The 144,179-nt window shown below is 43.1% G+C and overlaps 5 protein-coding genes across 10 annotated transcripts in view; 1 reads left to right on the top strand and 4 right to left on the bottom strand.

The window, feature by feature from the left end:
* The window catches only part of LOC103281522 (sphingomyelin phosphodiesterase 5), a 41,674-nt gene extending 27,780 nt beyond the window's left edge, over positions 1 to 13,894 (bottom strand). The window contains exon 1 of the mRNA XM_062979831.1: positions 13,782 to 13,894. The gene's annotated coding sequence lies outside the window, so the exon portion shown is untranslated. The remainder of the gene's footprint in view (positions 1 to 13,781) is intronic.
* A 9,949-nt stretch (positions 13,895 to 23,843) lies between these two features.
* LOC107983727 (uncharacterized) lies at positions 23,844 to 42,556 on the bottom strand. The gene is made up of 5 exons (XM_016998506.2): positions 42,442 to 42,556; positions 37,236 to 37,814; positions 32,756 to 33,577; positions 30,741 to 30,880; positions 23,844 to 24,311 (listed from the first exon to the last, which is right to left on the bottom strand). The coding sequence occupies exons 2-5, from the start codon at positions 37,756 to 37,758 to the stop codon at positions 23,982 to 23,984; spliced, it is 1,815 nt and encodes a 604-aa protein (XP_016853995.2). The 5' UTR covers positions 37,759 to 37,814; positions 42,442 to 42,556; the 3' UTR covers positions 23,844 to 23,981.
* A 4,189-nt stretch (positions 42,557 to 46,745) lies between these two features.
* LOC103281520 (speriolin) lies at positions 46,746 to 66,502 on the bottom strand. The gene is made up of 4 exons (XM_062979820.1): positions 66,154 to 66,502; positions 61,236 to 62,855; positions 51,853 to 51,986; positions 46,746 to 47,166 (listed from the first exon to the last, which is right to left on the bottom strand). The coding sequence occupies exons 1-4, from the start codon at positions 66,320 to 66,322 to the stop codon at positions 46,837 to 46,839; spliced, it is 2,253 nt and encodes a 750-aa protein (XP_062835890.1). The 5' UTR covers positions 66,323 to 66,502; the 3' UTR covers positions 46,746 to 46,836.
* A 115-nt stretch (positions 66,503 to 66,617) lies between these two features.
* On the top strand, positions 66,618 to 79,441 carry ccdc166 (coiled-coil domain containing 166). Of its 2 annotated transcripts, none has more exons than XM_062979827.1 (2): positions 66,618 to 67,377; positions 77,894 to 79,441. In XM_062979827.1, the coding sequence occupies exon 2, from the start codon at positions 77,975 to 77,977 to the stop codon at positions 79,058 to 79,060; it is 1,086 nt and encodes a 361-aa protein (XP_062835897.1). In that variant the 5' UTR covers positions 66,618 to 67,377; positions 77,894 to 77,974; the 3' UTR covers positions 79,061 to 79,441. The 2 variants fall into 2 exon arrangements, with proteins under 2 accessions (XP_062835897.1, XP_062835896.1); XM_062979826.1 differs by lacking the exon at positions 66,618 to 67,377 and adding an exon at positions 75,148 to 75,359.
* A 1,616-nt stretch (positions 79,442 to 81,057) lies between these two features.
* grina (glutamate ionotropic receptor NMDA type subunit associated protein 1) lies at positions 81,058 to 131,621 on the bottom strand. Of its 5 annotated transcripts, none has more exons than XM_062979821.1 (8): positions 131,470 to 131,621; positions 87,823 to 88,186; positions 87,579 to 87,638; positions 87,297 to 87,409; positions 85,747 to 85,947; positions 85,495 to 85,623; positions 85,248 to 85,391; positions 81,058 to 82,334 (listed from the first exon to the last, which is right to left on the bottom strand). In XM_062979821.1, the coding sequence occupies exons 2-8, from the start codon at positions 88,163 to 88,165 to the stop codon at positions 82,185 to 82,187; spliced, it is 1,140 nt and encodes a 379-aa protein (XP_062835891.1). In that variant the 5' UTR covers positions 88,166 to 88,186; positions 131,470 to 131,621; the 3' UTR covers positions 81,058 to 82,184. The 5 variants fall into 5 exon arrangements, with proteins under 5 accessions (XP_062835891.1, XP_062835893.1, XP_062835894.1 ...); XM_062979823.1 differs by lacking the exon at positions 131,470 to 131,621 and adding an exon at positions 131,419 to 131,439; XM_062979824.1 differs by lacking the exon at positions 131,470 to 131,621 and adding an exon at positions 116,565 to 116,587.
* Positions 131,622 to 144,179: the final 12,558 nt, after the last annotated feature.

Below are 144,179 nucleotides of genomic sequence, written 5' to 3'. Positions count from 1 at the left end.
GACTGGGCTTGGACTGGGTGGCCCACCAGGTCTCTTCCAACTCTAGGATTCTATGAGTGTGGTACCAGTGATAAAATAACACTTGGCTGTTTTTTTTTTTAAAGGCAACCCTTTCTGAATTTTTAAAAAACCTTTCATTACAGTTGAAACTAATATAAATCAGTCTGTGCAATATATAGGACATTAGAAACAGAAACCTTCAACAGCTCAAGCTGTAACCAAGGGTGTCCAAAGCTTTGTTGATCAGCAACAACTCAACACCCAGCTCTGGACAAGGTTAGATCTACATAAAGCAAAGCAAAACAATGCAACAGAATGCAAGAAATGGTTGCAACAATCCTGGTTATCTAAGGCCCTTTCTACACTGCCATATAAAATCCAGATTATCTGCTTTGAGCTGGGTTATATGGCAGTGCAGACTCAGATAATCCAGTTCAAAGCAAATAGAATAGAATAACTTTATTTGTCATTGTACTATTGCACAACATTTGTACTATTCCCCCACACACCACAAAACAACACACCCTCATCACCACTACCACACAGTCCTCAATGTCATATCAATGTGAAACCACTGAGTTCAACATAGCCACAGCTCTAGGATAATGTGGATTATCTGCTTTTGATAATGTCGATTATATGGCAGTGTAGAAGGGGCCTAATTTCAGCAGGAGCTACAGCACTTCACCACATAATAGTCGCATCCTACTTTTTTTCAGTTGAAAAATGGGTTTTCGCCTCTTGTTATTGTGTCATAGGTAATGTTCATGGCTGCAGAACAGTACTGTCACTTAAACCAATGAAGTGCTGCCGTGAATGACTTAAAAAGTGTGGTGCTCACCTCAAAAGAGGTTAATAAAAAGGGCGGTTTTAAAGAACCGTAATATCAAGCTTCACATAATGATTGCACCCCATATTTTGGCCAAAAAAAAGGCATTTTGGAACAAAATCTGTGGCAGTTATGCGGTTATGCCTGATGAAACTCCCTTATCTATGCAGTCGACAAAACTACAGGAGGAAAACAGTACGTGTGTGTGTATATATATATGTATATATATATATATATACATACACACATATATATATATATATAATATACTCGAGTATAAGCCTAGTTTTTCATCCCTTTTTTAGGCTGAAAAAACCCTCCTCGGCTTATACTCGGGTGAGGGTCCTGGTGGGCTTATATTCAGGTCGGTTTTTACTCAAGCATATATGGTATATTTATTGTTTTTCTCTATTATTATTGGTATTGTTACATTTATTATTTTACTCTATTAATTATTATTATTATTACATTTATTATTTTACTCTATTATTGTTGTTACTTTTACATTTATTTTACTCTATTTTTATTATTATTAATACAATTATTATTTTACTGCATTTATTATTATTATTACATTTATTATTTTACTCTATGATTATTAAAAGGATACATAAGCACATTTACATTGAAGAAGATGAAAATAATGATTTAATCAGAGTTGGACAGTCATATCTTAAATTACAGTTTGATGTAAAGATTCAAAAACATTTAAACTACTGAGGCCTCAATTAATGTAATTTTATTGGTATCTTGGCTTATACTGGAGTCAATGTTTTCCCAGTTTTTTGTGGTAAAATTAGGTGCCTCGGCTTATATTTGGGTTGGCTTATACTCGAGTATATACGGTATATATATCACATACATATACATACATGTACACATACATATATATATTACAGAACTGCATTCTATCTTTTACTACAGAACTACAATTAAATACTTATTAAACATAACAGATCAAAAGTCCTAAAAACAAAACAAAGAAATGAGAGGGACGGTTATTGTCTCTTGTTATTCTAATCCCTTTAAATGCCCTTGTACAGTCACATTTCTGCTTTTGATAGGTCTTCATGACACACAAGTATTCACGCCTAATTGTATGTTAATTTCTTATCTCGAAATGCTTCCTAATGAATATGTAGAGTGGGGTTGTTCTATGATGATGTAACACTGTTTTCATAATCAACAAACTCAACTTTTAGGTTATAAATTCCTGTTCAAGTCTCTATACATTAAGAAGCAATTTTCCAGGTCCCCCCCTTTCATTCTGCAAAGAACGGCTGATTAATTTCCTATATTTGGAGGCTTCTTTTAAAATCCAAAACCTCGGTACAACACTACAGCTGACAAAAGCCCTCGATGCTGGTGCGAAAAGGGGATAAAGGAGCCCCCGTCTTTCCTTAAATGTGGCATCACAATTCTCCAAAAGCTAAAAGCATGGCTGAGATATGAGCTGGTTTCCTGCCTGCTCCTGTCACCCACACATTGCACAACGTATGCAATTATGCCTTTTATGCTCTTAAGGGGATCCTGATTCTTGACGGCAAACGGTCTTTGTGAAGACTGTATATTTTGTAATATATATTTTAATACTGTTGTGGTTGAATTGCTTGACACTCTATTAGATATTCATGGGAAAATTATAGCCAAATGGACTACAGGATGTCCATCCCGCAAAGATAAAGTTTTGGCAGTTTAATAAACCTTTTCCATGATTTATTATAGAACCAATTAGGAAATGACACTTATAACCTAGGAATAAAAATGTGTTACTTAGTGTTATCACCATCCCATCATCATTATAGAGATCTCTGGAGGAGACATACTGCAAGACAGACAGAACATACATGACATGACATGATTTCAGAACACAAAAAGCAGTTGAATATCAATCCTCCAAAATTCTTGAAATGTTCTGGATTTTTTATCTCAACACATTTGCATTTGGGTTACACAATGAGATATCTTGGCACATAAGGTACATAATGAGGCCCCTTGGGCATGGGACCCAAGTCTAAGCATGAGATGCATTGATGCTTCCAAGCCTCTCTATCGCCCGAAGACAATTTGTATACACAATGTTTTTAATAACTTTGGGCAGGAGGCCAGGTTTTTGCGCACTGAATCATCAGAAAGCAAAGGTGTCTCTCTCTCAGCCACCCACCTGCCACACGCTTTGGGATGCTTCGGATTTCGGGATTCCGGAGAAGAGACGCTCAACCTGTCACTGGTTTTAAAGGGCTGCATAGTTTCTGGCATGCCTCCTTGTTTTCTCATTGGCACCTCTAGCTTATGCTAATGGGCAGTAATTATAGGGCATTACATGCGCCTTAATAGCCCTGACAAAGCTGCGGAGGCATGCCTGCATTTTTGCTGGCACAGTTGTCGGGAGAGTATCGCGAGGCATTTGCCTCAATGGGCCAACTCACCTGAGGCTGAAGTGGCCCAGACCCCACGGTCCCTGGAATTAGATGGTTAAGCTTCTTGGATCGCAAATAGGGTTTAGCACAGGCATGGGCCAACTTGGGTCCTCCCTCCAGGTGTTTTGGACTCCAGCTCCCACCATTCCTCACAGCCTCAGGCCCTTTCCTTTCCCCCTTCATCCGCTTCATCGTGCTTTCCAAAGGCCTCCATTTGACCACCAAGGGCCCTTCCGCACAGCCATCTAACCCAGAATATCAAGTCAGATAACCCACAATATCTGCTTTGAACTAGATGGTCTTAGTCCACACTGCTGTATAATCCAGTTCAGTGTGGATTTTATACAGCTATGTGGAAGGGGCCATGCTTAAGAGAAGAAAGCAGGGTATAAATAAATGTATTAGTGCAAATAATCAATGTCTCCCAACCCGTTTATCATTGTGCTTTACATAGTTCAGTGAATAATTTATTGGAAGGATAAAGCTCACGCAGTGGAACACTTTGGTGGTCCTAATAAACAATGATCTGGATGTTAGGAATAGTGGGAGCTGAAGTCCTAAATTCCTGGAGGGAAGACTGAGTATGAGATTCATATAACAGTTTATGTATTTATGTGTTAATGCAGGCATATGTTAGGTGAGTGAGTTTGTTTTAGATTTAGTTTTTAGTTTTGTAGTATGTCGTAGCACAGGCATGGGCAAACTTTGGCTCTCCTGGTGTTTTGGACTTCAACTCCCACAATTCCTAACAGCCAGTAGGCTGTTAGGAATTGTGGGAGTTAAAATCCAAAACACTTGGAGAAGGGCCGAAGTTCACACATGCCTGCTTTAGAAGTTCTGGAATGGACCTAGCAGCAGCTGTACAAATATCAATTTATCAATTTGATATACAATTTATCAATTTGATATACAATGTATCAATGTATCAATTTGATGCTTTTGTGTAACGTGTATCTTTTATATACTGTGTACTGTGTACATTAGGCTTGCTCAAATAATTCGATTTCCCCGTTACCCGTTATTAATTCGTTACTTTCGTTAGTTTTGAAGCAATATACGGCCTTGATTGTCCACACGTCTGGATATCGTGGTTTCGAACCGCGAGAGGCCGTTTTTCGTTATGTCGTCGTTTTTTTCGTTAGGAAAAAACAGCTTTTGCAAATCACCCAAACTCCCACCATTCAGGCCCTTTCCTTTTGCCCCTCAGCAAAAGGGGCGTCACGGGCTCAGCCAATGGGAGGGGGCGAGGGGGAAGGAGGCCGAGGAGGAGGAGGAAGACGGAGGGGGGAAATGGCCGCCGCCTCGCCTCAGCTCAGGCCTGGTGTCTCTCTGTGAAGCGGGAAGGCGGCGGATGGAGCCGGGAATGGAGAGACTGAGAGAGACAGAGAGGGGCCCGGCGGTGAGGAGGAAGAGGCCCGGGATGTGAGGAGGTGTGGGCCAGGCCCGTCCTCGGCTGCTCCCGGGGAGGGAGGGAGGGAGGGAGGGAGGACTAAGACTCCCAGGGGCCCAGATTCGCACCCTCCCTCCCCCCAATACAGGTCTCCATACGACACTACATGAACTTGAATGGATACTGTGGTTGTGTTGTCGAAAGCTTTCATGGCCGGGATCACACTGTTGTGGTATGTATTCCGGGCTCTATGGCCATGTGCCAGAAGCATTCTCTCCTGACGTTTCACCCACATCTGTGGCAGACATACTCAGAGGTTTTGACGTCTGTGCGAAGCTAGGCAAGTGGGGTTTATATATCTGTGGAAGGTCCAGGGTGGGAGAAAGAACTCTTGTCTGTGGGAGGCAAGTGTGAATGTTGCAATTGGTCACCTTGATTAGCATTGAATAGCCTTGCAGCTTCAAAGCCTGGCTGCTTCCTACCTGGGGGAATCCTTTGTTGGGAGGTATTAGCTGGCCCTGATTGTTTCCTGTCTGGAATTCCCATTTTCTGGGTGTTGTTCTTTTACTGTCCTGATTTTAGCTTTTCTGTAGCTAAAAATGCATATAAAATTGATTCTATAGGGAGGATAAATGATTGGATTTCAACTCCTACAGCTTAGCTTTCTCTGCCAATAATGGTACCATACCAAACTAAACCTCCCAAGATTCTGTAGCAGTGAGCCATCTTGGATATTGTAAGGGATTTTATTATTATTATTATTATTATTATTATTATTATTATTATTATTATTATTATTAGACCTTGCTCCCAGGAAGGTGCCTTCGCTGTGGCTCCCAACTTATCTATCTACCTTTCCACATATTCTCCACATTGTGTGTATGTGTATGTATATTATATATACATGAGCCCCGATGGCGAAGTGTGTTAAAGCACTGAGCTGCTGAACTTGCAGACCGAAAGGTCCCAGGTTCAAATCCCGGGAGCAGAGTGAGTGCCCGCTGTTAGCTCCAGCTTCTGCCAACCTAGCAGCTTGAAAACATGCCAATGTGAGTAGATCAATAGGTACCGCTCTGGCGGGAAGGTAATGGCACTCCATGTAGTCATGCCGGCCACATGACCTTGGAGATGGCTATGGACAACACTGGCTCTTGGGCTTAGAAATGGAGATGAGCACCAACCCCCAGAGTCAGACATGACTGAACTTAACGTCAAGGGATACCTTTACCTTTACCTATACACACACATACACACACACATATGCAGGGACTATATATATATAGACAGTATATATCACATACACACCAATTTAACAAAGTTTCAGCCACAAAAACAAAGTTTCTGAAGTAGAACAATGACTTTCACAGTAAAGACAACCCAATTTAACAGGAAATAAGACTTTCAAACCAGGAACAGATTTCTGCAATTATTAAAAAATGGTTTATTATAAAAGCTATGAAAATTCGCCAAAAATCAGAGGATAAGGGAAACGTTCCAAATTTTGGTGAGCTATCAGTGTTAAATGTGTTCTACCACTGTACCAAGTTTGAAGAAGATCACTCAAAAAATGAGGGTGGGAGAGTCCTGTAAAGTCCCCTCCCTCTGTGCTGTTTTTGGGAATTGCGCATGCGCGTCTGCCATTAACGAATTAATTTAGAAAAATAACGAATTTTCGTTAATTTCGAATTTTTTGGGGGGCAAAATTCGGAAATGACATCAGAAACGAAACGCTGGCGCCCCCTGCTTTTGAAACGAGTTTAGAATCAATTTTTTCATGGATCGCTCAAGCCTAGTGTACATCCCTTAGATGAAGTGTATTATCTGTTTTAATATATCTACCAAAATGTAACTAGATGGTAGCCAGAGCCACCTCTTCATTACTCTTGTTTGTATAATCCCTTGGGAAAGGGGACTGTGGCTAGGGTCCCTCCAGCCAGTTCCCAAGCCAGATAACTATCAGATCCCTTGTGTAGATATGTAGATAGATTATGCTCTTTACCAACAAAATAAGCTAGGGAAGACAAAATAAGCTAGGGAAGGCGGGGCCGGGAAGACATCTTTCCACCATGTCTCCTGTATCAATATAATGATATAATGATATATAATAATATTATACTATACTATTATTATAATACATTGTATATACATGGAATATTAATAATAATATTATGATGCAATACAATGTAATAATAATTATAATTCACTATTATAATTGTATATTTATATTACATGCAATATTACTAATAATATTGCGATATAGTTGTATAATATAATATATTGTATGTATATATACTTGTAAACCGCCCTGAGTCCCCTTCGGGGTGAGAAGGGCGGTATATAAATGTCGCAAATAAATAAATAATAAATAAATAAATGTTTGCCTATTTAACATGAGACTGAGAATTATTATTATTACTGGCTGTTAGGAATTTTGGGAGTTGAAGTCCAAAACACCCGGAGGGCCAAAGTTTGCCCATGACTGTTGTATCAGCTAGTCAGATACTTGCCTAATACTAGCTGTGTGTGTGTGTGTTTAGATGTAGTCAAATAGACTGTGCAGTGGATGGAGCGGAATTTGGCCCCACGCCTGTCCATTGGATGCCCCATTGCACCTTGATCTCCCAAAAAATGGGAGCAAGGGCTCCCCCTGCTGCTCTTCAAAGGAATAACCTCACAACATGGGCCTGCATCAAGCAAAAGGAAAAATGGGGCACCAATAAATACAGTACATGCAATATTAATACAGTAGAATCTCACTTATCCAACACTCGCTTATCCAACGTTCTGGATTATCCAACGCATTTTTGTAGTCAATGTTTTCAATACATCGTGATATTTTGGTGCTAAATTTGTAAATACGGCAATTACTACATAGCATTACTGCGTATTGAACTACTTTTTCTGTCAAATTTGTTGTATAACATGATGTTTTGGTGCTTAATTTGTAAAATCATAACTTAATTTGATGTTTAATAGGCTTTTCCTTAATCTCTCCTTATTATCCAACATATTCGCTTATCCAACGTTCTGCTGGCCCGTTTATGTTGGATAAGTGAGACTCTACTGTACAATGAAAATTACAAAACACTTAAAAATCACCCCAACATTTTAAATTTAAGTTATAAACGAACAAAATATCAAACATACATAACTTTATTACGGTCCATGGACCTGCAGCTGTCAAGTGAACAACATACAAGAGTTTACAGAACTCTTTTTTTGTATTTTTTATATGTAAAAATATATTGGAATTTTTTAAAGATAAAACAGGGGATTGGATAAATGTTGGAATGAGGACGGAAACCATAACAGTTTGGTGAAATAAAATTATCATGGTTTCATTGTATACAGTTAGAACAATGGTTTCAGTATTGGTTAAAAACAAAAGAAATGGTAGTAAACCTACCCAATTTGAACAAATAATACAAAATGGAAGAGATGTGGAAGAACATGAACATTTGGAGTAACTAGTAAAATGTATAAGATAATAGTGGAAATTAAAGAGGAGATACGGGAAGAAGATGTAGGGATTAGAATAAGTGATATGGAATGGACACAACTATGGGGACAAAGACATTTTTAAAATTGTCAATACGTGTTAAAGAAAACTATTATAAATTAATATGGAAATGGTATTTAACACCAGTAAAATAGCTAATATCAACAGAAACTACTTGAAATAACTGCTGGGGTGTGTGTGAAGAAATGGGAACATATATGTGGTGGTTCCCATATGTGGTGGCATTATAAATAAGTAACATCTGGGAAGAAGTATTTAGAGAAATAGAAGATATTATGAATATAAAATTGGAAAGAAGTACTGGTACTGCTTTATTATCATTGTATAATACTAAACCGTTGAAAAAAGAAGAAAAAATGCAATATCTAACTTTTTAATGGTAGCATGATTACTTATAGCAAGAAATTGGAAAAAGGAAATAAATATACAAATTGAAGAGCGGTATAAGGAATTATGGAAATTGGACACAAATGACAAACTGACATGTAGGCTAAAAGTTAAAAGAGGGATATGGGAAAAGTGATTTTGATGAAGTTTGGAGAAAATGTATTGAAAGAGGACTGAATAAGAGAGATGGGAAACAATCTCCACAAGAGGAAATGACATTGAAGTGAATGTTAAGGAAATGTATAATGTGAAGATACTTATTTCATTTTTTGTTTATATCCATTACCGCATTGTTATATATTCATTGTAATTACTCAGAAGTTCAATGTAATAATATGAGGATGGCTAATCTGTAGGAAACTTTTTAACCCCTTACCCAGAATCCTTCCCCTGAAATGGTTTTTCCTTAAAATTGTTGATAGAACATTCTGTTTGATATTTATTTGCTCACCTGTTTGGATTTGTACTTGAAAAACCGAACTTGAAATTGTTCTAGACTCTGGAAACGACCACTTAATTGCCAAGTTGTATAAATTGTTGTCAAAACATGAAATGGAGGAGGAACTGGTGAAAGATTGTATGGCTAGATTTATGTATGGATGGGTGGATGGTTGGCTAGATAGCTAGATAGCTAGATAAACAGATTTCTAAGGAACCAATGACTAATGGAAAACAGCTGGTGACTTTCTCCTGCTGTGCTCTAGAGCAGTGGTTCCCAACCTTTTTTTTGACTGGGGGCCCACTTGACCAGGGCCCACTTTGACCGGAGACCGCTCTCCAACATGAGTACCAAAAGGGTTATGAATCAGTTTTTGGTCAAGTTTAGATTCAAATTGGTTATTTGGTGTGCTGATTCAGAAATCTGCATTGGATAGGCCACACCAGCTCTAGTTTCCGATACAGAACATATGCGATCCAGTAGTCGCCATCTGCTCACCCACAGGAAAACATATTTAATAATGGTTTTAATAAAACATTATTAAAATAAATAAAATAAAATAATAAATAAAGAGGAAAGAGGTTCATGGACCAGATTTTCATTCTCGCAGCACACTGCTGGGCCACGGCCTACGGGTTGGGAACCACTGACTTAGAGACTTCAGTAGAAACAGAAGTATGCTTGTAGAAGTCAGTAGGAACAGAATCCTGTACAGAATCCATTGAACTTTCAGTGTCAAAACAGAAACTCTATTAGACTCTGAGACCAGAGAGATGCTTTGGATTTTAGTCTGTTGAAGGACACCCTGTGTTACCTACACAGAGAACTACTTCAAATCCTATTTGTAACTGGATGATGTGGGACAGTGGATGATGCCATGGAGATGTATCTAGCTAGATAGCTAGATAAACAGACTTTTAAGGAACCAATGACTGAATGGAAAACAGCTGGTGACTTTCTCCTGCTGTGCTCTAGAGCAGTGGTTCCCAAACTTTTTTTTCACCAGGGTCCACTTTGACCAGGGACTACTCTCCAACATTAGTACCAAAAGGGTTCCAAATCCGTGATCAATTTTATATTCGGTTTGGTTATTTGTGGTGCTGATTCAGAAAATTGCATTGGATAGACTACATCAGCTCTAGTTTCCGATACAGATCATATGCCATCCAGTAGTTGCCATCTGCTCGCCCACAGAAAACCGTATTTAATCATCTTGAGTTGATGTGGTCTATCCAATGCAATAGCCAGTTCTATGGAAAGGAGTGGAAATAAAATTAATATAATAAATAAATAATGGCATTGGCGGTAGCATGAAGGGTTGGGGTTGTTGTTGTGTGGTGTGTGCTGGGGAAGGCATTTAATTTTGTTGTGGAACATACAATGACAAGCTATTCTATTACCTAGTTATCATGCACTTTGCTCTGACCCCCCTTTATTGTGTCCTTTTGGTGGTTGAAATTGAGATTGTTTAAAAACTTTTTATCTTATTTATATATAACTAGCTGTGCCCGGCCACGCGTTGCTGTGGCGAAGTCTGGTGGTATGGGAAAGAAAGTATTGAGGAATTGGTGGTAGTTAAGGTAAAGGGTAAACATTTTCCCCTGACGTTAAGTCCAGTCATGTCTTACTCTGGGGGTTGGTGCTCATCTCCATTTCTAAGCCGAAGAGCCGGCGTTGTCCGTAGACTCCTCCAAGGTCATGTGGGATGACTGCATGGAGCGGCGTTACCTTCCCGCCGGAGCAGTACCTATTGATGCACTCACATTTGCATGTTTTTGAACTTCTGGGTTGGCAGAAGCTGGGGCTAACAGTGGGGGCTCTCTCCGCTCCCCCAATTCAAACCTGCGGCCTTTCGGTCCAGAAGTTCAGCAGCTCAGCGCTTTAACACACTGCGCCATCAGGGGATATTATTTCCTAAAGGTTGTGAATATACAATATTTCTCATTGGTTTTTTTTTGTTTTGTCTGTTGGAGGCAAGTATGAATGCTGCAATTAGGAAAATGATTAGGATGTAATGGCCTTGCAGCTTTAAAGCCTGGCTGCTTTCTCCCTGAGTGATTTTTTTGTTGGGAGGTGTTAGCTGGCCCTGATTATTTCCTGTCTGGAATTCCCTTGTTTTCAGAGTGGTGTTGTTTGCGATATTTTATGTGCTTCTACTGTCTGTGGCCCTAAGAAAACAGAGGATTTGCCAGTCTTTGATGATGGGAATACTTTGTTGGGAGGTGTTAGCTGGCCCTGATTGTTTCCTGTGTGGAATTCCCCTGTTTATTTACTGTCCTGGTTTTAGAGATTTATGAATTTAGCACCAAAATATCACGATATATTGAAAGCATTGACTACAAAAATGCGTTGGATAATCCAGAACGTTGGATAAGCGAGTGTTGGATAAGTGAGACTCTACTGTAATTACTACATAGCATTACTGCGTATGGAACTACTTTTTCTGTCAAATTTGTTGTATAATATGATGTTTTGGTGCTTAATTTGTATAACAATTACCTAATTTGATGTTTTATTGGCTTTTCCTGAATCCCTTCTTATTATCCAACATGTTCACTTATCCTGCCGGCCTGTTTATGTTGGATAAGTGAGAATCTACTGTATATTTCTAATCTTATATTATCTGCTTAGGACTGGATTATATGAGGCCCCTTCTTCACAGCTGTATAAAATGCACACTGAAGTGGATTATATGGCAGTGTGGACTCAAGATAATCCAGTGCAAAGCAGATAATATAAGATTATAAATGGGTTATATAGCTGTGTGGAAGGGCCTTGAGTCTACACTGCCATATAATCCAGTGCAAATCTGATAATCTGTGGAAGAGGCCTAAGTGAGGCCTAAATCTGCGTGTCCCCTAACTGAATCCTGGCTGTCCTTTGGCTGAGTCGGTTGCTAGGCAACCAAGTGGGCAGAGATTAGCCCTCTAAACTGGCAGCAATTGGATAAAAAAAATATTGCTCTCCCTCTAATTAGGACTTTATTTTTCTTTTCTTTTTGTTGGATAAGTGAGAATCTACTGTATATTTCTAATCTTATATTATCTGCTTAGGACTGGATTATATGAGGCCCCTTCTTCACAGCTGTATAAAATGCACACTGAAGTGGATTATATGGCAGTGTGGACTCAAGATAATCCAGTGCAAAGCAGATAATATAAGATTATAAATGGGTTATATAGCTGTGTGGAAGGGCCTTGAGTCTACACTGCCATATAATCCAGTGCAAATCTGATAATCTGTGGAAGAGGCCTAAGTGAGGCCTAAATCTGCGTGTCCCCTAACTGAATCCTGGCTGTCCTTTGGCTGAGTCGGTTGCTAGGCAACCAAGTGGGCAGAGATTAGCCCTCTAAACTGGCAGCAATTGGATAAAAAAAATATTGCTCTCCCTCTAATTAGGACTTTATTTTTCTTTTCTTTTTGTTGTATCAACCTTGAGGCGTGGATGATGGGTTGTATTGTCAAATTTTGAGGTTGGGGGGCCTGTACTTTTGTTGTTTTGTGAGTCGCCGTGATGCCATCACTCTTTTATATATATAGATTGTGCTTGAATTTATTTTGATTTTATACTGCCTGTTATTTTATTGTTTGTTTTATATTTTAACTTGTATACACTTTGTCTTTTCTGGGCTTGGCCCCATGTGAGCCGCCCCGAGTCCCTTCGGGGAGATGGCGGCGGGATACAAAAATAAAGTATTGTTATTATTATTATTATTATTATTATTATTATTATTATTATTACCATATATACTCAATTATAAGCCGAACCAAATATAAGCTGAGGCACCTAATTTTACTACAAAAAACTGGGAAAACATTGACTCAAGTATAAGCCGAGAGTGGTAAATTTCAGAAATAAAAATAGATACCAATAAAATTACATTAATAGAGGCATCAGTAGGTTCAATGTTTTTGAATATTTACATAAAGCTCAAATTTAAGACTGTCCAACTCTGATCCAATCATTATTCTCATCTTCTTCAATGTAAATGTGCTTATGTATCCTTTTAATAATAATAGAGTAAAATAATACATGTAATAATAATAATAATAATAAATACAGGAAAATAATACATGTAATAATAAATAGAGTAAAATAATAAATGTAATAATAATAATAAGAAGAAGATCAGAGTGAAATAATAAATGTACTAATAATAATAAAATAGAGTAAAATAAATGTAATAGTAGCAACAATAATAGAGAAAAATAATAAATGTAATAATACCAATAATAATAGAGAAAAATAATAAATGTAATAATGCCAATAATAATAGAGAAAAATAATAAATGTACCATATATTCTCGAGTATAAGCTGACCCAAATATAAGCCAATCAGGACCCTCACCTGAGTATAAGCCGAGCGGGGCCTTTTCAGTCTTAAAAAAAGGGCTGAAAAACTAGGCTTATACTCGAGTATATACAGTATTATTATTCTATTCTATTGATCCGAAGTTTGCTCAGGCCTGGTGTAGATAGTAAACCCCTGGTGTAGATTTTATCTTTGTATTCATGCGACTGGCCCTGTTTTTACTGTTTCTTTGATTTGCGTTGTAGTATATATTGTATATTATTACTTATTGTATTGTTTAATTGCTCTATGTTATGTTGTATTTATACTTGTTATATTGTTTGCTCTGGGCATGGCCCCATGTAAGCCGCCCCGAGTCCCCGTTGGGGAGATGGTGGCGGGGTATAAATAAAGTTTTATTATTATTATTATAACCCACACAACCCCTTTTCCCTGGCTGAGATCCAGAAATACTTCAAATAAATTCATAAATAAAATGCAAACCGTTTCCCTTCCAGAGCCAGTGATAGAAGATCCAGCCGCAGTTCCTTTTGGGGATCTGTTTACCTCAGGAGAGGCTCCTGACAGGAAGCAAGGCCCTCGGACGCCATTTTGTCTTTGGGAGCTTGCAGGAAGACAAAATGGCCGCCTGTGGGTGAGGATCCTTACTCTCCATGGCAACCGTCTCCTAGGCAACCGTCCTGCTAGGCCTAAGCCTCCCTGTTGTGGCCTTTCCTCATTTCCAATTAGGAAATGACACTGATAACCCAAGAACAAAGAAAGTATTACATAGCGCAATATATAATAATAATAACAATAACAATAATAATAATATATAATGTGCAACAGCAGGATTATGTCCCTCACGCAGAAAGAAAGTTAGGGTAAGTTAATCAACTTTTCCCATGTTTTTATGCTAGAACCAATTAGGAAATACAGTATACAGTAAAGTCTCGCTTATCCAACATTCTGGATAATCCAACGCATTTTTGTAGTCAATGTTTTCAACATATCGTGATATTTTGGTGCTAGATTTGTAGTAATTACTACATAACATTACTGCGTATTGAACTACTTTTTCTGTCAAATTTGTTGTATAACATGATGTTATGGTGCACCTTACCCAGTTTACTTTTACAACCTCTCAGTTTTAATCCATGTTTTTATTAGTTCTTGTCATTTGTTTTTATTGGCTAATGTTTAAATTTTATAATTGTGCATGTTTTTTTGTCTATTGTTGTGTTTTATATTGCTATTGTTTTTATTTGGGCTTGGCCCCATGTCAGCCGCCCTGAGTCCCCTTTGGGGAGATAGAGGCAGGATATAAAAATAAAGTTATTATTATTATTATTATTATTATTATTATTATTATTATTATTATGTTTTGGTGCTGAATTTGTAAAATCATAACCTAATTTGATGTTTAATAGGCTTTTCCTTAATGCCTCCTTATTATCCAACATATTTGCTTATCCAACGTTCTGCCGGCCCGTTTATGTTGGATAAGTGAGACTCTACTGCATAAGTAAATAAAAACAATATCAACATAACATTCAGATGAAATAAATAAATTAAAAACACAAGATACAAAAATAACCATGATGACAGATAGAGAAGGTAATGTTTTAATCATCTCTACAGTTTTAGGTGATTTTGAAAAACTCATTTTGACAAGTCTGTGTTTAATTCTCTTTGGATGTTTATTTGTTGTAGGCAACATATTGCAATTTGTACTGTTTTTAGTGTTGTGAGCCTCCTTGAGTCTCATTTAAGAGAAGAAAGTGGAATATAGAAAAATGTAATTATAACTGTTATTAATCATGACAACAATAGCAACAACAGAAGCCAACAAAAACATTTTGTTGTTGTTGTCTTGGATTTTAAGTCTGGTCCTTGGGGTTGTTTGGGGAGCTGATTCCAATATTGATCAGGACTAGCTTCTGAGATATGGTCACCAATTGGAATGTCCGGAATCTCCGGCCGGACAGGAATGTGGCTGGACGGGAGCATGACCCCGCTGTCTCTGAGGTCCCGATCCCTTGGGACACCTGGGCATTGGCAGCGATGACCGTCGAACTCACCTGTCCGGCAGGGTGGCCGATTGGTCCCCAAGGGGGTGGGTGAGGTTTTCGGGTGGTTTTCAAAATAATGCTTCAGATTAATGAGATGTTATTGGAGGGCCTAGAGGCAATCAATGTGTCAATAGGATAGTAACCAGAACAAAGGAAGGGGCGGAAGAGGAAGCCGGCTGGAGAGACAGCACGCAGCTTTGCTCTCTGAATGAGGGACAATCGGCCTCTTGAAGACACCAGACTGGCTTGGCCGGAGAGATAAGCACACGAGTGGCTGCAGGTAAGTCCACAAAAGCAGGCCCAGCACGGGGAGTTTGCTTCAGGGCAAGATGGCGCATTTGTATAAAGGCAGCATGGGGTATTTGCATAAGGGTAGTGAAGGGGCAAAGATGTAAAAGATGTAAAAATACTCTTCTTAATCCAAAGTCAAAAGCAGGAGGCCCCTTTTTTGTGGAGAGGGCGAAAGAACTATTTATTGCAAGGGTCCTCAAACTTTTTAAGTGGAGGGCCGATTCACAGGTAAAGAAAGGGACACTCAAAGGCCATCTAGACAATCTCATAAAACCATAGGTAAGGAAAGGGACCCTCAAAGGCCATCTAGACAATCTCATAAAACCATAGGTAAGGAAAGTGACCCTCAAAGGCCATCTAGATGATATCATAAGGCCATCAGAAGACCATAGATAAAGAAAGGGACTCTCAAAGACCATCTAGATTGTTTCATAAGACCATAGGTAAGGAAAGGGACTCTCAAAGGCCATCTAGACAATCTCATAAAACCATAGGTAAGGAAAGTGACCTCCAAAAGCCATCTAGATGGTCTCATAAGGCCGTAGCTAAGCAAAGAGACCTTCAAATACCATCTAGACGATCTCATAAGACCATAGGTAAGCAAAGAGACCTCCAAAGACCATCTAGATGATCTCATAAGACCATAGGTAAGCAAAGAGACCTCCAAAGACCAGGTAGACTTAGGTCAACCCTAAGTCTAAAGGTTAGGACAGGGGCCAGGTCAATGACCTTGGAGGGCCGCATCCGGCCCCCAGGCCTTAGTTTGGGGACCTCTGGTTTATTGCGTGGCCATAGCAATGTGAGAAATACATGCATACATGCAACCAAAGGATTTGTCCGAATTTCCAAAATGGTTGCAAGGGTTTTATCACCTCCACAGAAATTAGCAAGCATATCCTTATTGGTTTACAAAGATCATTTACCCCATTTGTCTAATGTTGTCTACGTCACAAGCATCTTAACCACCATGCAATCCCATTGGTTTTCTATGCTGTAACAACATGTGATTCTTTAGACAATGGTGCTTTCATGTTACTGACCCTGACTTGTTGCAAGCATATGCTCGAAATCCTATGGGAACCTGTTCTGACTTGATGTATTGTTATTATTTGAAAGTAACTTCTTTTTCTCGGGAACAACTCTTTTCCCAAACATCAGCATTTTCTCTCAAGTGCAGGCCTTCCCCAAAGATAGGCCTTTTGCAACTTAGGTCAATCAAAACATATGGGACTTATAGTCATTACAAGTATCTTTGAAAATTCTTTTTAAACCCACGTCTCTCGCAGTAGTATGGTGTATTTGCATAAGGGAAAGATGGGACATTTGCATAAGGGCAGCATGGGGTATTTGCATAAGGGAAAGATGGTGTATTTGCATAAGGACAGCATTTACCTTTTTCGCAAAATATAGTAAAGAAGGGTGTAAATTAGAAACATTGAAGTTTGAAATTATGAAACTATTTTTTGAACTCAGAATAGAAAGGTAATACAAAAAAAGTTAAAACATTCGAAATCATCTTAATGAGAAGGATGAACCTGGGATGCTGCTACCAATTTAGTAATCCTCAGCTCTATTTTCATCAGCTGTAATCATAAATCACCCCAATTGACTATTTGCAATCGGTTTCTTTTTTCTTTTTTGTTAATAAATTGGTTACCGCACTGAATCCACGTTCCACTAAATATGATGAAGGAAATGCAATTAAGAACTTTTGAATTACAGCTCATATTTCAGGATAAGCCGTAGGGATCTCCTTTTGCAGCTAGAATTGTTGGTAGCCTCTTTTGAATTTAAATTAATTCATCATTTGTAGTTACTTCCATCAGTTCTTCTTGTAACTATGGAGATTCTTCTGTGTTGGCACTTAAAAAAGGATCCAAAATCCAATCAGGTATGTTCATTTTCAAAATATCATCAAATCGTTGATTAAAATCTGAATGGAAAGCATCCAAGTGCTCACAATAAGAAAGCATGTCTTCATCTTTTTTTTTCTGCTCCTGATAAATTTGGGAATTGGCTGAATTCCCCTTGTCCAAAATTTCGTTGGTACAGAAGAAGTTTTGTCACAAATGCAGAAATAACAGATTTTGTTTTTGTTTAAATTCAGTTCATCACCTTGAAGCTGAAGATTGCTTTCATTAAATTTTTGAAACACATTGGTCAAGTAAGCGATGTCATTTTTGGATTGAATTAAATTGGATCATAAAGCATCATTTTTTGTTGTGACTGCGCCTTCGGAGATTATGGTTGATGGGGATGGAATTCGAAGAGGAAGAAAAAACCCTCGTGATGAGGGTTCACTGGAGGAGTTGCGCAGGAAGCGACTTAGAGAGCTATATGGGGGATCTTCTGAGGAAGATTCGGATGGGGAGATGGATGCTGAGGAACAGGTGGTGGCTGGGGAAGCGGGCACTGAATGGGCACAGCCACCGGAGATGTCTGGGGATTTGGGGTCTATGGATACTTCTGAACCTGGGGTTTCTGCAGGAGCTGATCCCAATTGGGATGCTTGGAGAAGGGAGGATGGTTCTTTAAGTGTTCATGGGGCTAAGTGTGGGCAGGATGATTGGGACTCCAACGAATTGCTAGGTACTCCAGATCCACGAGCTCTAGCTGTGTGGAGCTCAGACTCTGAGTAGATTTGGGACACCTGGTGTTTGGGTGTGAGTGTTTGGTCACCCAGGAGGAAGGGGAATAAAATGGGAATGTTTGGTGTTGCTGAGGCGCCATTGGGATCTCTGTGTTTCCAAGAAGACTGGACTTGGACTATGATTTGAATCTGCTGTTATCACCTAGCTTGGCTCTCGCTGTGTCTTATCGTGGACCTGTTTTGGATGACTGCACCCTCTTCAGACCTTGGATCGGAATTTGACCTTGCTACTGCCTTCGCCCTGTGATTGATGACTACTATCGGCTTTTGACTCCTGGCTTGCTCTTTGGACACCGCTGTTATCTCCTGACCTGACCTTGGAATCCCGGACGACGTCTTTTCACCATCCTTTTGGAGCCTTCGGCTTTATCCACATTGTGGAAGCAGTCTACTGCATTCTTAGTTTGTTTGTTTGTTTCCTGACCAATTTGGTGTTTTCTTTTGGGAACTGTTCCTTTGAAAACTACAGAGCCGGCTGGCAGGGCTTGGACTCAGAAAGTGCAGTTTGCACTAAGTTTGTTTAGCTTTGTTTTTACCTGCTTGTGTTGCTGAATTATATTATTTTTGTTTGAACTGCTCTTGAAGCACTGATAGTGAAGTGTTTCAAGGTTTTTTCTGTGTTAACATTACTTTTTGGCTTATCTGCTGAATAAACTCTATTTTTGTTCGCTAATTGGCGTCTGACTCTTGACATTTTTACCTTTCAAGAACTCCAGCACCAAGTTAAACAGCTTATAAAACCTATCTAAACAGGCACCCTTTGACAAATGCACCTGTGACCATCACCGCCCCCCTGGATCACTGCAGCGCCCACCAGGAGGCGGTAGTGCCCACTTTTGGAATCACTGCTCCAGATCAAGGTCCTTGGAACTTTGGAGGCAGAGCATACAACAGAGACAGACTCGCTTTTCCCAGTGGCTTTGAGATAAGGTGTGATGTCTCATGGGCCTCAGAGTTCTAACCCTAGCGCCATCATGAATAATGATGACGACAACATGGGGTTTTTGCCGCCTGAGCAGGAGACGGAGTCATTCCAGATGCCTCCTGTTGTTGACATTTCTTGCCAAGAGCCCATTAAAATGGACCTTGAACAAGTTTTTCCCAGCGCCTCTCCTCCCTTCCCGAGAAGAGTCCTATGCTGCGAGTCGGGGTCAAAAAGAACAAACAAGGAAAAGCGCTAGATTAGCAGCCAGGCAGAATGTTAATTAGCTAAGTTCTCCTGGGAATTTGCAGGGAGGATCGCAGCTGCAGGAAGATGTGTTTTGCTTCTCTTTCCCTTGGGAAAGGAAGCTCCGGACACCTGCTCTGCAGGAGGATTGGACTTCTTAAAAGTTCCCCGCACCGGGGAATCCGTGCGGAGTCAACAGATCAGCTTCAGGATTGACTTCGGTTCCAGCCTAGTGTGGACTGCGTTTTAAGTCTGCAACTCCAGTTTCCTTGCCTTGCCTTGCCTTGCCTTGCCTTGTCAAGTTTTCATGAACTATCTCGTCGTGTTTCCAGCCTTGGATTTTGTCTCAAGTATCTAGCCTTGTCTCCAGTTCTTGCTTTGGACTTACTTTGAACCTTAGAAACACTTTGGACATTTCCCCACTCTATGGCTTGGAAGTAGAGTGTGTTTCGGTTTTGGGATTACAACTTTGAACTCTAATATTATATATTGGACAATATATTTCTGGACTATATTTGACCTTCTCTGAAAGGTCTATTGCTGGACTACCTTTTCTACTTGTTTTTATTCCACTATAATATTTCTTTAATAAAGATATTAGATTGTATTTGGCCTCCGTGTTTGGTTCTTAGTGCTCCGCTGCCTGGGCGTGACATTATTATTTATTTATTTATTTATTTGCGACATTTATATACCGCCCTTCTCACCCCGAAGGGGACTCAGGGCGGTTTACAAGTATATATACATACAATATATTATATTATACAACTATATCACAATATTATTAGTAATATTGCATGTAATATAAATATACAATTATAATAGTGAATTATAATAATTATTACATTGTATTACATCATAATATTATTATTGATATTACATGTATATACAATGTATTATAATATTAGTATAGTATAATATTATTATATATCATTATATCATTAAATTGATACAGGAGACATGGTGGAAAGATGTCTTCCCGGCCCCGCCTTCTTCATTCCTCTCATTAGGAGAGGAAAAGCAGGTGTGTCAGGAATGATGTCATGGGAGGGACCGAGGCCTTTTAAGTGATTTCTGCTGGTACAATTCTTTGCGAGAGCGACATTGTATTCAAGGGGAAAACAGCTCTTGGGTCCTGTTCTTAGGTTTTGTTTCATATATCCAAGTTTTCACGTTTATTCCTGTTTCTAGTTCCTGTGTGGATTAGGAGCCCTGGACTCCTGCTATCATGTTTATGGATTAATTATGAAGACTGCGCTGTGAATGGATTTTGACCTTCTGGGATTCTTTTGGAATAACATTTTGAACTTTGATGCTTCTTTATAAAGTTACTGATTTCTTTATATACTCATCTTTTAATTGGAATTGGAGAATGCTTGAGGAGCAAGCTAACACATGAATGCATTCATTTTTTAGAAAGGCATTTCCTCATGCCGGTGAGGCTGGGCCGATCACCTTCCTTTCTTCTGCAAACAAGAGGCACAAATGGAACTAGACAAGCTAGAAAATAATTATAAAAAGGGGGAAATGCTGCCCTGAAGAAGAGCATGTGGTTGTTGTGGTCACATTTATTGATATCGCAGCCTTTCCCCCAAGCTGGAACTCAAGGCCGACCACAGAATTTAAATCAGATACGGCTAAAATATCTACACTGCACAAAAGCTAAAATACATAATTAAGCTATTAATAAATGTAAAAGCACAACCACTAAAAAGAAAATCAATGAAGGTAATGAACACAACATTCTGCAAAGACCTGCCAATCGAAGGAGAGTAATTGGGGCATGACATTATTTTGGTAAGTGTCGATCAGGCATGGGCAAACATTGGCCCTCCCTCCAGGTGTTTTGGACCAACTCCCAGCATTCCTAACAGCCTCAGGCCCCTTCCTTTAATTATATTAATTTAAGCTATGGCCCTACCAAGAACCCATGAGGTCATCCCTTTGGCACCTGGCTTAAGTGGCTGAGGGGAAAGGAAGGGGCCTGAGGCTGTTAAGAATGGTGGGAGTTGAAATCCAAAACACCTGGAGGGAGGGCCAAAATTTTCCCAGAATCACAGTTCTACCTGTTGAGAATGCTGGACAAACAAGCAGAAAGGAAACATGGAAGGTTACTACAATGTTATCTTAACTGCAGCGAGAATAATCTATGCGCAGAGATGGAAAGTGTCAGGGGGTTAATTAGCTCCGAACCACCCTGATTTATTGGTGAATCAGGCGTCTCACCAATCCAACCCCCGTCAGACTGCTTAAGCATCCGGCTAAGCAGCACCGACAAATGACACCACAGTCGTAATTCAGCTGATCACAGAGGTTCCAAGGCTTTATTATATACACACTATATACAAACTACAAAGTCCATTGCTCATAGGACCCATGCTTCCCTCAGCAAGGCAAAGCATGTCCTCTCTCTTTGCCAATCGTCAGCGAAGCTCTTCTGCCAGCAACTCCCACATTCCATAGAAGAATGACTAACCTCCTGTCCGCCCTCTGAGACCAGAAAACTTGACCTATTGGCTAGGCAGGCTATCATTCAAGCTGGCCTGCTATTAACCCGTGTGCTGCTGGAAAGCATGCCGGAATGCACATTTGCAAAAACCCAACAGCAAAAACACTTGAATCAACATTTCACCCTTACACCAAAATACACCAACAGAAAGAACCCATTATCCCAGTGCAAGAAGAATGAATGGCTGATGACGATCTGCGAAGGAGCTGAGATGGACAAACGGATAACGCTGGTCAGGAGAAAAGATTGACCAAATTTGAGAAAGATTGGAACTTGTTTCTCACTTTTTTTCAGCAACGGTGGAAGCAAATTTCATTTGTTGGATTTATGAATTAGAAAACTATCATTAGAAGCAGAAGTGTGGCTATATCAGGAATAGAATAATAAGGGGTATAAATCAACAGACAACAGGTGTGAGGTTCATAGAATAGTTTCGGTATTTGTGTGTTTCATATGTGCATGTTAGTGATGGTGGGATACAACACCTTCTAAGCTCTGTGAGGATTGGGACATTCGTAGGGAGATCAAGATGCTTGATTATAAAGCTATTAGCTGTGTCCAGCCATGCGTTGCCCTGTCGCCATCCTAAGTGGGTTTTTGTTTACAGAGGCAAGTATGAATGTTGTAATTAGTCACCTCAATGCTAAATGGACTTGCAGCTTCAAAGCGTGGTTGTTTCCTCCCTGGTGGAATCCTTTGTTGGGAGGTGTTAGCTGGCTCTGGTTGTTTCCTGTCTGGAATACCCTTATTTTCAGAGTCTTGTTCTTTATTTACTGTACAGATTGTAGAGTTTTTAAATAGTTACTGCCAGGTTTTGTTCATTTATTTATGGTTTCCAGGAACCCAATAATAATAATAATAATAATAATAATAATCATCATCATCATCATCATCATCATCATCACAACTTTTGAGGAAAGGGAAGGAAGCCCTGTTGAAGCCCCTCCCACCTGACTAACATCACCAAGTTTCCCAGGGGGGCTCTGCGCATGCGTGGTTAGTAATTTTTGGTTTGGGGAGATTTTCTGTAATTTGGGCCTCATTTTTTAGGTTTTTTTTATTGAAAGACATAGATTGGATGACTATGTCTTTTGTGGACAAATTTGGTGTGATTTGGTCCAGTGGTTTTGTTGTTTACTCCATGGGAATTACGCACATTACATTTAGATGATAGATGATAGATAGATAGATAGATAGATAGATAGATAGATAGATAGATAGATAGATCTTCCAACTCTGTTATATGAAACATGGACCATCTACAAATGTCATTCTCAACTTTTGGAATGACTTCACTAGTGTTGCCTCCGAAAAATGAACTGAATGCCATGTCGTCCGAATGCTTGATCACTGTCTCCTAAAGCAATTTCTTTCCTCTCAGCTCAAGAATGGAAAACAGAATATCGATGGACAGCAAAGGGGATTCAAAGGTGAGCTTAAAGTGAAACTTTAAAAATATGGCATAAACACAGAGAACTGGGAAGCCCTAGCCTTCGAGTGTCTAACTGGAAGTCAGTTGTTACCAACAGAGCAATGGTTTTTCAAGAGGCATGAATTGAGGGAGAAAGGGAGAAACATGCCAAGAAGAAGAAGGCACCTCAAGGAAACCCTTGTCGGGACCGTCTTCTATCTGGAAACCATGACCTGACTGAGAAAGGAGGACCATGTGGATCCAGAATAGGTCTCCACAGCCACTTATGGACCCACCACCAAGGCTCTACTTCTGGAAGACAATCAGACTCATGGGCCATGAGGGATCGCCTAGGACGATGGTGTGATGATGTCTTCCTGTAGTGTGTTTGTTGTGGATTTAGTTTTGTAAGATGTGGCTGTTTCAATGTTATATACTATGGAAATCTGATTTCTTTGTATTGTCTTTAGTTTCCTCCCTTTATTTGAGTAACAATCGGTTTAAAAGAAATTAGGGAAAGGAGAGCACTTGGGCTGGGCTTCCCTGGGACCGTTTATTTCCAACGCGGGTGGATCAAAAGGGAGAGGAGGGAAGCCGGCGGGTTCACCAGATGAAGAGGGGCTTCCCGTCGGCCTGGGAGAGCATGTGGAGGCAGCGGAGCAGCACCAGGCAGTCCGCCCTCTTGTCCGTGGGCACCACGTTCTCCACCACCTCCTGCAGGTAGTTGACGTCGTTGTAGAAGTCCCCTCCGATCTTGGTGGTGTCCGGCCGCTCCCGCAGGATCCCAAAGGTGTTCACGATGTATTCGGTGAGCTGTGGGTGGTAGTTCGGGTCATAGTCATTGGGCTTCAGCCGGTTCATGATGTCTTCGTAGTGCTCCATCATCGCCTTGCGCTGCTCCTCGGGCACCGGGCAGAGGGGGTCGTTTCCGCTCTGGGAGGAAATGGGAGAGTTACAGAGTTCCCAAAAATGGGCTGGCCTTTAGTCTTAGGTCGGAAACCACGTTACATAGTGTTATTATTCATTACTACCCTGTTTCCCTGAAAATAAGACATCCCCAAAAAATAAGACCTACCCTGTTTCCCCTAAAATAAGACATCCCCAGAAAATAAGACCTAGTAGAGGTTTTGCTGAATCGCTAAATATAAGGCCTCCCCCGAAAGTAAGACCTAGCAAAGTTTGTGTTTGGAAGCATGCTCGCCGAACAGAACACCAGAGCAGATCGGTAAATGTACGTACCATAGAGTGTTATACGTGGAAATAATGGTAATAACAAGAAATTCTTGATAGGATTCACAGTTTGTCTGGTTATGCTGATTTGTGATGACAACTACTGTCCAGCTTATAATAAATGTTCATTTTTTGTTCAACAATAAATGTGAATTCTTCTTCATGGAAAAATAAGACATCCCCTGAAAATAAGACCTAGTGCATCTTTGGGAGCAAAAATTAATATAAGACACTGTCTTATTTTCGGGGAAACACGGTAGTAGAAGTTTTGCTGAATTGCTAAATATAAGGCCTCCCCCGAAAGTAAGACGTAGCAAAGTTTTTGTTTGGAAGCATGTCCAGCGCCTGCCAAACAGAACACCAGAGCATGCAAGATCGGTAAATGTACATACCAGTTGTGCATGGAAATAATGGTAGTAACAAGAAATTCTTGATAGGATTCACAGTTTGTCTGCTTATGTTGGTTTGTGATGACAACCACTGTACAATACATGATAAATGTTCATTTATTTTGTTCAACAATAAATGTGAATTCTTCTTTATGAAAAAATAAGACATCCCCTGAAAATAAAACCTAGTACATCTTTGGGAGCAAAAATTAATATAAGACACTGTCTTATTTTCGGGGAAACACGGTATATGTCAGTGGTTCCCAAACTTATTTGGCCTGCTGCCCCTTTTCCAGAAAAAATATGATTCATCGCCCCCTGGAAAGGGGGGCATGGCTTAGAGAGGTGGGCGTGTTCCTACTCAAGAGGGCGGGGCTGAGCCTCTCCCCTAGTCCAAAAGCAGGGCTGGGAGGGGGTGGGGCCACAAATGGGCGGCCAGGGCTGGGATGGGCGGAGTTATGAGCTCTGAGACAGGGCTGAGCTTCTATCCTTGTCCTGTGGCACCTGCCAGGACACAGAGGGCGGGGCTAGAGTAGGGGGCGGGGCCTCTTCCCAAGTGCCTGACGGGGTTGAACCTCTATACCCTGCCCCCGTGTTCTAACAAACGCCTCAGAGGAGGGATACAGAGGCTCAGCCCTGTCTCGTGCTCTTGGGAAGAGGCCCCGCCCCCACCTCTAGCCCCGCCCCCATGTCCTAATAGGTGCCATCACTGCCCCCTGGTGGTTGCGCCCCCTTTGGGAATCACTGCTATATGCTGTAATCTATATTTTACCTGTGTATATTTGCCATCTGTATTTTAATCGTGTTTTGTTTTATCTCATTGTTTGAACCGTGTCGTAATTCGCCTCAAACCACTAGGAAATTATAATTATGGGGATGTATGTATACCCTGCTTTTCCTCTGCCCAAGGAGACTCAAAACAGCTAAAGTTAAAAACCATTAAAATGTCTGAATTGAACCCTAACACATATAAACATTAAAATAGAATTAAACATAGAAATGTTAAAAAATACATGTTAAAACCAATACAAACACTAAACAAATTATTACAGCACATAAACAGAGCATCCTCTGGCTTGTTTTTCGCCTGTTTCTTAGTCTTATGTTACTCAAGGTGTTTTTGCTTCCTGCCTGCATAAAGTGGTCATTCTCCACCGCTTCTCATAAGTCTTTTAGTGATTTATAGGATTTTGTTTGAGAAGGGGGCATCATGAGGCTTCTCCCTTCCTCAAAATGGCTGACACACAGACCTGAGAGTCAGCAATAGGAACTCTTCTACCAAAGTTAGGTAACTTTATTTTGTCAACCAAGGGCGCTTCCAGACAGCACCAAACTGCGGGTTTTCCACGAAGGGCAAAAAAAAAAAAAACCCGGGACCTGAGTCTCGGTCCGCAAACAGACCTGTTGATTCTGGGATTTCTGCCTGCGACGTCCAGATTTGCTGTTTCGTTACAGGATTTCAAAGCCCACAAGATGGCCACCGCAAGACATCCGCCAGAAATTTCGGCTTCAAGAAAAACTTTAAATGTGTAGTTGCGAATATATGCATTGTTCATACAAGCTTTGTTCTTGGGTCATACCTATCTGTTCCTCATTGCTTTTATCCTGAAAAGATGTCGAAAGTTGACTAAAGGCGAAAACTTTGTCCTGGCAAGAGAAACTTCATCCTCCACATGTTTAATGAAGTTTGTGGAATAGAACTACTACTTTCAAAGTCAGGACTACAGTATTAAACAGAGTTTTGGAGCTGGGTGCCATCTTTACGCAGATGACACCCAGCTTTACTACTCCTTTCCACCAAACTCCAAGGAAGTGTTGCACCTCAGGTTAGCTTCACCTTGCTAAATACACCAAGCTGTACACAGGTTGAAGTCTTTTGTAGTTTATTAGGAAATAGGAAATAAATAGTTCTTAAAACGCAAAAGTAAAGTTCCCAAAGATTGTTGCAAAACAAGGCTATATAGAATAATCCAAGAAAACGTTAGACATAAAACAAGGTTCCATTAATGCATGACAAAGTCCCATGAACATGAATACACAAAGGCTGCAAGATAATCCGGGAAAGCAAGAGTTTGCCTCTTGACTCAAACGGGAAGTTGCTTTGACAAAGGTTTCTCTCTCAGCACACTCTTTTAATACCCTTTGCATAGCATGAACGCATTTCTTTGGTCTCTGACCTCTCTCTTGTTTGCTATTCTAACACTCCTGCGAACCCGGAGTTCCAAACGGCCAGCTCGATCTAAATATTCTGTTTCGTCAAGGCCAGACAGCTCGTTAGCATTTGTCTGTATGCTATCAGGCTGGGAACTGTCCTCCCTTCTTGAGTCAATTTGCACCTGGTTAGCTTTAGTATCATCTTCAGCATCATCAACACCATTCCTTGCCATGGGAAAGCCTCCCTGTGTCCTGGACCAGTGTCTGTCCGCTGTGGTGGACTGGATGAGGGTGAACAAGCTGAGACTCTGTTGCACCCCTAGGCTGCGTAGGCACCTCAAAACCACACTGGAGCCCAGAATATAAGCAAACAAGCTGTTTATTGAAGTTTAAAAGTAAGCACAAGCAAAGAAAGTTCAGAGTCAATAAAATGGATTTAAATCCACAGGAGCAATGTACTTGAGAATCTCAAAGCAAGAGTCTAGGAAAGTCACTCAAAGAACATAGTCCAATCCAGATATCTAACTCAGACCCACGAAAGGCATCAAGAATAGTCCAAACAAAGTTCAGTTCCAAGGCATGAGATAAACTGGAACCACAGGAAACAAGACTAGATTGCAGGATCAAACTCCAAGGTAATCCAAGGTAATAAAAATCCAAATGGCAAAGTTACTGGAACATTCAATTGGATTCAAAGGCAAAACAAGGCTGGAACTTGAAGCAAAATCCACAGCTGCAAGAATATACAGGAACACGGAGCAAAGATCTTTCTCTCTTGAATTGCAATGTTGCCACCGCTGCTATGGCAGAGAAGAACCAGGCATTTAAGGAAAATCCAAGGTCTTTCTTTCATGAGAAAACTCTCTAATGAGAAAACTATTCATTAGAGCGCTTCAAAAGCAGTTGTTTACTTCTCCTCAAACCTTCTCGTCCCCTCTTTTGATGAGTTATCACTCCCCTCCTGTCAAACTCATTATCCTCCTCTAAACTAGAATATTCATCTGGCACCTGGAGATCTGGCCTTGACTGCAGGGAGGAATGTGGTTCACAATGCCTGCGTGCAACCATTCAGTCTCTGGTCCCAGAATCCACTGAAACAGACTCTGGCTGTATTTCAGGCCCAAACTCTGGCTGCATCTCAGGCCCAAACCCAGAGTCCTCTGGCAAAGCAGGTGCAGGGACAATTACTGGCTGAATGGTTCCAATCCCAGGCTCAGGCTGGGCTAAAACAGACTCAATCCGGACAAGACAGAGGTCCTTCTGGTCAGTCGCACAGCCGATAAGGTTATTGGGTGGCTACTTGTGCTGGATGGGGTCACACTCCCCCTGAAGGCACAGGTCCGCAGTTTGGGGGTTCTCCTGGACTCCACACTGACACTTGAAGCTCAGGTGTCGGCTACGTCTGGGAGGGACTTTGCACAATTAAAACTTGTGCTCCAGCTGCAACTGTACCTCGAGAAGCCTGACTTGGCCACGGTGGTCCACTCCTTAGTTACCTCCAGATTGGACTACTGTAATGCACTCTACGTGGGACTGCCTTTGAAGACGACTCGGAAACTTCAACTAGTACAACTAGCTGCGGCAAGGCTACTAACAGGAGCAATCTATCAGGAGAGGACTACCCCCCTACTGAAACAGGTTCCAGTGGCTGCCAATAAATGTCCGATCCCAATTCAAAGTGCTGATCATCACCTATAAAGTCCTAAACGGCTCAGGTCCAGCCTATCTTCACAACCGCATCTCCTATTACCAACCTGCATGAACCTTGAGAGCCTCCGGGGAGGCTCTCCTCTCGCTCCCACCATCGTCTCGGGTACGATTGGTGGGGATGAGAGAGAGGGCCTTCTTGGTCATGGCCCCCCGGCTCTGGAACTCTCTTCCAAGAGAAATAAGATTAGCTCCAACTCTGACCTCATTCCGAAAGGAGTTGAAAACCTGGTTCTTTCAAGCCACCTCCAATTAAGATCTTATTGAGTCCCCACCCCCACCTATATCCTAGCCTTCTGCACTTTATCTCTCCCCATGTTACCAGTTCTCCCAAGATATTGCGCAATCGCACATTTACAATTGTATCCCTCTCCCCAAGACTGAAGATTGATGTGCCATTATGTCGTTCCTGGCCTCTCGCCATGTTTTTATTGTGCGATGATGTGTTTTTATTATTATGTATTAACTTGTCGTGAATGGATTGTATTTTATATTGTTGTATTTTTGTACATTGTTGGGCTTGGTTCCCCATGTGAGTCCCTTTGGGAAGATGGGGTGGAATACAAGAATAAAGTTGTTGTTATTATTATTATTATTATTATTATTATTATTATTATTATTAAATAGGAACAGACACTTTCAAGCCAGGAACAGAACTTTGCCATTATTATCATCATCCAGAACAGGCATGGGCAAACTTGGGACCTTCAGGTGTTTTGGACTTCAATTCCCACCATTCCTAACAGCCTTGGGCTCCTTCTTTTTCCCCCTCAGCTGCATAAGCAGAAAGGAAAGGAAGAACAAGAAAAGACCTGAGGCTTTTAGGAATGGTGGGAGTTGAAGTCCAAAACACTTGGAGGACCCAAGTTTGTGTTGGTGTATTTTGGTGAGTGTGTGAAATGTTGAATCAAGTGTTTTGCTGTTGGAGTTTTGCAACTGTGTATTCCAGCATGCTTTCCAGCAGCACACGGGTTAATGGCAGGCCAGCTTGAGTGATAGCCTGCCTAGCCAATAGGTCAAGCCTTCCGGTCACAGAAGGGCGGACAGGACGTTCATCATTCTCCTATGGAATGTGGGAGTTGCTGGCAGAAGACCTTTGCTGATCAGCAAAGAGAAGGACATGCTTTGCCTTTGCTTAGGGAAGCATGTGTCCTATGAGCGATGGACTTTGTAGCTTGTAAATAAAGCCATGGAACCACTGTGAGCAGCTGAATTACGAGTGTGGTGTCGTTTGTAGGTGCTGCTTAGCCGGACGCTTAAGCAGTCTGACAGAGTATGGATTGGTGAGAGGCCTGGTTCACCAATAAATCAGGGTGGTTCGGAGATGATTAACCCCCTGTCAGTTTGACCATGCCTGATACAGCCAAAAGGAAGTTACCTAACTTAGTGAGAAGAGTCCCTGATGCTGACTCTCATGTAAGGCATCTTGAGGTAGAGAGGAGCCTCATATGGTGCTCCCTTCGCAAACAAAAGGGCAATAAAGCACTAGACTTCTAGAGATAAGAGTAGACTGAGAGATACAAGGAAGTTCTCTTAACTTTGGTAGAAGGGCCCCTAATGCTCACTCTCATGTCTTTGTGTAGCAGGGAAGCCTCATGGTGCTCCCTTTTCACACATAAAGGACACCAAAGGCAGGAAGCCAAACGCATCTTGAACTCCATAGATCTAGGAAACAGAGGTGAAGACAAGGCAGCAGGCCTGCCCCACAGGATTCCCACCGTCCCTGATTGCCCTTTAAATACAAGTGTTTATGGGGTTGTTGTGTGTTTTCCGGGGTGTATGGCCAAGTGTTGATGCTTCGCCACTCTCCCAACGCTTTCCCCCCTCCCTACCTATTGTCCTCTACCCACCCACTTCCACCTCAGCAGGGCTCCCTCCTCACCTGCATGATTTTATCTGGGATGTTGCCGACTGTGAAGCCATACAGACGAATCCGGTCAGGGAAGATGCTGGAGAGGATCCGTCGGTCCAGCTGGAAGGCAATCTCACCCACAATGCGCTCCAAGAACGGCTGCGCACCCTCTGGGAGCAGAACCAAGAGAGAAGATTTACTTATCTAATTTTGGCCCCTTATTACTGCCAAGTTGTGCAGGCCTGGTTTAGAACTGCATTTTGTAGGAAAAATTTTGATCCCTTAAGGAATCTTTTTCCCTGAAACTGTTCCCCTGAAATTGTTGACAAGAACATCTCATTGCTCAGCCTAGCTGACTAGGACAAAATAACAAGGCTAGGTCATGCAAATAACTGTGGACCTGTTGAGATAGCTAATGCAAACAGACATGACATTTTGGCTTACTGGATAGTCCATACATGACGTGGACCATAGAACATCTCATCTGATTTTGTGTTTAATGATTAATATAAGCTGGAGTCAACAGCACATGTCTAAAGAGTGCATTAGTTAATAAAATTCCACTGTTAGCCTTCTGCGCATGCTTGTAAAATGCTATAATTGGAGGCCCACCCCTGCAGGGGGTTGTGTCTGTTTCTTCTCCAGCACAGCTGGACTGTCACCTGCTCTTGGTCAATGGTAAACTATCTTGAAACCAGTTTCTGCTGTCCATCTGTTCCTTCCCTTTCCAATGGGAAGGGAGGAACACGGTCCTATGCCCCCCCTTGCTGGTCAGTGGGAGGCTGAACAACTGGATACATGTAGACTTATTGCTGCCCATTTGGGAGGAGATTCCACTGAGATTCTTGAAGGATTGCTTTGTGATTTACGTGTGTTCTCTCTCTTTAAAAGAGAAACTAAGATGCCAGGTGGGAAAAGAAGAGCCAAAAGGCCAAAGACAAGGGAGCAGAGGAAGAGGGACAATCCCTTCAATCACAGCACAATTTTATCCTCAACTCCTGCCATGTGATATCAGCGGCTGAGTTTTTAAGTCTCTCCTACGTCGGATGCGTTTACGGCTATGCTACTTAGTGGAACCCATCCAATGGCTTCTGCTATGAAGAAGACACCAGATTCTTGCATGCCTTAGATCCCTTGGGTTCTTGGGTTCCTGTTGAACCAAAGAACCACAGAATTGGAAGGTCTCCCCAGAGGCCATTAGGTCCAACCCCTGCTTAATGCAAGATCTCTAGTCAGAACATCTCCATTCAGCCTTCTCTTCACCAAGATGCCTTCAGCATCTCCTCATAGGTGTGTTCTTTATACCTCTTCTTATCCCTGTCCTTCCCTGAACTGGCTCCACTGTGTCAATATTCTTCCTAAAATCAAGGCACTCAAAATTGAACTCGGGACTCCAAATGAATCCTAGACATGGAAGATACTCCAGCGACCATCCAGTTTAATCCCTTTCTACCATGCAGCAACACCCAGTCAGATCCCTCCCGATAGATGGCCATCCAAACTCTACTTAAAAACCTCCACCAGACTCCCAGCCAGAAACACATTCCACTATTAAACAGCTCTAACTTTCAGGACGTTCTTCCTAAAGTGTAGTTGGAATCTCTTAAATCTCATTCCCGTGGAATTTTTTTCAAGGGGTCTCCCTTGAAAAAACACATCCTATATATCTGTGTTTCATTGTTATAATGCAGACTAGAATCGCATTGCAGCATCACACTCTTGACTCATGTTCCACTTGTGGTCCACCATGATTCCTAAATCCCTTTCCAACGGACTGTCCTCAAGACAGGTGTTTCCCATCCTATATCCCTGTGCTTTGTTGTTATTACCTCTGTGTAATACTTTACCCAGGGTGTAACAAAGGCCTCTGCCCTCCCCGCTTTCCTGTCCTTATCAGGCTCGTGCCCAGCTTGTGTTCCTCTCAGACTCCTAAATCTCTTTCCCACAGACTGTTCTCAGACCAAGGGTCACCCATTCCCTATTTTCATTGCCTAAGTGCAGTACCGACCCCAGCAGTGCAACAAACGCTTCCGTCCTGCTCTTACCTAGCGTTGGCCTGGGGGGCCCGGTGCCGCCTGAACCATTGGTGGACACGGAGTTGGCCCGTGTGTGCCGCTCTCGGGGCATCTTGCCGATGGGGCCGGGGACGAGGAAGGAAGGAGGACCAGGAGCCACAGCGGCGGCGGTGACGGCAGCAGCAGCAGCAGCAGGGCCTTGGATCAGTTGGCCAGAGTTCTGGCTAAGGACTGGTGATGGGGCCGCGGACGGGAGTGGGATCAGGGACCCAGCATGAGATATGACGGGGCTCTGAGGCAATGAGGGGCAGGTGAAGGGCTGGGTCTGGCTGGGGACAGGGCTGTGCAGGGGTGAATAGCCAAGCGGTAGGACGGCGCTTGGAGGGGCAACCTGGCCCGAAGATGTCCAAATGGGGCCAGTGGCGCTCCCAGACAATGGGATGATGTTGCAAGGAGGGGCTGCACTTGTAACAGGGCTGACGGAGAACGTCACGAAGGGGTAGGAACTGTGAGGCGCTTGGGGAAAGCCAGGGCCGGGGCCGGGGCCAGGACCAGAGCCAGGGCCAGAACCGGAGCCAGGGCCGGGGCCGGAGCTGGAGCCAGGGCCGGAGCTGGAGCCAGAGCCAGGGCCAAAGCCAGGGCAAGGGCCAAAGCCAGGGCCAAAGCCAGGGCCAGGGCCAAAGCCAGGGCCAGGGTCAGGGCCGGAGCCAGGTTGGTGCGGGTGCCAGGGGATGGCACACTTGGCACAGTAGCCCTGTTGAAAGAGGTCGCAGGGTGAGGGGTTTTGTGCCCCATTGGGAATGCCCAAGCCACCACCACAGCTTCTACCATCGTCAACAGCGCAGACATCCACTGTCAAGAGAGAGAGAGAGAGAGAGAGAGGTGTTATTAGTGTTGGCAGCGAAGAAGCACCACCACTTATATAAACAGGGTGTCAAAACAGTTGCCATACATAGGGTAATATCACAGGATGCTGGTACATGAAGTGATTTATAGTTTCCAAATCATCACCTCCCTGAACCACTCCAAGCTGGATAACAAGTGTCCCAGAAGCAATAAAAAATACAACTGTCCTTTCACAGCAAAAACACGCTTCAGTCCGTCTATCAGCAGAGTCCGACCACCAGCATCTGACCTTAACTACACACTGTTTTGAGTAAACTCAGAGATTCAAATTTCATCCAAAATATCTGGAGGCTTTGATCTTCACTGTTGCAATTTATACAAATGTACAATCAGGATTCGCAGATCTATTTTCAGGATTGTCCTTGCAGACTATCAGATCCCCAGAGAGTCACATACAGAATAGACAGATACTCACAATGAGTCACAAAGGAGAGAGAAAGATGGAACCTTTCATTCCCCTCTTTTATAGCCATCTTCTAATAGGTCATCAGTAATAATAATAATAATAATAATAATAATAATAATAATAATAATAATAATAATAAATTTATTCTTATATCCCGCCCCATCTCCCCGAGGGGACTCGGGGTGGCTCACAACAATAATAAAAACAGTGACAAATTACACATTGTAAAATCAAACATGAAAAGCAGTCATACAATCAATACATACATCACATGTTAAAAACAAGGAGATAAAACAGTTCTAGGCCGAAATAGAGGGCTTCTGTAGCTTCGTGGCAGAAGTATTCAGCAAGGTATCAATAATCATGGCAGAACACTCTCTAATTAAATTAAATGGGCAGACAAATCAACCCCCAAAAATTAGTCGTCGAAGGCCCTCCGGAAAAGCCAGGTTTTAAGGCTTTTTCGAAAGGCAAGGAGGGTGGGGGCCTGTCTAATCTCCCTCGGGAGTGAGTTCCAGAGGCGGGATGGGGGCCGCGATGGAGAAGGCCCTCTCTCTCTCTCGTCCCCACTAACCGCAACTGCGAAGGTGGTGGGAGCGAGAGGAGGGCCTCCCCCGAAGAGCGAAGAGATCGTGCAGGTTCATAGGGGGAGATGCGGTCTCTAAGGTAGGTGGGTCCCAAACCGTTTAGGGCTTTGTAGGTGATCACCTGCACCTTGAATTGGGCCCGGAAAACAAACGGCAGCCAATGGAGCTCCTTAAACAGAGGCGTGAAACGCACCCTGTAGTTTGCTCCTGTTAGAAGCCTGGCTGCCGAGCGCTGAACTAATTGCAATTTCCGGGCCGTCTTCAAAGGCAGCCCCACGTAGAGCGCATTGCAATAGTCCAGTCTAGAGGTAACTAAGGCGTGGACCACCGTAGTCAGATCAGACATCTTGAGATATGGTCGCAGCTGGCGCACAAGTTTTAATTGTGCAAAGGCCCTCCCGGCCACGGCCGACACCTGAGCCTCAAGCGTCAGCCCCGAATCCAGGAGGACCCCCAAGCTGCAATGGACCTGCGCCTTCACGGGGAGTGCAACCCCGTCAAGCACAGGTTGCCACCCAATACCCCGATCGGACTTTCGACTGACCTGGAGGACCTCTGTCTTGTCGGGATTGAGCTTCAGCTTGTTCGCCCTCATCCAGGCCAATACAGCGGCCAGACACTGGTCCAGTATCCGAGGGGCTTCCTTGGATTTTGGTGGAAAAGAGTAGTAGAGTTGGGTGTCATCCGCGTAGAGATGGCACCTCACTCCAAAACTCCGGATGACCTCTCCCAGCAGTTTCATGTAGATGTTAAAAAGCATGGGGGACAAAATAGAACCTTGCGGGACCCCACAGGTCAATGGCCAGGGATACGGACTGATGCAACCCCTTTGCAATAACCCTCACGTGGTTATGACTCAGCCATTACCACATTCCCACATTATGGCATTCACAGTCATTAGTCGGGTGCTACCCTGTTTCCCCAAAAATAAGACATCCCTGAAAAATAAGACCTAGCAAAGTTTTTGTTTGGAAGCATGCCCAGTGCCTGCCAAAACGAACACCAGAGCATGCAGGATTGGTAAATGTTCATATCAATTGTACATGGAAATAATGGTAGTAACAAGAAATTATTGATAGGATTCACAGTTTGTCTGGTTATGCTGATTTATGATGACAACTACTGTACAGTATATAATAAATGTTCATTTTTTTGTTCAACAATAAATGTGAATTCTTCTTCATGGAAAAATAAGACATCCCCTGAAAATAAGACGTAGCACATCTTTGGGAACAAAAATTAATATAAGACACTGTCTTATTTTTGGGGAAACATGGTATCAATATTCCACATGTTCATCAAACAGTATTTTTCCATGATTAAAATGCTGTGCCATTCCTATCTAACAGGTTAATGGGAAATTGTTGTGAAATGTACTTTTCCTATGTATCAATGTTGTCAAAAATTGTACCCCCAAATTATGACCCACAGCTCCACTGGAACATACAGCAAGCCTGCATTGCCTTCTCCATTCATTCTGTAGTAACCTTTCATGAATTTCCCTGGAATGTTGCCTCACCGCACCTCGGACTTCAGGATGTAATCCCATAATTATCATAACACCCTGGGAAGACTCAGGGGACACACAATGGATTTGCACAAAAACCTCTGCATCTTTTCCTGTTTCTTCCTGGTATAATCTGATTTATTCCTAGGTACGCCTCCTTATCCTATCACCAAATCGGACCCCTCCCTGGAGTTCCCATTGAAATAGCCAACATCCTTAGCACCCTTTTGTTTTCCCAACTGGCACCCATTGTATTGACCAAAAAAGAGACACCAAAACTCATTCCAACCCATTATCTCTTGCGACACTGCACTGTCAGAGCGCGCGGTTTGGATAAACACACATGCAGCGGAAGATCAACGAAGAATCACTGGCACCAATAAATAGGCTGAAGCCTGTTTGGCTTTCTATAAAAGATTTACTAATAAACGGAAAACTCTCAAGACGATATATACAGACAGAGTACAGATAGGCAGAGAGCAGAGGGCAGAGGGAGGATCTATTTATAACCACCTCTGCTGTCTGATGCAATACACAGTTAACTCTTTACACACTCGCATAGTGGACAGCAGACAGTGCATGATGCAATCTCCAGCTCACATTGCACCACTATAACTCAATTGCATTTAAACAACTCTATATACAATCATTCCCACTTCAACATGCACTCCTTCTCGATCACACCCTTCTCCTGGGTGGAACAATCAACAGACACAAATCTTCAAAATAATACAGTGACACTTTCTTAAATTTCTCGCAATGACCAGCAGTGATGACGGACTAAACCTCAGACCAATCAGGGAGTGGATCCTAGATGTCACATTATGAACCAAGCAGGAGCCAGTGTGGCAACATGCTTTTGTTTTGAAGAGTTGTCAACTATAAGTACGTATTGTTGTGACCATGACTTCCCATGATCTGAACACTTTGATCCTATTGATCTGCTTGTGGTCCACCTAGATTCCTAAATCCCTTTCCTATGGACTGCTCTCAAGCTAAGTGTCTCCCATCCTATATCTCTGTGCTTTGTTGTTATTGCCCAAGTGCAGTACCGAACTCAAAAGTGCAACAAAAGCTTCTGCCCTCCCATTTTCCTGTCCTTACCTGGCGTTGTCATGGTGGTGCCGGTGGTGCCAGTGTTGCTGGTGGATATGGAGTTTGCCCGGGTCTGGCACTCGCGGACCTTCTCGCTGACGGGAAAGGCAGCGTCGGGTTCTTGGGTTGAAGGGCCAGAGCTCTGGGTGGTGACTGGGGTTGGGGCCTCGGGGGGTCTCTGGGGCAGGGCCAGGGGCGTGGAGGGGCTGCTGAAGGGCTGGATCTGGCCGGGGACAGTGGTCTGCTGGGGCGAGTAGCCAGTGGGCAGGAAGGCGCCCGGCGGGGCACCAGGGGATGCAGGTGTCCAAACGGCGCCAGAGGCAGATCCGGCCAATGGCACGATGTTGAAGCCGCTGCTAGGAGAAGCTGCGCTTGCAACGGGGCTGGCGGGGAATGTCACGTAGGGTCTGTTGGACGCTTGGGCAAAGCCAGGGCCAGGGGCGGAGCCAAGTTGGTGCGGGTGCCAGGGGATGGGGCACTCGAAGCAGTAGCCCTTCCGAAGGATGCTGCCGGTTGCAGTGTTTTGCATCATGTTGGGAATGCCCAAGCCACGACCACAGCTTTTGCCGTCATCAGCACTGCCATCCACTGTCACGGAGAGAAAGAGAAAACAAGGGGGGTGTTAGTGCGAGAAGTGAGAAGGGAAGAAGCATGCACGCTTGTCTATAAAGAGCTATTAGGGACTGAGGCGATCCTGTGGCACGGGCCTGCTGCCGTGTCCTTCACCACTGTTTCCTAGATCTACGCAACTCAAGGGGTGTTTGCCTCTTGGCTGCACGAAGAGGTCTCTCCTCCCTTCTTCCCAAAGGTCTTTCAGAGCTTTAGTAACCTTCTCTTTGAGAAAGGAGCATCATGAGATTTCTCTGCCCCAAGATGGCACGCAGACATGAGAGTCGGCTTTAGGGATGAGAGCCGTACTGCTGCACCTCAGGCTGGAATTCACCTTGCTCTAACAAAGAAACTGCACACCAGATTTAAGTCTTTAAGGTTTATTGAAGATAAAGAATAAAAAGTTCTTAAAAAGCTAAAGTAAAGCGCCAAAAGTCAGTTATAAAATACAATACGGGCTGTGGCACAGGCTGGTAAACAGCTGCTGCAATAAATCACTCTGACCATGAGGTCATGAGTTCGAGGCCAGCCCGTGGCGGGGTGAACACCCGTCAATTAAAAATAAAAAATATAGCCCCTGCTCGTTGCTGACCTAGCAACCCGAAAGATAGTTGCATCAAGTAGGATTTTTTTTTCCCGTGTCAGGAGCAACCGGAGTTGCTTCTGGAGTGAGAGAATTGGCCGTCTGGAAGGACGTTGCCCAGGGGACGCCCGGATGTTTTTGATGTTTTACCATCCTTGTGGGAGGCTTCTCTCATGTCCCCGCATGAAGCTGGAGCTGATAGAGGGAGCTCATCCACACTCTCCCAGGGTGGGATTCGAACCTGGCAGCCTTCAGGTCAGCAACCCAACCTTCAAGTCACAAGGCTTTTATCCCCTAGGCCACCGGAGGCTCAAGTAGGAAATAAGGTACCACTTATAAAAGTGGGGAGGCAAGTTTAACTAATTTACAACGTTGGAATCAGGAAGTGAGGAAGTGCCATCAGAGTGGATGATGAAGCAGCTGTTCCCCCCTGTGGCCAGAATCGAACATCTCCTCAGAAGAAGGTTAAATTGCCTCTGCGTCTGTCTGTCTGTCTCTCTCTCTCTCGGTTCGATGTGTTTATGGGCATTGAATGTTTGCCCTATATGTACATAATGTGATCCGCCCTGAGTCCCCTTCGGGGTGAGAAAGAAGGGCGGAATATAAATACTGTAAACAAATAAATAAATAAATAAATCCACAGATAAAAGTCAGGAACTCACGAAGCATAAACAAAATCCAAAGAGAGCATGGCAAAATCCCAAGGAACATGGATACATAGAAGACAATAGACTCCAAGACACAGCAGGAAAACTAGGACTTGATTCTCCGGTGAAAGAGAGTTGCTTTGACAAAGGTTTCCTTCAAACGCATTCCTTTTAATACTCTTTGCAAAACATGAAGGCATTTCTCTGCCCCCTCACCTCCCTTCTATTTGCGATTCTCACACTTCACCGAACTCTGAATTCCAAACTGTCAGCCCTATCTAAGGAAGCTAACTCATCAAGGTCAGCTTGCTCGTTAATTCTCTGAGACTCATCATTCAGCTGAGAATCTTCCGTTCTCCCTTCTCCCATTCCCATGTCGGCTTGCGTCAGGGTTATCTACTCCAGCCTTTCCTGTGGGAACCTGAAACTGCACTCTCTGTTCCTCATCCTCTCACACTACAGGTCTTTCAAGCCTTTCAGGGTTACTGGGAACCTGAATCCCTCTTTCCTCTTCAGAGTCAATTTGGGGTTTATGTCAGGGTATTGTGTATTGTGAAATGTTAAAATCAATCTGGGTTATTTGAAATGCCTTATGTGTTTGTTTTTCGGCAAGGCATTTTCAGCAATTATGGAGTTAATGAGAGTCTGCTATGATTGATGTATCACAGGACCAATGGGGTCAAGTTTGTTTTGACCAGGACTTACTTTCTTGTTCCTGTGGAATGCAGAGGAGTTTCCTGAGTAGAGCGAAGAACAGCGTTGAGCAATGTGCTGTGTGTGCATGAGTCGCTTTGGGAAGCACTCATGGAGAGAAGGACTGATTTGCTCTGTTTGTATATAGAAATGTAAATAAAAGATTGATTGCCGTTGGATTTCCAACCGAAACCCTCATCTGCTGGAGTGTGTTTGTCCAGTGCTGTTTTTTCCACATGGGAGACAGTCTGGAGGAGGTGAAGACCGGGATGGTGAATTTTTGGACTTCACTCTGCTACCCATCTTCCCCGCTGACAGTTCAGGCTTCTGAGTCACAACACGTACATTGCAAATTGAAACTCTTGGCTCCCACTTTACTAGCCATGCCTAGATAAGAAAAGATGGGGCAGGTTCCCAATGCAAAAGAGCCTTTGCTCTGGGATTGATCATTTCCTTGGGGTGGTCAACACATGGGCAGGAGGTGCTTTGTGATTGCCTCTTATTTAGGTAACAGGAACTGCAAAATGAACAAAATCCATGCCTTTTGACCATACATGACAAAGAGAAAGAGGTATACATTTCTCATTGGCCAGAAGGTCAAGAGCTGATGCATGAGCTGGTAGAAATAACTTGAGCTATAAAACCATTGTTATAAAGGATGCCATTTGATCTTCCTAGAAGCTAAGTTATACTAAGTGATTTCAGGAACCACAAGAACCACGGGTTCAAAATGTTAGTGTTTTTGTTGTTATAGTGTGAAATGTTAAATCAATTGTTGCTGTTGGATTGTGTATATGTGTTCTGGCAAGCATTCCAGCAGTCCAGGAGTTAATTACATGCCAGCCCTGATTGATTGCTAAGAGAGCCAATGGATCAAGACTTCCGTTTCAACTACATGGACTTAACATTCTCATGAACTGTGGAATGTAGGGAGGTGCTTCCTTGCACAGATAACAGACTGGGCAAGCTGAGAGGACGAGCTATGTTTTGTCCTTGCCGGAGGAAACATGTGTCCAGAGAGTGATGGCATTTAGTGTTGTAAATAACTTGTAAAATAAAAGCCTTCAGAACTGCTGGGATCAGCAGATAATTAACGACTGATGTGTCGTTTGTCGGTGCCACTTTTGCACTGCTTAAGTGGTCTGGCTGATGAGAAGAAGGTGAGACTTGACTCATCAATAAGTCAGGGTGACGATAACCCCTGACACAAAAGCCCAACGTGCCTAGCTTCCCAGGGTGATTGAGACACTGACGGATAAAAGACAAAAACAGAGGTTTATTCTCAATGGCCAAAGAGGATGTCAGCGGAGAAAGCACTCTAAGGAACTGGCATAACGCAATGGTGAACACAGCATTTTGATTTCATTTGCCAGCTATTCAAGAAACCCGTGCCCGGCCAAGATACTTGTCCTGAGTGGCACAGGACTCTGTTAGACGATATCCCTAGTTGGCTCTTTGTGTAGCGGCAAACTCAATAAGCTTTCATTGAAGCATTTGAAGTGTCAGTCTGTTTAATGGTCAGCCTACACGAGGGATGCGATCCGATAAAAATGTGGTGTGATATCAGGTAATGAGTGCATGATGAGCGTAATAGTCCGGCTCTGGTGAAAACAATAAGATTAGGCCAATGTACACAATGGATACTTGGGGATGATGACCATCTCAATAGGTGATACTTGGGAATGATGACCATTTCAATTCTAGAACAGGCCTGGACAAACTTCAGCCCTCCAGGTGCTTTGGACTTCAACTCGAACAATTCCTGCTGTTAGGAATTATGGGAGTTGAAGTCCAAAACACCTAGAGGGCCGAAGTTTGTCCAGGTCTGTTCTGGAATCTCTGTCCACTGTCCGCTTTGGTTAGACAGTCTTGGCCACAGAGGCCACAAAGACTGGATCTAGCCATTGTCCCCCTTGCACCATCCATTTGCCTCCATGTCCAGGGAAAACCAGAAGGCCTTTTTGTCTCTCCTTAAGAGGAGAAGGTGCCCGGAAGCCATCCTGGTACAATGCCCTTGGTCATCACTAGATCCCAGAGATCCACTGGTGGCTTCAGCATCATTATCATCATCATCATCATCATCATTCATTTCTAACCCGTCCAAATACAAAGGCAAATATTCGGTGCCATATACAATCATAAAAACACAGCACAATATAATAACAGATCAATGATTACTAATTGCATCAGAAACATGAAATGAGTGAACAGTTGTCCAGGCTTCCAAAATATGATGCCGATACCTAGGAACTTGGGCTGTTTTGCAAGCCTGTTCAAATATATTGAGGAATGAGGAGGAAAGAGTTGTAGGGACAAAGCACCATTCTGCACAGAATCCTTCTCTATCTACATTGCTAAGAAAGGAGATGTTATATTGTTTGAATGCAACAGTACGTTTGGGTAATCACAGGCATTTTGATGCCAATGGACGAAGTTGGCCAGATGAGGGAAGGGGAAAAGGACTGGAAGGGACCCTTTGAGTTTGCTCATGATCAAGACGGTTGCTTTCCCTGGAATACATAGAACATGGCCCTGGAATCATTGCCACTAAAATGGCAGCAGAATCCCAAGAGATGATTTTAAAAAACCCAAGAAGCATCAAAACCCTAGAATGGAGTCCCGGTCAAGCCCAAGTCCCTCTGCACCCAAGGCATCACCACTCCTCCCACGTCCGCATCCTTGCCTCTGGAGCTCTGGCTCTCCTTCTGGATACTTGGCAGGCGCAGGTGGCTCCCTCCCAGGCCATGGATCAGGACCCAGGCCTGGCCCCATCTGCCTTCATCCTTCTGGTCACAGGATTCCCAACGGATCTCTGGCCAGGGCAGGTTCTATTCCGGCCTCAGTTGCCACGGGGATCGAGGCACCACCATCCTTTATTCAAGGCAGGGTTCCTGGTGGCCACAGGTGAAGCCTCTTTGTGGGCCAAACTCTCTCCTGAAAATGGTAGACAACACAAATACATCCGATTTTCCCCTTTGGCCCGACATCCACCACTTTGGAAGGGACCTCAAGGAGTGGACAGTGGCTGCCAGGGCAAACAAGGCTGACCAAAGCCCGACACACAGAAGTTGGAAGAAGCGCATTCCTTCTCGCTCTGGGTCCAACCCAGCCAAGCAGAGTGTCGCACCCCAAGGCTGCCTGGACACCTTGAAAACCACACTGGAGCCCAGAATATAAGCAATCAAGCTGTTTATTGGAGAATATAAGCAAGCACAACCAAATAAAGTTCAAAGTCAATAGAGTGGATGAACCACCATGTAATATACTTATCTGTCCAAGAAAGTCTCTCACGGTTATAATCCAAACTGGAACTGTGTTTAGTCTTGTTGGAGTATGGTTGTATTTGTATGAAATGTAAATCAAGTGTTTATTGCTGATGAGCAAGAGTGTGTATTTTTCAGTAATGAAATAGTTAACAGCAGGCTAGTTTTGACTGACAGCCTGTTGTGATTGCTATGACCTATCAGGCATTACTTCCAGCCTTTGGGGGTCGGAACTTCCTCTGGACAGAGGAATGTGTTTCTTATCGTGAGTGTTCGGCTTGAGCTTTCGCTGAGGATGGACTATGAATGCTATGCTCTGAAGCTGAGAAATGCAAACTGTAAATAGTTATGTAAATAAAGTTAATCAACAGTTGGACTTCGCCTGCTGGAGTGTTTTCTTGACCAGTGCTGATTCTCCGCATGGGAATACAGTCTGGAGAAGGAGGTGAGACCGGGATGATGAATTTTAGAATCCACTCTGCACCCCATCATCCCCTGGCAAGTCTCACAAGAAGTATCAGAAGTAGTCCACACAAAGTTCACTTCCCAAGCAGGAAACAACAGGAAGCCACAAGAAACAAGAACCAAACTCAACATAATCCAAGGGAACTGTAATCTACATGGCAAATAATCAGAAAGGCTCAACTGGAAACAAAGTACAGCGAGGCAGGAGATAATTGTAATCCACAAGGCAGAATCTTGGCTTGAAAGTCACGGATGCAAGAACACAAAGACAGAGATCTTTCTCACTTGAATTGCAAAGTTAACACTTCTGCAATGCAGAGAAAGCAAAAAGTATTTAAGGAGATTTCAAGGCTGTTGTTCCAAGGGAGAGCTCCTTCTCACGGAAAGCTGCTCATTAGCGCGCCTTTGAACCAGACGTTGACTCCTTCATAACCATTCTCTCTGGCTCCGTCCCTGGGTAAACATCTCCCTTCTGTCAAATCCATCCTCCTCCTCCGGGCTAACATGCCCATCTGGCCTTTGAACTGGCCTTGACTGAGAACAGGAATGTGGCTCAAAGTGCCTGCTAGCAACCTCATCTCTGGTTCCAGAATCCTCAGCTGGAATCAATTCAGGCAAAGGTAGCTGTAGCTGAATTTCAGGTGTAAAATCCAAGTCTTGAATGGACCCAAAGTCTGGCTCCAGCTCAGGCTGATCTACAACACAGAGTGTCCAAATAAGAGTGGAAGAAGATAATATTTAAACCTTTGTCTCCCAACACCAGCTTCAGGACAGTTGCACTCTACCCTGTTTCACCGAAAATAAGACATCCCCGAAAAATAAGACCTAGTAGAAGTTTTGCTGAATTGCTAAATATAAGGCCTCCCCCCAAAGTAAGATCTAGCAAAGTTTTTGTTTGGAAGCATGCCCATCGCCTACCAAACAGAACACCAGAGCATGCAGGATTGGTAAATGTACATACCAGTTGTACATGGAAATAATAGTAGTAACAAGAAATTCTTGATAGGATTCACAGTTTGTCTGGTTATGCTGGTTTGTGATGACAACTACTGTACAGTATATAATAAATGTTCAACTTTTTGTTCAACAATAAATGTGAATTCTTCTTCATGGGAAAATAAGACATCCCCTGAAAATAAGACGTAGCACATCTTTGGGAGCAAAAATTAATATAAGACACTGTCTTATTTTCAGGGAAACATGGTAGTACGGATAACACCCTTTCACCCAGCACCAATACTTCTAACTAAAAATGTTTGTTTTATGTTGTTTTATGTTATTGTCTCCTGTAATGTTGTTGATTTTATTGAGTTATATTTTGATCTATGGTTGGTTTTAATCTCTGTTGGATTGGGCTTGTTCCCCATGTAAGCCGCCCCAAGTCACTTCGGGGAAATGGAGGCAGGATATAAAAATAAAATAATAATAATAATTACTATTATTACTATTATTATTTATTGAGGAAAGCAGGGAAAAGGAGCATTTCAAAAAGGGATCAGCAGGATAGCGAATACAAAATAGCAATAATCCAAAAATGCCAAGAGCACCACAATCCACAGCAGTACTTCAAACATAAATCTGGAAACCAGAAAACTAAGATTTTCCAAGGTAAATCTTTCAAGAAAACATAGGTAGGAACCAGGTAACTTAAAAATACTTGAATCGTGAACTTGAGAGGAGAGACAGAAGAGCCATTCCTGTGGCAATGATGTCTCCTCTGAACGACCTGAAGCCAGCACTCCTTAATTTAAACCTGACCAAGGAGCCATGAGATCATGTCCAACGTACCTGGGCTTCAAGGTCTTTTCATGGAGACTCTCAGAAGGTTGCGTCTCAGCACTGGTTCACCTTGCTCTTAACACACGCTTCACCACAGCAGGCTAAGCTTAAACAGTTTATTGATAAAAGATAGCAAAGTCTGAATAAAAAGCAGTAAAGAAGGCAAACATCCAAATGCAAAGGCAGTCAGTCAAAAAGGCTATAATCCAGAGGTAAAAGCAATTTGCAGAATATAGTCCCAAGTCTCTGATATAGGAAATCAGTCCTGAAAACAAGGCAACATGAACTTCAGCGTAAAATCCAAAACACAGATTCCAGGCATGAATATAAACAAGAATCCTTAGACAAGGTAGGAGATGTGCTTCCAAAAATCAGCATTGCTTCATTTGAAATCTTTCCCTGTCTCTCCCATAGTTACCTATGTTTACAATCCAAAAAAGCATTTCTCTGTCCTTGAGTTCCCACGCGTTTGTTAGCGATTCTAAGGAAACGTCTGGGAGATGAACCTTTTACCTTAATCTTGTATCTCTATCTAAACAAGACTCCTCTGAGTCACTGCCAGAAACACCTGGAACTTTTTTATGTTCGAACTCCTGGGAAAGATCATCCTTATCATTAGTTTCTGTTTCCTCGCTAGTCTGCGGCCTCTCTGACAGAGACAGAGCCTTGAACATTTCCAGCATCAGAGCCTTCACGATTTCTCTCTTCAGCATTGCTTTGGTCAGCGTGCATAAACCCAAATCCCCTTCATCATCAGTCTGAACCACAACACAGAGCATCTAATTAGTCTATTTTTTACTCCTTCCGTTCTCAAGCTTTCTCGTGAAAACTCCCCATCAGCCAAAGGCCATTTCCCAAGGGACCTGGAACTTCTACTTTCCCCAGTGGAATCCAAAACATCGACCTCATCTGCCTGCAATTCTGTCCTAACACTGACAGACTCTTCACTTTGAAACCCATCAAATCTCTTATCAGAGAAATCAGAAAAATCCTCAGCCACTTCCTGAGCTACCTGAGCCGGGCTGTGGCGCAGGCTGGTGAGGAACCAGCTGCCAGCTGCAACAAATCACTCTGACCAAGAGGTCATGAGTTCGAGGCCAGCTCGGAGCCTGCATTTGTCTCTGTCTCTGTTCTATGTTAAGGCATTGAATGTTTGCCTTATATGTGTAATGTGATCCGCCTTGAGTCCCCTTCCGAGTGAGAAAGGCGGAATATAAATACCGTAAATAAATAAATACCAGGACAGGGTTAATGTTAGGCTCTCTTCCAATTCCATGCTTCTGTGAATCCTTGCTGCTCCCCCAACAACCTCACAACTGCTTGCCCTTCATGGCCATATCCTGGAACTCAGAACAGGCGCATGGCAAGCTTTCTGGGGCCGTGGGCAACTGTGTGGGAAGCAGGCCAGGCGGGGGCAGTGGGCAGGGATCTCTCCCACCTGATGCTGATCGTGGGACCACAGAAAGAGACAGAAACTGGGTGCTTTAGCCAGCCATTTCCAGGTGTTTTATTGCTTTGGCAGTGAGACACTCCTGGAGGGAGGGAGGGGTGAGGGGAGGGAGTGGGGGGGTTCACCAGAGGAACAGGGGTTTCCCGTCTTCCTGCGAGAGCTGGTAGAGGCAGTCAAGCAGCAGCATGCAGGTGTTGCGCAGTTCCGGGGTTGCCGACTCTTTGATCACGTTCCTCAGGTACCCGACATTGTTGTAAGCGGCGGCGTCTTGGTCGTTGCTATCTGGCCGATCTCGGAGAATGCCGAAGGTGTTGATGATGTGCTCCATCTGCTTGGGGTGGACCTCCGCCTCAAAGCCAAGGGGCTTCAGGCGCTCCATGATGTTGCTGTAGCGCTCCAAGGCAGCGGCGGACTCTTCTGGGGTCATTCTCTGCATAGTGTTAGCTTGGTCCTGGTGGAAGAAGGGTAAGAGGTATCAGTGAGGCCAGGCTGGGACTTGGACCCCGGTTTGGGGAGAGAGATGGTAAGACGGAGAGACAGAGAGCGCCTTCCCAGTGGAGCCTGTTAGCAGGGCCGTCCTTCCCATTGCCTCCTGACACCTGGGATTTCTTGAGGCAGCCAAAAGCCCACCAAAATGCCCAGATCCTCAAACCTTTTTGTGTACCACATACTAAGCACCTGGTCCGGCGGCCAATTATAATTTCGATTTTGGGAGATGTATCCAGAGTTGCCGTGATCCCTACCGACAATGGACCAGGACCAAACCTGGCACAGAGAAGCCCCATGACCAACTGAACATACTGCAGGGGTTTGTGGGAATGGACCTTGATTTTGGGAGATGTAGTTCACCTGTATCCAGAGATGCCGTGACCCCATCGACAATGGACCAGGACAAAACCTGGCACAGAGAAGCCCCATGACCAACTGAACATACTTCAGGGGTTTGTGGGAATGGACCTTGATTTTGGGAGTTGTAGTTCACCTGCATCCAGAGAGCACTGAACCCAGCGAATGTCTGATCTGGACCAAACTTGGCACACAGACCCAACAAGCTAACTGTTAATACTACCTAGTGTTTTGGGTGATTGCCCCAGGAATTTGGAAGTTGTAGTTCACTTTTATCTGAACCACAACACAGAGAACACTAAACCTGGACGACGACGTATCTGGACCAAACTTGGCACACAGACACAACTTTGAATACTGGCAGGATTTGGGGAGGATTGATCCACGATTCTGGAAATTGTAGTTCACCCACATCCTTATGCGTTTTCTAATGGAGGCATTTATAAAATACAAAAGCAAAGACAGTTTTTTCTAAGAAATAGCACAACATTTCTTTATACGCTGGCCTTCCGAAGACAAAAACCCAGAAGATCCGAATGGTCCAAAATGTGGCGGCCAGGCTGCTAGCGGGATCATCCCATATTACACCAATTCTGAAACAACTGCATTGGCTACCAATAGAACATTGGATCTCTTACAAGATACTGATCCTGACATTTAGAGCTCGAAATGGCCAAGGACCATTATATCTTCGGGACCGCCTCATTCCTTTCTTCCGTCCGTGGTCACCTCGATCCTCCCAGGAAAATCTCCTATATGTACTGGGCCCTAGGGAGTATTTTGGTATGTTTACACATGTTTGTAGGGTCAAGACTGATCCTTTTTCAAAACCAAAAAGGGGGAGGATGCCATAGGACAGGCATGTAGTTGGGGGGGGGGGCTTGAGGGGCTTCAGCCCCCCTGAAATTCTCAGGGTGGTCTGCGAAAAGGCGTTACATTTATTATTTAAACCAGGGGTCCTCAAACTTTTTAAGTGGAGGGCCGATTCACACTCCCTCAGACTGTTGGGGGGCTGGACTATGATGAAATAGTCCAAAATTAAGATTGTTGTTGTTGTGTGCCTTCAAGTCATTTCAGATTTAGGTCAACCCTAAGTTTAGGACAGAGGCCAAGTCAATGACCTTGAAGGGCCTTAGTTTGGGGACCCCTGATCTAGACTATCTCATAAGACCATAGGTAAGCAAAGAGACCTCCAAAGACCATCTAGAAGATCTCATAAGACCATAGGTAAGGAAAGGGACCCTCAAAGACCATCTAGATGGTTTCATAAGACCATAGGTAAGGAAAGGGGCCCCCAAAGGCCATCTAGACAATCTCATAAAACCATAGGTAAGGAAAGGGACCCTCAAAGGCCATCTAGACGGTCTCGTAGGACCATAGGTAAGAAAAGTGACCTCCCAAAGCCATCTAGATGGTCTCATAAGGCTGTAGCTAAGCAAAGAGACCTTCAAAGAACATCTAGATGATCTCCTAAGACCATAGGTAAGCAAAAAGACCTCCAAAGACCAGGTAGACTTAGGTCAACCCTAAGTCTAAAGTTTAGGACAGGGGCCAGGTCAATGACCTTGGAGGGCCTCATCCGGCCCCCGGGCCTTAGTTTGGGGACCCCTGATTTAAATTAATATGTTTATTCCTATCATGATCTGATCACCATGCTCAATATATCCCATATGCATGGGGGTACTGGGATAACGATACAAAAGGTTTGCTAGGGTAGACGTGCTCTCGTCCAGACCCAGCCCCCCCCGAACCAAAATCCCAGGCCCTCCCGAATCAAAATCCTGGCTACGGGCCTGCCGTAGAAGGTTGGTTGACCACTTCAGGAGCCACAAAAGTGTTCCCCAGGGCTTCGTTATGCCCACGCCAGTCCTGGCGCAGTACAGTTTCCTCTCACTGGCCACTGTGGCCCCTTCATGGCTCCTACTCGTGCAGCTGGAAGAGACCACAAGGGCCACCCAGTCCAACCCCGGCCATCTTTGCAAGTGGCCTTACCCCTCACCCTCCCCAGAGGTGCAGCCAGGGAGTGAAATGAAAATGCAGGATCTGCCCTCTTTCTTGGAAAAAAGTAGAGAAAGCAGCAGCAGTGTATAGCAGATTTTTCCAAACTGTATTGCAACATATTAGTTGGTGTGTCGCCTGCAGTACATAAGTATGCCACACAAATATAACGAGAAGCCTCTAAGTCTATGTGAAATAAGCAATAAATTGTATTTTTTGCAAAAGTATAAATGAAACATTTTCATAAACTATTGTTAAGGAAATCTGCCTGTCCAGTTCGTTTGGACGCAGCTGAGAGAATGTTGGATTTTGGTTGTGTGTATATGAAATGTAAATCAAGTGTTTCTGCTGTTTTGCAAGTGTGTGTTTCAGCAATGAAACAGTTAACAGCAGGCCAGTTTGACTGACAGCCTGCTGTGACCTATGAGACATGATTTCCAGCCTTGGAGGTCAGAACTTCCTTCGGACTAAGGAATGTGCCTTCTTATCTCTCTGTTGAGCTGTGTGTGCCGAGCTGAGAGGCAAAGGGAAGAATGCCAGCTTCTAGTGATGGCTTTTGCTGTTATGTAAATATATCTTTGTAAATATTAAATAGATGTTTGAACTTCAAACTGCAGATGTCTTTGAGTCTGACTTTGGAGGAATTGGTGAGGGCAGAAATTCACCAATTCATCAGGATGCTGGTCCAGAGCATGATTGCTCGATGGTGTTTGAAGAAACCCATCCATCACGCACCCTGACCCCTGGCTCTGATTTATGACAGAGAAGAGATGAACATCAGATTTTGATTTCAGAACTATTTGCAAATTAGTGGTGACAGTATCAGCTCACGGTGAAAAAAGGAACCGCCACACCCCCCGTCGGGGTGAACTTCCAGTTATAGCATTTTACAAGCATGCGCAGAAGGCTAACTAACAATGGAATTTTACTGACTATGCAATCCTTAGGCATTAATAATTAAATCAGGTGAAACATCCATAGTCCAGATCATGTAAATACAATCTAGTATGGCAAATGTCATAACCGTTTGCATAAGCTGTCTCAACGGGTTCACAGTTATTTGTATAACCTAGCCTTGTAGTTTTGTTCTAGTCAGCTATGTTGAGCGAATATCAAACAGAGATCTTCTATCAACAAATTCAGAGCAAAGATTCTAGGTAAGGGGTCAAAATTGTCCTACAGATCAGCCGTCCTCACATTCCCCCCGTTTTGCAAGCAATGGTTACAGAAGCGCAGCAAATTCAATTATAAAGTAGTATATTCCTATATCATTATCTTTTTAGTCTTCAGTAAGATTTAGACCATTTTTAATTGGTAAGGCAGACCCAACAGAAACCAAACACCTATGTGTCGGCCCTGTATCACCACCATTTTGCGAATAGTAAAGTGCTGAAGTCTAAATCTGCTGCCCACCTCTTCTCTCGGCTGTGCCCAAACGAACTTGACAGGCAGATTTCTCCAACAATATGCTGTATCTTCATACATATAATTATTGCAATTTATGCATGTGTGTATATCTCTTATACGAAGTTGGTTTAACCTCCGGTTTCATAATAAAACTGAATAGCTGTGTCACGAAATGACGCATGTCTAAAAATGAAATGTTTGTAATGCTCTGGTCTATAGGCAGACGTGTTTTGCAGACTCTCAGACGTTCCACCCGCCCTTTCTCGCATTGAAGGGTCAAAAGCCATGTTGCAGTTTTAAAGAAGTCTGCTTTGATAAGCCAACCTAATTTTGAAGTGGGGAGGAGGAGGAATCTTCTGTCTCATACATTTGCACACCAGGAGCGGCCCTAGGTTTTTCCAGGTGGTAAGCCAAACTAGGGCCGCGCGCCCCCGCCCGAAATTACGCCCCCCATCCCAAATTTATCGGCGGCGGCGGCAGGCAGCAGCGACGGCGGCAGTGACCTCGCCGCAGAACCAGGAAGTAGCTTGTATTCTCACGAGATCTCGTGAGATTTCTGTGAGATCTTGTGAGATTTCCGTGAGATCTTGTGAGATTTCCGTGAGATCTTGTGAGATTTCCGTGAGATCTTGAAGAAATCTTGCAAAATCTCCCAGAAATCTCACGACATTTCGCGAGATCTCACAAAATATCACGAGATTACAAAATACATCCTGGTTCCGCGGCGAGCAACCCAGTGGTCGCTGCCGCCACTGCTACCCGCCCCTGCCGCCGCCTGCCCTCGCCACCGCCACTGCTTCGGGTGCGCCCAGGAATGCGCTACCCCCAAGGCGAGGGCTTCAGCGGCGTCCATGAAGAACCGGGCCTGTTGCACACGCACGCTCACCTGGGCGACTTTATCGGGTACGTTGCTGACAGTGAAACCATAGAGTCGGGTCCGGTTGGGGAAGATATTGGCAAGGATCCGGCGGTCCAGTTGGAAGGCAATCTCACCGATGATCCGCTCCTGCGTGGTCTTTTCTGCAAGGAGATCCCCAGTCAGGCTCAACGGAGGGGATCCCTTCGCACCCTGCCTCACACTCGGGACTGGCGCATTGCACCTGGACTGTATCCCTCCCAGTGGGGAGCACGGCGTTTCAACCTGGTCAGGGACCACTACCTTTGGCGGCAAGACGGGGCCCCGGACAGGCTCCCCCCACCCCCAGACCTCTTGTTGGCTCTCCTCTCTGCTCTTTCCGGGATGCAACCAGTGTAGTCTGATTTTGGAAATTTAAGGCGGGTCCAGAATGAAACAGATTTTGAGAGCTGGTATTGCTGCTGTCAGTCAAAATGGTTGATGTTGGATTGAATGCGCAATCCCGGTATTTGACCACTCTTAAGACCGCCTCACTGCCTACACTAAACTCTCCCTGCATTCTCTTTCTACGTGTACCAGCAAGCATGCAGCTGGCAAGGGAAAGGCCCTGTGCTAATGCATCCCACATATTGTGCTTACTTACAACACAACCCCCTAAAATATGGACTCCCACATTCGTGAGACTCGGAGGGATATTGCAGGTTTTGGAGGGATGGGAGAGAGATCAGTCGTATGTTTCCCGCACTCTAAATACGTATTTCTGGAAGCCAAATGCTTGCAAAAGCGAGTTCATGCTACAGAACGGCACGTTCAAACAGATTAACTTTTTTAAAACCCTTTGCTCTGCTGTGGTTCTATATATTACGAGGGTTGAATGAAAAGTAATGCCTCCACCTTCGTTACTTGGATTTGGATGGGAATATTTTAATAAACCAAACACAGAAATTATCCTTAGAATGTGCTCTTTAACTACCACTGTTCACCTTTCCACATAATCACTAGACAATTGGATGCATTTCTGCCAACGACGAACGGGTTTTCTGAAGCCGTCACAGAAGAAGTCGACACTCTGTTTCTGCGACCGGTGTCTCACAGGACCCATCATACACAGATCTTCCAACAGCCAAGCAAAGCACTAATGTGACCCACACTTTCTTGTGAAATGCCGATTCTGCTTGAAATTTCTCTCTGAGCAATACAATGATCGCCCTGAATCAATCTGTCCACCTTTTGATTGTGAAACTTGGTGGTTGCTGTCACAGGATGTCCAATTCTTTGTTTGTCACGCAAGTCATATGTTCCCACCTCAACATCTTTAAACTTACTCGCCCAACGATGCACAGGACTCACATCAACACAATCACCATAAACAGCTTGCGTTCTCTGATGAATCTCCTTTGGGGTGACACCTTCTGCGGTCAAGAATTCAGTGACTGCACATTAAGTTGCATTGACCGACGGTCTGTGCAGGGTTCTATACTTCGCATTTTAACAACACAACCGTTCAATGCTAAGGCTTCCCCCCAATGGACCTAACTGTAGAGGAGAGTCTACTGAACAAGCCAGGACCTGCCACAGACCAGGACTAACATTTCTTGAGGTGTTACCAAGGTGGATGGCATCAGTTTTAATTCAACCCTTGTAGAGCTTTGTTTTGGACAACCACCTTCTTGTAAAGCTTCTGTTCAGCTAACACAAACGTAAAACCCGGAAAGACATGAGACTTTCAGTCTTGTGCAGCTCTCTACAGGAGTAACAGAGGGGTCCGACAAAGGCCAGTTCTACAAATAGTGGAGGACTTACCTCCTTTTGTGCCTGGTGTGCTTATGCATTCCCTCAGGTGTTGGATTTGAAAGGCCAGGGAAAGCCTGGCTAAGTGGAGTTAAGCTGGAAGCAAGCACAAAGTGTGAGATGGCAGAAAGTTTGGCTTGGTCAAGTGACATGAAACTTCTGAATTTGGGGATGCCTGAAAGCTTCAAGCTGGGGTGCCTGGCAGGGCCGTAGCCAGAAAAAAATTTCGGGAGGTGTTTTGAAAATTTGGGGGGGGGGGGGGTTGAACCCCTAGCACACACCTCTCCCCGCTACAAATCTGTCAATATCTGCTTGAAATAGTGCCTGGAGGGACTCTTAATGTTTTGCGTCTCATAGACTTAGCATGGGGATTTGGTTAACCAGTTAAAATTCATGAGTAAACGAGGTTTTTTTTATAACCTGAAAAATTTTGGGGTGGGGTTTGAACCCCTAAATCCGCCCCCTCGCTACAGGCCTGGTGCCTGGGATCCTTAGCTTCAATCTGTGGGCATCTGAAGCCGTTTGGGGGCTAGGTCAACGTAAAGATAAAGCACATAATTCCCAAAGTGTGCCGCCCCATCTTTCCTAGCGCATCGTACCAGTTCTTAATGGGAGGCCACACTTTTGTCAGGCATGATGGGATGCCAACCATGCAAATGGGAACCTGGAATATTGAGGGTGGGCGTTGCAAACCTTCCACCCTATCTTACATTCAATGTTTGTTTGAAAGATCAATTCGATTTGCATGTCGGGTTAAAAGTCTTATTGGGGTTGAAGGGAGACCTGTAAACTAGGAACCAAAAGGGAGAAGGATCCACTTTGTCCAGGCTGATAGGACCGTTTTTACTGGAGATGGTATCCCTAGAGCAGGCATGGGCAAACTTGGGCCCTCCGGGTGTTTTGGACTTCAACTCCCACCATTCCTAACAGCCGGTAGGCTGTTAGGAATGGTGGGAGTTGAAGTCCAAAACACCCGGAGGGCCCAAGTTTGCCCATGTCTTCCCTAGAGGAAAAGGCAGCAACTCAGGTACATAAATATTCTTATTTGTGCATACCATTTGGCTTCCAATTCCTGAAAAAATTGGGGCATAGACATTAATTATTATTTTTTTCCTACTACTTGTATTAACGCCATTTGATATCTCCCTTCTTGATCTTCTTTAATTTTCGAGGTCTCCTGGTTTCTTTGATGTATAATACTAATCAATTTTTCTTCTTCCTATTGGATGTTATAAATTCTTTTCCCAGTTTTTTTTATATCAGAGATTTTCTTTGTATTTTTAATGTGTGATTCTTGGACTGCAATCACATCAGCTTGAACATTTTTCAGGTAGTGTAAGTTTTACGTCATCTGTTTGCAGAATTCAGACCATTTATGTTGATTGAGATTATTGTTAGTTTCTTCATAATGGTGTTAAAAGCATTAAACCGCTAGCTGCAGGAGATCTGCTGACCAGAGGGTTGGCAGTTCGAAGGCACAAGTCAAGGTGAACTCCCACTGTCAGCCCTAGCTCCGGCCAACCCAGCAGTTGGGAAGCATGAAATGTGAGTAGATCAATAGGTACCGCCTTGCTAGAAAGGTAAAAAGTGTTGTAGCTCATCCTGAGCTGGAGCCAGACTTTGGCCCCATTCAAGACTTGGATTTTAGGCCTGAAATTCAGCTACTTTTGCCTGAATTGATTCCAGCAGAGGATTCTGGAACCAGAGATGAGGTTGCAAGCAGGCACTCTGAGCTACATTCCTGTTCCCAGTCAAGGCCAGTTCAGCAAAGGCCAGATGGGCATGTTAGCCGGGAGGAGGAGGATGGATTTGACAGAAGGGAGATGTTTACCCAGGGACGGAGCCAGAGGGAATGTTTACGAAGGAGTCAACGTCTGGTTCAAAGGAGCGCTAATGAGCAGCTTTCCCATGAGAAGGAGCTCTCCCTTGGAACAATAGCCTTGAAATCTCCTTAATTATTATTATTAATAATAATAATAATAATAATAATAATAATAATAATAAGTTTATTTATATCCCGCCACCTGGAGGGGACTCGGGGCGGCTCACAGAAATAGCAGATACAAAACAAAACAATGTACAGTACATCAATATACAATAACATACACCAATTATAATATTTAAACATTAACCAAAAAAATGAAACACACTTACTAAAAACATAGAATTAAAAACAGTGAGGTTGTCATGGTAGATTAGCAAAGTGCACATTATAAGTAGCGAACTCATAAGCATAGATAAAGTGCCACAGATTCAATTTGGGATGAGAGGAGCCCTGAGCTAATGTCAAGTAACCAGGAGAAGTGCAACCAATACAAAAAGGTTGAGGAATATAATTATAATTATGATGGGATGGGTGATCTTAACCAAAGGCCTGGGTGAAAAGCCAGGTTTTTAGGCTCTTCCGAAATGCCATCAGGATAGGGGCTTGTCTGATCTCCCTAGGGAGCGGGTTCCAGAGCCGGGAGGGCACTACAGAGAAGGTCCTCTCTCTCGTCCCCACCAACCACGCTTGTGACAGCGGCGGAAGCGAGAGGAGGGCCTCCCCCGACAACTGAAAAGATCATGCAGGTTTGTAGGGGGAGAGACAATCACAAAGGTAGGAGGGTCCCAAACCGTTCAGGGCTTTGTAGGTAATCACTTGCACTTTGAATTGGGTCCAGAAAATGAACGGCAGCCAGTGGAGCTCCTTAAACAGAAGAGTAGACTGCTCCCTATATCGGGCTCCAGTTAGAAACAAGGCTGCCAAGAATTGGACTAATTGAAGTTTCCAGGCAGTCTTCAAAGGCAGCCCCACGTAAAGCGCATTACAATAGTCCAATCTAGAGGTAACTAAGGCATGGACCACCGTGGCCAAGTCAGACTTCATGAGGTATGGTTGTAGCTGGTGCACAAGTTTTAGTTGTGCAAATGACCTCCCGGCCACCGCCGGCACCTGAGCATCAAGCGTCAGCGTTGAGTCCAGGAGGACCCCCAAGCTGCGGACCTGCGTCCTCAGGAGTGCGACCCCGTCAAGCACAGGTTGCCACCCAATATCCCGATCGGACGTACGACTGACCTGGAGGACCTCTGTCTTGTCAGGATTAAGCCTCAGCTTATTCACCCTCATCCAGCCCATCACAGCTGCCAAGCACTGGTCCAGTATCTGAGGGGCTTCCTAGGATTTTGGTGGAAAAGAGTAGTAGAGATGGGTGTCATCTGCATAGAGATGGCACCACACTCCAAAACTCCGGATGACCTCTCCCAGCGGTTTCATGTAGATGTTAAAAAGCATGGGGGACAAAATAGAACCTTGCGGGACCCCACAGGTCAATGGCCAGGAATCCGAGCAGGTGTCCCCCAGCTTCACCAACTGGGACCGGCCCTCCAGGAAGGACTGGAGCCACTGCAGAGCAGTACCCCCAAGGCCCATCCTGGAGAGCCGTCCCAGAAGGATACCATGGTCGATGGTATCGAAAGCCGCTGAGATGTCCAAGAGAACCAGCAGGGTCACATTCCCCCTGTCCAGCTCTCTGCGGAGGTCATCCACCAAGGCGACCAAAGCCATCTCAGTACTGTGACCAGGTCTAAAGCTGGATTGTGATGGATCCAGAAAATCAGTGTCATCCAAGAACCCCTGGAGCTGAGAGGCAACCACCCGCTCCAGGACCTTGCCCAAAAAAGGAAGATTTGAGATTGGTCAGTAGTTATTTAGGATGGTCGAATCAAGAGAGGCTTTCTTCAAGATTGGCCTCACTCTAGCCTGTTTTAGGGCTGATGGAAATTTGCCTTGAACCAGAGAGGCATTAATTATACTCATAAACCAATCTCCCAATCCTCCTCTGGCCGATTTTATGAGCCAAGAAGGGCAAAGATCCATGGCACAAGTGGTCGCCCTCAAAGCTCCAAGGATCTTGTCCATGTCATCCAGGTGAACAGGCTGAAACGAATTCCACAAATATGGACAGACAGGTGCCCCGGTCAACTCGTTTGGCATTGCATTTAAGCTGGCGTCCAACTCAAGGCGAATCTGAGCGACTTTATCTGCAAAATGGTGCGTGAATTCGTTGCACCGAGTTGCCGGGTCTTCGGGTACCCCTCCCCCCTCAGGAGGGTGGAGGAGCTCCCCGACAACCCGGAACAAGTCTAATGGTCTATTTGTTGCAGATGCCATGTGGGCAGTCAAGAAAGCCTTCCTGGCTGCCCGCGAAGCCGCGGAGTAGGGCCTAATAGCGGCTCTAGCCCGTGCTTGGTCAGATACATCACAAGTAATCCGCCAGATGCATTCTAGTCTCCTTCTCGAGCATTTCATCACCGCCAACTCCTCCAAGAACCAGGCAGCCGAAGTGACTCTGCGCAACGAGAGAGGACTTTCAGGAGCGATCGTGTCAATTGCCCTAGACATCTCGCTATTATAGCGGTCTACTAGGGCATCAACAGGATCGTCAGCACCCAAGACAGGAGAATCCCCAAGAGATCTCAGGAATCCATCAGGCTCCATAAGTCTCCTGGGGCGGACCATCTTAATGGGTCCCGCAACCCTGCGGAAGTTCGAGGAGACGGTCTTAAACTGATCAGGTGGTGGTCAGACCATGACAACGGAATAATATTTTGCTCTTCCACTCTGACCCCACTGTCCATCGCAACAAATACCAGGTCAAAAGTGTGTCCAGCTTGATGGGTGGGACCAGATATCACTTGGGACAGCCCCATGGTCGACATGGCAACCATTAAGTCTTCAGCTGCACCTGTTAAGGTGACCTCATCATGGATGTTAAGGTCCCCAACACTATCAGGTGCTGGGAAACCACCGTCACACCCGAGATCACCTCTGCAAGCTTGGGCAGGGAGACTGCTTAAATACTTCTTGCTTTCTCTGCACCGCAGAGGTGTCAACATTGCAATTCAAGTGAGAAAGATCTTTGCCTCCGTGTTCTTGCATCTGTGACTTTCAAGTCGAGATTCTTCCTTGCTGAACCTTGATTCCAGTTAAGCCTTCCTGTTTCCTTGCTGTGTGGATTACAGTTCTCTTGGATTACTTTGAGTCTGGTTCTTGCTTCTGTTAGCAGGTGAGTGTATAGCGGAACCAGCAGCGTCCAGTTAACACCATGTGCAAAAGACTCAGACCAGGCAGAGGAATTGAAAGAACAAAGGAAACTTTACTTGTTGAGTTGAAGTCAAATAAACAGTTCAGCAATCGTACAATGTCCTTGTAGTTGCGTAGGATCAATAACTAATCAATCAGCATTCAATATATACAGCATAGCATATTTAAAACTGCTACTTGACCGTAGCTAGAAGCCTGTCTTTTCTGTGCTCTCCCTACAAGCTCAGATTTCCAACTGACAAACGAGCCATCTGCCAGCAAACCGATACATTGTTTGAGGCGTGGCTTGCCTCTGCAAAAAGCTCAACTCCCTTTTTGCCGAGATCTCATGCAAGAACTTTGCAAGGATTTCCTCACACACACACACATAGCAATTTGGCGCAATAACTTCTTGTGGCTTCCTGTTGTTTCCTGATTGGGAAGTGAACTCTGTGTGGACTACTTCTGATACTTCTTGTGAGACTGAGCCCAGTTCCAGTTTGGACCATAACCTTGAGTAACTTTCTTGCACGGATAAATGTTTTACTTTGTGGTTTATCCACTCTATTGACTTTGAACTTTATTTGCTTGTGCTTACTTTTATTCCCCAATAAACAGCTTGATTGCTTATATTCTGGGCTCCAGAGTGGTTTTCAAGGTGTCTATGCAGCCTAGGGGTGCGACAAAAAAGATGCCATGCAGACAAGCCGGCAACACAATTGAAGAAGTCTACAGGCAACAGGCTCCCCGGCATGGAAAAACGAAACAAGAGCACCTCCCCATGACCGGAATTAAGCATCGCCTCCAGACGCCGGAGTTGAAAAGGGAAAAATCTTTATCTTTGTCTGTGTATTGTACTGTATGTTGTTCACTATATAAAAAGGCATCTAATGTTTGCTTTATATGTGTACTGTAGTCCGCTCTGAATCCCTCCAGCTGAAAATAAATAAAGTGTATTATTATTATTATTTCTTCCAGTTGATTATTTCTGGTGCTCCGATCAGGATCTTTGTCAGATGGGCTTCTCTTTCTTGTCGCTTCATCTAGTTCTCCTTCTTTTTCTGCTTCTTTTTCTTTTAATAATCGTCCCAGTTGTTGAGAAAGTCTTAGTGTAATATCTCTTGTTGTCCCTTTGGTTGTTCTTTATGCTTTGATAGGGACATTTCATCTGTCATTTCTTGTGATTCTAAATCATCTTTGTTGCTTTCCTAAAATTCTTGGGCCTTTACCACCGAATTTAATAAGTATCCTTGTCCTTTGTAGGTCACCAGAAGTCCTTCGGGTAGTCTCCACTGAAATCTGTAATCTTTCTTCTTTTATTTAGTCAAAAAGTCATATTTCTTTCTATTCTGAATACTTTACAGAGGTAAGTCTCTCATTAGAATTATTCTTTTGTCCTTTATTTTAATGGGATCTTTTTGCTGCCATTTGTAGATCGAATCTCCCAGGCTTCTTTTAACATAGGTTACGACCACATCTCCTGGGACTTTGTTCCTTCTAGTGTAATTAGATTTAATTCTGTGAACATAATCAAGCTGTTTCTCTGTTTCATGGGGCTGTGTGGTAAGCAGTTCTGCAAATGGGGTGCCCCCAGGCAGGAATAAACCAGGAGATGAAGTTATTCAATGCTTTTTTTTCCATGTCAGGAGCAACCTGAGTTGCTTCTGGAGTGAGAGAATTGGCCGTCTGCAAGGACGTTGCCTGGGGGACGTTGCCCGGATGTTTTGATGTTTTACCATCCTTGTGGGAGGCTTCTCTCATGTCCCCGCATGGAGTTGGAGCTGACAAAGGGAGCTCATCCGCGCTCTCCCCAGGTGGGATTCGAACCTGGCAGTCTTCAGGTCAGCAACCCAACCTTCAAGTCACAAGGCTTTTATCCCCTAGGCCACCGGAGGCTCCTATTCAATGCTAATCAAGGTGATTAACCACAACATTCACACTGGCCTCCAACTGACAAAGAGTTCTTCTCTCACCCTGGACTCTACACAGATATATATCAACCTTCCTTGCTTAGCTTCTCCATACCTCACAACCTCTGAGGATGCCTGCCATAGATGTGGGCGAAACGTCAGGAGAGAATGCTTCTAGAACATGGCCATACAGCCCAGAAAACATACAACAACACAGTTCTACAAATGCTTCTACCACTGCTGTTTGAGTGGCATGCACCAATAAGCACGCTTATGTACCTGAGTTATGTACCTTGGCCCCTGCTTCAACTCTCCTAGGCACAGCTGCTGGCCTCCTCACCTGCCCCTTTCTCCAGCTCCACGATGTCTTGGGGGGGGGGGGTTCTTGGCCTGGCTCCTCTCCCAAGGACTGCCCACTCTCTCACCCTGGGCTCAGCCATTGATCCTCCGCCCTTGACTTCCTCACTCACTACTGCTTGGGGTCTCAAGGGCAGTGGCTGCTTCCTTGGCTCTAGTCATGCGGCTGGGAAAACATACAAGGCTTTGTCGTGCTATTAGGATCGGCCCATAATGATTCGGGAAATTACGAATACCCATTTCCCACAGGATGTGTGTTGGAGTGCGTGGGCGTTTCTGGCCTCGCTTACCTCTTGGCTTGCCGTCACCCGGCTTCGCTGCGGTGGGAGCGTAGATGCGGTCCCTCGGCCTCACGCTCACGCCCGCTGGAGGAGGACAGACTGGCACTGTTGCAACTGGCTGGGGCACTGCGGGAGCCCTGGCCCTCCTTCCTGGAGGTGGGGGTTGCAGGACGAAAGCACGTGGGTTTTGCATGTTGTTTGGGACGAAGTAGGGCATGCCCCTTGGAAACACGGTCCTGGTCCCTATGGGTGGTGTTGCCGTGGAGGGCACGGCGTCCCATGAACCTGGCACCGCTGCCTGGCTGGGGGCTACAGCGGGAAGGGCCGTGAGTTGAAGGGGTACCGCGGGTGGTGCGGGTGGTGCGGCAGGAGCAACGGGAACCCCACGCCTGCCCCTCATGGTTATGGTCGGTGGGAGTATGCCAGCAGCAAGGACGTTGATACAACCCCTTTGTGGTGGGCTCTGTAGGGCTAGTGGGCTGCTATCAAAAACAGCAGCTGCTGGACCAAAAGTTTCAACCGGACTCAGTGTGCATTTGAAAGCTTGACCGAATGGTGGTCTGCAAAGGTTAAAAACTCTTTGTGGTGTGCTCTGTGCGAGTGGGAAACCGTCAAGGCCATAGTAAACATAGCCACCAGCGACTGGGGTGCTCTGTGCAGTCGGGACAGCCTCAAGAGCTTCAGCAATCACATCTGTGCCAAAGCTAGGAGACATAGCCGCTAGTTGTGTGGCTGTCGGCAAGTACCCCGTGCTGCTACCCGTGGTGTCGAATGACTGCAGGAGCGGCTGCGCACACATCGAGCCCAGCGTCCCATCCCATTGTGACTGGAGGGTCTGATATGGGAAAGCGCTGGTTGAGCTGATCTCATAGGATGAGAGTGGCTGAAATGACCCAAAGCTACCCGTGACATCGTATTGTCCCAGGGACGACGGAAATGACCCGGTACTAAAGGTTGATGGAAAACTTCCCGAAGATATCGGAGAGGCCCCCGCCACGGGCAGTTGTGCATAATTTGGCGGAGCGGCAAAAACCGAAGGCAGGGGTACCCATTGTGTCGGGATGGGTTGTTGCACGAGCGGGCTAAACGAGTCACTGCTGAGCAGTGATGACGGCTGAAATGACCCAGAGCTAGCCGTGGTATAGGTTGACCAGGTTGGCTGAAATGACCCAGAGCTAGCCGTGGCATCGGTTGACCAGGTTGGCTGAAATGACCCAGAGCTAGCCGTGGTATCGGTTGACCAGGTTGGCTGAAATGAGCCGGAGTCAAATGTGGAAGTGGTTTGTGGAAAAAATGGCCCGGAGGTAGCTGTGGAATCCCATTGACTTGAGCCTGAAGGCCACCAGGAGGAATAGGTCATATCTGACGTAAGTGGCAGAGAGGAATCAAATGAGCCAGTGCTAACGGTGCTGTCCCCTTGCAGGCCACTACCGTCGGGCCAGGGCAGGGCGAGGAGTTCCGGGACATGGGGAGGGCGATAGGGGTACCTCATGGGCACGAGGGAGCTACTTGGCGTGTGGACTATGGAATGGGGGTGCCAAGGGATGGGGCACTCAAAGCAGTAGCCCCGGGGTCTGCCTCTCATGGGTATTCTGGCGACGGCATAGTTGGCGTTGGAAGGCATGATGGCTGCAAAGAACACAGAAAGGGAAAAAGAGAGAGAGGGAGGTCCCGTTAAGCTCATGGGCTGCGCCGACCACCTCTACCCACATTCCCAAGAACACGCGGGAGGGGAGGAACAGTGGTGTGCACCCTGGGCCACCACACCAGAACAGTGTTTAGCTATTTGGGGGAAATAATAATAATATAATAATTACAACTTTGTTTTTATACCCCGCCCCATCTCCCCGAAGGGACTCGGGGCGGCTCACATGGGGCCTAGCCCGATAAGACAATCAATATCAATAGCACGACTATAAAACAATTATACCAGTAAAACATCAATAGCAATAAAACAATCGTTAAAATCAGCAAAAAGTATACAAAAAACATACAATATTAAAACAGGAGACTAATTCATAAAATCCAGAACAGAATGCATGGTCCGTAGGTTGTAGGGAGCCCCCTAAGCCCACTCTATTTATTTTATTATTTTATTTACAGCATTGATATTCCGCCCTTCTTTCTCACCCCGAAGGGGACTCAGGGCGGATCACATTCCACATATAAGGCAAACATTCAATGCCTTTTAACATAGAACAAAGACAAACAAACATAGGCTCCGAGCCGGCCTCGAACTCATGACCTCCTGGTCACAGTGATTCATTGCAGTTAATTGCACTGGCTTGCTCTCCCGTCTGCGCCACAGCCCGGGCCCATATTTGTATTTTTCTCTATCCCCATATTTGTATTTTTCCTTAAAAGGCAGCCATATTTCCCCCAGAGCTGGAGATGAGCACCACTCCCCAGAGCTGGAGGCGAAGGGGGAAGCCTTTACCTTTGTCTGTGTGTCTGTGTGTCATTGTTTCTAGGCATTGAATGTTTGCCTTTGTGTCTGTATACTGAAATCTGCCCCGAGTCTCCTCGGGGAGATAGGGTAGAATACAAATAAGGTGTTGTTGTTGTTATTGTTTTTGTTACCATCACCATCATCATCATCATGTCTCAGAGCCTAAGAACCTGCCGTTTGCCTCCTGGTTAAAAAACAGCCTGAGTGGGAAGTGGCACCCCACTGCAGGGCTAGCAGATTGGAGGCGGGGGCCGTTTGCTGTGCTGACCACTCTTCTGCCACCTCACCGTCCTTCTTCTGGACACCAGTGAGGACCTAAGCCCTTTTGCTGAGCCCTTCAATGGCTGTGAGCCTCACAAGTGGGGGAAGGAAGACCAAGATGGCTCCTGAGTAAGTGGCAGTGTCTCCTATAGTTATAAAAAATGTCAAAGAAACTATTCATGGGAGCATGTTGCAGAAGAGCAGTTTTCAGCCTAGCAAGTGGTCTACGATCCTGCTTTTGATTTTCACAATAACCCACCTGGACTGGATTGGGGCAGGTATCATCTCTCGGCAGTCTTTGTGGTTGCCTACTCTGCACCATATTACTGCTCGGCCATTGTCCTAAGTTGTCCTAAAGTGTCCATTGCCCTTTTGTGGTCCATATAGATGTGGAAAAGGGCCCACCCTTATTATGAGCCAAGGGTTTTTGCCATACTTGCTGCTTGCTAAATATGAAGCTGAGAGCAGGATAGGTATCTCATGGAATGCCTGCCTGCCCACTGGCCTTGACTATTTTCAGATAGAAAAAGAACACACCTTTTTGGTGTCATTGGTACATTTCTTTCAGGTACAGTCAGAGGCTCCATTATTTGACTGTTGCATTTGTGCTCCTTTGAGGGAGGCAGAGACTCAAACAACGGAAAGCATTCAGCATAGGTTGTGTCAGGGTATTGTGAATTGTGTGAAATGTTAAAATCAATCTAGGCTGTTAGAAATGCCTTCTGTGTTAGTTTCGGCAAGGCATTTCAGTAGTTATGGAGTTAATAAGAACCTGCTTTGATTGACGTATCACAAGACCAATGGGGTCAAGTTTGTTTGACCGGGACTTCCTTCTTGGTCTGTGGAATGCAGGGGTGTGTCATTTGTGTGTGTGTGTTCGGCGTGAGCATTCTCTGGAGATGGACTATGAATGCTATGCTCTGAAGCCGAGAAATGAAACTGTAAATAGTTATGTAAATAAAGTTTAACAACAGTTGGATTTTCAACTGACCCCCTTCGCCTGCTGGAGTGTTTGTTTGACCAGTGCTGATTCTCCACATGGGAAGACAGCCTGGAGAAGGAGGTGAGACCGGGATGATGGTTTTTGGAACCCACTCTGCACGGCAACAAGGGTCTCACCCCACCGTCGTCACCCCTGACAGGTTGTCCCTGGGAGACTCTGGTTTTCTGGACCCAATTATTTCTGAATTCTTGACCTGATTGTAGACTGAAATGATGGACGGTGCCAGGAAAATGCTTGATAAGTGTGTCCCTGTGGGTTCTCTTGGACCTCTTAGTATTTAGCTGGGCACTGGGGGAGGGAGGAATTGAAGGCATAGTGGTACTTTGGCTACAGGAGCTTCTCCCAACCTAGTGACCTCCATATTGCATGCTGTCAACACCACTCAAGAAAGGCTATGGTAGAGTATTCAACCAAGTTGAGTATTGGGGTGGAGGGAGGGAGAAAGCACTGAAGAGGTATTTAAATAAATTGCCAGTACTTGGGAAAGACAGAAAAACTAAAACAGAGCTCAGGCTTGCTCGAAAGGTTAAAAATGACAACAAATTGCTATTTTGGGGCTATATTTGGAGCAATGGGAAGAACAATGAAACAGGGCTGCTGCATAAGGAAATTGGTAAAAGGCTATTCATGGGAAGAGACAGGGAGAAATTAAGATGATGACAACAGTGATGATGACGATGACAGTGACTGAACAGTGAAAAGGTAGAACTGCTCAACATCTTCTTTGCCTCAGTCTTCTCTTAAAAGAAAAGCACGGCAAATGTGGTGAGAAGATTTGGCATAAGGAGCCAGCAATTTGAGAGCTGAAATAGCCACAGAGGAAAGCAATGTTGAGCCACCTCTGAAGAAATACGACTTAAGAAGTCTTGCCAAGAGAGCTCTATTTGTCTACGACCAATGTGGCTGAGTGCTCTGAATGCTGGGCAGGGTTCAAATCCCTGCTTTGTCACGGAAACCCACTGGATGACCTTGGGCAAGTCAAGCACTCACAGCCTCAGAAGAAAGCAATGTGGCAGACCTCCTCTAGTTCATGTATTTTGTCAAGAAACCCCAGTCTAGGGTTCACCGTAGTAAGTACCTGTAACCTGAATGCATGTAACACCGACAGCAACAACTACCACAGAAGCAGCAACCTGTGAGAAGCCACATAAGACCACCCTCCCCCTTTCCTGCCCCTAGCCTCTTGGCCACCTCTCTCCTTCTTATGCCATTACCGTTAGCTTCAGCATCCGAGGACGTGCTATCACTGCTGTGGTGCCGGAGGACGTACTTGAGCTCGTAGTTCTCCTTCAGGAGGTAGAACAACTGTTTGAGCTCTTCGTTTTCAGCCACAAGGGCTTCAATCTCGCTCCTGAGGTCATTAAAGCCGCTGGCACCGGCCATCCCCAGAAAGCTGCTACTGTTGGTGCTGGCGGGAGGGGGGACTCTACCGCCAGGTGGGGTTCCCCCAAAGGAGTGTCATGCGGGGGTTCAGGAAGGGGCTCTGGATGCCATGGATGCCCCTTCCTTGCCACTGCCCAGCAGGAGGAGGGCTGGCTGGCTGGCTGGTTGGCAGGCTGGCTGGCTGCAATGAGGCTGGGCTGGGCTGTGACACGCTGGGCCATTGTGATGTCATGGTGGAGGATGGAACTGCACAGAGGGTGTTGCACCCCAAGGCAGCGTGAGCACTGGAAACTAGACAGAGACCAATAATCATATAATATCTTTATTAAAGCAAATATAAATTCAGGAATGCATAAGTGGAAAGGATGAGTGGGAAATAGTCCTTTGTGAAAAGGTATGAATAAGTCCAAAAAGATGAAGGGAAATGTCCAATATTATTGTCCAAAGTCCAAAAACTGAAACACACTCAAACTGTTGGAAAGTTTGAGCGGGGAACAACAAGGAAACAAGGCTGAATAACAAGGTCCAAAGTCACTAGGAGATCGTGGATACCAAAGCAGGAACGAGACGAAGCGAAGATCAAACTTGATTCAGGAACAAGGCAAGGAAGAGGATTTACTCCCGTTCTAATCGGGAGTCACGGCTCGGCTTGGCCGCCTGGAGAAGGAAACATGGCTGGGTTAACACCAGGAGCTGGAGTCGGTGAACTGTTCTTAGGTATTTGCTACATTGACACCGCAAAGTGTTTGCAGCACAAGACACTTTTATGGAACGAAGATCAGATCCCAACAAAGGGAAATCAAACTCCCCAAAGGTTCCCAAGGGAATCTTATCCACAATCCCCTCGAGCGGTTACTCCTTCGAAGCCCTTGTTTTTCTGATCTCTGGCAATGCAGAAACTCCCTTAGGTTGAAGGGCACGTACTCTGGGGAACTCTGGACATCTGGTTCAGCCACGGGAGTAACATCTCCACTATCTCTCCCAATTAAGGAAGCATCTGAATTATCAACAGCCGGCAGCTGTAACTGAAAGGAGCTCTGAGGACTCGGCAAAAGGTCAGAATAAGCTTCATCCTGGTCAAAGTTCATTTCTGGATCAGGTTCAGAAGCCAAAGGTGGCTGGGGTATGACAGAAGGCTACAGGAAGGACACTTGGCTGCACCTCGGGAGGCTGCTTTGGCCTGAACATCAACACTTGTGTCATCGGGGACACTATCCCAATCATGGAGGCACTATTTGTTCCAACGTGGCTTCTCCAGGTGGAGACGTGTCATGCTGATGTGCAGGACCAAATCCCCAGGCATGGGCAAACTTGGGCCCTTCAGGGGTTTTGGACTTCAACTCCCACCATTATGGGAATTGATGTCTAAAACACTGGGAGGGCCCAAGTATGCCCATGCCTGGTCTAGCCTCTTCGAATAATACATTCACAGAGTTGAAATAAGCAACAGGGACGAACCACCCCAACCTCCCACTGGACAAAATCTTCCCCCAAAATGCAATGGATTGGGGGGGGGGGGCGACACAAGAGAGGCTCTCCCAGGCAAAAGGCCTCCATCTTGTGGGCAACCACTGGTCTATAGCAGGGGTTCCCAAACATTTTCAGCCACATAACCCTTTTTGAAGTATAAGTTTCTCATACCGTGTTTCCCCGAAAATAAGACAGTGTCTTATATTAATTTTTGCTCCCAAAGATGCTCTAGGTCTTATTTTCAGGGGATGTCTTAGTTTTCCATGAAGAATTCACATTTATTGTTGAACAAAAAAATGAACATTTATTATATAATGTACAATAGTTATCACAAACCAGCATAACCAGACAAACTGTGAATCCTATCAAGAATTTCTTGTTACTACAATTATTTCCATGTACAACACTCTATGGTACGTACATTGACCAATCCTGCATGCTCTGGTGTTCTGTTTGGCGGTCATGCTTCCAAACAAAAACTTTTCTAGGTCTTACTTTCAGGGGAGGTCTTATATTTAGCAATTCAGCAAAACCTCTACTAGGTCTTATTTTCTGAGGATGTCTTATTTTAGGAGAAACAGGGTAGAGCCCCAAGAAATGTTTAGTGTTTAGTTCTACCTATCTATGTTCTATGAGGCATATTACACACGATACATATATGGAAGTAAGAATAATAAGGTATATACAGTAGAGTCTCACTTATCCAACACTCGCTTATCCAACATTCTGGATTATCCAATGCATTTTTGTAGTCAATGTTTTCAATACATCATGATATTTTGGTGTTAAATTCGTAAATACAGTAATTACTACATAGCATTACTGTGTATTAAACTACTTTTTCTGTCAAATTTGTTGTATAACAGGATGTTTTGGTGCTTAATTTGTAAAATCATAACCTAATTTGATGTTTAATAGGCTTTTCCTTAATCTCTCCTTATTATCCAACATATTCGCTTATCCAACATTCTGCCGGCCCGTTTACGTTGGATAAGCAAGACTCTATTGTATATGAATACATGAAACAATAATCAAAAAAACTGAAGGCAATATTATTCGTTATTTAGACAAGCCAAATGGGGAACAAATGAAACGAGGTGTTGATCTTCTTCTAAGGGGGAAAGCTCCGCACAGTCATCAAAATTAAGGAGCTCAGAGGAAATCTTAGATGATTAGAGTTCAAGCCTGGATTCCCCATTTGGTGGGCTTAAGCGGGTGAGGGGGAAAAGGAAGGGGCCTGAGACCAGGAATTGTGGGAGTTGAAGTCCAAAACACCTGGAGGGATGAAGTTTATTTATTTATTTATTTACAGTATTTATATCCCACCCTTCTTTCTCACCCCGAAGGGGACTCAGGGCGGATTACAATGAACACATATATGGCAAACATTCAATGCCAACAGACAAACAACATACATTAGACAGACTCAGAGGCATTTTTAACATTTTTCCAGCTTCACGATTCCGGCCACAGGGGGAGCTGTTGCTTCACCGTCCAGTCGTGGCTGTACTTCCTCATTCCTTTCCTCGTGTTTTGCTGGCAGTTTTATGAGGTTGTAAATTAAATTAGCCTCCCGCATAAAGCGTCCCTAAATTTCCCTAATTGACAGGTGCAACTGTCTTTCAGGGCTGCATAGGTCAACAGCAAGCCGGGGCTATTAATGGTCGGAGGCTTAACCTGACCCGGGCTTCGAACTCATGACCTCTTGGTTTGTAGTGATTTATAGCAGCTGGTTACTAGCCAACTGCACCACAGCCCCCCCCCGCCCCCACAGGCTGGCCTGTAGCCAGGGGGGGATTAGGGGTTCAACCCCGCCCCCCAAATTTTCTAAATCCCTCCAGAATTTTTTTTCTGGCTATGGCCATGCAGGCCTGGGTTAACAGCTAACTGGGCACAGTGGCAGGTGTGAAGGCAGCATCTTCAGAGAGCCTGCAGCTGCACATGCCTCCCTCTCGCTGGCCTGGTGCTCAGGTGGAGGGGCAACATGCACCAAAAACACATGCAGTCAGTCCACAAGTTACAAACAAGGTGAGTTCTGTAGGTTCGCTCTTATGTTAAATTGGTATCTAACAAAACAACTAATGGGAGACAGGAAGAGGCAGAGATTGGCCTGGCTGCTCCAAGCTTTCATTTCCCTGCATTTCTCGCAGGAGGAGGAGGAAAGAGGAGGAGGCGGGAAGCAGGACGCCGCTGCAGAGCCCCTCACTATCACTTGCGGAGTCCCGAGGACTCCGTGGAGCACAGTTTGGGAACCCCTGGTCTAAAGACATTGAAGGAGCCATTGAAGTAATTGCTTCTATTTCGGGAGTCCTGTAGACAGCCTAGTATGGCTCCTTGTCACTTCTTCCAAGAACATAGTCACTGTGCCTCCATCTTAGCTTCAGGAGTGACTCTGACAGAAAGGGGGAAGCCGAGGCTGGTGTTCGCCACTTGACCGCCTCCAGGTCTCTATTGCAGGCAGGTGGACGACGGGATTTGGCTGCTTCACTTCTTCTAAGGAGGAATGAGAGCCCAGTTGAACTGAAAACCCTTGGTTGAATTAACTTTGATGTTTGCTGTTCCTGTTAATGTGTTTTGCAAATTAACATGTTGATATATAAAACCAAGCAAGTGATAAATGCAATGAAATCAAGCATACATGCCTCTCTCCATGATTTACATTGTTATTATACACACCTCCATTTATTTACATATATATTAAAAAAAAAAACTCCCAAAGCAACAACCTGCAAAGTGCTGCCCTGGAGCATGGGATGGCTCAGAACATGGGCCCTGACATGCCTGTCTGCCTCCACTTCGTAGTTCGTAGCCGGAGGGGCCAGTCCGCTGCTGGTACTATTGGCCTCTCCTTTGCAAATTGCAGCAACTTCTTGGACACAGCCCAGCAGACCCTTCTAGATGCACTGCGCTCATGCAGGGTATGACTATGAAGAGGTCACTTCAAATGTGGAGAAGGTTCATGCTTGGACGAATGTAACACATTTCGCCCGCTTGGGTTCGTTTGCAAGTTGTTTAGGGTCTCCTTAGGGTGGCCCTGAACCCATTTGGCCCACTTCGATTCATATGCAAGTTGTTCAGGGCCACTGTAGGGTGGCCCAGGGCCCATCTTCCCCACTTGGGTCAGTTTGCAAGTTGTTTAGGATCCTCTTAGGCTGGCCCAGAGCCCATTTTGCCTGCTTGGGTCCGTTTGCAAGTTGTTTATAGCCCCCTGAGAGTGGACCAGTGCTCATTCTGCACACTTGGGTTCATTTGCAAGTTGTTTAGGGCCTCCTTAGTTTGGCCCAGAGCAAGTTTTACCCACTTGGGTTGATTTGCAAGTTGTTTAGGGCCCCCTTAGGGTGGTCCAGGGCCCATTTAGCCCACGGGAGTTTCCTTTGATTGATTCCGGCCGTGAGGCGATTTCTGAGTTCTATTTATCATGTCAGAAGCGAATCAAGGGTACAAGTTGTAATGTATTTGAAAACACAAACAAAGTTTTTAAAACAACAACTTCACTTCACTTTATTTCCTAATTAGTCGCTCTCCACCAGAGTGCTCCGAGCAACTTACAATTTAAAATATCATTCCACAATATAAAAACTTTCAACATAAAAACATTCAACAGTGACTATTTGGCAAATTTGATCTGATTTACTCAAATGCACAACCAAACTTGGCCTTATGCTAAATGTCCACTTGGAGTGTCTCTGGTGTTGTTGTACGAAGGTCCTCCATAGTGCATGGTGCAGGGCTCAGACTGCATTACAGTAGATGGTCTGTGGTTTGCTCTTCTCCACATTAGTATGTTGCGGACTCCACTTTCTGGTCCCATTTCTTAAGGTTGGCTCTGCATCTCGTGGTCCCAGAACGCAGTCTGTTTGGTGCCTTCCAAGCCGCCCAGTTTTCTGGGTGCCCAGGAGGGAGTCTCTCATCGGCGTCAGTCACTGATTGAGGTTCCAGGTTTTCTTCTTCATTCACACAGTCGTTTCCGACTCTTCGTGACCTCATGGACCAGTCCCCACCAGAGCTCCCTGTCGGCCGGCGCCGCCCCCAATTCCTTCAAGGTCAAGCCAGTCACTTCACAGATACCATCCATCCATCTCGCCCTTGGTCAGCCTCTCTTCCTTTTTCCTTCCATTTTCCCCAGCATCATGATCTTTTCCAAGTTTTCCTGTCTTCTCATGATGTGGCCAAAATGCTTCATCTTTGCTTCTCATCTCCTTCCCTCCAGTGATCAGCCTGGCATTATTTCCTGGATGATGGACTGGTTGGATCTTCTTGTGGTCCAAGGCACCCTCAGTATTTTCCTCCAGCACCACAGTTCAAAAGCGTCTCTCTTCCTTCGCTCAGCCTTCCTTATGGTCCAGCTCTCACAACCATCGGTTACTATGGGGAATACCATTGCTTTAACCTGCCACTTTTGACTCTCACTTGCTGAGATGTTCCTGCAAGTATCTCTGTATTTCTTGATTTAAGGCATTGGCGTGCTGACTGATATCCGAACAGTGAGTTGGAAGAGAACTCATGGGCCATCCAGTCCAACCCCCTGCTAAGAAGCAGGAAATCACATTCAAAGCACCCCCGACAGACGGCCATCCAGCCTCTGCTTAAAAGCCTCCAAAGAAGGAGCCTCCACCACAGTCCGGGGCAGAAAGTTCCACTGCCGAACAGCCCTCACAGTGAGGAAGTTCTTCCTGATGTTCAGGTGGAATCTCCTTTCCTGTAGTTTGAAGCCATTGTTCCGTGTCCTAGTCTCCAGGGCAGCAGAATACAAGCTTGCTCCCTCCTCCCTATGACTTCCCCTCACATATTTGTACATGGCTATCATGTCTCCTAGGAGCCCCCGTGGTGAAGTGCGTTAAAGCACAGAGCTGGAGACCGAAAAGTCCCAGGTTCAAATCTCGGGAGCGGCGTGAGCGGCTGCTGTTAGCTCCAGCTCCTGCCAACCTAGCAGTTTGAAAACATACCAATGTGAGTAGATCAATAGGTACCGCTCCGGCGGGAAGGTAACAGAGCTCCATGCAGTCATGCTGGCCACATGACCTTGGAGATGTCTATGGATAATGCCGGCTCTTCGCCTTGGAAATGGAGATGAGCACCAACCCCCAGAGTCGGTCATGACTGGACTTAACGTCAGGGGAAACCTTTACCTTTACCTATCATGTCTCCTCTCAGCCTTCTCTTCCGCAGGCTAACCATGCCAAGCTCTTTAAGCCACTCCTCATAGGGCTTGTTCTCCAGACCCTTAATCATTTTAGTCGCCCTCCTCTGAACGCTTTCCAGCTTGTCAACATCTCCCTTCATCTGCGGTGCCCAAAATTGGACACAGTGTGATTCCAGGTGTGGTCTGACCAAGGCAGAATAGAATAAGGGGGAGCAGGACTTCCCTGGATCTAGACACTATTCCCCTATTGATGCAGGACAGAATCCCATTGGCTTTTTTAGCTGCCGCATCACATTGTTGGCTCATGTTTAACTTGTTCCCCACGAGGACTCCAAAATCTTTTTCATGTGCACTGCTGTCGAGCCAGGCATCGTCCCCCATTCTGTATCTTTGATTTCCATTGTGGAATATCTTGCATTTGTCCCTGTTGAACTTCATTGTGTTAGTTTCGGCCAATCATCTCTCTAGTCTGTCAAGATCGTTTTAAATTCTGCTCCTGTCTTCTGGAGTGTTGGTTCTCCCTCCCAGTTTGGTGTCATGTGCAAACTTGATGATCGTGCCTTCTAACCCTTCGTCTACGTCGTTAATAAAGATATTGAACAGAACCGGGCCCAGGACGGAGCCCTGCGGCACTCCACTTGTCACTTCTTTCCATGATGCTATAAGCCGCCCCGAGTCCCCTTCGGGGGAGATGGAGGCGGGATATAATAATAATAATAAATAAATAAATACATTATTTATACCCCGCTACCATCTCCCTGTGGGGACTCGGGGCAGCTTACATGGGGCAGAGGCCCAAACAACACAAGGACAAAATATAAATAAACTTATTATTATTATTATTATTATTATTATTATTATTATTATTATTATTATTTTATGACACAGCAAACAAGATAGACATGCTGGATTTCATATGACAAAACCACAAGTCGAACACTTCCCAAGTGTCTAGGACTGTGTGATGTATTTTCGGATGATGCTGCTGATCCCAGCCGGGTGGCCTTTTGCAGTTGGCAGATCGTGATTTTGTCAATGTCTATTGTTTCCAAATGCCGGCTGAGATCTTTTGGCACGGCACCCAGTGTGCCCATCACCACCAGGACCACCTGCACTGGTTTCTGCCAGAGTCTTTGCAGTTCAATCTTGAGGTCCTGAGAGCGGCTGAGTTTTTCCTGTTGTTTTTCGTCAATGCGACTGTCACCTGGGATGGCGACATCAATCATCCAAACCTTTTTCTTTTCCAAAACTGTGATGTCTGGTGTGTTGTGTTCCAGAACTTTGTCAGTCTGGATTCGGAAGTCCCACAGTATCTTTGCGTGTTCATTTTCCAATACTTTTGCAGGTTTGTGATCCCACCAGTTCTTTGCTGCTGGGAGGTGGTACTTGAGGCATAAGTTCCAATGGATCATTTGGGCCACATAGTTGTGCCTCTGTTTGTAGTCTGTCTGTGCAATTTTCTTACAGCAGCTGAGGATATGGTCCATGGTTTCGTCGGTTTCCTTGCACAGTCTGCATTTTGGGTCATCAGCTGATTTTTCGATATTAATATTATTATTATTATTATGAAGACGACACATTGGTGAGAATCACCCTTTGGATTCAGTCAGCTTTTGTACGATGTTATTCCTAGCGTCCATGTTTTTCCTTGAGTCAAGCAGTACTTCTTGATTCCTGAGGCAAAAGGCCAAGAAAACAGCATCAAAAAGCGGTTCGTTCTCTCAGGGCTTTCCTTCCTTTCTGTCATCTTTGAAGGCCTTCCTTTTCCTTTCTTTTCCTTTATGAATTATTAATCAATAATCAATAATCATTAAATAAGCAGTTCCCTTCCTTTCGCCTCTCCTCTCAATCCCTTCCTCTCAGGAAAAAGGCGGGAAGACAGCGGGCACCAGAATGCGCACGCGCAACTCCGCGCCCACCCTCTCGCGCCCGCTCTCCTCTCCCATTGGTCCCCGCAGTTGTCAATCAGTACTGTGTGCGACCGCAGAGCGGTTGCCTCAGAGCCGCGAGGCTCTAATGCGCATGCGGAAAGGGCGGGAGGCGTCTTTTCATGCAGAACGACTCTCTTGATCCCGCCCTCTCGCGCCCGATCGCCTCTCCCATTGGCCACCGCAGTTGTCCGCCAATACTGTGTGGGATGAGAGCGGTTACCTCAGAACAGCAAAGCTCTAATGCGCATGCGGAAAGGGCGAGAGGAGCGTTTTCATCGCGGAACGGCTCTCTTGCTCCCGCCCTCTCGCGCCCGCTCGCCTCTCCCATTGGCCCCCGCAGTTGTCCGTCAGTACTGTGTGGAATGAGAGCGGTTACCTCAGAGCAGCGAGGCTCTAATGCGCATGCGGGAAGGCTCCGTTGCCATGGAGACCCCCGAGAGGGCCTAACCGTCGCTCTTCTCGAGGCCACAGGAAGGGAGAGGAATCTTCTATAGTATTATTATTATATTTTAATACATTATTGTATTATATATTATTAGTAATGAAGGGGGTTGGACTCGTGCAAGCATGGGCCAGCTTGGGCCTACGCTACAGGTGTTTTGGACTCCAACTCCCAGCATTCCTCACAGCCTCAGGCCCTTTCCTTTTGCCCCTCAGCCGCTTAAGCGGCTGAGGGGCAAAAGGAAGGGGCCTGAGGCTGTGAGGAATGCTGGGAGTTGCAGTCCAAAACACCTGGAAGGAGGGCCCAAATTTGCCCATGCCTGGAGTAGATGTTCTACATGGTCTCTTCCCACTCTTCCAGGTTGCAGGGCCTTTGGAAACCACATTTTGCTATTTTTCCATGGATATCTCATTGAGTCTCAACCAATACAACCTATGTGTTGTCCAGAGGAGAGCGACTCAAATGATCAAGGGCCTGGAGAACAAGCCCTATTAGGAGCGGCTTAAAGAGCTGGGCATGTTGAGCCTGCAGAAGAGAAGGCTGAGAGGAGACATGAGAGCCATGTACAAATACGTGAAGGGAAGTCATAGGGAGGAGGGAGCAAGCTTGTTTTCTTCTGCCCTGCAGACTAGGACGCAATGGAACAAGGGCTTCAAACTACAAGAAAGAAAGGAGATTCCACCTGAACATCAGGAAGAACTTCCTCACTGTGAGAGCTGTTCAGCAGTGGAACTCTCTGCTGCAGAGTGTGGTTGGAGGCTCCTTTGGAGGCTTTTAAGCAGAGGCTGGATGGGCATCTGTCGGGGGTGCTTTGAATGAGATTTTCCTGCTTCTTGCAGGGGGTTGGACTGGATGGCCCGTGAGGTCTCTTCCAACTCTACGATTCTATGATTGTATGAAGGTTTTCATGGCCAGAATCACTAGGTTTCATGGCTGGAATCATTGGGTTGCTGTGAGTTGTCCGGACTCTCTGGGCTCAGGCTGTGGCGCAGGCTGGAGAGCAGCTGCAATGAATCACTGCAATGAATCACTCTGACCATGAATCATGAGTTCGAGGCCCCCTCGGAGCCTATGTTTGTCTGTCTTTGTTCTATGTTAAAAGGCATTGAATGTTTGCCTATGTGTGTAATGTGATCCGCCCTGAGTCTCCTTCGGGGTGAGAAAGAAGGGCGGAATATAAATGCTGTAAATAAATAAATAAATGTGCCAGAAGCATTTGCTCCTGATGTTTCGTCCACATCTATGGCAGGCATCCTCAGAGGTTGTGAGGTCTGTTGGAAACTAGGCAAGTGGGGTATATATATATATATCAGCTCCTGCCAACCTAGCAGTTCGAAAACAGGCCAATGTGAGTAGATCAATAGATACCGCTCCAGCGGGAAGGTAATGGCACTCCATGCAGTAATGCCGGCCACATGACCTGGAGATGTCTATGGACATCGCCGGCTCTTTGGCTTAGAAATGGAGATGAGCACCAACCCCCAGAATTGGTCACGTCTGGACTTAACGTCAGGGGAAACCTTTACCTATATCTCTGTAGAATGATGTCCAGGGTGGGAAAAAGAAAGAACTCTTGTCTGTTGGAGGCAAGTGTGAATGTTAATAATAATATTAAGTTTATTTTTGTATCCCGTCACCATCTCCCCGAAGGAACTCGGGGCGGCTCACATGGGGACAAGCTCAACAACACAAGTTAAAACACAGACAATCAATTAAAAACATGATAACTACATAAAACGATAAAACACATCAACAGATTTAAAAACAGGACAATAATACTAACTAAACATTCAGAGGGTAAAATTGTGTAAAACTGAATAGGGCTCCTAGGAGGCATAAGGGCGATCAAAATAAGGGCGAAGGAGCAATCTCAGTAAACACTAAAAAGCATAAAGGGTAGGAAGTTGGAACAGTGATAAAGTCAAATAAGTGATAATGAGTTGTAAGCGGGCTGAGTATCTGGTGGGATTGCCTACTCAAAAGCTCACTGGAACATCCACATCTTTCGGTCTTTGCGAAAGGTGGACAGGTTAGGTGCCAGTCTGATCTCCCTGAGGAGAGAGTTCCAGAGCCTAGAGGCCACCACCAAGAAGGCCTCAATGTTGCCATTGGTCACCTTGATTAGCAGACCTCATAACCTCTGAGGGTGCCTGCCATAGATGTGGGCGAAATATCAGGAGAGAATGCTTCTAGAACATGGGCAGACAGCCCAGAAAACTCACAGCAACCCAATTCCACCTAGTTTGCGTCAGCCACAAGAATATAGTTTCTGGAGTAGAACAACGTCTTCCAAAGTAAAGACCGCACAATGAAACAGGAAGTAACACTTTCAAACAGGAACATAATTCTTTTTTCAAATTCTGCTACATAGTGTAATTATTATTATGTATTGGCATCCGCAGTGAGTAGATGATGAGGAGGACCTTCACCTTGAGGCCTGCCTCTTGTGCTTAAGCCCCAAGGAAAGCTATGGGGCCACTGATACCTGGATGCCTCCCCCCCCCCCCCGCCTCCCTTCACTGCTGTGTTGTCAGTAGTCTCTCCTGCCCTCCCTCCCTGATTGCCATTGTTCTTGTGCCCCACAGCATCCTCCTCATCACACTTAGGAGTATCAGCCTCCGCAGGCAACCCACAGCCACGCTTGTGACCTTAGCAGAGCCCCCAAGATGCCTCCCAAAAAGAAGCTGAAGGCTCCGCTGCCGAAGTTCGGGGTGAAGCCCAAGAAGAAGAAGAAGGGTGGGGCGGCGTCGGCAGCGAAGGAGAAGGCCATACGGAGCACGGTCCCCTATGTCAGCGAGAAGGAGAAGTTCCTGGAGAAGGAGTTCGCCATCCTGACGGAGCATATCCGCCTCTACACGGAGCGCGTGCGCCATTTCCAGTGGGAGAATGAGTTCCTGGACAAGGAGGCCCAGCGTCTGCGGGACACGAGCAAGGTCTACCTCTCCTACATGACGCGCCGCAACCTCCGCTGCCAGAACGCCATCATCTCCCTGAATGACCAGAACCGCTGGGACATGGCCCAGATCCGGAAGGAGAAGGCCGTGCTGGTCGCCCGATACACAGTCACGGAGCGCGAGGTGCGGGAGGAGCTGCTGCGGCTGGAGATGCGGCTGTCGCTGCTCTGCAAGGATCTGGAGGCCCTGCGGCCCTGGCAGGAGCTGCAGCAGGAGCAGCTGGCCCGCATCCGGGAGCTGGAGAAGGAGCTGCTGGCCATGAAGGTCCACCACGCAGAGCAGATGCACCGGCTCAAGAGCCGCTACCTGCAGCTGGTGGCCGAATACGAGATGGAGGCACGGCAGAAGGTCCAGACCATGGCCAAGCTGGCCGAGAAGGAGGCCGTGCGCTGCCTCATCCTGTATGTCAAGCAGGTCAAGATCGACAACCAGCACCTGCGCCACAGCCTGGTGGCCCTCATCAAGCGGGTCCATGACCTCAAGGCCTTCCTGGCCCAGCTCCAGGGCCAGCGGCACATGCTCCTCCAGGAGCACCTCTACCGGCAGGAGCTGGCCCGCAGGCGCAGCTGGCTCTGGGACCCGGCCGCCTCCCGCCTGTCCCTCACCCCCGCAAGCGGAGGAGTAGGAGGCTTCTTCCGGTGCAGCCCCTCCGCCAGGAGCCGGGTCCTCTCCCCCAGGGCTCTGTCAAGGGGCTCTGCCCCATCGGGCCCCCAGCCGCACGATAAAGATGATGATGGTGCTGATGCTCCTGAAAGGAGCTCCAGAAGGCTGGCTATTGCTCCTGAGCCTCTCCTGTAGACGGGTGGAGGGAGAGGGAGGGCTGTGTTTGTTTGAGGGCAATTGAATAGCCCCCTGCCCCCCTCCTCCTCCTCTCTCCACCCGGAGGCAGGCAGCCAGGTCCACCCCACGCTGCCCACCGCCTCCTCACCCTGGAGGGGGACCCAGCAGCAGAAAGAAGGGCCTGGAAAAGAAACACTTCCATGAAGCAGCTCAAGAGAAACACTTCAAAGGGGCTCAGGCCAGCAGCCCACCTTCCAGCCGTGTGGCTTTCGTTTTCTGTTCTTAGTTCTGTACTGTTAAGTTCTGTTAGTTCGACATTGTTAATTTTGTTCTTGTTGTAAGTCTCTTGGGAACTACATGTTGAAGGGGGCACTGAGATAATAAAATTACTGCCGTTTACTCAGTCTTCTCAGGCTCAGTTTGGAGAAGTTGTGAGAAAGCAGCGTCTGTTCAGCCGGCTTTAGTAGACCGACTGATTATGTGCCACATGGAGTCAGTCTTGCTGGGTTTGGGGCTCATTCCCAGGCAAGTGCGTTTGGACCGAGACTGGATTGACCCTTGCTGAAAAGGAGCAGGGCTATCATGAGCCTTGACCTCAAAACACGGACAAGTATTACAGTCCAAGGTCAAGCCAATTAGTCCATGGTAGAAGCGGAATCCAAAGGAAGGGGAAGCCAAGAGTCCAGTCCAGAGTCAAAGCCAAATACCGCAATGCCAAGCAACCAGGATGTCTCCACAAGAGCCCTCGTCCAGGAGCAATTCAAATTCCAAAAGGTACATGAGAGAAAAGGCTCCTAGGTCCAGGCATGGACACATAAATTGCAGCCAGCGATCAGGCAACTCACATTGTGCAAAGCACTTATACTGTCTTTTACATCTCTACATTTTCCCTGAGCCACTCAAAAGCCTTTGTGGGTCTGCATGTGGTCTTTACGTTATGCAGGTCTGTCAAAAAGGCTTCTTCAGTTGGGTGGAATGGCCATAGAAGGTGTTTCTTTGGAAAACCCTTGACTGTCACATTCCCCCCCCCCCTTGGGAATAATAGTAAGCGTGTCACCATCCCTTGGGAGCAGTAGGTGTGTTTTGCACAACGGCAGTTCCCAGGAACTCGTTTTCTTCTTTCAATGTGGATTGTTGTCAACCTTGCACCCCAATCAAGCTAGAATAGGGCCTCCTGAGACACCATCAAAGGGGAGAGGCTGAGATCGAAGCGAGAAGCCAGGGCAGCCCTTTGTCCTGCCAGAATAGACAAGTGAAGCAGCCCTGAAGAGCGGCACCACTTCCTGCTCTATACTCTGTTGAGATGATTTTGGATCCTCATGCTATACTCTGGGATATTATTTCCCCCCGCAATTGGATGTCTTCTGCAAATGTGACCAGCATGGATAAAGGTGTCCAGTAGGCATGTACAAAAAATTTGGAAGTGTCTGAAATCGTAAGAAGCCATATCTGAAGCATTTGTGTGGCCCACACCAAATATTTTAGAATCAAATCTTACCCCATAATTTTTTTTATTTTAGTCTTGTAAATATCGGAAAGCTCCCAAAGTCAGTTCCATATTCAGTGCAAGGAAGCAAAGCATTAAGGCAAAAAGGCTGCCTTAGTGCCTGCCTTGCATTCCTCTCCCTGGAACTAATGGAGTCTTGTCTCGGCTTTAGAAGCAGTGTAAAGAGGGAGCAGTGCATCTTGGGAAGGGGAGGAGCCCTATGCCAAAGAATTCAAATGGCTCTCCCCTAAACTACATTTCCCAGCATGCATCAGAATGAGAAAGCCCCAATTAGGAGAGATGAGCTGCTGCGTCACATTGTTGGCTCTCGTTCAGCTTCCTCACACGTCCTGCCTCGTCCCCCATTCTGTACCTTTGCATTTCATTTTTTCTGCCTAAGTGGAGTCTATTGCATTTGTCTCATGTAATAGTCGCACCCCCCCCCCCTTAGTGTGACTATTATGCAATGAAAAACGGCAGTTGTCACCTCCCACTGCCATCCCTCTCAAGAGACAGAGACAGGAAGAGGTCTGGTACATTCTCACTTTTTATTAGGACATCCTAGTAATACAGCTTTAGTGCAAAGGTCGCCCGGGGGCATGGTCGGTCGGTCGTCGGTCAGTTGGTCGTGGCTGCTCAGCATGCAGTAGTGCAGGGCCCCCTAAAGCCAGCCACAAGGGTCGGGGGTCTGGGGTCAAGGGGGGGGGGGGGTCAAGGGGAGGGGAGGAGGGGCGCAGGGCCTACACCCCCTGCCCACCCCTCTCTGGATGACATCAGGGGTCTGGAAATCTCTTCACATCTCGGTATAAAAGGTTGCAGCAAAGAGAGCAACGGAGGGTCCGCTCTGCCCATCCTGCCCCTCTCCCCCAAAGAGGGAGGCCCCACTCATTTGGAAAGCGGGAGGGGGGTACGCAAGCCCTGAACACTCTCAGGCAGAGCCCCCCCCCCCCCAGTGACAGGGATAGAAAAGTCCAGAAATGGGGAGATATTGAGGGGCTTGGGGTAGATAGCACATAAACAGAGCTCCTCCTTCCCCAAAGCCATGGTCTCGTGTTGGGGAAGGAGGCGGAAGTGGGGGGGGGGGGGGGGGGCTGGTGACGATGTATGGTGTATAAGGGGGGGGGGGGTCGGGTGGCATGCCTGGGACAAGGAGGGGTCCCTCAGAACAAAACTGGACACCTCCAGGTCAAAATACAAAAGAGAGAGGTAGGGAGGAAGAGACAGACAAGCACAGCCTATATACAGCCCCCCACCCCAAATCTTCACTCCCTCCCTCCCTGCTTCCCATTTCCCTGACTCACCAAAGAAGCCCTTTTGCTTCTCAAAGATTGACCCCCCCGCCAATAACTCTTCTTCTTTCTTTTCCTGAGAAAAGCACCGGCTTATAAAGGGGAGGGGGCAGAGAGACCTAGAGGCCCAGCTGTGGGCAGGAACAACACGTACAAACATAGGCACACACACACGCGTGTGCACACTCATCCCCGTCATTCACACACAGACAAAAACCAAAGGGGGGGGCAGGATGAGTATAAATCCTGGGTTGAGGGGTCAAAAGGGGAAGGGGAGCACGATGACCACAAAGAAACTGGGGGAGGGTCCGAGGGTGACGCTGCCGCTGCCGCTGTTTTGAGAGAGGACCCCTCCCCTCAACACCTCCTAATCCTTGGCCCGGCCAATGATGGCCAGGATGTAGAGGAAGATGTTGATAATGTCTGTGTAGAGGTTGAGGGCGGCAAAGACGTACTCCTCGGGGCTGATGGCCAGCTGCTTGTTGCCCAGGATCATCTGGGTGTCCACCGCCAGGAACTGCAAAGGAGAGAAGGAAGGGGAGGTCAGACGGCGGATTGCGGATTCAAACAAGATGTTGTGGTTCCGTCTGATGGTGAAGGGGGATTTGGGTTTATGCAGGCTGACCAAAGCAATGCTGAGGAGAGAAATCTTAAAGGCTGTGATGCTGGAAATGTTGAAGGCTCTGGCTTTGAATTGTCAGAGAGGCCGCAGGCTAGCGAGGAAACAGAAACTAATGATAAGGGTGACCTTTCACAGGATTTAGAACATCAACAAGTTCCAGTTGTCTCTGGCAGCGACTCAGCGGAGTCTTCCTTAGATAGAGATACAAGGTTAAAGTTAAAGGTTCATCGTCCCAGACATTCCTTTAGAATCGCTGGCAAATTCATGGGAACTCATAAGAGAAAGGCTTTTTTGGTTTCTAAACATGGGTAAATACGGGAGAGACAGGGAAACATTTCAGACGAACCAACGTTGATTTTTGGAAGCACATCTACTGGGTTGTTGTATGTCTTTCGGGCTGTGTGGCCATGTTCCAGAAGTATTCTCTCCTGACGTTTCACCCACATCTACCCTGTTTCTCTGAAAATAAGACATCCTCAGAAAATAAGACCTAGTAGAGATTTTGCTGAATTGCTAAATATAAGACCTCCCCTGAAAGTAAGACCTAGCAAAGTTTGTGTTTGGAAGCATGCCCGCCAAAACGAACACCAGAGCATGCAGGATCGGTAAATGTACGGACCATAGATTGTTGTACATGGAAATAATGATAGTAACAAGAAATTCTTGATAGGATTCACAGTTTGTCTGGTTATGCTCGTTTGTAATGACAATTACTGTACAGTATATAATAAATATTCATTTTTTTAGTTCAACAATAAATGTGAATTCTTCTTCATGGAAAAATAAGACATCCCCTGAAAATAAGACCTAGCACATATTTGGGAGCAAAAATTAATATAAGACACTGTCTTATTTTCGGGGAAACAGGGTATGGCAGGCATCCTCAGAGGTTGTGAGGTATGCCTGCCATAGATGTGGGCGAAACGTCAGGAGAGAATACTTCTGGAACGTGGCCACACAGCCCGAAAGACATACAACAACCCTGTGATCCCGGCCATGAAAGCCTTCGACAACACATAGCACATCTACTGCCTTGTCTAAGCTCGTGGAAAAGGATTCTCATTTATGTTCATTCCTGAAACCTGTGTTTTGGATTTTACTCTGAAGTTCATGCAGCCTTGTTTTTCAGGACTAATTTCCTATTATCGGAGACTTGGAGCTATATTCTGCAAATTGCTTTTACCTCTGGATTATAGCCTTTTTGACTGACAGTATTTGCATTTGAGTATTGCTTTTTACTGACTGCCATTGCATTTGGATGTTTGCTTTCTTTACTGCTTTTTATTCAGACTTTGCTATCTTTTATCAATAAACCTCTCTGCTCCTTGGAGCCTCCGGTGGTCTAGGATAAAAGCCTTGTGACTTGAAGGTTGGGTTGCTGACCTGAAGGCTGCCAGGTTCGAATCCCACCCGGGGAGAGTGCAGATGAGCTCCCTCTGTCAGCTCCAGCTCCATGCGGGGACATGAGAGAAGCCTCCCACAAGGATGGTAAAACAACAAAACATCCGGGCGTCCCCTGGGCAACGTCCTTGCAGACGGCCAATTCTCTGACACCAGAAGCAACTCAGGTTGCTCCTGACATTATGGTGTCACATTAATATGATATGCAGATTTAATAAATGTGGATTTTATATGTGTGGGTGTGAACGGAATTGTATGAAAGAGGAATGAACGAGAGCTAATAATAATACAATATATTAATATAAACTATATAATATATGTTACATATAATCAGGGCCGTAGCCAGAAAAAAAATTCTGGAGGGGTTTTGAAAATTTCGGGGGGGGGGGGGGGTTGAACCCCTAGCACACACCTCCCCGCTACAAACCTGTCAATATCTGCTTGAAATAGTGCCTGGAGGGAATCTTAATGTTTTGCGTCTCATAGACTTAGCATGGGGATTTGGTTAACCAGTTAAAATTCATGAGTAAACCAGGTTTTTTTTATAACCTGAAAAATTTCGGGGGGGGGGGGGGGTTGAACCCCTAAAACCACCCCCTCGCTACAGGCCTGCATATAATAGTACTAATAATATTACAGTATAGTGTTATGGTACAATATCATACTATATAATGTTAATATTGTGCTATGCTAATATAATATATTGTATGTACACATAATATTGATAATAATATTATAATGTAATACAATATAATAATAACAATACCATATATTAATATAAATTATATAATATATTACATGTAATAGTACTAATAATACTACAGTATAGTGTTATGGTACAATATCATACTATATAATGTTAATATTGTGCTATGCTAATATAATATATTGTATGTACACATAATATTGATAATAATATTATAATGTAATACAATATAATAATAACAATACCATATATTAATATAAATTATATAATATATATTACATGTAATAGTACTAATAATATTACTGTATAGTTGTATAGTGCAATATAGTAATATATAATGCATACATTGTGCTATGCTAAAAATATAATATATTGTATGTATATATAATTTGTAAGCTGCTCGTGAGTCCCCTTCGGGGTGAGAAGGGCGGGATATAAATGTAGAAAATAAATAAATAAAATAAATAAAGTTATTCTATTCAAAGGCCGAAAAGAAAAGTTTTGTCCCCAAGTGCCCTCTAGTGGGCAGGTGGGGTATTTGCACCCTGCTTTTGGGGAAAGGAGAGGGCTTTTCCGGACAGGAAGCGGAGGCCCCTTTCCCATTGGCCACACTTTGCCCCCCTCTTTCCCCCAAAGGGAGCGGGGCAGAGCCAGAGGGGCTCCGCGTGGATGCCCCCCGCCCAGCCCCACTGGAGACTCACGCAGGTGAAGAGGAGGGCCCCCAGCGAGGCGTAGACGATCTGCATGATGCGGTTCCGGATGAAGATGCAGAGGATGGCGAAGACGAAGAGGACCATCAGGCAGACGATCAGCACCCCCCGGCAGGAAGTGAAGTCGTACTTGGTCTGCGGAAAGGAAAAGCCGGGCGGGCCGTCAGCAGAAGAGCGCCGAGGCCTGTCCGAGGCCAACCCCCACCAACACCACAACCCGGGGCCTTGGGAGACCCACCTGCAGGGAGAAGATGACGACCGTGAAGCAGACGACGGTGGTGATGCCCACGGCCATGATGACGGCCTCCGTGTCGTAGAAGCTGGCGATCATGCCCACCATGTAGGAGAGGCTCAGCGTCAGGATGGACTGCGGGGAGGAGAGAGGGCAGGGCAGGGGTTAGGGTTAGGGTCGTCCCCATTCGCCACCCTCGCCGCCCCCTCGGCAATCGTGGGGCAGCCCCCCGTCACCCCGCCGTGCCCCCTTCCCTACCAGGGCCACCAGGTTCCAGGGGTGCTTGCGCCGGAACTCCCCGCAGCAGCTGAGCACGATGAGGGAGATGAAGAAGATGGCGTAGGAGAGATAGTACGTCCAGACGTTCCTCCGCACAAAGCCCTTCACGCCCTTCACGAAGGTGAAGATGGCCACGAAGGCAAAGGTGACCGAGAGCTGGACGGTCAGCACCAGGAACACCTGCGAGGCACAAGGACCGGCGCTCAGGCGGACACCACCACTGCAAATCATTTATGCTCACACTTTTATGCCCTACACGTTGTCAGGTGTTTCTCAGCCCAGCCTTCCAAGCAGCATTTCTTGGAAACAGCAACCTTCTACATGCCTCCCACACTAGGAATTTTTATAATTTTATATTCTTACTATTTTATTAGTGGGATTTTATATGCGCCATTGTTTATACTTATGTCATTGTATTTACACTTGTGTATTGTTGTTTATGAGAGTGTTGTTCAGTCTGATGATGAAGAGGGATTTCGGTTTATGTAGGTTGACCAAGGAAATGTTGAAGGATCTGAATTGTCAGAGAGGCCACAGGCTAGCAGAAGTCAATAAAGTTTATTGCACTAGCCATAGGCCATGACATCAATAACATACAACCTTTATAAACACATTCCAATGTAAAGCAAAACCCGTTCAAGATTTAAAAACTAGTACATTAAAATTTTGCTGGCAGAAACCTAGCAATAACAGCGTCTGGTCTGTGACCTCCTTAACCATCTCCCTTTCCCTATCTGGTCTCCGGCGAGGTTTTTGCTACTCTATCTCTGATCTTTTGGGCAGCGATTGCAAATGTAGCTACTTTTAGTGTTATATTTTTATCATAATCTGCTAGTAAGGCACCAATCACGGCAGATTCTTGCCATGCTGCAGAAGTCAGTTTATGGCCCTAGAGAAGAAGCGACCCATGAGGCTTGGTCGCCATTCCAGCTTCCTGCTTTGTTCCAGAGAGGACGTACCACTTCCCTCTACTAGCCAAGATGTAGCTATCTAGAGCTTTGTTATTTTAATCCCTCTATGTGTATTAGAACAGGATTAGATTAGATAGGTCCAAACCTTTTCTATCCATCAATGGATTTCTTTTTACCTCAATAAATGCTTTTAAACTTTAAAGCTAACTTTGCATCCCTTTGCCTTCCTGAAGACACAAAGAGGCCTTCTGAAACTCACACTATGCGTAAGTCTCACCGCTGTTGCATTTTTACTCTGCTATTTTAATGGGAATTTACCCCATAAAGAGGGTGATTAGAGTTTTGTGGCTCGTCAATTCCCAACAAATTTAACAGAGAAGGATGGCGAGTATGAATGTTGAATGCATGTGGAGTGAATGCTGAGTATAGATGGTGTTTCCCCTTTTTCTGTGTGACCCTTATAGCTATTATAAAACTAATACTGGAGTCTGTTTGTCTACTTCTTTCTCTGAACATGCCTGATGCACTCTGTCCCACTGATAACAGATTAAGGAACATGTTAAGGTTCACAAAATATTCCTGACACAGCACCCCGCCTCCAGCCACCACACTGCTTACCTTGCGGATGAAAGCCTGGCGGATGCTCTTGTCGTCCCAATTCGTGGGAGGGAAGTCCTGGTTGTCGTAGTAGGAGGGCGGCCCGTCCTCATGGTAGTTGCTGTGCATCGGGGCTGCGGAGGGAGCGGAAAGGAGAGAAGGAAGAATAGGGTCCGGTCAGAGCCAGGATCCGCACCCGCGCAATCCCCACACGGCTCTGTGGGAGCAATGCCCTGCCTCTCTCTCTATCTGGCCCTGCCTGCCCCAAAGCGGCAATGGGGTGTGCCTGGGAGGGGCGCTCACCGATCCGCGTGGCCGTGTTGCCCGGTTTCCGCACCACATAGACGGGGTGCCTCGCTCCATCTGCGGGTCCGAAGGCAGCAAGAGAAGAGAGGAGACTGAGCCGGACCCCGGAGCGCCTATTCCAGGAGAGAGGCCCCCTCCTCGCCCGCGAGGCCCAGTGAAGGCAATGAGCCCACTCTGGCCCTGAACTCTTCCTAGGCTTCCCCCCAAGCCCACCCACCCATAAGGCATTCAGGCTACTTACAGTCCTGGTCCATGGGGACCCCGGGGTGCTGCTGAGGGTAGGGTCCCTGCGGATAGGGCCCCTGCGGGTACGGCCCCTGTGGATAGGGCCCCGGTTGGGGGTATGGCCCCTGTTGAGGGTAGGGTCCCTGCTGAGGGTAGCCCGCCTGCGGAGGATAGGGCCCCTGCGGATATCCTGGCTGGCCATAGACGGCAGGCTGCGGGTAGGGGGCCGGCTGTGGGTAGGGGGCCGGCGGTGGGTAGGGGGGCTGGGCGTATCCCGGCGGGGCGGGGGGCTGCTGCCCCGGGTAGGGTTCCCCCGACACCAGGAAGCTCTTCTCGTGCGACATGACCGCCACACTCATAGGTGCGTCACCACCTCAGAGCTGGAAAGAGAGAGAGAAAGAAAGAGAAGAGAAGAGAAGAGCAGGTCAGGAGAGCAGCAGACAGACCCCTCCCCAGCCAACAACCCCTCTCCCCACAATTCACTCAATGTCACCGCATTTTCTCCATTGCTTGTAAGACGCACCCTAACCTCAGTATCGCCATCAACAAAAATACATAAGATACGGCTGTGATTAAAAGACGCACCCCATTTTTAGAGATGTTTATATAGGAGGAAAGATCGTGTTAGAATTGAAGGAATATAGTGGATGGATGGATGGATGGATGAGAATGGATAAATAGTGTTGCACCCCAAGGCAGCGTGAGCACTCGAAAACCAGACAAGAGCCAATATAACACACTATATCTTTATTAAAACAATTATAAACCCAAAGGAAATTAGGTATAGAGTCTGAGTAAGGAATAGTTATTTTCAGAAAGTCAATGATGGTTCCATATGGGTGAAGGGAAAAGTCCGATATTGTAATCCACAATGAGAGCTCGATAGCTCTCCCAAGAAATCAAGGTATATGAGTTGAAACAGGGAAACAAGGCTGTCAGGAAACAAAGTTCAATCCTCTGGAAATACTTCGTAACGATCAAGGCAGCAAGGTTGTCAAAACTGAGGCAAACTTGAAACAGGAACAAAAATAACAACTGAAGTAAAATCAAGGTCTACTCAAGAGTCACGGCACGGCCCAACTAGAACTGGAATACTTGGCTTGGGAACAGGAGCTGGAGACTGAGAAACCTCTCTCCAAGAAAGCAACGTTGACACCGCAAGGAAATCTACTGAGCAAAACACTTTTAACAGATTCTGGGCTGTTCAGAATTTAGGGAGTACAAACTCCCAAAACTTTCCCAAGGGAATGCTAACCACTATCCCATCTATTTGCCAGACTTTGGCTCCGGCAGATTTCTTGTTTTGCACTTCTTTCTCTAGTTACAAAATCTCTACGATTAAGAACCCCGTTCCCAGGCATCTCTTCAACATCTGGCTCTATCTGTGAGGGAGGAATAGAAGAATCTTCTCCAATTAGCAAGTCTCCAGAGTCAATATCTTTGGGCACCTGCAGCTGTAAAGGCCCCTCCGTGGAGGGTGTAATGTCAGTAAAATCCTCAGCATTATCTGTGTCAAAGTGCAAGTCCCGAAACACGGCAGGCCTTGGTGCCCTGGCTGGCTGGGATCTAACAGATAGGATGAATGGACAGGGCTGGGCTGTGGCACAGCTGGTTAGTAGCCAGCAGCAATAAATCACGACTGCTTCAAAACCCGCATCGGATTAAGCTCCTGACCGTTAATAGCCTAGCCTGCTGCCCACCTAAGCACCTCGAAAACAGCTGCAGCTGTGACTAAAGAATTTAGGTACCGCTTAATGCGGGGAGGTTAATTCAATTTAATTTCTGACACTATAAAACTGCCGGCGAGCAAAGAGCAAGGAGGAAATACTAGGACCAAAGGACTTGGTGTCATAGTGGATGAAGCGGCAGCTCCCCCTGTGGCCGGAATCGAGCATAACCTTTGGAAGTTGGAAAAATATTGAATCACCTCTTCTGTCTGTCTGTATGTGTGTTGTATGTCTAATAATGGCACTAGGAGCCCCCAGATGGCGTAGTGGACTAAGTGACTTGAAGGTTGGGTTGCTGACCTGAAAGCTGCCAGGTTCGAATCCCACCTGGTTAAGTACCCAAAACATCAAATTGGGGCTACCTTCAAAAAAATTGGGCCCTAAATATATTGGACCATTCAGAATACAGAGTGTTATCAACGAGGTGACTTTCCAGTTGGCGTTGCCAAAAAGCTTGGGGAAAATACACCCCGTATTCCATCGAAGCTTACTGAAAAAGTATAGGGGTACTTTGGACAAAATGGACACATAGAATTATTGTTTGGTTTGTTTCAGATTTGTGATGAAAGAAGAACCGAAGAGGAGGACGAAGAAAAGGAGGGCACCATGTCATGGAACCCAGTTACAGGGCTGAATTACCAAGCCCTGAACTGGGAGTCATAACATAAACAACCCTAGAAGCACCTGGCAGAAGAAGATAGAATATGCCTGGGAACTTGGGGTTGAAAATATAAACAATTATAATTGGTCTAGTGTGTGAAAATGGTAGTAATGTGATATTGGGGGTGGGGATTGATGATGATATTTACGTGTGGTGTTACGTAGCATCAGAGGTGATAAAAATGATTGTATGTAAACATTAGGTCATTCTTGACTTTTCCAAAGTCATGTATTCTTCAATAAAGATTGGATTTGAGAGCAGCTATCTCTGATCTGCGTTCAGACTGATCCTTTGAAGTGAGCAGGACAGAGAGTGTGGATGAGCTCCCTCTATCAGCTCCAGCTCCATGCGGGGACATGAGAGAAGCCTCCCACAAGGATGGTAAAAACATCAAAACATCCGGGTGTCCCCTGGGCAACGTCCTTGCAGACGGCCAATTCTCTCACTCTAGAAGCAACTCCGGTTGCTCCTGACACGAAAAAAATAAATAAAATAATAATAATAATAATAATAATAATAATAATAATGGCATTGAATGTTTGCCATGTCTATGTGCATTACGATCCGCCCTGAGTCCCCTTCGGGGTGAGAAAGGAGGGCGGAATATAAATACTGTAAATAACTAAACAAATAAATAATGCGTTCAGGCAGATAATCTGGGCTGGAACAGTTTAGGGATTTATAGGCTAAAGCCAGCACTCTGAATTCTGCTCGGTAGCAGACTGGCCGCCAGTGGAGCTGACGTAACCGTTTGCCCAAGCCTGGGCTAGGATATTATTACTATTATTATTCAAATATCAAAAGGGTTTCTGGTGGGGACTTAAATCTGTTCCTCCTCCAGTGACGGGAAAAATATCGTTCTCTTCAGAACGGAATTACAGACGTCTGCATTGAGCCAAGCCAAATAAAACACGCTGGCCACTTAATATGAATGCATTCTACTCGAATGATAAGATTCTAGAATCTAATACGTTGAAACTGTTGTTTTAGGCCCATCAACACATCTTCTAAGCCACGCAGGCGCTGAGAAGTTGTAGTTTGGTGATGCGTCTGCACTCTTTGGCAGAGAAGCCTCAAGGCCTTATCAATGACTCTACAGCAGGGGTCCTCAAACTTTTTAAGCCGAGGGCCGGTCCACAATCCTTCAGACTGTTGAGGGGCCGGATTATCATTTGAAAAAAAATACAAACAAATTCCAATTCACACTGCATATGTCTTATTTGTAGTGCGAGCCCCCAGATGGCGTAGTGGACTAAGTGACTTGAAGGTTGGGTTGCTGACCTGAAAGCTGCCAGGTTCGAATCCCACCTGGGGAGAGTGTGGATGAGCTCCCTCTATCAGCTCCAGCTCCATGCGGGGACATGAGAGAAGCCTCCCACAAGGACGGTAAAAACATCATAACATCCAGGCGTCCCCTGGGCAACGTCCTTGCAGACGGCCAATTCTCTCACTCCAGAAGCAACTCCGGTTGCTCCTGACACGAAAAAATAAAATAAAATTCTAGTGCAAAAACAACAACAAGAACAATGAAAGAACAATACAATATTTAAAAATAAAAACAATTTTAACCAGCATACATTTATCAGGATTTCAATGGGAAGTGTGGTCCTGCTTCTGGCCAATGAGATAGTCAAGTTAATAGTTGTTGTTGTTGTTCTGTGCCTTCAAGTCATTTCAGACTTTGGGTGAGCCTAAGTCTAAAATTTATTTATTATTTATTTACTGCATTTATTTACTATAATAATAATAATAATAAAACTTTATTTATACCCCGCCACCATCTCCCCAACGGGGACTCGGGGCGGCTAACATGGGGCCATGCCCAGAGCAATATAATATAATAAAATATAAAATATAAAAATATACTACATTTGTATCACACCCTTCTCACCCCAAAGGGGACTCAGAGTGGTTTACAAATTATATGTACATACAATATATTATTAGCATAGCACAATATTAGCATTATATGTTACTATATTGAACTATACCACTATACTGTAATATTATTAGTAATATTATATGTAATATAGAATATATAATTCATATTATTATATGGTATTATTATTAGGTTATATTGCATTACATTATAATATTATTATCAACATGATATGTATATACAATATATTATATTATAAAACTGAGGGCGGGGGCCAGGTAAATGACCTTGGAGGGCCGCATCCGGCCCCCGGGCCTTAGTTTGGGGACCCCTGCTCTACAGCATTGAACCAAAGCAATTAAAGCACATTCATTCTGCAGCCTAGATGCACCTCAAGGTTTTCCTTTCTTTTATTAAATGCTTTGGTGTTCCAACACTTTTGTTTTTAAAGACAGAATTTAGTCATTGCAGCAACTGCAATGACTAAATTGCAAAGATTGCACCTTTTGCCACTGCGCATGACATTCTGCAGCAGATACTTATTTCGGTCTCAATGTTTTGAAAGTTGAGGTGTGCATTAGATTTGACGGTGCATTAGCCTCAGTCAATATTCGGCTCAGGATGATTTACTTCCCATTTGTGGGGTTCCTTTGCTGCCACAGGAGACAAGACAGAGAAAGACAGTAGAGTTACAGTTGTCCGACATAAATGGGCAGGCCGAATGTCAGATAACAAAACTGTTGGATAATAGGGAGGCACTATTATCCCTCCTGGCAAGCCAGGTGCACGTAGCCAGCACATCGGATAATACAGCGCGTCAGATAATGCGGTGCGTTGGATAGCGTGGTGCGTCGGATAGTACAACATGTCAGATAATCGGAAGTCAGATAGTACACCACGTCGGATAGTACGGCATGTCGGATATTCGGAAGTCAGATAGTACACCACGTCGGATAATTGGAAGTCGGATAGTACAGCATGTTGGATAATCGGAAGTCAGATAGTACAGCACGTCGGATAGCGCGGCACATCGGATAATCGGAAGTTGGATAGTACAGCACGTCGGATAGCGCGGCACATCGGATAATCGGAAGTTGGATAGATGTTGGATAATCGGAAGTCAGATAGTACAGTATGTCGGATAGTACAGCACGTCAGATAATCGGAAGTCAGATAGTACAGCACATTGGATAGTACGGCACATCGGACAATCGGAAGTCGGATAATACGGCATGTCGGATAGTACGGCACATCAGATAGTACCGCACATCGGATAGTACGGTACGTCCATCAGATAGCATGGCACGTCAGATAGCGCAGCACGTCGGATAGTGTGGCACGTCGGATAACGCGACACGTCGGATAGTACAGCACGTCGGATAACCAAAACTCTACTATAATTGGAAAAGGCAAGAGAGGGGTAAACAAAGCAGCCAGGAAACACCTACAAGGAGATTGTGACAAATGGATCTCCCTTCTTGCTAGACCAAGCATGGGCCAACTTGGGCTTAAGCGGCGGAGGGGGAAAAGGAAGGGGCCTGAGGCTGTGAGGAATGGTGGGAGTCGCAGTCCGAAACACCTGCAGGGAGGGCCCAAGTTGGCCCATGCCTGTGCAATCTCCAAAGCATCCTCAACTCTACCAGCCCATGACACCCCTTGCCTCTGCAGCTCTAGGTATCCTTCTGGTTACTTGGTGGGCGCAGATGGCTCCCTCTCCGGCCGCGGATCGTGACCCAGGCCTGGCCCCATTGGCCTCCGTCCCTCCGCATCAAAGGACTCCCAACGAACTGCTGGTCAAACAGGTTCTATTCCGGCCTCCGTTGCTGCAGCGACCAGGGATTCCGGGTGGCCGCAGGAACTGGTAGGCTGTTAGGAATTGTGGGAGTTGCAGTCCAAACACCTGGAGGGTCAAAGTTTGCCCATGCCTGCTCTAACCACTTCAGGAACCTAACAGCCTTCCGGAACATTAGGCATGTGCAAAAAAATCGGAAAGCGTCGTAAGTCGGATCATTTTCGTACAATTAGTATTTACGACGCTATTTACGAAGCGTGGGAATCTCCCTCTAACCCTAATATATATATATATATATATATATATATATATATATATATATATAGTGTGTGTATATATAATATATATAATAATAAAACCCTAATATATAATATAAAATATTAATAATTTTAAAAATAGACAATAAATAAAATATAATATATATAGGATATAAGTACAGTCTTGCTTATCCAACTTTCGCCTTTTAGTAGTCAGTGTTTTTGTAGGCAATGTTTTCAATGCATTGCGATGTTTTGGTGCTAAATTCGTAAATTCAGTAATTACTACATAATGTTACCATGTATTTAACTTCTTTTTCTGTCGATTTGTTGCAAAACATGATGTTTTGCTGCTTAATTGGTAAAATCATAATGTAATTTGACATTTAATAGGCTTTTTATTAATCCAACATTTTCGCTTATCCAACGTTCTGTCGGCCCCTTTATATTGGATAAGTAAGATTCTACTGTGTATATATACACACACATACATAAAATGAAGCCCTAATATAAAATATAATATAATAATAATTTTATTTCTAACCCACCTCTGCTTGTGGCTCGAGGTGTGTTACAGAATAATGAAAACACATAAACATTGTAAAAAAAAATACCACAAATACACGTATTAAAAATGTAATTCTACAGAAGATGTGTATTAAAACGTATTTCTATAAAAACTACATATTGAAATCCACAAAACAGAGACTAAAACAATTATGAGTTTGAAATTAATGCTTAAAATTTGGCTGGGTATGGGGCAAATGTTAAGGAACTATAATAGAAAAAATGCACAATATGAATGATATAGAATTAGTCCGGGGCTGTGGCGCAGACGGGAGAGCAATGAGTCACTGACCAGGAGGTCATAAGTTTGAGGCCCGCTCGGAGCTATGTTTGTTTGTCTTTGTCCTGTGTTAAAAAGGCATTGAATGTTTGCCTAATATGTGTAATGTGATCCGCCCTGAGTCCCCCTCGGGGTGAGAAAGAAGGGCGGAATATAAATGATGTAAATAAAATACTAAATAAATAAATAATAGAATTACAGAAGCACATCCACACCATAATATATATAGGCATATATATTAATATGTTTATGTATGTACAGTAGAGTCTCACTTGTCCAACATTCGCTTATCCAACGTTCTGTATTATCCAACGCATTTTTGTAGTCAATGTTTTCAATACATCGTGATATTTTGGTGCTAAATTCATAAATACAGTAATTACTACATAGCATTACTGCACATTGAACTACTTTTTCTGTCAAATTTGTTGTATAACATGATGTTTTGGTGCTTAATTTGTAAAATCATAACCTAATTTGATGATTAATAGACTTTTTCTTGATCCCTCCTTATTATCCAACATATTCGCTTATCCAATGTTCTGCCAGCCTGTTTATGTTGGATAAGTGAGACTCTACTGTATATAGAGAGAGTGAGAAAGAGAGGCAGTTTGATATAACCACTAACCAGACCAGGCTGTGGCACAGCTGGTTAAAAGCCAGCTGCAAGACATCACTACTGACCGAGAGGTCATGAGTTTGAAGCCAGCCTGGGTTGGAGTGAGCTCTCGACCATTAAGAGCCTAGCTTGCTGTTGCCCTATGCAGCCCGAAAAACAGTTGCATCTGTCGAGTAGGAAATTTATAATAATAATAATAATTTTATTTTTGTACCCCGCCACCATCTCCCCAGAGGGACTCGGGGCGGCTTACAGATATAAAACCAGCATACAGTATACGGTTTTACAGAAACACACAAGTACAGTAGAGTCTCACTTATCCAACACTCGCTTATCCAACGTTCTGGATTATCCAACGCATTTTTGTAGTCAATGTTTTCAATATATCATGATATTTTGGTGCTAAATTCGTAAATACAGTAATTACCACATAGCATTACTGCGCATTGAACTACTTTTTCTGCCAGATTTGTTGTATAACATGATGTTTTGGTGCTTAATTTGTAAAATCATAACCTAATTTGATGTTTAATAGGCTTTTTCCTTGATCCCTCCTTATTATCCAACATATTGGCTTGTCCAATGTTCTGCCGGCCTGTTTATGTTGGATAAGTGAGACTCTACTGTATATAGAGAGAGTGAGAAAGAGAGAGTTTGATATAACCACTAACCAGACCAGGCTGTGGCACAGCTGGTTAAAAGCCAGCTGCAAGACATCACTACTGACCGAGAGGTCATGAGTTCGAAGCCAGCCTGGGTCGGAGTGAGTGCCTGACCATTAATAGCCTAGCTTACTGTTGCCCTATGCAGCCCGAAAAACAGTTGCATCTGTCGAGTAGGAAATTTATAATAATAATAATAATAATTTTATTTTTGTACCCCGCCACCATCTCCCCAGAGGGACTTGGGGCGGCTTACAGATATAAAACCAGCATACAGTATACGGTTTTACAGAAACACACAAGTAAATTTAAAAGGCATTAAAAATCACAATCATTATAAAACACATGAAAAACACAGCAATAAAAACATAAAATGAGCTGGGCAAAGTGCACTGAGTGGAACTTGTAAACAAGAAGGAAGATTAAGGTGCTACAACGTCATGGGAAGAGCCTTAAACTGGGGTGAGCACTGAGGCTATGTCAAGGAGTTAACCAACAAATTTAGGTACTGTTTTATGAGGGGAGGCTAATTAAAATAATTTACGACACCATAAAAATTTCCAGCAGCGTGCAGAAAGGAATGAGGAAGTACTACCATCAAGGACTCGGCGTCTCAAGTGGACGGTGAAGCAGCAGCTCCCCCTGTGGCTGGAATCGAGCATACCCTCATAAGGCTGGAAAATGTTATATAGACAGACATACCGGGGCAATGTATGTCGTATGTCTAATGGCAGTGGATGTTGGCCCTGCATGTGTGCATTGTGATCCGCCCTGAGTCCCCTTCGGGGTGAGAAAGAAGGGCGGGATATAAATACTGTCAATAAATAAATACACAAAGCCAGGAATGAAAGTTGTGTTACAGAGTGTTATTCCTACCACTGCATCTTGAACAATCGGTAGACCACTTTTTGGCCGGTCTCTCTTTGCATCGAGTGGCGCTCAAACGGCAGCCTCCTCCTTCCGTAGTAATTTAATTATGAATAAATAAAACAGATGACGGTGGCAGAGTGCTTGGGCCGCTCTAAGTGCCCGGTTGGCGCCGAGTCCGTTGCTGCTGCTGCTGCATTGGCAAGGGAATCATCGCAATAAGACAACGTGGCCGCGGGCCAAGACACCAAAGGACACTCTGTCCAAAGGAAAGGCTGGCTGTGTCGTAAGGAAAGCCAAGCAACGGCAAGGAAGGCGCAAGCTGGCTTGAAAGTGTTATTTCCTGTTTCATTGTGCGGTCTTGGAAACTTAGAAACTAGTCCTTCGACTCCAGAAACTTCGTTTTGGTGGCACAAATTACTATATATACTCGAGTGTAAGCTGACCTGAATATAAACCAAGGCACCTAATTTTACCACAAAAAAACTTGGAAAACATTGACTCAGGTATAAGCTGAGAGTGGTAAATTTCAGAAATAAAAATAGATACCAATAAAATTACAGTAGGTTAAATGTTTTTGAATATTTACATAACACTACAGTAGAGTCTCACTTATCCAAGCTAAACGGGCCGGCAGAAGCTTGGATAAGCGAATATCTTGGATAATAAGGAGGGATTAAGAAAAAGCCTATTAAACATCAAATTAGGTTATGATTTTACAAATTAAGCACCAAAACATCATGTTATACAACAAATTTGACAGAATAAGTAGTTAAATACGCAGTAATGTTATGTTGTAATCACTGTATTTACGAATTTAGCACCAAAATATCACGATATATTGAAAACATTGACTACAAAAATGGCTTGGATAATCCAGAGGCTTGGATAAGCGAGACTTGGATTAGTGAGACTCTACTGTATAATTTAAGATGTCCAACTGTGATTAAATCATTACTCTCGCCTTCTTCAATGTAAATGTGCTTACGTATCCTTTTAATAATAATAGAGTAAAATAATAAATGCAATAATAGAGTAAAATAATAAATGCAATAATAGAGTAAAATAATAAATGTAATATCAATAAGATCAGAGTGAAATAATAAATGTATTAATAATAATTAAAACTATAGTAAAGTGAATGTAATAGTAACAATAATAATAGATCAAAATAATAAATGTAATAATAATAATGAAGAGTAAAATAACAAATGTAATACAGTAGAGTCTCACTTATCCAAGCTAAACGGGCCAGCAGAACGTTGGATAAGCGAATATGTTGGATAATAAGGAGATTAAGGAGAAGCCTATTAAACACCAAATTAGGTTATGACTTTACAAATTAAGCACCAAAACGTCATGTTATACAACAAATTTGACAGAAAAAGTAGTTCAATACATGGTAATGCTATGCAGTAATTACTGTATTTACAAATTTAGTACCAAAATATAATGATGTATTGAAAACATTGTCAACAAAAATGCATTGGATAATCCAGAACGTTGGATAAGCGAGTGTTGGATAAGTGAGACTCTACTGTATTAATAATAAAATTAGAGTAAAATGAATGTAATAGTAACCATAATAATAGATCAAAATAATAAGTGTAATAATAATAATGAAGAGTAAAATAACAAATGTAACAACACCAATAATAATAGAGACAAATAATAAGTGTACTATATATAGTCAAGTGTAAGCTGACCTGAATATAAGCCAACCAGGACCCTCACCCGATTATAAGCCAAGGCGGACTTTTTCAGCCCTAAAAAAGGGCTGAAAATTTGGGCTTATACTCGAGTATATACAGTATGTTCCAAATTAAGTGTCTCATAAGCAAGCGAAATACAACAGAGTCCTCTCACAGCAAAACCATCCTTCAGTCCGTCTATCAGCAGCGTCCAGTTGCCAGCATCTGACCTTATCTACACACTGTTTAGTAAACTCATGCGTTCAGTTTTTCATCCAAAATATCCAGAGGCTTTAATCTTCACTGTTGCAGTATATACAAATGGACAATCAGGATTCGCAGATCCAGTTGTCCTTGCAGACAATCAGATCCCCAGAGAGTCACATACAGGAGAGACAGACAGGGCCGGCCCTAGGTAATTTTCAAGTGTAGGCGAACAGAATTTTGGAAAAAAAAAACCAAAACCAATCACTGAAAAATAAAAGCGTTGGATAATAAGGAGGGATTAAGGAAAAGTCTATTAAACATCAAATTACATTAAGATTTTACAAATTAAGCACCAAAACATCATGTTTTGCAACAAATCAACAGAAAAAGCAGTTCAATACATGGTAATGTAGAAATTACTATATTTGTGAATTTAGCACCAAACATTGAACTGGGATATAGGGCAGTGTGGACTTAGATAACCCAGTTCAAAGCAGATATTGTGAGTTATTCTGCCTTGATATTCTGGGTTATATGGCTGTGTGGAAGAGCCCTGAAGGTCCTCCCACACAGACATATAACCCAGAATATCAAGGCAGATAATTAAAAGGCAACCGAAAGGGAATTTAGCCACTGGTATAAAAAAAAAATCTCTAAAATCAGGACAATAAATAAAGAACAACACTCTGAAAACAGGGAAAATCCAGACAGGAAACAATCAGGGACAGCTAACACCTTCCAAAAAAAGATTCTCCCAGGCAAGAAGAAGCCAGGCCTTGAAGTCATGGGGTCATTAAATGCTAATCAAGGTGATTAATTACAACACTCACACCTGCTTCAAAGAAGAGTTCTTTCTCCCATCCTGGACCTTCTACAGATATATAAACCCTACTAAACCCCACTTACCTAGCTTCCAAGTTCCCACAGACTTCACAATCTCTGAAGTCCCTGAAGACAGGCCCGCGCAGAGTGAAGGCCGAGCGTGGGCACCAGTAGGCCCAAAGGAGAAGGAGGCGGGGAGTGGCGCCATCCTCCCGGGGGCCTCAACTGCGCCCCCGGGACGATGGCGCCATAGGCAAGTGCCTAATTCGCCTCGCGGTTGGACCGCTCCTGGAGACAGATATTCGCAATGAGTCACTCAGGAGAGAGAAAGATGGAACCTCGCCCATTGGGTTTACAACTTACACCCCTCGCAGGAAAGGAGATTCCACCTGAACCTTAAGAGGAACTCCCTGACTATAAGAAGATCTGTTCAGCAGTGGAACTCTCTGCCTCGGAGTCCAGTGGAAGCTCCTTCCTTGGAGGCTTTTAAACAGGGGCTGGGTGGCCATCCCTCAGGAGGGCTTTGATTGTGCCTTCCCTGCATGAAGGCAGAATTTATTTATTTATTTATTTATTTACAGTATTTACAATCCGCCCTTCTTTCTCACCCCGAAGGGTCTCAGGGCGGATCACATTATGTACATATAGGGCAAACAATCAATGCCCATAAACACATCGAACCAAGACAGAGACAGACAGATGCAGAGGCAATTTAACCTTCTCCTGAGGGGATGTTTGATTCTGGCCACCGGGGGGAGCAGCTGCTTCATCATCCACTCTGACGGCACTTCCTCATTCCAACGTTGTAAATTAGTTAAACTTGCCTCCCCACTTTTATAAGTGGTACCTTATTTCCTACTTGATAGATGCAACTATCTTTCGGGTTGCTAGGTCAGCAACGAGCAGGGGCTATATTTTATTTTTAATTGACGGGTGCTCACAGGCTGGCCTCGAACTCATGACCTCATAGTCAGAGTGATATATTGCAGCAGCTGTTTACCAGCCTGCGCCACAGCCCGCAAGAGGGTTGGACTAGATAACCTATGTGATCTCTTCCAACGTCATGATTTTATGAGTGGAAAGGCAACACAGAAGAGGTAAAGACACAGTGCAGGAATACCTGGCTAATCCAAATGAATTCAAGCCTCTAAATCCAGACAAATTCTATCCAAGGAACAAGCAGAAATAATTTCAGAACTGCTGACAACTGAAGAACAGAAGAAGATCCAGCAGAATAAAGAACGGGGCAGAAAGACAACCAAAGCAATGGCCATCCAGTCGGCCTGACATCCGTTCCAGGAAAAATTCTGGAGCAGATGATTAAACAGACCATCTGCGAGAACTTAGACGTCAACATGGGTTCCTCAAAAATGAATCATGCAGACTAATCTTATCTCTTTTCTCTGGACTCCCTTGCTCAAGAAGATCTTGCTAAATCCACGGGGTCAGCCTAAGTCAACAAGCATGAGCATAATAAATAAATGCACACTCATACCTCAGATGTTCAGGGCGAGAGGTATGCTGGGAGCAATCCCAAAAGGCCTGGAAATATTGTCAAGGACAGGATCACAAGGAGACCAGTACAAATGAATTAGCATCTGGGTCAATGATGGCCCGAAAATTCCAATTGGTAAAACCCGGCACATGGTGAAACCATAATACCAAGAACCACAATAGCTGCTGCTGCTGTTACATTATAATGACACTGACCAATACACATTGTGGTGCCTCCAATGTGAGCCCTGTTTCTTGGTCTATTTGACAACGAAAGATTCCAAGAATGGAACAAGTTTCCCCCATCAACAATAGTTTTTGGGATACAGAACAACACATGCCATCTACCATGATAACCATATCTAAGAAACTAGTTCTGGTGCAATGTCTGAATCAGCCCCAACTAACCATGTAGTAGTACAATGATGGGCAACCTTTTGCACTTGGTGTGTCAAAATTCACCAAAAAACCTAGCATGACTTAGGTGGTGTGTCACTTTGAGAAAAAAAACCCATAATTTCACAATATATATAGTTTAAATAACAAAAATATATAATTGTAATATATAACTGTATTTAATAAATCAAAAACTATTTACTACCATTATTTCCATGTACAATTTCCACGCTGACTTCTCTCTATTGTAGTTTCAATGTAGTCATGAATAATGAATAATATAATAGTAATAATATAATAATATACTACAATAAAAATAGAATAATAATAGAATGATATATATATATATATGTATGTATGTATGTATGTATGTATGTATGTATGTATGTAATGTGCATAATTCCCATGGAGTAAGCAACAAAACCACTGGACCAAATCACACCAAATTTGGCCACAAAGGACATTAGCCATCCAATCAATCTGCATGCGACACCAAAAATGGCTAGGCATGTCAGTGCTGACACGAGTGTCACAGGTTGGCCATCACTGTAGTAGTTGTTGTTGTTGTTGTTGTGTGTGTGTCTCACTGCAGTGCATCCCATCCATGTTCTCATGCTCAGCCTCTCGGCTCCAAACTTGAATAGCTATCATGGTTTCCTTCTCTAAAGGGACATACATAGCCCAAGTCTTAATAGTAAATAATAATTTTAACAGCGTTGTTGTATGTCTTTCGGGCTGTGTGGCCATGTTCCAGAAGTATTCTCTCCTGACGTTTCGCCCACATCTATGGCAGGCATCCTCAGAGGTTGTGAGGTATGGAGAAACTAAGTAAGGAAAGGAAAGAATATATATCTGTATAGAGTCCAGGGTGTGAAGAGAGTCCTTTGTCACTGGGAAGCCAGCATTAATGTTTCAGTTAATCACCCTAATTAGCATTGGAAAGGTTTTGTCTCTTGCCTGGGGGGCATCCTTTGTTCAGTCATTAGCCGTCCTTGGGGCTCCTCTGCCCTCAGAGTGTTGGTTCCCATCTACTGTTTTGTTTTTGGAGTTTTGTAATACTGGTAGCCAGATTTTGTTCATGTTCATGGTTTCCTCCTTTCTGTTGAAGTTGTCCACATGCTTGTGGATTTCAGTGGCTTCCCTGTGTAGTCTGACATGATAGTTGTTGGAATGGTCCAGCATTTCTGTGTTCTCAAATAATATCCTGTGTCCAGGCTGGTTCATCAAATGCTCTGCTCTGACTGACTTCTCTGGTTGAGTGAGTCTACAGTGTCTTTCATGTTCTTTGACTCTTGTTTGGGAAATGCTGCGTTTGGTGGTCCCTGTGTAGACTTGTCCACAGCTGCATGGTATCCGGTAGACTCCTGCAGAGGAGAGAGGATCCCTCTTGTCTTTCGCTGACCGTAGCATTTGTTGGATTTTCTTTGTGGGTCTGTAGATAGTAATAATTGTAATAATTTTATTTCTTACCCGTCTCTCCTCATGGCTCGAGGCAGGTCACAGAATAATCAAAACACACAAACATATTAAAAGACTTCCACCGATGGCCTTTTCCCAGGCTGCCACATTGCCTTCTTTGCTTGCACCAGTGTTTCTCAACCTGGGGGTCAGGACCCTTGGGGGGGTCGGGGGGGGGGGTCAGAGGGGCCCTCCTCCTGCTGTGACTGGATGCAGGGAGAACTAATTACCATCAATTACCAAACTCCACTAGTATTCAAAGTTGATCATATTGAGCATTCGTGCCAAGTTTGGTCCAGATCCATCATTGTTTGAGTCCACAGTGCTCTCTGGATGTAGGTGAACTACAACTCCCAAACTCAAGGTCAGTGCCCACCAAACCTTTCCAGTATTTCCTGTTGGTCATGGGAGTTCTGTGTGCCAGGTTTGGTTCAACTCCATCATTGGTGGAGTTCAGAATGCTCTTTGATTGTAGGTGAACTATAAATCCCAGCAACTACGATGCCCAAATGGCAAAATCATTAACCCCCAACCCCACCTGTGTTCACATTTGGGCATAGTGAGTATTCGTGCCAAGTTTGGTCCAGATCCATCATTGTTTGAGTCCGCAGTGTTCTCTGGATGTAGATGAACTACAACTTCCAAACTCAGGGTCAATGCCCAAAAAGCCCTTCCAACAGTCCATCATGGGAGTTCTGTGTGCCAAGTTTGGTTCAGTTCCATGCTTGGTGGAGTTCAGAATGCTCTTTGGTTGTAGGTGAACTATAAATCCCACCAACTGCAACTCCCAAATGTCAAAGTCTATTTTCCCCAAACTCCGTCAGTGTTCCCATTTGGGCATTTTGGGTACTGATGCCAAATTTGGTCCAGATCCATCATTGTTTGGAGTCTGGATGTAGGTGAACGACAACTCCCAAACTCAAAGGCCAAATGCCCACCAAACCTTTCCAGTATTTCCTGTTGGTTGTGGGAGTTCTGTGTGCCAAGTTTGGTTCAACTCCATCCTTGGTGGAGTTCAGAATGCTCTCTGGTTGTAGGTGAACTATACATCTCAGCAACTTCAACTCCCCAACGAGACAATCAACCCCTCCAACCCCACCAGTATTCAAATTTGGGTGTATCGGGTAGTTGTGCCAAATTTGGTGCACTGATTGGAAATACATTCTGCATATGTAGTATTGACATTACGATTCGTAACAGGAGCAAAATGACAGTGATGAAGAAGCAACGAAAACAATGTTGCAGTTGGGGGTCACCAGGGCCATAGCCAGAAAAAAAATTCGGGAGGGGTTTTGAAAATTTCAGGGGGGGTTGAACCCCTAGCACACACCTCTCCCCGCTACAAATCTGTCAATATCTGCTTGAAATAGTGCCTGGAGGGAATCTTAATGTTTTGCGTCTCATAGACTTAGCATGGGGATTTGGTTAACCAGTTAAAATTCATGAGTAAACCAGGTTTTTTTTATAACCTGAAAATTTCGGGGGGGGGGGGTTTGAACCCCTAAAACCACCCCCTCGCTACAGGCCTGGGGGTCACCACCACATGAGGAACCATATTAAGGGGTCGTGGCGTTAGAAAGATGGAGAACCTGTGGCTTACACTATGTCACACGGTTTTTGCTCCTGGTTATAAATGTCATTTCCTAATTAGTTCTATCATTTAAAACATGGAAGAAGTTAAACTGCAAAAAACATCCAGCTATAGCACATTTCGCTCAAGTGTTTCATTGCATATCTCAACCGATTCAACCTACTTCGTGGCACAAAAACAAAGTTTCTGGAGCAGAACAACGACTTCCAAAGTAAGGACGGCAGGAAATAATACAGTAGAGTCTCACTTATCCAAGCTAAACGGGCCAGCAGAAGCTTGGATAAGCAAATATCTTGGATAATAAGGAGGGACTAAGGAAAAGCCTATTAAATATCAAATTAGGTTATGATTTTACAAATTATGCACCAAAACTTCATGTTATACAACAAATTTGACAGAAAAAGTAGTTCAATACGCAGTAATGTTATGTTGTAATTACTGTATTTACGAATTTAGCACCAAAATATCATGACATATTGAAAACATTGACTACAAAAATGGCTTGGATAATCCAGAAGCTTGGATAAGCGAGGCGTGGATAAGTGAGACTCTACTGTACTTTCAAACCAGGAACAGGAAATTTTTCGAATCTGATTACATTGTTTAATTGCCCAGCTTATTATGGATTGATGATGATAAATGGAAGCTCTTATGTGTGCCCGCAATCCAGAGTCACCTGCAGAACAATAACATGCCACTCAGGTTTGCAGAACAAAAAATACAGGAACTTTAGTGATTTCAAGGGATCAAAAACAGTAGTGTTTACTGTCGGCGTGGAGGTCAGGGTGCGTACTGGGTGGGTTTCTTCAAACTCCATTGATCATCCATCCAGCACCCTGATGAACTGGTTGCAATCATCTGCCACACCAATTCCTCTGTTCAATGTCAGACTCAAACACATCTGTAGTCTGAAGTCCAAACATTTATTCAATATCTATAATACATATTTACAAAGCACAGCAAAAGCCATCGCTCTGAGCTGGCATTCTTCTATAGCCTCTTGCCTCGGCAAGCACCAGCTCAACACACAGAGATAAGAAAACACATTCCTCAGTCCGAAGAAAGTTCCCGGTCTCCAAATCATGCCTGATAGGTCATAGCAGTCACAACAGGCTGTCAGTCAAAACTAGCCTGCTGTTAACTGTTTCACTGCTGAAACACACACTCTTGCCTAACAGCAGAAAACACTTGATTTACATTTCATACGCATACAACCATAATCCAACATTTACAATGGTCCCTCTGATCACTTACAGAAGTCTAGAGTCATGAACAGTCCTTTCTCAGTCCAAAAATATGCTTCAGAGAAGAATATAAACCTGGTTCTTCTCCTTCTTTTCTCAGCAGCAAACAGGCCTCAAAAATAGCAAGGCCTCTCTGAGTACACACTGCTCTCTACACCAGCAGTACTCTGTCAGAACTGAAAAACTTGTCCAAACTGGTTCTGCAGCAGCAGAACAGAAACAGTATCAAATCAATTCCCAGGTCTTTGCAAGCTCAGCCAATTGGCTTCATGCACTTCATTTTCCAGTTAACACGCACACACAGCCTTTGCAAACCATGCCACAGCTCAACTCCAGCTCCACATCTGGATGCACAGTCATGCTCTCTTCCCCAGAATTAATATGTCAAAAACATGTCTCAACCTTAGGAACAATATGTCCTCGGTCCTGGTGACTTTTCCCCCCAGGAGAAGCATTAATGAGGCAGAAAAAGTCAACCACACAGTTCCTGTTATGGACAAACCTTTGCCGGAAAAGCACCCTCGCAGTTAAAAATATGCAAACTTTTCTTTCCGGCCTCAGTAACCCTCTATGCATTTAGTTGAGCCTCTTTGCTGCAATTTAGATCTGTTTGGTTTGTGTTCACAATTCGAAGCCACGGGTCGGGGTGAGCTCCCACTGTTAGCCCCAGCTCCTGCCAACCTAGCAGTTCGAAAACATGCAAATGTGAGTAGATCACTAGGTACTGCTTCGGCGGAAAGGTAATAAAGGCGCCCAAGCAGCCATGCGGGCAACACAACCAGGAGGTGACTGTCAGGACCCAGGCTGCAGAGCACCAATAACCATGCGCAGAGACCAGAATCTATCTAATATCTTTATTATAGAAATATATAAAGTCAATAAAAACAAGTGAAGAATATAGTTCAGAAGCAGACCTTTCAGATGAGGTCAAATATAGTCCAGAAATGTATTGTCCAATATAAGATATTAAAGTTCAAAGTTATAATCCACTTGACCGAAACACACACCTTGCCGAGCAAAGTGTGGGGAAATGACAGGGTCCTTAAGGTCCAAAGTAGCTTGACAACAAGGCTGGAAAATAGACTTGATTCTTGGCTAGATCAAAACTTGAAACGAGGCAAACATGAAACATGAACTGAGTCCAAAGAAGTCCGTGAAACAAGGCAAGGCTGGAAACTTGATCCGTGAAACAAGGCAAGGCTGGAAACTCGATCCGGGAAACAAGGAACTGGGGTACGAAGTCCACACACAATCTCTCTCCTCAAGCTGAACAAATTGACTCCGCAAGGTTCCTCTTGCGGCAAAACCCCTATATAGGGTCTTGTTTTCCCGCCAACAGAACACTTTCCCTGGAGAACAAGAAGCGAAACCCAACTGTGTCCAGATGCATGACTCCTTAGAATTTCCCAAGGGAAGCAGACCTAATCAGCTAGTTGTTTGGCTGCGATTCTGAGGCTCCGGCGATTCGCCTCCCTCGCTCCTCTATCTCTATTATAATTGTCCTTTCGGGAAAACGGGGGAGAATTCTGCCCAAGGCTTGTTTGGCTGACTTCTTGAGGGCAAACATCCTCCAGGTGCAGGGGCTCCGATTCTGGCTGAACCGGTGGAAATCCCATGTTTTCCTCCTCGTCTGCCACAATAGTACTAGGAACGGGACTACAAGGCCCATGAGACATCACAGTGTCCAAGGATAAAGGACTCCTTGGCTTGGAAATGGAACAAGAGCACCTCCCCATGGCTTGAGTTGAGCACCAACCGCCTCCAGAAAGCCGGAAATGAAAGGAGAAGCCTTTACCTTTGCCCTGTGTATTTGTATCTCACTGTTATTCCACTGCATTAAGGGCAATGAATATTTGCCTTTCTGTGTATGTTGTAATCTGCTCTGAGTCCCCTCAAGGAGATAGAGTGGAATATAAATATGGCAGAATATGTAAAGCAAAGTGAAGAACCTGCTTTGATTGAAGTCAAAAATCAGAAACTCCTCAAAGCACAGCAGACAAAAAACCAGTACAAGAAAACCGCACTACAAACTAGAGCTGACAGCTGGCACAACCAAGCATGGCATGGAAAGTTCCTTGACAAAATTGAAGGAAAAGCTGATAAGGAGAAGACCTGGCTCTGGCTCACGAATGGGACCCTGAAGAAGGAAGGAGACAGAAGGCCTGATCCTTGCAGCCCAGGAGCAAGACATCAGGACAAAGGCAATTCAGGCCAAGATCAAAAAATCAGCTGATGACCCAAAATGCAGACTGTGCAAGGAAACTGATGAAACCATTGATCATATCCTCAGCTGCTGTAAGAAAATTGCACAGACAGACTACAAACAGAGGCAAAACTATGTGGCCCAAATGATTCACTGGAATTATTATTATTATTATTATTATTATTATTATTATTTTATTATGACACAGCAAACAAGGTAGATATGCTGGATTTCATATCACAAAATCACAAGTCGAACACTTCCCAAGTGTCTAGGACTGTGTGATGTATTTTCGGATGATGAGCGCAGATCCCAGTCGGGTGGCCTTTTGCAGTTGGCTGAGTTTTTCCTGTTGTTTTTCGTCAATGCGACTGTCACCTGGGATGGCGGCATCAATGATCCAAACCTTTTTCTTTTCCACAACTGTGATGTCTGGTGTGTTGTGTTCCTGAACTTTGTCAGTCTGGATTCGGAAGTCCCACAGTATCTTTGCGTGCTCATTTTCCAAGACTTTTGCAGGTTTGTGATCCCACCAGTTCTTTGCTGCTGGGAGGTGGTACTTGAGGCATAAGTTCCAATGGATCATTTGGGCGACAGAGTTGTGCCTCTGTTTGTAGTCTGTCTGTGCAATTTTCTTACAGCAGCTGAGGATATGATCAATGGTTATTATGATGATGATTATGATTATGATTATTATTATTATTATTATTATTATTATGTATTTCACCCCATGAGTTACACCAAAGCAAAAAAACAAAAAAACAAAAAACAAAAAAAAAACAGTCCTCCTGTAATAATAACTGGGAATGGTTCACTGTCCAGCCCCGGACTGAGACTGAAGTCCAGCTCTGCTGCTGCTGCTCTTCTTGGAAGCAGACCTTGATCCGTCCAGCACATGGCCTTGGACCAAAGCACAGCGTCCATCTGTCCCCTTGAGCCACGAGGCTAATTGGGCGCATGGCATTAATGAGCTTAGCTCTGGGGCTATAAAGCCACAGGTGTGACTGGGATCAGGGTCGTAGCAGACGTTGGGAGGGGGCGGGAGAGTCGTGGCCCAAACAAACACAGGCCGGGCATAATCCCTCCGAAGAGAAGCCAGAGAGGAGACATGAGAAGAGCCAGGTGTAAATATTTAAAGGGTTGCCCTATTATTTATTTACATCTACTTACAGTACTTATACCCCGCCCTTCTCGCCTCGAAGGGCACTCGGCACGACTTACAGAACACACATACGGCAAACACTCAATGCCGATTATACAATTAACAAGGACAGACAACACAAACAGAGGGAAAGGCAGTTTTTTTCCCCATCTTATTTATAGAAATAAATAAATAGAAGCTTTACCACAGGTTCTGAGTCAAGATAAGCCCTGCAGTATAATAAAGCGTCACTCAGACTTGTGTAACAAGTAACAGTATCTTTACTTCAGTTCAAAAGATCAAACAGGGCAACAATATATATATTTACTAGCTGTGCCCGGCCACGCATTGCTGTGGCGAAGTCTGGTGGTATGGGAAATAAAGTATTGAGGAATTGGTGGTAGTTAAGGTCAAGGGTAAAGGTTTTTCCCTGATATTAAGTTCAGTCGTGTCTGACTGTGGGGGTTGGTGGTCATGTCCATTTCTAAGGCAAAGAGCCGGCGTTGTCCGTAGACTCCTCCAAGGTCATGTGGCATGACTGCATGGAGCGCTGTTACCTTCCCGCCAGAGCAGTACCTATTCATCTACTCTCATTTGCATATTTTTGAACTTCAGGGTTGGCAGAAGGTGGGGCTAATAGTGGGGTATTTAGTCTATATTGTGGAAGTGGAAGAGGTCTAAGTGAGGTCTAACTCTGCCTGTCCCCTGGGCTGAGTGGGTTGCTAGGAGACTAAGTGGGTGGAGCTTAGCTTTCTAACTAGCAGCAATTGGATAAAAACAATTATTCATCTCCCTCTGATTAGGACTTTATTTTTCTTTTCTTTTTGTTGTATCAACCTAGAGGCATGGATGATGGGTTGTGTTGTCAATTTTCAAGGTTGTGGGGTGTTTAGTTTTGTTGTTTTGTCCGCTGCCGTGATTCCATCACTCTTTTATATATAGAGATATTTCTGAATTCATACAGAGAATATAGGGAGTAAATAACCCATTTAAATGCTCTTTAAATATGCCTCATTTGCCTTAATTGGGGTTATTTGCAGATTGGATCAGCCAGCCTTCTGTTCTTTTGTCCAAATCAAGGATACAGATAACGATTAGCCCTGAAAGGCTCTGAAAGGGCTCCCTTTATGACGTCCCCCCACCCTCTGCCTTGGTCAAGCCTGGCCAGGCCCTGCGTCCAGGTAAGGGAAAAGCTGGACGATGCCTCGAGGATATAGGGTTGCCAAGGTGGTCAACCCAAATTCTGCCAGAAATGGTGTTGGATGGGACTCTCTTGCCATGAGGAAAGCCATCTTCAAATACTCGAAGGGATGCCACGTACAAGAGAGAGAGCTGGCTCGTTTTCTGCTGCTCTGGAGGCAATCATTATCATCATCATCTTGACAAAATTGAAGGAAAAGCTGACAAGGAGAAGACCTGGCTGTGGCTCACAAATGGGACCCTGAAGAAGGAGACAGAAGGCCTGATCCTTGCAGCCCAGGAGCAAGACATCAGGACAAATGCAATTCAGGCCAAGATTGAAAAATCAGCTGATGACCCAAAGTGCAGACTGTGCAAGGAAACCGACGAAACCATTGATCATATCCTCAGCTGCTGTAAGAAAATTGCACAGACAGACTACAAACAGAGGCACAACTCTGTGGCCCAAATGATCCATTGGAACTTATGCCTCAAGTACCACCTCCCTGCAGTAAAGAACTGGTGGGATCACAAACCTGGAAAAGTATTAGAGAATGAGCACGCAAAGATACTGTGGGACTTCCGAATCCAGACTGACAAAGTTCTGGAACACAACACACCAGACATCACAGTTGTGGAAAAGAAAAAGGTTTGGATCATTGATGTCGCCATCCCAGGTGACAGTCGCATTGACGAAAAACAACAGGAAAAACTCAGCCGCTATCAGGACCTCAAGATTGAACTTCAAAGACTCTGGCAGAAACCAGTGCAGGTGGTCCCGGTGGTGATGGGCACACTGGGTGCCGTGCCAAAAGATCTCAGCCGGCATTTGGAAACAATAGACATTGACAAAATCACGATCTGCCACCAGCAAAAGGCCACCCAACTGGGATCTGCACGCATCATCCGAAAATACATCACACAGTCCTAGACACTTGGGAAGTGTTCGACTTGTGATTTTGTGAAACGAAATCCAGCATATCTATCTTGTTTGCTGTGTCATACAATAATAATAATAATAATAATAATAATAATAATAATAATATAATACATCACACAGTCCTAGACACTTGGGAAGTGTTCGACTTGTGATTTTGTGATACGAAATCCAGCATGTCTGTCTTGTTTGCTGTGTCATAATAAAATAATAATAATAATAATAATAATAATAATACATCACACAGTCCTAGACACTTGGGAAGTGTTTGACTTGTGGTTTTGTGATACGAAATCCAGCATGTCTGTCTTGTTTGCTGTGTCATAATAAAATAATAATAATAATAATAATAATAATAATAATACATCACACAGTCCTAGACACTTGGGAAGTGTTCGACTTGTGATTTTGTGATACGAAATCCAGCATGTCTATCTTGTTTGCTGTGTCATAATAAAATAATAATAATAATAATAATAATAATAATAATAATAATAATAATAATACATCACACAGTCCTAGACACTTGGGAAGTGTTTGACTTGTGGTTTTGTGATATATCCAGCATATCTATCTTGTTTGCTGTGTCATACAATAATAATAATAATAATAATAATAATAATAATATAATACATCACACAGTCCTAGACACTTGGAAAGTGTTCGACTTGTGATTTTGTGATACGAAATCCAGCATATCTATCTTGTTTGCTGTGTCATACAATAATAATAATAATAATAATAATAATACATCACACAGTCCTAGACACTTGGAAAGTGTTCGACTTGTGATTTTGTGATACGAAATCCAGCATATCTATTTTGCTTGCTGTGTAATAAAATAATAATAATAATCCTATACACACTGTGATACGAAATCCAGCATATCTATCTTGTTTGCTGTGTCATAAAATAATAATAATAATAATAATAATAATAATAATAATAATAATAGAACCATACAACCCTAGAGTTGGAAGGGACCCCTAAAGGCCATCCAGTCCAAGCCCTTTTCTGCCATAAAGGAAGTCAATCTCGCAGTTGTTCCCAACCTATGGGCCGCGAGACCTCAAATAAGGTCCACGAAACATGCGGGGGAAATCAGGTCTAGATAATTAAATATGGTTTTCTGTGGGTGAGGAGACAGCAACCACTTGCTGGCATATGTTCTGTATCGGAAACTAGAGCTGATGTGGTCTATCCAATGCCATTTTGTGAATCAACACCTCAAAGAACCAAACCGAATCTAAAGTTGATCAAAAACTGATTTGTAACCTTTTTGGTACTAATGTTGGAGAGTGGCCCCTGGTCAAAGTGGTCCCTGGAAAATAAAAAAAAGTTGGAAACCACTGCACTATCAGAACCCTCCTGACAGATGACCATCCAGCCCCTGCTTAATAAATAATCTATATATATAAGAGAGTGATGGCATCACGGCAACCCACAAAACAACAAAACTACAGGCCCCCCAACCTCGAAATTTGACGACACAACCCATCATCCATGGCTCTAGGTTGATACAACAAAAAGAAAAGAAAAATGAAGTCCTAATTAGAGAGAGAGGAATAATTGCTTTTATCCAATTGCTGCCAGTTAGAAGGCTAAGCTCCTCCAACTTGGTCTCCTAGCAACCCAATAAAAAATAATTAAAAACACTAAAAAATTAATACAATAAAATACCATAATAACAAAAAAATAACTAAAAATTATACAAGAAAATAATAAAATATAATAAATAAAAAGATAACTTACAATTAAATTAATTAAAAAATATAAATAGCGTCACTAAAAATTACACAACAATTTTTAACCAATACCACCACCACTTTGGCACAGCAACGCGTGGCCGGGCACAGCTAGTAATAATAATAATAATAATAATCCTGTAGAATCATAGAGTCAGAAGAAACCAATTCCCTTTCATAGAGTTGGAAGAGATCCTAAAGGCCATCCAAACCAACCTTTTTTTTTTTTTTTGCCAGACACCATCCAAGTCCTCCTGACAGATGGCCATCCAGCCTCTGCCTAATAATAATAATTTATTTATTATTAAACTTATATACCACTACTCCCAGTTTGGCTCGGAGCGGTTTACAAAAATAGATTAAAACAATACACTTGGCTTTAAAATAACAATAAAAACAATAAAAACAACAATAAAAGCAACAATAAAAACAGACATAGCCCCGAGTTTTTTCATGATAATAATAATAATAGAAGATAGTTGGAAGGCACACAAAATTAATTATAATAATACCATAGTATCTTTGAGTTGGAAGGGACCCCAAGGGCCATCCAGACCCAATACAACCCACTTCTTTCTGCCAGACAGCAAGACACAATCCAAGCCCTCCCAACAGATGGCCATCCCAGCTCTGCTTAATAATATTACAATAATAGAATATAATTGGAAGATATCTATAATTAATAATAATAATAATAATACCATAGAGTCATAGAGTTAGAAGGGACACCCAAAGATCATCCAGTCCAACCCCCTTCCTTCTGCCAGGCAGGAGGACACAATCAAAGCCTTCCCAACAGATGGCCAACCAGGCATTGCTTAATAATAGAACGATAACACATATTTACATATTACTAGTAATACGACACATAATACACAATTGTCATATTATTATACATTATATTATACTATATTATGATACCACAATATACAGTAGAGTCTCACTTATCCAACATAAACGGGCCGGCAGAATGTTGGATAACTGAATATGTTGGATAATAAGGAGAGATTAAGGAGAAGCCTATTAAACACCAAATTAGGTTATGATTTTACAAATGAGGCACCAAAACATCATGTTAGACAACAAATTTGACAGAAAAAGTAGTTCAATACGCAGTAATGTTATGTTGTAATTACTGTATTTACGAATTTAGCACCAAAATATCACGATATATTGAAAACATTGACTACAAAAATGTGTTGGATAATCCAGAACGTTGGATTATCCAGAACGTTGGATAAGTAAGACTCTACTGTAATTGTATATTATAATATCACATAATATACTACTAATATTACTAATTAGTTTTTAGTAATCATTACTAATAATATTGCAGTACAATATATTGTACCCTATCATATTACAGTAGAGTCTCACTTATCCAACATTCGCTTATCCAACGTTCTGGATTATCCAATGCATTTTTGTAGTCAGTTTTCAATATATAGTGATATTTTGCTGATAAATTCATAAATTCATGTTGGATAAGTGAGACTCTACTGTATATAATACACTACCAGTACATTATGTTCTTATTGTACCATGCCATATTTATTATACAGTAGAGTCTCACTTATCCAACATAAACGGGCCGGAAGAAGCTTGGATAAGCCAGTATCTTGGATAATAAGGAGGGATTAAGGAAAAGCCTATTAAACATCAAATTAGGTTATGATTTTAGAAATGAAGCACCAAAACATCATGTTATACAGTAGAGTCTCACTTATCCAACATAAACGGGCCAGCAGAACGTTGGATAAGCGAATATGTTGGATAATAAGGAGAGATTAAGGAAAAGCCTATTAAACATCAAATTAGGTTATGATTTTAGAAATGAAGCACCAAAACTTCATGTTATACAACCAATTTGACAGAAAAAGTAGTTCAATATGAAATAATGTAATTACTATATTTACGAATTTAGCACCAAAATATCACGATGCATTGAAAACATTGACTACAAAAATGCATTGGATAATCCAGAACGTTGGATAAGCGAATGTTGGATAAGTGAGACTCTACCGTATATTATACTATATTATGATACCACAATATACAGTAGAATCTCACTTATCCAACATAAACAGGCCGGCAGAATGTTGGATAAGCGAATATGTTGGATAATAAGGATGGATTAAGGAAGAGCCTATTAAACATCAAATTAGGTTATGATTTTAGAAATGAAGCACCAAAACATCATGTTATACAACCAATTTGACAGAAAAAGTAGTTCAATATGAAATAATGTAATTACTATATTTACGAATTTAGCACCAAAATATCACAATGCATTGAAAACATTGACTACAAAAATGCGTTGGATAATCCAGAACGTTGGATAAGCGAGACTCTACTGTATATAATACACTACCAGTACATTATGCTCTTATTGTACCATGCTATATTTATTATATTACAACGTTATTAATACTGCATGCAATACAGCACTATAGCATTACAATCTTTTTTTATATATATATATTTGTTTTATTTGTTTAAAAACCAGGAGAAACATATACAAAAATTGAATGGATAGTTGTACCCACGAATTTTCCCAATACAGTGAAAGTGGGGGAACATAATGGTAAAGAAAAGTAGGAAAAATAAAAGATAAAAGAGAGAATGAATTAAAAAAAAATACATACATACACACACTTTTGTCGACTTCCGATCTCTTCCATAGAAATTAGGAGTTAAGCTCCAAGTGTTTTTAAAGGAATATGTCTTTCCTTTCTTTAATATGAAATTACCTCCCTACTACCAAGGTTGATTTTTTTCTTTTTTCCCTTTCAATATATATATATATATATATATATATATATATATCCATATATATATAATATTTGGGATTCGACTTTCCTTTTTTCTCTTATTTTAAGTATTCTTTTAAAAGAGTCCAATCTGCTGATTTTTTTTTGGTATGCTTTGATTTCTTTTAAGGCATTGTGTTAGTTTGTCCATATTCCTAATGTCTAATATTTTTAATTTCCAATCCTCCATCCGGGGAACTTCTTTCAATTTCCAATTTCTTGCGTATATTATTCTGGCAGCTGTCACCAAGTAATTGAATAATATGTCTTTACTTATGTCCATTTCAAAATCAGGCATTCCTAGAAGAAAGTATTCTGGTTTCATTTGAAATTTCAAACCTATTATTTCTTGAATTTTTCCATGAATTTTTGTCCAAAATTCTTTTGCATTTTTACATGTCCACCACATATGGAAGAAAGCTTATATTGTAATTATATTACAACGTTATTAATATTGCATGCAATACAGCACTATAGCATTACAATCTTAACCAGAGTTGGAAGGGATCCTTCCCACAACAACACTCACAGACACGTGACCTGTCTCAGCTGCCCAATGCGCCGAGCCACAGGCTGCTGCTGCTGGTGGTGGTGCTGCGCATGCGCGGTGCCTGCATCCCAGTCAGGCGCTCCAGACGGGAAGAGGAGGCCTAGCGCCTCTGCCGGGCGGTGACGTCACCGGCGGCGGCCCCGCCCACCCGGCCTGCACTCCCCCGCCGCCGCGCATGCGCATGGTCCCCTCCTCTTCTCCTCTCCCCCTCCCTTCCAGGCTCTTAAGCGGCTTTGGTCCTAATGTCCGGCCAGGGCTATTTCCAGCCAAAGCGGGGATAATCCCCCCGGACAGAGGGGAAGGGGGGCTCTCCTGGCAAAGGAGACCCCCAAAGGCCATCTCGTCCAGCCCCCTTCTTTCTGCCAGGAAAGAGACACCTTCCAAGCCCTCCTGGCAGATGACTGACTCAGCTTAATAATAATAATAATAATAATAATAATGGACTTGTCAACATCAGAAGAGGAATTTTCCAGGGAGATTCATTGTCCGCTCTGCTTTTCATTATCGCCATGATCCCTATGTAAGAAAATCGCACAGACAGACTACAAACAGAGGCACAACTCTGTGGCCCAAATGATTCATGGGAACTTATGCCTCAAGTCCCACCTCCCAGCAGCAAAGAACTGGTGGGATCTCAAACCTGCAAGAAAATTGCACAGATAGACTACAAACAGAGGCACAACTCTGTGGCCCAAATGATCCATTGGAACTTATGCCTCAAGTCCCACCTCCCAGCAGCAAAGAACTGGTGGGATCACAAACCTGCAAGAAAATTGCACAGATAGACTACAAACAGAGGCACAACTCTGTGGCCCAAATGATCCATTGGAACTTATGCCTCAAGTCCCACCTCCCAGCAGCAAAGAACTGGTGGGATCTCAAACCTGCAAGAAAATTGCACAGATAGACTACAAACAGAGGCACAACTCTGTGGCCCAAATGATTCATGGGAACTTATGCCTCAAGTCCCACCTCCCAGCAGCAAAGAACTGGTGGGATCACAAACCTGCAAGAAAATTGCACAGATAGACTACAAACAGAGGCACAACTGTGTGGCCCAAATGATCCATTGGAACTTATGCCTCAAGTCCCACCTCCCAGCAGCAAAGAACTGGTGGGATCACAAACCTGCAAAAGTATTGGAAAATGAGCACACAAAGATACTGTGGGACTTCCGAATCCAGACTGACAAAATTCTGGAACACAACACACCAGACATCACAGTTGTGGAAAAGAACAAGGTTTGGATCATGGATGTTGCCATCCCAGGTGACAGTCGCATGGACGAAAAACAACAGGAAAAACTCAGCCGCTCTCAGGACCTCAAGATTGAACTGCAAAGACTCTGGCAGAAACCAGTGCAGGTGGTCCCGGTGGTGATGGGCACACTGGGTGACGTGCCAAAAGATCTCAGCCGGCATTTGGAAACAATAGACATTGACAAAATCACCATCTGCCAACTGCAAAAGGCCACCCTACTGGGATCTGCACGCATCATCAGAAAATACATCACACAGTCCTAGACACTTGGGAAGTGTTCGACTTGTGGTTTTGTGATACGAAATCCAGCATGTCTGTCTTGTTTGCTGTGCCATACAATGTCGTTGTGATGATAATAATAATAATAATAATAATAATAATAATAATAATAATTGAATGATAAGGTTTTAAGCGTTGGATGAGACCCACAAAGGCCATCTAGTCCAACCCCCTTAGGTGCAGCAGGAAGACACCATCCAAGACCACCACACAGATGGCCATCCAAGCTCTGCTTAATAATAATAACAATTTTTATCGTGTCAGGCCCGACTTGAAAATTGCAATTACAACAATTATAATACAGCCCTAGACTTGGATGTGACCCCCAAAGACCATCTAGTCCAACCCCCTACTTTCCGCCATGATGCAGGAGAAGCACAATCAAAGCTCCCCCAACAGATGGCCATCCTGACTCTACTTAATAATAATAATAATAACAACAACAACAACACAGTCCTAGAGTTGGAAGAGATCCCAAAAGGCCATCTCGTCCGCCCCCTTTCTTTCTGCCAGGAAAGAGACACCATCCAAGCCCTCCAGACAGATGGCCATCCTGACTCAGCTTAATAATAACAACAACAATAATAGTAACAATAATAATAATAGAATGATAGGGTCCTAAGCATTGGAAGGACCCCCCCCCCCCAAAGGCCATCTGGTCCAATCCCCTTCGGCGTAGCAGGAAGACACTATTCAAGCCCTCCAGACAGATAGCCATCCAGACCCTGCTTAATAATAACAGCAATAACAATAATAATAGAATGATATGGTCTTAAGCGTTGGAAGGGACCCCCAAAGGCCATTTAGTCCAACCCCCTTCTTTCTGCCAAGTACGAAGATGCCATCCAAGCCCTCCAGACAGATGGCCATCCAGACTCTACTTAATCATCATCATCATCATCATCATCATCATCATCAACAACAACTATCTTACAAAAAACAAATCTCGGCTATCAAACATCTAAAAAATCTCACAAAATTTTGCATCTGATGTACATGGATGACCTGAAGCTGTATGGGAAAACGGAAACTGAAATCCAGTCTCTGACCAACACTGTCCAAATTTTTAGCACTGATATCAGCATTGAGTTTGGTTTGGACAAATGTTCGACAGTGGCATTGAAGAAGGGGAAAATCATTGAAAGTGAGGGCATAAATATTCCCAAACAATAAAGTGTCACCAGCCAGAGGCCTATAAATATCTGGGCATATTACAGCTGGACAACATCAAGCATGAACATGTGAAGACTGTGGTCAGCAAAGAATACACACAAAGGGTCAGAAAAATTCTCCAAAGCAAGCTCAATGGAGGCAACACCATCAAGGCCATAAACACCTGGGCCATACCTGTCATAAGATATACTGCTGGCATCATAAACTGGACACAGATGGAACTGGACAATTTGGACAGGAAAACAAGAAAACTCATGACCATTCAACATTCACTGCACCCTCGCTGTGATGTTGACCGGCTGTATCTGCCTAGAAGATCAGGGGGCAGAGGACTCTTACAAGTAAAACAAGCAGTCAAAGAAGAAGAACATGCCCTGGCAGAAGATGTAAAGCAAACGGAAGAACCTGCTTTGGTTGAAGTCAAAAATCAGAAACTCCTCAAAGCACAGCAGAATCAGTACAAGAAAGCCACACTACAAACTAGAGCTGACAGCTGGCACAACAAAACATTGCGTGGAAAGTTCCTTGACAAAATTGAAGGAAAAGCTGATAAGGAGAAGACCTGGCTCTGGCTCACAAATGGGAACCTGAAGAAGGAGACAGAAGGCCTGACCCTTGCAGCCCAGGAGCAAGCCATCAGAACAAAGGCAATTAATAATAATAATAACAATAATAATAATAATAATAATAATAATAATAATAATAATAATAATAGAAGACCTGGCTCTGGCTCACGAATGGGACCCTGAAGGAGGAGACAGAAGGCCTGATCCTTGCAGCCCAGGAGTAAGCCATCAGAAATAATAATAATAATAATAATAATAATAATAATAATAATATCCCCTGAAGAAGGAGACAGAAGGCCTGATCCTTGCAGCCCAGGAGCAAGCCATCAGAACGAATAATAATAATAATAATAATAATAATAATAATAATAATAATAATAATAATATCCCCTGAAGAAGGAGACAGAAGGCCTGATCCTTGCAGCCCAGGAGCAAGCCATCAGAACGAATAATAATAATAATAATAATAATAATAATAATAATAATAATAATATCCCCTGAAGAAGGAGACAGAAGGCCTGATCCTTGCAGCCCAGGAGCAAGCCATCAGAACGAATAATAATAATAATAATAATAATAATAATAATAATAATATCCCCTGAAGAAGGAGACAGAAGGCCTGATCCTTGCAGCCCAGGAGCAAGCCATCAGAACAAATGCAATCAATGCCAAGATCGAAAAATCAGCTGATGACCCAAAATGCAGACTCTGCAAGGAAACCGATGAAACCATGGATCATATCCTCAGCTGCTGTAAGAAAATCGCACAGACAGACTACAAACAGAGGCACAACTATGTGGCCAAAAGATCTCAGCCGGCATTTGAAAACAACAGACATGGACAAAATTACGATCTGCCAACTGCAAAAGGCCACCCTACTGGGATCTGCACGCATCATCCGAAAATACATCACACAGTCCTAGACGCTTGGGAAGTGTTCGACTTGTGGTTTTGTGATACGAAATCCAGCATATCTATCTTGTTTGCTGTGTCATAATAATAATAATAATAATAATACATCACACACATCACACAGTTCTAGACACTTGGGAAGTGTCCAACTTGTGATTTTGTGATATGAAATCCAGCATATCTATCTTGTTTGCTGTGTCATAATAAAGTAATAATAATAGAATCTTAAGAGTTGGATGGGACTCCCAGCCTATGCTTAATAATAATAATAATAATGATAACAATAATAATAATAATAACACAATACTAGAGTTGGAAGAGACCCCCAAAGGCTATCTAGTCCCACCTCTTTGGCCAGGCAGGAAAACACAATCCAAACTCTCCCAACAGATGGCCATCCAAACTCTACTTATTATTATCATTATTATTATTATTATTATTATTATTATTATTAATACAGTCCCAAAGACCTCCAAAGGCCATCTAGTCCAATCCCCTTCTTTCTGCCAAGTAGGAAGACGCCATCCAAGCCTTCCAGACAGATGGCCATCCGGACTCTGCTTCATCATAATAATAATAATAATAATAACAGAATGATAGAATCTTAAGAGTTGAATGGGACCTCCAGCCTCTGCGTAATAATAGTATTACTCTACTTAATAATAGTAATGATAATAGAATGATAGAATTTTAAGAGTAGGAAGGGGACCCCCAAAGGCCATCTAGTCCAGTCCGCTTCTTTCTGCCAGGCAGAAAAACACAATCCAAGCCCTCCCAACAGATGGCCATCCAGACACTGCTTAATAATAATAATAACTATTATTAACTATTATTAATACTATTATCTATCATTGGGAGAGATCCCCAAAGGCCATGCAGTCCATCCGCCTTCTGCCACGCAAGAAGACATCATTGAAGCCTTCCCGACAGAGGGTCATCCAGCCTCTACTTTATAATAATAATAATAATAATACAATCCTAGAGTTGGAAGAGACCCCAGGGGGCTATCCAGTCCTTCCTCCTGCCAGGCAGAAGACACAACTAAAGCCCTCCCTGCAGATGGCCATCTGGCCTCTGCTTAAAAATCCTCAGAGGAGGAGACCCCCGGCCCTTCCCCAATAGGAAATCCTCGCAAGCAAATACCTCCTCCTTCAGGACACCAGATTTCCAGCCCAGACTTCCAAGGAGCCCTAGGCTTCAGCAGATCCCAAAAAAGGGAAACTGAAAATGAGTGTCAAGAAAGCCTTCGACAATGGATTGAGATGTAAGAAAACGAAAGGGGAAGCGTGTCCCAGGGGCTCCTTTTTCACTGAATGTGTGGAAAAAACAAAAAACCACCAGACAGGGCAGGGAAAGTCCTTAGATTACATGGTGATTGCGTTGCTTTGAGTCTTTGGGGCTGTCTGGCCATGCTCCAGAAGCATTCTCTCCTGACATTTTGCCCACATCTGAGGCAGGCATCCTCAGGCCCGTTCCTTTTTCCCATCAGCTGCTTATTATGCAGAATCAGCATGGCCATCTGTCAGGAGGGCTTGGCTTGGGCCTTCTGTCTGGCAGAAGGGGGCTGGACTGGATGGCCTTTGGGGGTCCCTTTCTACTCAAGGACTGTATTATTATTATTATTATTATTATTATTAAGTAGAGTCAGGATGGCCATCTGTCGGGAGGGCTTGGATGGTGTCCTTTTGCCTAGCAGAAAGAAGGGGGCTGGACTGGATGGCCTTTAGAGGTCCCACCCAACTCTATGACTGTACTACTACTACTATTATTATTATTATTAACTAAAGGCCAGATGGACATCTGTTGGTAGGGCTTGGATTGTGTCTTGCTGTCTGGCAGAAAGAAGGAGATTAGACTAGATGGCCTTTGGGGGTTCGTTCCAATTCTAGGACTGTATTATTATTATTATTATTATTATTATTATTAAGTAGAGTCAGGATGGCCATCTGTCGGGAGGGCTTGGATGGTGTCCTTTTGCCTAGCAGAAAGAAGGGGGCTGGACTGGATGGCCATATGGAGGTCCCACCCAATTCTAGGACTGTATTACTATTATTAATAATAATAATATTATTATTAACTAGAGGCTAGATGGCCATCTGTCGGTAGGGCTTGGATTGTGTCTTGCTTTCTGGTAGAAAGAAGGGGGTTAGACTAGATGGCCTTTGGAGGTCCCACCGGACTCTAGGACTGTAATATTAATAATGCTGTAGTAGAATATATATACAGTAGAGTCTCACTTATCCAACATAAACGGGCCGGCAGAAGCTTGGATAAGCGAATATCTTGGATAATAAGGAGGGATTAAGGAAAAGCCTATTAAACATCAAATTAGGTTACGATTTTACAAATTAAGCACCAAAACATCATGTTATACAACAAATTTGACAGAAAAAGTAGTTCAATGCGCAGTAATGCTATGTAGTAATTACTGTATTTACGAATTTAGCAGCAAAATATCACGATGTATTGAAAACATTGACTACAAAAATGCGTTGGATAATCCAGAACGTTGGATAAGCGAATGTTGGATAAGTGAGACTCTACTGCAGGGGTCCCCAAGCTTTTTAAACAGAGGGCTAGTTCACGGTCCCTCAGCCCGTTGGAGGGCCGGACTATAGTTTTAAAAAAACTATGCACACTGCACATATCTTATTTTGAAGTAAAAAAACAAAATGGGAACAAATACAGCCTTAATGTTAATAATAATCATAATAATAAAAATAATAAAGAGGGTTGGAAGAGACTCCTTGGGACATCTAGTCCAATCCCTTCTGCCTTTGTGCATCAAAAGCACAAGCAAAGCACCTCCGACAGATGGCCACCCAACCTCAATGTTAATAATAATCATCATCATCATCACACAGTGCTCGACTTGTGATTTTGTAATACCAAATTCAACATCTATATCTCGTTTACTGGGTTATACTGTGTTTTTGTGTCAATAATAATAATATGAAACCATTGATCATATCCTCAGCTGCTGTAAGAAAATTGCACAGACAGACTACAAACAGAGGCACAACTATGTGGCCCAAATGATTCATTGGAACCTATGCCTCAAGTATCACCTCCCTGCAGTTAAGAACTGGTGGGATCACAAACCTGCAAAGGTTGTGGAAAATGAACACGCAAAGATACTGTGGGACTTCCGAATCCAGACTGACAAAGTTCTGGAACACAACACACCAGACATCACAGTTGTGGAAAAGAACAAAGTTTGGATCATTGATGTTGCCATCCCAGGTGACAGTCGCATTGAAGAAAAACAACAGGAAAAACTCAGCCGCTCTCAGGACCTCAAGATTGAACTTCAAAGACTCTGGCAGAAACCAATGCAGGTGGTCCCAGTGGTGATGGGCACACTGGGTGCCGTGCCAAAAGATCTCAGCCGGCATTTGGAAACAATAGACATTGACAAAATTACGATCTGCCAACTGCAAAAGGCCACCTTACTGGGATCAGCACGCATCATCTGAAAATACATCACACAGTCCTAGACACTTGGAAGTGTTCGACTTGTGGTTTTGTGATACGAAGTCCAGCATGTCTATCTTGTTTGCTGTGTCATAATAAAATAATAATAATAATAATAATAATAATAATAATAATAATGAGGAGGGTTGGAAGAGACCCCTTCGGCCATTTAGTTTAGCCTCCTTCTGCCTTTGTGCACCAAAAGCACAAGCAAAGCACCCCTTAATAATTAATTAAATCATAATTAAAATACCATTATAAACAAGCAAAGCTTTGGAAGGTGCGGGTGGCGGCGGGAGAAGAGGAGGGAGCCACTGCCACGAGGGCCGGATAAATGGCTTCAATGGGCCACATGTGGCTTTTCCTTAATCCCTCCTTATTATCCAAGATACTGGCTTATCCAAGCTTCTTCCGGCCCGTTTATGTTGGATAAGTGAGACTCTACTGTATAATAAATATGGCATGGTACAATAAGAACATAATGTACTGGTAGTGTATTATATACAGTAGAGTCTCACTTATCCAACATGAATTTATGAATTTAGCAGCAAAATATCACTATATATTGAAAACTGACTACAAAAATGCATTGGATAATCCAGAACGTTGGATAAGCGAATGTTGGATAAGTGAGACTCTACTGTATAATAAATATGGCATGGTACAATAAGAACATAATGTACTGGTAGTGTATTATATACAGTAGAGTCTCACTTATCCAACATGAATTTATGAGGGTTGTTGTATGTCTTTCGGGCTGTGTGGCCATGTTCCAGAAGCATTCTCTCCTGACGTTTCGCCCACATCTATGGCAGGCATCCTCAGAGGTTGTGAGTTATGGAGAAAACTAAGCAAAGAGGTTAATATATATCTGTGGAAAGTCTAGGGTGAGAGAGGTCAGTGTGAATGTTGTGTAGTTAATCACTTTAATTAGCATTTCAAAGCTAAGGATTGAAGGATGCCTGCCATAGATGTGGGCGAAACGTCAGGAGAGAATGCTTCTGGAACATGGCCACACAACAACCCTGTGATCCCGGCCATGAAAGCCTTCGACAACACAATGAATTTATGAATTTAGCAGCAAAATATCACTATATATTGAAAACTGACTACAAAAATGCATTGGATAATCCAGAACGTTGGATAAGCGAATGTTGGATAAGTGAGACTCTACTGTAATATGATAGGGAACAATATATTGTACTGCAATATTATTAGTAATGGTTACTAAAAACTAATTAGTAATATTAGTAATATATTATGTGATATTATAATATACAATGACCATATTACTATATGTTGGCCATCACTGGTATAAGCTGACCCAAATATAAGTCAACCAGGATCCTCACCCGAGTATAAGCCGAGGGCGGCTTTTTTAGTCCTAAAAAAGGGGCTGAAAGGCTAGGCTTATACTCGAGTATATACAGTAAGTAGAATCAGGATGGCCATCTGTCGGGAGGGCTTGTATGGTGTCCTCCCGCCTGGCAGAAAGAAGGAGGCTGGGCTGGATGGCCTCTGGGTGCCCCTCCCAGCCCTGGCCGAGGCCCATTTTGGCTTCCCCAAGAATTAATTAAGAAGAGCGGTGGCTGCTGCCTCATCCGGTCTGGCAACCCGCCCCTCCTGCAGGCCCTGAGCTGGCACACGCATGCACACGCACATGCACACGCCTGCACACGGCTGCCAAAGTCCTAGCCTTCTCAGCATGGCCCCCTCCCCATCATTCCCATCCTTTCCACCTGAGTCACTGCAACGCAACCAGGCTCCAAAAAAGCTTTGCAGGGCCTCTAGTCTCAGCATCATCCTCATCATCATCCTCATCACCTGGAGGTTTTTAATCATGATGGCCCTCCGTCGGGAGGGATCGGGTGGTGCTTTTCCCACCTGGCAGAAAGAAGAGGGTTGGGCAAGATGGCCTTTGGAGGTCCCATCCGAGCAGGGCAGGCATGGGCCAACTTGGGCCTTCCCTCCAGGTGTTTTGGACTCCAACTCCCACCATTCCTAACAGCCGGTAGGCTGTTAGGAATGGTGGGAGTTGGAGTCCAAAACACCTGGAGGGAAGGCCCAAGTTGGCCCATGCCTGGGTTAGGGTGAATAATAATAATAAACAAAGAATTGATTCCAGGTGACAACAGAATCCACAAGAAGCAACTGGAAAAGCAGACGCGATAAGGAGGATTTGAAGATCGAACTGCAAAGACTCTGGCACAAGCCAAGTCAAGGTTAGGAATGGTGGGAGTTGAAGTCCAAAACAACTATGAGCGAGGGCCGAAATTGGGTGAATAATAATAATAATAATAATAATAATAATAATGTAGTTATAATAATATAACTGGGATAGGAATGGTGTGAATTGAAGTCCAAAACACCTGGAGAGAGGGAGGGCCAAAGTTGGATTAGGCCTGTGTTAGTGTGAATAACAATAATAATAATAATTATTATTATTATTATGATGTTTGTAACCCGCCCAATCTCCCAAAAGCGCTTTCCAACAAAAGTGGCAAATACTCAATGCCATAATAAAACAGACAACAACAGATAAATAACACAATAAATAAAATAATAATAATAATAATGTAGTTATAATAATATAACTGGGTTAGGAATGGTGGGAATTGAAGTCCAAAACACCTGGAGAGAGGGAGGGCCGAAGTTGGCCCAGGCCTGTGTTAGTGTGAATAACAATTATTATTATTATTATTATTATTATTATTATTATTATTATTATTATTATTATTATTATTATTATGTTTGTAACCCGCCCAATCTCCCAAAAGTGCTTTCCGACAAAAGTGGCAAATACTCAATGCCATAATAAAACAGACAACAACAGATAAATAACACAATAAATAAAATAATAATAATAATAATAATGTAGTTATAATAATATAACTGAGTTAGGAATGGTGGGAGTTGAAGTCTAAAACACCTGGAGGGAGGGCCGAAGTTGGCTTAAGCCTGTGTTAGGGTGAATAATAATAATAATAATAATAATAATTATTATTATTATTATTATTATTATTATTATTATTATTATATTTTGTTTGTAACCCGCCCAATCTCCCAAAAGCACTTTCCGACAAAAGTGGCAAATACTCAATGCCATAATAAAACAGACAACAACAGATAAATAACACAATAAATAAAATAATAATAATAATAATGTAGTTATAATAATATAACTGGGTTAGGAATGGTGGGAGTTGAAGTCCAAAACACCTGGAAAGAGGGAGGGCCGAAGTTGGCCCAGGCCTGTGTTAGGGTGAATTATTATTATTATTATTATTATTATTATTATTATTATTATTATTATTATTATATTTTGTTTGTAACCCGCCCAATCTCCCAAAAGTGCTTTCCGACAAAAGTGGCAAATACTCAATGCCATAATAAAACAGACAACAACAGATAAATAACACAATAAATAAAATAATAATAATAATAATGTAGTTATAATAATATAACTGGGTTAGGAATGGTGGGAATTGAAGTCCAAAACACCTGGAGAGAGGGAGGGCCGAAGTTGGCCCAGGCCTGTGTTAGTGTGAATAACAATTATTATTATTATTATTATTATTATTATTATTATTATTATTATTATTATTATTATTATTATGTTTGTAACCCGCCCAATCTCCCAAAAGTGCTTTCCGACAAAAGTGGCAAATACTCAATGCCATAATAAAACAGACAACAACAGATAAATAACACAATAAATAAAATAATAATAATAATAATAATGTAGTTATAATAATATAACTGAGTTAGGAATGGTGGGAGTTGAAGTCTAAAACACCTGGAGGGAGGGCCGAAGTTGGCTTAGGCCTGTGTTAGGGTGAATAATAATAATAATAATAATAATAATAATTATTATTATTATTATTATTATATTTTGTTTGTAACCCGCCCAATCTCCCAAAAGCACTTTCCAACAAAAGTGGCAAATACTCAATGCCATAATAAAACAGACAACAACAGATAAATAACACAATAAATAAAATAATAATAATAATAATAATAATGTAGTTATAATAATATAACTGAGTTAGGAATGGTGGGAGTTGAAGTCTAAAACACCTGGAGGGAGGGCCGAAGTTGGCTTAGGCCTGTGTTAGGGTGAATAATAATAATAATAATAATAATAATTATTATTATTATTATTATTATTATATTTTGTTTGTAACCCGCCCAATCTCCCAAAAGCGCTTTCCGACAAAAGTGGCAAATACTCAATGCCATAATAAAACAGACAACAACAGATAAACAACACAATAAATAAAACAACAGCAATTAGGAATTGTGGGAGTTGAAGTCCAAAACACCTCAAAGGAGGGCCCAAGTTTGCCCATGTGTGTTTGTGATATAAACAGCTAACCAAAAATAACCGAAAAGTAGGAGCTTACATAAACATCTCATAAACATATTATCATATATATAAAATAAATATTATATAATAATAATATAATTGGGGAACACCTCCTTTGCTTAATTCCCCCCCAGAATAATAGTAGGATGATAATGATGTATTTTATAATAATAATAATAATAATAATAACAACAACAACAATAGGATGATCATGATCAATATTATTATTATTATAATAGCAAGATAATGATGAATATTAATATAATAGGATGATAATAACAGGATGATCATGATAAATATTATTATTATTATTATTATAGCAAGATAATGATGAATATTAATATAATAGCAAGATAATGATGAATATTAATATAATAATAGGATGATAATGATGAATATTAATATAATAGCAAGATAATGATGAATATTAATATAATAAGATGGTGAATAATATAATAACACGAGAAGGATGAATATTAATATAATAATAGCAAGATAATGATGAATATTAATATAATAGCAAGATAATGGCAAATATTAATATAATAGCAAGATAATGACACATATTAATATAATAATAGCAAGATAATGACAAATATTGATATAATAATAGCAAGATAATGACAAATATTAATATAATAGCAAGATAATGATGAATATTAATATAATAATAGAATGATAATGACTATTAATATAATAGCAAGATAATGATAAATATTAATATAATAATAGCATGATAATGACGAATATTAATATAATAACAAGATAATGACGAATATTAATATAATAATAGCATGATAATGACGAATATTAATATAATAACAAGATAATGACGAATATTAATATAAGAATAGCATGATAATGATGAATATTAATATAATAATAGCATAATGACAAATATTAATATAAGAATAGCATGATAATGATGAATATTAATATAATAATAGCATAATGACAAATATTAATATAAGAATAGCATGATAATGACAAATATTAATATAATAATAGCAAGATAATGACAAATATTAATATAATAATAGCAAGATAATGATGAATATTAATATAATAGCATGATAATGACGAATATTAATATAATAACAAGATAATGACAAATATTAATATAATAATAGCATGATAATGACAAATATTAATATAATAATAGCAAGATAATGACGAATATTAATATAATAATAACATGATAATGAAGAATATTAATATAATAATAGCAAGATAATGATGAATATTAATATAATAATAGCATAATGACAAATATTAATATAAGAATAGCATGATAATGATGAATATTAATATAATAGCAAGATAATGACAAATATCAATATAATAATAGCAAGATAATGACAAATATTAATATAATAATAGCAAGATAATGATGAATATTAATATAATAGCAAGATAATGATGAATATTAATATAATAATAGCATGATAATGAAGAATATTAATATAATAATAGCATGATAATGACGAATATTAATATAATAACAAGATAATGACAAATATTAATATAATAATAACATGATAATGAAGAATATTAATATAATAATAACAAGATAATGACAAATATTAATATAATAATAGCATGATAATGACGAATATTAATATAATAACAAGATAATGACAAATATTAATATAATAATAACATGATAATGAAGAATATTAATATAATAATAACAAGATAATGACAAATATTAATATAATAATAGCATGATAATGACGAATATTAATATAATAACAAGATAATGACAAATATTAATATAATAATAACATGATAATGAAGAATATTAATATAATAATAACATGATAATGACAAATATTAATATAATAATAGCATGATAATGACAAATATTAATATAATAATAGCAAGATAATGACAAATATTAATATAATAATAGCAAGATAATGACAAATATTAATATAATAATAGCATGATAATGACGAATATTAATATAATAATAACATGATAATGATGAATATTAATATAGTAATAGCAAGATAATGACGAATATTAATATAATAATAACATGATAATGAAGAATATTAATATAATAATAGCATGATAATGACGAATATTAATATAATAACAAGATAATGACAAATATTAATATAATAATAGCATGATAATGAAGAATATTAATATAATAATAGCAAGATAATGACAAATATTAATATAATGATAGCAAGATAATGACAAATATTAATATAATAATAGCAAGATAATGACAAATATTAATATAATAATAGCATGATAATGAAGAATATTAATATAATAATAGCAAGATAATGATGAATATTAATATAATAGCAAGATAATGACAAATATTAATATAATAATAGCATGATAATGACGAATATTAATATAATAATAACATGATAATGATGAATATTAATATAGTAATAGCAAGATAATGACGAATATTAATATAATAATAGCATGATAATGACGAATATTAATATAATAACAAGATAATGACAAATATTAATATAATAATAGCATGATAATGAAGAATATTAATATAATAATAGCAAGATAATGATGAATATTAATATAATAATAATAATAATAATAATAATAATAAGGAAGGGGTGACGGTGACTATGAATATCCCTCTTGACAGGAATGTAAACACAGTTCTGGGCTGACAGGGCAGGGCAAGGCCTAGGTAGAGATGGAACGCCAAGGCCCGTCTTGGCCAATATCTCTCCTTGCAGAAGCCAACACACAAATAGAGACAGGTATGTTTTTCCAAAGGGAAATAAAGGCAAATCCAAAGGCACCCACCCACCCAAAAAGAAAGCGCGTCACCCGCATGAAGGCCCCGCCGCACCCGACTCACCCGGCCAGGCCGCCTTCCTCCTCCTCCTCCTCCTCCTCCTCCTCTTCCTCGGTGACGTCACGTGGGAGAGAGGGGGCGGGGCTGCCCGGGGACTCTCTCTCGGGGGGCGTGGCCTCCGCAGAGGTTGACGTCACAGGCTCAGCGCTAGAGCTGGCCACCAAGGGCAGGCAGCTCACGACTCTGAACAAAGGAAATATTTTTGTTCTTCAATATCCAAGTCTCTGTGGCCTATATTCAAAACTAAGTAACGCTACCATCTAAAGTGGATAAGAACAAGAAAAGAATAAAATAAGAAAGATAAAGAAATAGAAATTCCCCTCTGCCTGAATTCTCCACAATTGGTGGCAGCAGATATAGTAAAATATATAATACTAGCTGTGCCCGGCCACGCGTTGCTGTGGCAAAGTGGTGGTGGTATCGGTTAAAACTTGTTGTGGAATTTTTATTTGACGTTATTTGTATTTTTTTTAATTAATTTTATTGTCACTTATCTTTTTTATTTATTATATTTTATTATTTTGTTGTATTATTTTTAGTCATTTTGTTATAGTATTTTATTGTATTAATTATTTTAGTGTTTTTCATATTTTTTAATTGTATTATTTGTATTTATTTTTTATCATTATTTTATTAACACTGGGCTGAGTGGGTTGCTAGGAGACCAAGTGGGCGGAGCTTAGCCTTCTAACTGGCAGCAATTGGATAAAAACAATTATTCCTCTCCCTCTAATTAGGAATTTATTTTTCTTTTCTTTTTGTTGTATCAACCTAGAGGCATGGATGAGGGGTTGTGATGTCAATTTTCGAGGTTGTGGGGTGTTTACTTTTGTTGTTTTGTCCGCTGCCGTGATGCCATCACTCTTTTATATATATAGACTAGCTGTGCCCGGCCACGCCTTGCTGTGGCGAAGTCTGGTGGTCTGGGAAATAAAGTATGGAGGAATTGGTGGTAGTTAAGGTCAAGGGTCCCCTGGGCTGAGTGGGTTGCTAGGAGACCAAGTGAACAGAGCTTAGCCTTCTAACTGGCAGCAATTGGATAAAAACAATTATTCCTCTCCCTCTAATTAGGACTTTATTTTTCTTTTCTTTTTGTTGTATCAACCTAGAGGCGTGGATGAGGGGTTGTGCTGTCAATTTTCGAGGTTGTGGGGTGTTTACTTTTGTTGTTTTGTCCGCTGCCGTGATGCCATCACTCTTTTATATATATAGATCATTAATCAAAAAGATTCCTCCCTCCCACATCTCTAATAATAATAATAAATTTATTCTTATATCCCGCCCCATCTCCCCGAGGGGACTCGGGGTGGCTCACAACAATAATAAAAACAGTGACAAATTACACATTGTAAAATCAAACATGAAAAGCAGTCATACAATCAATACATACATCACATGTTAAAAACAAGGAGATAAAACAGTTCTAGGCCGAAATAGAGGGCTTCTGTAGCTTCGTGGCAGAAGTACTCAGCAAGGTATCAATAATCATGGCAGAACACTCTCTAATTCAGGGGTCCTCAAACTTTTTAATCCGAGGGCCGGTCCACAATCCTTCAGACTGTTGAGGGGCCAAATTATCATTTGAAAAAAAAAATACAAACAAATTCCGATGCACACTACACATGTCTTATTTGTAGTGCAAAAACAACAACAACAAGAACAATGAAAGAACAATGCAATATTTAAAAATAAAAACAATTTTAACCCAACATACATTTATCAGGATTTCAATGGGAAGTGTGGTCCTGCTTCTGGCCAATGAGATAGTCAAGTTAATTAGGGTTGTTGTTGTTGTTGTTGTTGTTGTTGTTGTTGTGTGCCTTCAAGTCATTTCAGACTTTGGGAGAGCCTAAGTCTAAAATATATTTATTTATTATTTATTTATTTACTGCATTTATTTACTACATTTGTATCACACCCTTCTCACCCCAAAGGGGACTCAGAGTGGCTTACAAATTATATGTACATACAATATATTATATTATTAGCATAGCACAATATTAGCATTATATATTACTATATTGAACTATACCACTATACTGTAATATTATTAGTAATATTATATGTAAAATAGAATATATAATTAATATTATTATATGGTATTATTATTAGTGTTGTATTGTATTACATTAAAATATTATTATCAATATTATATGTACATACAATATATTATATTATTAGCATAGCACAATATTAGCATTATATATTACTATATTGAACTATACCACTATAGTGTAATATTATTAGTAATATTATATGTAATATAGAGTATACAATTAATATTATTATATGGTATTATTATTAGTGTTATATTGTATTAGCATTATATATTACTATATTGAACTATACCACTATACTGTAATATTATTAGTAATATTATATGTAAAATAGAATATATAATTAATATTATTATATGGTATTATTATTTGTGTTATATTGTATTACATTAAAATATTATTATCAATATTATATGTACATACAATATGTTATATTATTAGCATAGCACAATATTAGCATTATATATTACTATATTGAACTATACCACTATACTGTAATATTATTAGTAATATTATATGTAAAATAGAATATATAATTAATATTATTATATGGTATTATTATTTGTGTTGTATTGTATTACATTATAATATTATTATCAATATTGAACTAGACATTGGGAACCAAGGGCAGGCAGCTCACGACTCTGAACAAAGGAAATATTTTTGTTCTTCAATATCCAAGTCTCTGTGGCCTATATTCAAAACTAAGTAACGCTACCATCTAAAGTGGATAAGAACAAGAAAAGAATAAAATAAGAAAGATAAAGAAATAGAAATTCCCCTCTGCCTGAATTCTCCACAATTGGTGGCAGCAGATATAGTAAAATATATAATACTAGCTGTGCCCGGCCACGCGTTGCTGTGGCGAAGTCTGGTGGTCTGGGAAATAAAGTATTGAGGAATTGGTGGTAGTTAAGGTCAAAGGTCCCCTGGGCTGAGTGGGTTGCTAGGAGACCAAGTGAACAGAGCTTAGCCTTCTAACTGGCAGCAATTGGGAAAAAAGCAATTATTAGGACTTTATTTTTCGTTTCTTTTTGTTGTATCAACCTAGAGGCGTGGATGAGGGGATGTGCTGTCAATTTTCGAGGTTGTGGGGTGTTTATCTATATATATAAAAGAGTGATGGCATCAGGGCAGCGGACAAAACAACAAAACTACAGGCCCCCCAACCTCGAAATTTGACAACACAACCCATCATCCATGCCTCTAGGTTGATACAACAAAAAGAAAAGAAAAATAAAGTCCTACTTAGAGGGAGAGGAATAATAGTTTTTATCCAATTGCTGCCAGTTTAGAAGGCTAAGCTCCGCCCACTTGGTCTCCTAGCAACCCAATCAGCCCAGTGTTAATAAAAGAATAAAAAATAAATACAAATACAATAAAAATAATAAAAACACTAAAATAATTAAAAACACTAAAAAATTAATACAATAAAATACTATAACAAAATAACTAAAAATAATACAACAAAATAATAAAATATAATAAATAAAAAAGATAAGTTACAATAAAATTAAATTAATTTTAAAAAATACAAATAATGTTAAATAAAAATTCCACAACAACTTTTAACCAATACTACCACCACTTTGCCACAGCAACGCGTGGCTGGGCACAGCTAGTATATTATATATTCTATATTACATATAATATTACTAATAATATTACAGTATAGTGGTATACTTCAATATAGTAATATTTAATGCTAATATTGTGCTATGCTAATAATATAATATATTGTATGTACATATAATATTGATAATAATATTATAATGTAATACAATATAACAGTAATAATACCATATAATAATATTAATTATATATTCTATATTACATATAATATTGCTAATAATATTACAGTATAGTGGTATAGTTCAATATAGTAATATTTAATGCTAATATTGTGCTATTGTGTTTACTTTTGTTGTTTTGTCCGCTGCCATGATGCCATCACTCTTTTATATATATAGATATATTGTATATACATATAATATTGATAATAATATTATAATGTAATACAATATAACAGTAATAATACCATATAATAATATTAATTATATATTCTATATTACATATGATATTACTAATAATATAACAGTATAGTGGTATAGTTCAATATAGTAATATTTAATGCTAATATTGTGCTATGCTAATAATATAATATATTGTATGTACATATAATATTGATAATAATATTATAATGTAATACAATATAACACTAATAATAATAATACCATATAAAAATAATAATTATATATTCTATATTACATATAATATTACTAATAATATTACAGTATAGTGGTATAGTTCAATACTGTAATATTTAATGCTAATATTGTGCTATGCTAATAATATAATATATTGCATATACATATAATATTGATAATAATATTATAATGTAATACAATATAACACTAATAATAATACCATATAATAATATTAATTATATATTCTATATTACATATAATATTACTAATAATATTTTAGTATAGTGGTATAGTTCAGTAAAGTAATATCTAATGCTAATATTGTGCTATGCTAATAATATAATATATTGTATATACATATAATATTGATAATAATATTATAATGATATACAATATAACACTAATAATAATACCATATAATAATATTAATTATGTATTCTATATTACATATAATATTACTAATAATATTACAGTATAGTGGTATAGTTCAATATAGTAATATATAATGCTAATATTGTGCTATGCTAATAATATAATATATTGTATGTACATATAATATTGATAATAATATTATAATGTAATACAATATAACAGTAATAATACCATATAATAATATTAATTATATATTCTATATTACATATAACATTACTAATAATATTACAGTATAGTGGTATAGTTCAATATAGTAATATATAATGCTGATATTGTGCTATGCTAATAATATAATATATTGTATGTACATATAATTTGTAAGCCACTCTGAGTCCCCTTTGGGGTGAGAAGGGTGTGATACAAATGTAGTAAATAAATGCAGTAAATAAATAAATATTAAATAAATAAATTTTAGACTTAGGCTCGCCCAAAGTCTGAAAGGCACACAACAACAACAACAACAATAATCCTAATTAATTTGACTATCTCATTGGCCAGAAGTAGGACCACACTTCCCATTGAAATCCTGATAAATTTATGTTGGTTAAAATTGTTTTTATTTTTAAATATTGTATTGTTCTTTCATTGTTGTTGTTGTTGTTGTTGTTTTGCACTACAAATAAGACATGTGCAGTGTGCATCGGAATTTGTTTGTATTTTTTTTTTCAAAAGATAATCTGGCCCCTCAACAGTCTGAAGGATTGTGGACCGGCCCTCGGCTTTAAAAGTTTGAGGACCCCTGAACTAGACAATGGGAACCAAGGGCAGGCAGCTCACGACTCTGAACAAAGGATTTCCCCCAGGCAAGCAGGAAGAAGCCAGGAGATGAAGCTATTCGATGCTAATCGAGGTGAAGAACTACAACATTCACACTGGCCTCCAACTGACAAAGAGTTCTTCTCTCGCCCTGGACTTTCCACAGATCTATATATCAACCTTCCTTGCTTAAAGTGTTGCCGAAGGCTTTCATGGCCGAGATCACAGGGTTGTTGTCTGTCTTTCGGGCTGTGCGGCCATGTTCCGGAAGCATTCTCTCCTGACGTTTCGCCCACATCTATGACACGCATCCTCAGAGGCTGTGAGGAATATATAGCCATGTTCCAGAAGCATTCCCTCCTGACGTTTCACCCACAACTATGGCAGGCATCCTCAGAGGTTGTGAGGAATATATAGCCATGTTCCAAGAAGCATTCCCTCCTGACGTTTCGCCCACATCTATGGCAGGCATCCTCAGAGGTTGTGAGGAATATATAGCCATGTTCCAAGAAGCATTCTCTCCTGACGTTTCGCCCACATCTATGGCAGGCATCCTCAGAGGTTGTGAGGAATATAGAGCCATGTTCCAAGAAGCATTCTCTCCTGACGTTTCGCCCACATCTATGGCAGGCATCCTCAGAGGATGTGAGGAATATATAGCCATGTTCCAAGAAGCATTCTCTCCTGACGTTTCGCCCACATCTATGGCAGGCATCCTCAGAGGTTGTGAGGAATATAGAGCCATGTTCCAAGAAGCATTCTCTCCTGACGTTTCGCCCACATCTATGGCAGGCATCCTCAGAGGATGTGAGGAATATATAGCCATGTTCCAAGAAGCATTCTCTCCTGACGTTTCGCCCACATCTATGGCAGGCATCCTCAGAGGTTGTGAGGAATATATCGCCATGTTCCAAGAAGCATTCTCTCCTGACGTTTCGCCCACATCTATGGCAGGCATCCTCAGAGGTTGTGAGGAATATATAGCCATGTTCCAAGAAGCATTCTCTCCTGACGTTTCGCCCACATCTATGGCAGGCATCCTCAGAGGTTGGGAGGAATATATCGCCATGTTCCAAGAAGCATTCTCTCCTGACGTTTCGCCCACATCTATGGCAGGCATCCTCAGAGGTTGTGAGGAATATATAGCCATGTTCCAAGAAGCATTCTCTCCTGACGTTTCGCCCACATCTATGGCAGGCATCCTCAGAGGTTGTGAGGAATATATAGCCATGTTCCAAGAAGCATTCTCTCCTGACGTTTCGCCCACATCTATGACAGGCATCCTCAGAGGCTGTGAGGAATATATAGCCACGTTCCAAGAAGCATTCTCTCCTGACGTTTCGCCCACATCTATGACAGGCATCCTCAGAGGCTGTGAGGAATATATAGCCACGTTCCAAGAAGCATTCTCTCCTGACGTTTCGCCCACATCTATGGCAGGCATCCTCAGAGGTTGTGAGGAATATATAGCCATGTTCCAAGAAGCATTCTCTCCTGACGTTTCGCCCACATCTATGGCAGGCATCCTCAGAGGTTGTGAGGAATATATAGCCATGTTCCAAGAAGCATTCTCTCCTGATGTTTCGCCCACATCCATGGCAGGCATCCTCAGAGGTTGTGAGGAATATATAGCCATGTTCCAAGAAGCATTCTCTCCTGACGTTTCGCCCACATCCATGGCACGCATCCTCAGAGGTTGTGAGGAATATATCGCCATGCTCCAGAAGCATTCTCTCCTGACGTTTCGCCCACATCTATGGCACGCATCCTCAGAGGTTGTGAGGAATATATAGCCATGCTCCAAGAAGCATTCTCTCCTGACGTTTCGCCCACATCTATGACACGCATCCTCAGAGGTTGTGAGGAATATATAGCCATGTTCCAAGAAGCATTCTCTCCTGACGTTTCGCCCACATCTATGGCAGGCATCCTCAGAGGTTGTGAGGAATATATAGCCATGTTCCAAGAAGCATTCTCTACTGACGTTTCGCCCACATCTATGGCAGGCATCCTCAGAGGTTGTGAGGAATATATAGCCATGTTCCAAGAAGCATTCTCTCCTGACGTTTCACCCACATCTATGGCAGGCATCCTCAGAAGTTGTGAGGAATATATAGCCATGTTCCAAGAAGCATTCTCTCCTGACGTTTCGCCCACATCTATGGCAGGCATCCTCAGAGGTTGTGAGGAATATATAGCCATGTTCCAAGAAGCATTCTCTCCTGACGTTTCGCCCACATCTATGGCAGGCATCCTCAGAGGATGTGAGGAATATATAGCCATGTTCCAAGAAGCATTCTCTCCTGACGTTTCGCCCACATCTATGGCAGGCATCCTCAGAGGTTGTGAGGAATATAGAGCCATGCTCCAGAAGCATTCTCTCCTGACGTTTCACCCACATCTATGGCAGGCATCCTCAGAGGTTGTGAGGAATATATAGCCATGTTCCAAGAAGCATTCTCTCCTGACGTTTCACCCACATCTATGGCAGGCATCCTCAGAGGTTGTGAGGAATATATAGCCATGTTCCAAGAAGCATTCTCTCCTGACGTTTCACCCACATCTATGGCAGGCATCCTCAGAGGTTGTGAGGAATATATAGCCATGTTCCAAGAAGCATTCTCTCCTGACGTTTCGCCCACATCTATGGCAGGCATCCTCAGAGGTTGTGAGGAATATATAGCCATGTTCCAAGAAGCATTCTCTCCTGACGTTTCGCCCACATCTATGGCAGGCATCCTCAGAGGTTGTGAGGAATATATAGCCATGTTCCAAGAAGCATTCTCTCCTGACGTTTCGCCCACATCTATGGCAGGCATCCTCAGAGGTTGTGAGGAATATATAGCCATGTTCCAAGAAGCATTCTCTCCTGACGTTTTGCCCACATCTATGGCAGGCATCCTCAGAGGTTGTGAGGAATATATAGCCATGTTCCAAGAAGCATTCTCTCCTGACGTTTCACCCACATCTATGGCAGGCATCCTCAGAAGTTGTGAGGAATATATAGCCATGTTCCAAGAAGCATTCTCTCCTGACGTTTCGCCCACATCTATGGCAGGCATCCTCAGAGGTTGTGAGGAATATATAGCCATGTTCCAAGAAGCATTCTCTCCTGACGTTTCGCCCACATCTATGGCAGGCATCCTCAGAGGTTGTGAGGAATATATAGCCATGTTCCAAGAAGCATTCTCTCCTGACGTTTCGCCCACATCTATGGCAGGCATCCTCAGAGGTTGTGAGGAATATATCGCCATGTTCCAGAAGCATTCTCTCCTGACGTTTCGCCCACATCTATGGCAGGCATCCTCAGAGGTTGTGAGGAATATATAGCCATGTTCCAGAAGCATTCTCTCCTGACGTTTCGCCCACATCTATGGCAGGCATCCTCAGAGGTTGTGAGGAATATATAGCCATGTTCCAAGAAGCATTCTCTCCTGACGTTTTGCCCACATCTATGGCAGGCATCCTCAGAGGTTGTGAGGAATATATAGCCATGTTCCAAGAAGCATTCTCTCCTGACGTTTCGCCCACATCTATGGCAGGCATCCTCAGAGGTTGTGAGGAATATATCGCCATGTTCCAAGAAGCATTCTCTCCTGACGTTTCGCCCACATCTATGGCAGGCATCCTCAGAGGTTGTGAGGAATATATCTCCATGTTCCAGAAGCATTCTCTCCTGACGTTTCGCCCACATCTATGGCAGGCATCCTCAGAGGTTGTGAGGAATATATAGCCATGTTCCAGAAGCATTCTCTCCTGACGTTTCGCCCACATCTATGGCAGGCATCCTCAGAAGTTGTGAGGAATATATAGCCATGTTCCAAGAAGCATTCTCTCCTGACGTTTCGCCCACATCTATGGCAGGCATCCTCAGAGGTTGTGAGGAATATATAGCCATGTTCCAGAAGCATTCTCTCCTGACGTTTCACCCACATCTATGGCAGGCATCCTCAGAGGTTGTGAGGAATATATAGCCATGTTCCAAGAAGCATTCTCTCCTGACGTTTCGCCCACATCTATGGCAGGCATCCTCAGAGGTTGTGAGGAATATATAGCCATGTTCCAGAAGCATTCTCTCCTGACGTTTCACCCACATCTATGGCAGGCATCCTCAGAGGTTGTGAGGAATATATAGCCATGTTCCAAGAAGCATTCTCTCCTGACGTTTCGCCCACATCTATGGCAGGCATCCTCAGAGGTTGTGAGGAATATATAGCCATGTTCCAGAAGCATTCTCTCCTGACGTTTCACCCACATCTATGGCAGGCATCCTCAGAGGTTGTGAGTAATATATCGCCATGTTCCAAGAAGTATTCTCTCCTGACGTTTCGCCCACATCTATGGCAGGCATCCTCAGAGGTTGTGAGGAATATATCTCCATGCTCCAGAAGCATTCTCTCCTGACGTTTCGCCCACATCTATGGCAGGCATCCTCAGAGGTTGTGAGGAATATATAGCCATGTTCCAAGAAGCATTCTCTCCTGACGTTTCGCCCACATCTATGGCAGGCATCCTCAGAGGTTGTGAGGAATATATAGCCATGTTCCAAGAAGCATTCTCTCCTGACGTTTCGCCCACATCTATGGCAGGCATCCTCAGAGGTTGTAAGGAATATATCGCCATGTTCCAAGAAGCATTCTCTCCTGACGTTTCGCCCACATCTATGGCAGGCATCCTCAGAGGTTGTGAGGAATATATCGCCATGTTCCAAGAAGCATTCTCTCCTGACGTTTCGCCCACATCTATGGCAGGCATCCTCAGAGGTTGTGAGGAATATATAGCCATGTTCCAAGAAGCATTCTCTCCTGACGTTTCGCCCACATCTATGGCAGGCATCCTCAGAGGTTGTGAGGAATATATAGCCATGTTCCAAGAAGCATTGTCTCCTGACGTTTCGCCCACATCTATGGCAGGCATCCTCAGAGGTTGTGAGGAATATATCGCCATGTTCCAAGAAGCATTCTCTCCTGACGTTTCGCCCACATCTATGGCAGGCATCCTCAGAGGTTGTGAGGAATATATAGCCATGTTCCAAGAAGCATTCTCTCCTGACGTTTCGCCCACATCTATGGCAGGCATCCTCAGAGGTTGTGAGGAATATATAGCCATGTTCCAAGAAGCATTCTCTCCTGACGTTTCGCCCACATCTATGGCAGGCATCCTCAGAGGTTGTGAGGAATATATAGCCATGTTCCAAGAAGCATTCTCTCCTGACGTTTCGCCCACATCTATGGCAGGCATCCTCGGAGGTTGTGAGGAATATATAGCCATGTTCCAGAAGCATTCTCTCCTGACGTTTCACCCACATCTATGACACGCATCCTCAGAGGTTGTGAGGAATATATAGCCATGTTCCAAGAAGCATTCTCTCCTGACGTTTCGCCCACATCTATGGCAGGCATCCTCAGAGGTTGTGAGGAATATATAGCCATGCTCCAGAAGCATTCTCTCCTGACGTTTCGCCCACATCTATGGCAGGCATCCTCAGAGGTTGTGAGGAATATATAGCCATGCTCCAGAAGCATTCTCTCCTGACGTTTCGCCCACATCTATGGCAGGCATCCTCAGAGGTTGTGAGGAATATATAGCCATGCTCCAGAAGCATTCTCTCCTGACGTTTCGCCCACATCTATGGCAGGCATCCTCAGAGGTTGTGAGGAATATATAGCCATGTTCCAAGAAGCATTCTCTCCTGACGTTTCGCCCACATCTATGGCAGGCATCCTCAGAGGTTGTGAGGAATATATCGCCATGTTCCAAGAAGCATTCTCTCCTGACGTTTCGCCCACATCTATGGCAGGCATCCTCAGAGGTTGTGAGGAATATATAGCCATGTTCCAAGAAGCATTCTCTCCTGACGTTTCGCCCACATCTATGGCAGGCATCCTCAGAGGATGTGAGGAATATATAGCCATGCTCCAGAAGCATTCTCTCCTGACGTTTCGCCCACATCTATGGCAGGCATCCTCAGAGGTTGTGAGGAATATATAGCCATGCTCCAGAAGCATTCTCTCCTGACGTTTCGCCCACATCTATGGCAGGCATCCTCAGAGGTTGTGAGGAATATATAGCCATGTTCCAGAAGCATTCTCTCCTGACGTTTCACCCACATCTATGACACGCATCCTCAGAGGTTGTGAGGAATATATAGCCATGTTCCAAGAAGCATTCTCTCCTGACGTTTCGCCCACATCTATGGCAGGCATCCTCAGAGGTTGTGAGGAATATATAGCCATGCTCCAGAAGCATTCTCTCCTGACGTTTCGCCCACATCTATGGCAGGCATCCTCAGAGGATGTGAGGAATATATAGCCATGCTCCAGAAGCATTCTCTCCTGACGTTTCGCCCACATCTACGGCAGGCATCCTCAGAGGTTGTGAGGCATGGAGAAACTAGGCAAGGAAGGTAAATATATATCTGTGGAGAGTCCAGGGTGTGCGTATGTATAAACCAGGCATGGTCAAACTTTGGCCTTCCAGGTGTTTTGACTTCAACTCCCTAATTGTTCAGAACACACGGAGGGCTGAAGTTTGCCCATGCCTGGTATAAACTGACATATATATATATATATATACCCACAGCAACCCACTATAGAAATATTGTTTGTATATCGGATGTGCAATCGGACAACCCTTGATAGCTAGCTAGGTTGATGCACTGGGCGTGCTGTCTAATCACAATCTCATTGGTTATCCAACTCTGGTATCAATGGCCATCCTTCCTGTTGGGGTTCATCTAGACCAGGGGTCCCCAAACTAAGGCCCGGGGGCCGGATGCGGCCCTCCAAGGCCATTGACCTGGCCCCCGCCCTCAGTATTAGACTTAGGCTCAACCAAAGTCTGAAATGACTTGAAGGCACAACAACAACCATCCTACTTGATGATCTCATTGGCCAGAAGCAGGTCCACACTTCCCACTGCAATCCTGATAAGTTTACAGTGTGTGGGTTAAAATTATTTTTATTTTTAAATAATAATAATAATAATAATAATAATAATAATAATAATAATAATAATAACTTTATTTTTATACCCCGCCTCTATCTCCCCGGAGGGGACTCAGGGCGGCTTACATGGGGCCAAGCCCGAATAAAAACAGTAGCAGTATAAAACACAGCAATAGACAACAACTTGCACAATAAAAAAAATAAAATAAAACATTAGCCAATAAAAAACAAGAACTAATAAAAACATGGATTAAAACTGAGAGATTGTAAAAGTAGACTGGGTAAGGTGCACCCTATAAATATTGTAAACACAA

This window comes from Anolis carolinensis, chromosome 4, assembly GCF_035594765.1.
Source record: "Anolis carolinensis isolate JA03-04 chromosome 4, rAnoCar3.1.pri, whole genome shotgun sequence".
Lineage (NCBI taxonomy): Eukaryota > Metazoa > Chordata > Lepidosauria > Squamata > Dactyloidae > Anolis > Anolis carolinensis.
The sequence above is the reverse complement of the archived record's forward strand: the minus strand, read 5'-3'. Positions and strand labels throughout refer to the sequence as shown.

Bases quoted from the DNA above. Each gene is read 5' to 3' on its own strand.
- LOC107983727 (XM_016998506.2), bottom strand. From the start codon at position 37,758: ATGATGCAAAACACTGCAACCGGCAGCATCCTTCGGAAGGGCTACTGC. The intron at 30,881-32,755 runs GTAAGAGCAGGA...TTCTGCTCCCAG, and splicing joins GCCCCCCAGGCCAACGCTAG to AGGGTGCGCAGCCGTTCTTG. The intron at 24,312-30,740 runs GTGAGGAGGGAG...ATTTCCTCCCAG, and splicing joins TCCCAGATAAAATCATGCAG to AGCGGAAACGACCCCCTCTG.
- LOC103281520 (XM_062979820.1), bottom strand. From the start codon at position 66,322: ATGGCCGGTGCCAGCGGCTTTAATGACCTCAGGAGCGAGATTGAAGCC. The intron at 62,856-66,153 runs GTAATGGCATAA...TGTTCTTTGCAG, and splicing joins CTCGGATGCTGAAGCTAACG to CCATCATGCCTTCCAACGCC. The intron at 47,167-51,852 runs GTGAGCGTGCGT...TTCTTCCACCAG, and splicing joins TACCCGATAAAGTCGCCCAG to GACCAAGCTAACACTATGCA.
- ccdc166 (XM_062979827.1), top strand. From the start codon at position 77,975: ATGCCTCCCAAAAAGAAGCTGAAGGCTCCGCTGCCGAAGTTCGGGGTG.
- grina (XM_062979821.1), bottom strand. From the start codon at position 88,165: ATGAGTGTGGCGGTCATGTCGCACGAGAAGAGCTTCCTGGTGTCGGGG. The intron at 87,639-87,822 runs GTAAGTAGCCTG...TCGGACCCGCAG, and splicing joins GGTCCCCATGGACCAGGACT to ATGGAGCGAGGCACCCCGTC. The intron at 82,335-85,247 runs GTGAGTCTCCAG...TCTCCTTTGCAG, and splicing joins GGGCCCTCCTCTTCACCTGC to TTCCTGGCGGTGGACACCCA.